The sequence below is a fragment of the Euleptes europaea genome, chromosome 14 (genome assembly GCF_029931775.1).
Source record: "Euleptes europaea isolate rEulEur1 chromosome 14, rEulEur1.hap1, whole genome shotgun sequence".
Lineage (NCBI taxonomy): Eukaryota > Metazoa > Chordata > Lepidosauria > Squamata > Sphaerodactylidae > Euleptes > Euleptes europaea.
The window spans coordinates 42,266,147-42,406,431 of record NC_079325.1 but is presented as its reverse complement, the minus strand read 5'-3'; the positions used below and the strand labels follow the sequence as shown (position 1 = coordinate 42,406,431).

Sequence of the window (140,285 nt, the reverse complement as noted above, 5' to 3'; positions counted from 1 at the left end):
AACCAGAACAGGGGAGGGAGAGAGAAATGTCCAGAGTTGACCCTCTTGCAGTTTGCCTCCTTGACGCTGGGTCAGGCTTCTCCTCTCTCTGCAGACCCATCCCCATGCGCCGACCTCCACTTCCCTCTGCACAGCATGGAGATGGTCTCACTTTTTACTCCTCTGCAAAATGTGAAATCTCCCGCGTGTAATTGACGAAGCGCCGGTCCCCCACCGGGCTGTGATTGGCTGATTCAAAAAAGCCATGCAAAACTTTAAAAAAAAATCCATTTTAGGCCAGGTTGGGAGGGGAGCGGGAGTGTAACAACACCGGAACTGTCTAGTCAAACTGAAACAGGCAAACATCTCCGGCAGGGCAGGGCGGAGAATCGGATGCGGTTGCTAAAAAGTAACTGACATACAGAAACAAAACTGGACAGATTTTAAATCTGCCATTAAGGGTTGGGGGGGGGGGGCGAGGGATTGCCGCTTGGCCCGAAGGGTTGTTGGTGCGGCACGGGAATGCCCCCAATGGGCAAGCAGCCCAGCAAGTGTCAAAAACCTCCCTCCGTCCCCGAGATCCCCTGCCCCTCTCTGCAAACTTGGCAAACTCCACTCGCAGGGCTGGTTTTCCGCGCAGGACCTGTCGCTTTCATTTTGGAAACAGAAAGGCGCCTTTCTCTCTCCCCCCCCCACCCTCCCCGCAGCCCGATCCTCATGCATGCTTCCTCGGAAGTAAGCGTCCAGCGGGGCTGACTCCCCAGTAAGGGCGCGCAGGGGTGCAAGAGCTGACGTTTCCAAGGGAAAAGGGCTAGCGGCGCAATCCGGAACGCGCTTACTCGGGAGCAGGCTCGGGCGCAACGCAACCTGCAAAACCTGCGGCGTGCAACTTGCAAAACCTGCAGCGTGCAACTTGCAAAACCTGCAGCGTGCAACTTGCAAAACCTGCAGCGTGCAACTTGCAAAACCTGCAGCGTGCAACTTGCAGCATGCAAGCCGAGTACTCCTGATCCAGTCCCAAAACTCCCCCCGCAAGAGCCGAAGACTTCAGTGGGACTCCTTTCTCTTTCCAACCACCCCCATTGCTTTTGGAGTTAAAGAGGAAAGTTGCAAGCCCAGCTCTCCCCCCACCCCTTCCTTCTAAATCATTTTTCAAGCAAAGGCGCGGGGCTGGCAAGCTCCCCCCCCCCTCCTCTTTGGCAGATCGGCTTGACAAACACCCCCGCAAGCCCCCGCTCCCTCTTACCGACTGCCTGGAGGAGTGCCCCTGTCGCTCCTCTGGGGATCAGTCAGTGTCCTGCGGCACGGGAAAGGCTGGGCGAGAGTGCAAAGCGCGGGGAAAGGGAGTCAGGCAGCTCGGACTTCCCCCGGGGGGGGGGGGCTCAGAGAGGCGATCCCCCTCCCCGCCCCCCTCCGAAAGATGCCTGCTCCCCCCGGGGCGGCTGCTACCAAGCCGAGATGCTGAGGATGCGGCGGGGCGCCATGTTTCTCGGACCCTTTTTCCCGCGAATTATTTACGTTCCGCTTATGCAATTAGCGCCGTCGCCGCCCCTCCCCTCCCCTCCCCTCCCCTCCCCTCCCCTCCCCTCCCCTCCCCTCCCCTCCCCTCCTCCTGGCGCTGGCACAGCCCCTCCCCAGCCTCCGTTGCAACAGGACGGCCTGCGGTGCGGGGGCCTCCGGAGAAAGAGAGAGAGACAAGCACACGGCTGCGAAGACTTTGCAGGCTGGGCAGAAGTTAGCAACTGATGGACGCAGATCATCTATCTAATCTATTTTATCTATCTAATCTAATCTCCAGAGAGAGAGAGAGAGAGAGATACACGGCTGCGAAGACTGCAGTTTTATAAGCCTATGCCAAGCAGAGCATGAGCCTCCATATTCAAGGGCAGTACACCTTGCTATGGGCAAACAACTAAGGAGGAATCATTTGCAGGCTGGGCAGAAGTTAGCAACTGATGGACGCAGATTATCTATCTATCTATCTATCTATCTATCTATCTATCTATCTATCTATCTATCTATCTAATCTCCAGAGAGAGAGAGAGAGAGAGAGAAATACACGGCTGCGAAGACTGCAGTCTTATAAGCCTATGCCAGGCAGAGCATGAGCCTCCATATTCAGGGGCAGTACACCTTGCTATGGGCAAACAACTAAGGAGGAATCATTTGCAGGCTGGGCAGAAGTTAGCAACTGATGGACGCAGATTATCTATCTATCTATCTATCTATCTAATCTCCAGAGAGAGAGAGAGAGAAATACACGGCTGCGAAGACTGCAGTTTTATAAGCCTATGCCAGGCAGAGCATGAGCCTCCCTATTCGGGGGCAGTACACCTTGCTATGGGCAAACAACTAAGGAGGAATCATTTGCAGGCTGGGCAGAAGTTAGCAACTGATGGACGCAGATTATCTATCTATCTATCTATCTATCTATCTATCTATCTATCTATCTATCTATCTATCTATCTATCTATCTAATCTCCAGAGAGAGAGAGAGAGAAATACACGGCTGCGAAGACTGCAGTTTTATAAGCCTATGCCAGGCAGAGCATGAGCCTCCCTATTCGGGGGGCAGTACACCTTGCTATGGGCAAACAACTAAGGAGGAATCATTTGCAGGCTGGGCAGAAGTTAGCAACTGATGGACGCAGATCATCTATCTAATCTATCTATCTAATCTCCAGAGAGAGAGAGAAATACACGGCTGCGAAGACTGCAGTCTTATAAGCCTATGCCAGGCAGAGCATGAGCCTCCCTATTCGGGGGCAGTACACCTTGCTATGGGCAAACAACTAAGGAGGAATCATTTGCAGGCTGAGCAGAAGTTAGCAACTGATAGCCGCAGATTATCTTATCTATTTTAACTATCTATCTAATCTAATCTCCAGAGAGAGAGAGAGAGAGAGAGAAATACATGGCTGCGAAGACTGCAGTCTTATAAGCCTATGCCAGGCAGAGCATGAGCCTCCATATTCGGGGGCAGTACACCTTGCTATGGGCAAACAACTAAGGAGGAATCATTTGTAGGCTGGGCAGAAGTTAGCTACTGATGGGCACAGATTATCTATTTATTTATCCTCCAGAGAGAGAGAGAAATACACGGCTGCGAAGACTGCAGTCTTATAAGCGTATGCCAGGCAGAGCATGAGCCTCCATATTCAGGGGCAGTACACCTTGCTATGGGCAAACAACTAAGGAGGACTCACTTGTGGGCTGGGCAGAAGTTAGCAGCTGATGGACACAGATTATCTATCTACCTAGCTGTATGAGTAGAGAGAGGGAGAGTCCAGTAGCACCTTAGACTAACAAACTTTCTAGCAGGGTATGAGCCTGGTATGACATTCTAGCTGTGTCTGAAGAAGTGAGCTGCAGCTCACAAAAGCTCATACCCTGCCAGAAATTTTGTCAGTCTTTATGGTGCTAATGGACCCTTGCTCTTTTCTACTGCTCGTGACAGACTAACATGGCTACCCATCGTGAGCTAGAAGAAGAGTTGGTTTTTACCTGCCGACTTTCTCTACCACTTAAGAATAAAACCGGCTTACAATCACCTTCCCCATCCCCACAACAAACCCTGTGAGGTAGGTGGGGCGGAGAGAGCTTTAAAAGAGCTGTGATTAGCCCAAGGTCACCCAGCTGGCTTAATGTGCAGGAGTGGGGAAACCAAGATTAGCATCCACCACTCCTATGGAGGAGCAGGGAATCAAACCTGGTTCTCCAGATCAGAGTCCACCACTCCAAACCACCTCTCTTAATCACTACACCACGCTGGCTCTATAGCCTTGAGCAGAAAATAAAGGAATAAAATGCCTTACTTAGTGTTATTCTTTTGGTATTTAACTATTACCCCTATCAAATTTGCCACAGACAGAGTAACAGAATCATTTGTATCTGATAGCAGCCACGCCACCTGCATCCTCATGCTGCCAGATGCCTCGTTGGACATTTCCATATTTTAAAATAAAGGAGTAATTAAACTGGCCCTCAGCTCATGAAATATAGGACGCTCCATGATAATATGTTTGATAGTTTCAGCGTTGTCATCTGAGCATCTTCATGTTCTATCTGAGTATGGACACAGGTCATAGGGTTGCCAAGTCCCCCTGGCCACCGGCAGGGGATGGGGGGTAGGGCTGACAGATCCAGATTGGGAAACTCCTGGCAATTTAGGGATGGAGCCTGGGAAAGACAGGGACCTCAGTGGGGTGCAAAGTCATAGAATACACCCTCCAAAGCATCCATGTTCTCCCGGGGAACTGATCTCTATAGTCTGGAGAGGAGCTGTAATTCTGGAGAATCCCCAGGTCCCACCCACCTGGAGGATGGCATCCCTAGCACAGGAGGCTGAATGAGATGGAACATCTCATTCAGCCAGGCGCTTTTATTTCAGCAGGGCAAATGGTGTGCCGAAGAATCCAGCATTCATGTTCTAAAATAATGAAGCAGGTGTGAATGTGTCAGGTTTCTCTTATACCAAAAAACTACAACACTAGGCTATTATAATATTATGTACTATATTCACCAAGAATTGCTATCAAACATGACAGTAATACATAGAAACTAAAGTATTCATTCCATATTATATATGCAATTGCACAGAACCCAACCCTCCAACGGAGGTAAAGGCAAACCTGAGAGTTCAACAGGTAAGTCAATGAGTGTTCAACAGGTAAGTCAATAAGTCTGTATCTTTAAAGAACCAAGTAATATTTCTTCCTCCTTAGGTGCAAAATGCCAAGTGGGTCAGATGCAGCCTATGCCGGGAGCGATGCAGTAGGAATGGTCTCTTGAGGAGAAATTAAGAAATAACACACTGGACATATTGTGACTTTTGGGTCAAGTAACTGAAGAAATTGGAAGCGCAAACAGAACCTAATCGTTATCCGGAAAGACTGTCTTCTTGATCTACTTCGAGCTGTGGGTCTCTGGAGATTTTTGGATTATTATACTCATCTGACCCACTTGGCATTTTGCACCTAAGGAGGAAGAAATGTTACTTGGTTCTTTAAAGATACAGACTTATTGACTTACCTGTTGAACACTCATTGACTTACCTGTTGAACTCTCAGGTTTGCCTTTACCTCCTTTGGAGGGTTGGGTTCTGTGCAATTGCATATATAATATGGAATGAATACTTTAGTTTCTATGTATTACTGTCATGTTTGATAGAAATTCTTGGTGAATATAGTACACAATATTATAATAGCCTAGTGTTGTAGTTTTTTGGTTATATTAACCATTTGAACAACACTGATTTTGCTTGTTTTGGTCTAAAGGTTTCTCCAGAAGTCATGCCACTGTCTAGCCTTTGCTTCTCACTTGCCCTGAAAGCCTCTTGCTGGGGTTACCATCAGTCAGCTGCAAGAGAACAAGATATGTTCAGAGGTGGTTTGCCGTTGCCTGCTTCTGCATAGAAACCCTGATATTCCTTGGTGGTCTCCCATCCAAATACTAACCAGTGCCAGCCCTGCTGAGCAGCCAGGATCTGACAAGATCAGGATAGCCTGGGGCAACCAGAGCATATTAGTCTGTTTGAAGAGGAATGCTCAGGAAATCCATGTGTACCTTTAAAGTGTTCTCCAAAACTCTGCACAGAGTCTTAAAGATGCAATCGACTGCTGCAGTTTGAATGCACAATCTACATGCCTGATTTATCCTTGTCATATACGATTATGAATCTGAATGCTAGAAATCTGCAAATCTGTATTTATCCATTCCAAATGAAAAGTGAACTGGTTTCCTGTATAGCTTATGTTGAATTTTAAGAATAAGCGAAACGTACTGACATCAAGACAATGAAGTGTGCATAAATGCTGGATGGATCAATATTAAAAAGTGTTCCAGAAGGCAAATGTTAACCCCAGCTCAGCACCTCTTCCCCAGTCCTATGGCCTGGTTGCTTACCTAGGTTGTTTGCCCGCAAATCCAGCCCTTCTCCTGGATCTTTCTCCTCCTCAAGCAGCAAAAATTGACTGGTCACAGATGGAAGAAAGGGTTCGTCTGCTTTTTATCTTAAGGGGATCGGTTTGTGGAATTAGATTACCGATGGTCACCCTGTATAGTTTGTTGGGTTAACCAGATGCAATGTGACTGTTCCAGGCAGGATTTTATTATCTCAAGCAATTAGCTGTTGAGTCTGGAGTGGATTTCTTTCGTGAGCTGATCCAGCTTCGCGTGCAGATATCATCTTTTTTGTGCAAACAGCTGGTCATCGTATCACATGGACTGAAGGTGGAAACTATCCACTACTGTTTGTGTGTAAAGAGCCGTCAAGTCGCAGCCGATTTATGGCGACCTCTTATGAGGTTTTTAAGGCAAGAGACTAACAGAGGTAGTTTGCCATTGCCTGGGTATCAACCCTGGTATTTCTTGGTGGTCTCCCATCCAAATACTAACCAAGGCTGACCATTTTTAAGCATCTGAAGTCTGACGAGGTTGGGCTAGCCTGGGCCATCCAGGTCAGGGCATCCATGACTATGTTCTGCAAATTATGTCAGATGCTTGCAAGAAAATGCTCAACAGAACAAGAATGGACCTCCCAGAAGCTTAGGGCAGCCTGCCTGGTTCTTCCCACCTTTGTTTCACTTCCACAACAACCTTACGAGGTCGACTGAGCTCAGAGCAAGTGACTGGCCTGAGATTCACCCAGTGAACTTCTTGAACAAGTGGGGGTTTGAACTAGGGTTGCTAATCTCCAGGTACTAGCTGGAGATCTCCTGCTGTTACAACTGAACTGCAGCCGATAGAGATCAGTTCACCTGGAGAAAATGGCCACTTTGGCAATCAGATTCTATGGCATTGAAGTCCCTCCCCTCCCCAAACCCCATCCTCCTCAGGGTCTGCCCCAAAAACCTCCCTCCGGTGGCGAAGAGGGAGCGGGCAACCCTAGTTTGAACCCTTTAAACCCTTTGAACAGTATACTGACTGACACCTGACAGCTACTCTGCAGCAATAATGGGCCATCAAAGGAGGTGTACGCCCAGGCACTGTGCCAGTCCAACTCTATCTCCATAGTGACTTCTGAAGCGACCTTCTCACAGGACTCAGGGATGCCAGTGACACCAGCCAGGGCTCAGGAGTCATTCACCTGCCCATCTTCTTACATGATCAGGTGTCAGCAATGGCCTTCTGCCATGTACATTTGGCCAGACTGGATGGTCGCTATGCATGTGAATAAATAGACTCAGAGACATTACAAACAGAGACACTCAGAAAGCAGTGGGGGGAACATGGCAGTCTTCAGCGTGGTTAGTGGTTAAGAGCAGTGGTTTGGAGCGGTGGACTCTGATCTGGAGAACTGGGTTTGATTCTCCACTCCTCTACATGAGCAGCGGACGCTAATCTGGTAAACCGGGTTGGTTTCCCCACTCCTTCACATAAGGCCAGCTGGGTGACCCTGGGCTAGTCGCAGCTTTATTAAGGGCTCTCTCAGCCTCACCTACTTCACAGGGTGTCTGTTGTGGGGAGGGGAAAGGAAGGTGGTTGTAAGCCAGTTTGATTCTTCCTTAAGTGGTAGAGCATATAACAACCAACTATTCTTCTTCCTGGAATTCAGCCACAGACTAAAAAGTTGCCATAAATCGACAGAAGAGTTTCAAAAGGACATACCAGTGAGAAGCCACTGAGCTGGAATTCATACGCACACCTGAGATTAACCAACTTGGGGTTAAAGGAATGGGAGTGTAGTAGTAGTAGTAGTCGTCATTTATTTCTTCATTAACAAAGTCATAAACATATACATATAACACAGATGCCTAAAATGTATAAAATACGGTACATGAAGTGTATAAAGCTTATAATAAAGTTATACATGTTCAACAAAATCTCTTAGGCCAAATGCCAGTGTCATTTACTGGGACAGTTTTAAAACCATTACCTGGGTTAAATATTTGGTGACCTGGTGGATTTTCTCAACATCCCCCTCTAAATCTGATTGAAGAAAGGGAACGATCCAGGGTTCAGAGGGAAGATTGTACTTTGTTAAGATAGGTGTGACCCACGTCGTTCTCTCCTTGTTCCAATTTTTGCCAAATAGAAGTGCCCTAAGGTTTCTATTTCGCTGATCCCGCAATCACACTGGTGGGTTGCTATAGGGGATTTTTAAAAAGGGGCCCTTTAAAACCGGTGTGGGGAATGTGTTTAGTCTTGCTAAGGTGACAGCATGTCTTTGGGGTGGGGAGGTTAGGAGGTTAAAATATACAGGGAGGACATCTGGGGGAGGGATTCCCATTGTAGCAGTAGCGCAGACTCTACGTGCTCTACATTGGGTGTTGCCAGAATCCAGGTTACACTCCCAAGTGTAGAATGGGAGTGGAAAAGATGGTGACAGAAAGTAAAAGTCAACAGGAGTCTCATTGTGGCACTTAAAAACCCTTCACACAGTGCCATTTTAAGAAGAGTTGCATCTTTCTAAGCCCATCAATTTAGGAGGAGGTAACTCTGCTTTTCCAGGCTTCATATGTTAATTTTCTGTTGGTTAAGGTAAGAAACTGTTCGAGGCAACAAGCCTGAACTAACCCTAGAAGCTAAAATGACTAAACTGAGTAGGGTTGCCAGGTCCCTCTTCACCACTGGCGGGAGGTTTTTGGGGTGGAACCTGAGGAGGGCGGGGTTTGGGGAGGGGAGGGACTTCAATACCATAGAGTCCAATTGCCAAGACTGTCATTTTCTCCAGGTGAACTGATCTCTATCGGCTGGAAATCAGTTGTAATAGCAGGAGATCTCCAGCTAGTACCTGCAGGTTGTGTAGAAATCAAGAAAGTAGCACAAGACAATTCTTTCTATAATAAGAAGACCAAACTATAGCAATTAATGCTATTAAGAATATGTATTGGAAACATACAAAGAACAAAATTCTGGAGCAAAAAAGTATCACATAGGTAATTAAGACCCCAACTTTCAATAAGGGCTTTACAATACAAATATGAGCCCAAATTCTCAATCCTTATGCAGTCTACATAAATAATTTCATAAAGTGCATGAGTGAACCATGGGAACAATACTCAGTCCTTATAGAGTCCGCATGAATAATTTCATAAAGTGCATCAGTTGGTCGCAAAAGCAAGATGAAGGGCAATGGAAATCCGGTATAATTCCATTTCGTGTAGTCTTTTTCAAGCCTTCAATCTTTTTGTGCACTATTCAGTCAATTCACATAGGAGTGTACCCTTTCCTTGTATCAGTCAATTCACATGGGAGTGTACCCTTTCCTTGTATTTGGACGGCAAAGTAAGACGTCTCTTAGTACCTGCAGGTTGGCAACCCTAAAACTGAGGCTGTCGTACTTTGGTCACACCATGAGAAGACCAGAGTCACTGGAAAAAACATTCATGCTAGGAAAAGTTGGAGGCAGCAGGAAAAGAGGAAGACCCAACAAGAGATGGATTGACTCTCTAAAGGAAGCCACAGCCTTCAGTTTGCAAGATCTGAGCAAGGCTGTTAAGGATAGGACATTTTGGAGGACACTGATTCATAGGGTCGCCATGAGTCGGAAGCGACTTGATGGCACAACACACACACACAACTCTGCTTAGGATGTGTGTATTTTGTTTGTGGACCCTAGCCTACAGAAGCTTAAGGTAAAGGTCCCCTGTGCAAGCACCGGGTCATTCCTGACCCATGGGGTGATGTCACATCCCGACGTTTACCTGGCAGACTTTGTTTATGGGGTGATTTGCCAGTACCTTCCCCGGTCGTCTACTCTTTACCCCCAGCAAGCTGGGAACTCATTTTACCAACCTCAGAAGGATGGAAGGCTGAGTCCACCTTGAGCCAGCTACCTGAAACCAACTTCCGTCGGGATCGAACTCAGGTCGTGAGCAGAGCTTGGACTGAAGTACTGCAACTTACCACTCTGCGCCACGGGGATCCTCCACAGAAGCTTACGCAAGTCTAAAAACATGTTAGCCTTTAAGGTGCCACAAAACTCCTATTTGGTTTTTGTGCGCTACTCTTCTGGAATATATTACTGCAGAAACTAGTCATCCCTCCTTACAGGAACAGGGACCCTAAGCTGCTTACTCTGCTGATTCATTGGCAAATGGGCATAGTTCATACCCACTCTGTTGGGATCAGTTTCTCTTTTCACCTATGCTCTGCAATGACACACGATAATAACACACATGTATCTCGGAATGTCAGGCTTGCTGGCTTCGCTTTGCAACAATGTGCAGTCCCTTCCCCACCTGCCCTTCCACTTTTTTTTCCGTTCGTTTGTTCCCATGGATTTCTATTTTTGACGACTGGTAAGACTTCACACATCTGATCAAGTGGATTTTGGCTCACAAAAGCCTCTGTTCATCTTTGTGGTGTCCCAAGACTATCATTTTCACAAAATATCTCCTTTTGCTTTAAAAAGACTGACAACTGGGAATGGAACAGCACTGATTTATCGGAGGTGTGATGTTATCCTGGGCTGGCAGACATACACACGCACATGTATCCGTATATGGGTAACATTGGGAGTGGGGGTGGGAAATGCTACAGGCTCTAAATTGTAAGAGACTCTGCAATTTTTCTGCATAAGATAATAATGTTTCATGCATTAGATGAAGAGGTTTCTGGTTCACCGGAGTGGCTGATGTCACAATAAATTTGTTGGTCCTCAAGATTCATTGTCATTTCTATCTTTGGTTGCCCCCCCCCCCCTTTTGCTGGCTGTGCTCCAGTGCCTCGAACAGTCGCTTAACAGACAGAAAATTAACATATGAAGCCTGGAAAAGGAAAGTGTCACTTGCTCACAGCCAGTTCAGCAAGACGACCCTTGTGTCATCTCCCACAAAGGCCCCAGGGCCGCAACAGCAGCTCTCAGACCCAATTGGTAGCTGTGTGGGTTCTGGAGGTGACAATATGTGCAAGCCACACACACACACACACACACACACACACCACTGTCTGCAGCTGGAAGCAAATCAAGCCGAATGTTGCCATCAGGTCACTTATACCACAAGGATGTCACAAGGACTGATAATGTATGTAATATTCTATACACCATCAAAAGCATTATTGGTCCATTTGCTTGGCATTGTCTGCTCTGACTGGCAGCAGCTTTCCAGAATTGCAGGCAGAGGAGGATCTTTCCCATCATCTACTACTTGAGATCCTTCTAAACTGGGAATTTCAAAGATTGAACTGGGAACTCTCTGGCATGCAAAGACGTTTGGAGTAGGGTTGCCAGCTCTGGATTGGGAAATAGCTGGAGATTTGGGGGGTGGAGTCTGGGGAGGGTGGGGTTTAAGGAGAGGAAGGAACCTCAGCAAGGTACAATGCCATAGAGTTCACCCTCCAGATCAACCATTTTCTCGAGGTGAACTGATCTCTATAGTCTGGAGATCAATTGTAAAAGCAGGAGATCTCCAGGTCCCACCTGGAGGTTGGCAACCCTGGTTTGGAGGCACTACTTGAGGGGGAGAAATTTGGGGAGTTAGCTCAGTGGAGATGTAATGCCATACAGCAAACCCTGCGAAGCTGCCATTTTCCTTGCAGGAGAACTTATCTCTGTAGTCTGGAGAACAATTGTCGTTCCAAGAGAACTCCAGGCCCTTACTTTTACTTGAGCTTGATAACTAGGGTTGCCAGCCTCCAGGTACTAGCTGGAGATCTCCTGCTATTACAACTGACCTCCAGACGATAGAGATGAGTTCACCTGGAGAAAATGGCCGTTTTGGCAATTGGACTCTATGGCACAGAAGTCCCTCCCTCCCCAAACCCCGCCCTCCTCAGGTTCCACCCCAAAAATCTCCAGGTATTTCCCAACCCAGAATTGGCAACCCTATTGATAACTCTACTTAATATGTTGGTTTTTCTCCCCTTTCAAAGTGATGTTCTATTTGATTACGATTTAGTATTTTTAACTTTTGTCATCCACCTCTTAAGACCTTCAAAGCCAGAAGATGACATATAAAGAATCTAAATAAATATGAGCAAAAAGGGCAGCAGAACCTCAAGCAACCAAAAGAGGGGGGCCCCCAGAAGTAGTGAAAACGTACCCAAAGATACAAAAGTGCTTTACTCCATATGACCACGCTATTGATATTGTTCAACGAGAAGAGAAGCACAAGAGTTAATGTAAAAGAATGAAAGTGTCGCCCTTGGTAAGATTGCAAAGGCGTAGTCATATAGTCTATTGTAGCAAAATAAAACAGAAGTGCAGCAGCACCTTAAAGACTAACAACATTTATTGCGATACGAGCTTTTGTGAGTCAGCTCACTTCTTCAACGATGTGAAAATCAAACTGGGAATCCTACTGAAGGAGAAGGGGGAGGAAGAGTCAAGCCAGAGAGAGAATTCCATCATGAATCTTCCAAGTTTACATGGGGGGGGGGGGAGTAGGGTTGCCAGCTCTGGGCTGGAAAATACTTGGAGATTTTTTGTGGGGGGGGGGGGAGGAGCCTGAGGAAGGTGGTGTTTGGGGAAGGGAGGGACTTCAATGGGGTATAATGCCATAGAGTCCACCTTCCAAAGTGGCCCTTTTCTGCAGGTGAATTAATCTCTGTCACCTGGAGAGGGGAGGGGCTGTGGCTAGGGGAGGGGCTGTGTCTTGGTGGTAGAGCATCTGCTTGGCATGCAGAAGGTCCCAGATTCAATCCCCGGCATCTCCAGTTAAAGGGACTGGGCAAGTAGGTGATGTGAAAGACCTCTGCCTGAGACCCTGGAGAGCCGTTGCCAGTCTGAGTAGACAATACTGACTTTGATGGACCAAGGGTCTGATTCAGTATAAGGCAGCTTCATGTGTTCAAGTGAAATCAGTTGTCATCCCAGGAGATCTCCAGCCACCATCTGGAGGTTGGCTACCCTAGGAAAAAGAGGTTAAATTGTTATGTGTGAATCCTGTCATAAAAACTTCAACATGTGAGCTCTTTGTGTATCTGAATCAGAATTAACAGTTACAAATGATGGATGATGAAAGTGATTAGAGGTTTGAACAGATAATCAAAGTGATAACTGTAAGTGAACATTTACAGATACTGATACAAAGTTATAGTTTGGTAAAACATGTTAACAACAGGCAATCAAAATTTCTATAAAGTGAATCCTATAGAGCTATTAGAAGTTGCTGTGAGTAAGGAAAACTAAGTCTCTTTGTTTAAGCCAGGATCACACATAGTGTTTCAATTCTTGATGAGCTCTAATTCAGCACTTTTACACTGTATATGCCCTTTGAAGTTGTTGGGTTTGTTTTGGGGGTGGTGGTATTTTTTTGGGTAGAACAGTGACTTTCATGCCTGTAATAGTATTCCAGGGAGAACAAAATATTCTCTGACTGTTCTGGATGTTGTGGTTTCTTATGTCCAATTTGTGTTCATTGATTCTTGCATGCAAAGACCAACACGTTTGTTCATTGTGGAAGGGAACTGTTTTCACATGGCAGCATATAGTAAATATGGTAAGGCCCGTGCTTTCACTCAGTGATATTACTTCTGAAGCAATTCCTCCCCTAGGGGGAAACAGTAATATCAAATCATTAAATAATAGTAAATAACACAATTTCTTATTCATCATTCATTAATATCAATATAGTAATTATACTAACATGTAGGGATGGCCAGATTTTTTTTTTTAAAAAAATGACCTTTCACAACAATTTGACCAAGTGGTAACCCACATCCATGTGTGAAAAGCTTTCCCTGCTGATTTCTGCCTGCACAATTTGCTATTAAACACACACAAGCAAGCCAGATTGCTTTTTTTTCCCCTGATCAGCTGACAACCTAGAGACAGAGAAGGGAATCCTCTGTAGTTGAACTCATCCGCTGCCAAACTGGATCACAGTTATTTGAGCCGGAAAGGAAATTCATTCAAATGGTATAGAGACATTTACCTTGTTTTGGCTCAGCATCTCTCGGATGACCCACCTTTTGTTCTACAAAGATGCCAACTGTTCCAAATAACGTTGTCCGGCCTTTCTAGTTAGGCTCCTCTGGGGAAAAGGGCGTGGTGTTCTTTCACAGAATTGGATGTTTCCCTCTTTCCAGCCCCAGACATACTTTTGATAAAAAGTTTACAAGCGCTCGAAAGCCTCAAATCTCCCATGAGTCATGGCTGAGCAGCCTGACTCATGACAGAAGCAGGTTATAAATAACTCACACAACTCATTTCTCTGTGCAGCAGCTCCTTTCTGATAGCTTGTGGTAGTGTCTGGGACCAGCCCCGCACACAGCAGTGGCCCCTCCATTGCTGACAGGGGTCAGGCCCTAAGCCCTTTGGGAAACAATTGTCACAAATGTCATTCCACTTGGAGTTCCCTCATTGTACCCTTGGTATATTTTTGTTTGTTTAGAAACCTCTGCTCTGCCTTTCCACTATAAAAACCCTCTAGGCAACCCTGAGCACAACTAAAATGAGGTCCAGAGATCAATAATTAGAGCCAGAGTGGTGTCGTGGTTAGTGTCCGAATAGGAGCTGGGAGACCCAAGGTTTGAATCCCTACGGCTCCACCCCCAAAATCTCCAAGTATTTCCCAACCCAGAGCTGGCAACCCTAGCGGAAAGCAACTGATAGAACAACCTTGCTGATGAAGCTACGCAGGTCTGGGTTTGGTCTGTGCTTGATGGGAGATCTCCCAGAAATCCTCCGCCTTTACTTCCCCAATGGAAGACAGGCAGGCGATAAGTGGTATGTTGCTGGCTCCAGCATTTGAAGGTAAGGCTTAGGCTGCTATCTAGTGCTAGATTCCTGGGAAGCTCAGGTGCTGGCTGAGCATCTGCTTCTCCCCCAAGACCTATGGAATGCAGTCACACATTCAGCGTGCTCCCCAAGAGCTGAAGCTTGATGTCTCGTATAGAGTACCTTTGAAATATCACCAATAGGGTAGCCAGGTCTACGGGTCTGGCCCAGCAATCTAAGGCATTTGCTTCCTTCTCAGGATCTCTGGAGGAAGGATTACAGTCTCATGCCTGCCGACGTTTCACAGATGACAATAGGGTCATGCCCACTGTTAATGCCCCTCTCCTCCCTGGTCCACACCTTCCCTTTGTTGCCCTTGGCTGCAGGCTCTTCTCTGCCTGCTGTATTTTAAATTCATGCATCCTTGCAGTGGCTCCAGAAGGGGAGTGTGCAGCTAAACTGAACCTAACCTTAAAAAAACCCTCTTTGGACTGTTCCATAGTATGATTGCTTGATGCTGGGCACATTTATATTCAACAATGTGCATAGGATTGCAGCCCTGGGGCGGGGGAAGAGGCAGAGGAGAAGAAGAGGTGGCTCCTTGCTTCTTGCACTACCCAGTGTAAGTCGTCATGGCTGCAATCCAAGGCATCTGGTTGACCATTGTGTGAAACAGGATGCTGGACTAGATGGACCGCCAGTCTGATTCAACAAGGTTGTCCTCACGTTCTCCATCAGGCTCTGCACGGGTTCAGCCTGGATCTTCCCCTGACCTGCCAGGTGCTGGGGGAACCCACCTTTATCCTCTCAGGCTCCACCCCCTGATCTAAGCCCCACCCCTCTGCTCCCAGACTCTTCCCCCTGACTCACAGGTCTCTGCCTGTGGAGACACGGGCTAGCGATCCTGACTGCTGAAGCCCCACCCCATCCTGTTCTTTGGTTGTGAAAACTCAGGTCTCCAGAACAGACATGTCAAGCAGTCCCAAGGAAATGAGAGCTGGAAACAAAAACAGCGATGTGAAATGTGCCACCATTCAATATGCTCAAGATGGGTCTAGGATAAGGCCCTGGTAGGGCTCTTCACCAGGGTTCAGGTAGAATGTATTCAGCACCGGAAAGCAGGCTGCACCAAAAGCACAGCTCAGATTAGATCCCAGGTCATTGGCAAGGCTGCGCCGCTAGCTGATGCCGACCAGGGCCTTTGGGGGAAAGGATTTTTTCAGCGTGCCCTTTCTATTATTTACTGTCAGTTTAATCTATCCTTATTTTCTTTTGTGGAAGGAAACTTTTTGGGTGTGCTTTTCTGCAACCGCACAAGGCAGACAGCATGAAACGGCCAGAGCTGGGCAAAGAGATGAAGCCCCTGGCTAGGGTTGCCAGGTCCCTCTTTGCTCACGATGGGAGGTTTTGGGGGACGGAGCCTGAGGAGGGTGGGGTTTGGGAGGGACTTCAATGCCATAGAGTCCAATTGGCAAAGTGGCCATTTTCTCCAGGGGGACTGATCTCTATCGGTTGGAGATCAGTTGTAATAGCAGGAGATCTCTAGCTAGTACTTGGAGGCTGGCAACCCAACCCCTGGCCATGGCGTATTACCATGAGGCTCGCAGTCATGTTTCTGTGGGTGGAAAGAAATGGCAGGAATGAACCCGTTAGAGAGCCAGTCTTCTTGCAAGGAAGGAGCATGCTAGAGATTCGGGCTGTGCTTGTCCAGTCTGCTTGTGTACAGGTTGAGTAGGAGGCAGCAGCAGCATTTGGGAGGGGATTTTGGCTCGGTCACAGAACACAAGCTCTGCACCCAGAAGGTCTCAAGTTCAATTCCCCACTCTGCCATAGAAGCTCGCTGGGTGTCTGGGCCAGTTCCTCTCTCTCTCTCTCAGACTAACCTTCTTCACAGGGATGTTGTGAGGGTAAAATGGGGAAGGGGAAATGATGCACACCACCCTGAACTTCTTAGAGGAAAGAGAGGGATATAACTGTATTAGGCAGAGAGTCTGAGCATCAAACTAGATGGATAGAAGGTCTGATAGAGTGTAAAGCAGCTTCAAATGGTTCAGCAGTTGAGTACATACACACCTCAATTTCAAAAGCTAAAACACAGTTTTCTTTAAAATAAAACGGGGGGGGGGGAGAATCTACATTTAAAGAATTCATTGTTTGAAGCTAAAGCAACTGTGTAGGCCTACCCTGGCCAGGAGGTTGGTTATTTACTGGGGAAAAAAGCTTCCGGAAAATAAATGAGATGGCCACCTGTAAACAGACAGATTTGTAACCAGTATGAGATGGACAAACATGGCAGCCAGATTTTGGGGAATACTCCTCCTCCACCTAGTCTTAATATTGACCAGAAGTACAAGGAATCATCTGGCACCTCACTGACAAAATACAAGCACCCAACACTGGTCAGTAGGTTAATAGAAACAGACAGCGTACTGACAGGATATGTCTGTTCTCCTTAATAAACAAGGTGGAGATGTTCTTTTAAGTATTTGGTGCACCTATCAAAATGGATTTTAGGAAGAATCTATTTGACTGGGTTAGAAGGCCAGTCGATAATCACCAGCGGATGAATCTGGCAGTCAGCTTCTTTTCTGACGTTCTCTTCTATGCCTCAGCCAGTGAGCACCTCAAGCGACTGTCACCGGGAAGACTGCTGAGCTATCCCATCATTGGTGCAAAATTAATGCTGCAGAAAGGTCAGCCCTAGAGTAAAATTCCTTCCAGCTCACGGACAGTGAAGTGCCTGAATCTCACCGAGGACGTGACCTGGAAGGGAAAATTTGCTAGAACCAGTTGAGTACATGCTTTGCATGCAAGAGATCCCAGGTTCCATCTGTTGTTGAATGGTATCAGTAATACATGGAAAGACCCCTTTTCTGGAGAGCTGCAGGTGATCTGGATGGACAGTACTGAGCTACAGAGAGACCAATGGACAGACTCAGTAAGAGGCAGCTTATAAACTTCTATCAGCATCAGTTCCCCAAAGACATAGCGTGCCTCCAAGCCTCCTTCTTGCCAGCCAAATTGTGGGGGGGGGGGGGGAAGAGAGCAGATAACCTCTCCTTACTTACTATATTCCAACTGCAGAGCTATTTCCTTCCAGTTCTTTTTTTTTTTACTCTGACTTCCTACTTTGTACTCTGGTCACTGCTTGGCACAGTGTCTGGTCAGCCCTTATATATAGCAAGTGTCCACATCACTTTCATGCCTATTCTGTGAGTTGCTCCAAGGAGCCTACTCTAAAACTAAGGGCTCCAGCAGCAGGAGCTTCCTAGAGGCACAATGTGGGAGCTGCTAGCCTGCCCTCTGGTGCTCTTTACCGCCACTGATGCAGCTGGCCAGAGGGTGGTATTGCAGCCACCAGTTCAGCAGAGATTTGGTGGCACTAGGGGCCAAGAAGGTTTCAGTCGATCCTCTAAAGCTGCTAACACTGGGTTAGCTCCTCAGTCTAAGAAGATTGTTACTCTGGAAGAATCTGAGTTCTCAAACCGGCCATTCCTGACTCCTTAGAACAACCTTACAGGGTAGGCCAATATTATTATCCTACATGGGGAAGGATGATAGTGGCTTCCCAAAAGTAAAATTCGAACGACAGACTTCCCTGGCTCAGAATGCTTAGGTATTATGCTTCACCACACCCCTCTCTAAATCTTGTGCCTTTTCTGCTTGCTTGAAGTTTGCATTTCCTTTCCTGTTTTGAGTTTCCGTCTCAAATTCGGGTTCCTCAGTGATGGCCAGAAGCAGTTACTGTGATGCACTAGATAAACTTCAAAAGACGTAGGGCCACAAGATCAAGCCAGAACTTCTGAAATAACACATACCTTTGTAAAGTTAAGATCGGTTTATTTCAAACGATTCCTAATGCTGCTTTGCCCATGCTCACAGCAGCTTACACGCTGAGCCAAAATAAATGCACACGCAAAACAATCACTTAAACATACAAAACCATGAAGCTAATTCAAGCAACCCCAACAGCCACTGAACACAATCATAACATCTACAAATGAGTCACCAGTCAAATGTCATTTAGAATTGCAGGGTTTTAGATCCCTTGGGGAAAGTAAGAGAGGAAAAGGAGGAGGTTCATTCCATAGTCTCGGGGAAATTGCGGCAAAAGCCCTGATCCTTGCAAGTGGGTGCGCTCACTGTGCGCAGCAAAGGCAGGCAGAACAGAGCCCGAGGAACACCGACAAGCATGGGGGTGGGGCTTATATAGGAACTTTGCAAGAGTCATTCTTTGTGTGTCATTCAAAAAGAAACTAAGGGCAAAGAGAGATATCTGGCCTTTAAAACAATCTTTTCATTGCTTTATTTTGCAGGGTGTTAATTCACAATGGGTCTTTCCTGCTTACATTAACCATTCTCACAGGTTTGTCTGTTTTTAAAATGAGAAAACAATACATCCAGAATGGTAGTTTTTCTCAGAAGGGGGTGACCCTATTCTCATTCCAGGAACCGTCACCTTGCGCTCGAGTTCAGCGTTCCACATTCTCTTCTGGGTGTGTTTGTGCAAGGGAGGGAAGGCAGTAGGGTATAGTCCGATCTCAGAAGCTAAGTAGGGTCGGCACTTGGGAGACCACCGAGGAAGACTCTGCAGCGGAAGGCAATGGCAAACCACCTCTGCTTCTCGCTTGCTGGGCTTAGAACATAAGAACATAAGAAAAGCCATGCTGGATCAGACCAAGGCCCATCAAGTCCAGCAGTCTGCTTACACAGTGGCCAACCAGATGCCTCTAGGAAGCCCACAAGCAAGACAACTGCAGCAGTACCATCCTGCCTGTGTTCCATATATCTGGCATGCTCCTCTGATCCTGGAGAGAACAGGTATGCATCATGACTAGTCGCCTTTTTAACTAGCAGCCATGAATACCCCTCTCCTCTATGAACATGTCCACTCCCCTCTTAAAGCCTTCCAAGTTGGTAGCCTTCACCACATCCTGGGGCAGGGAGTTCCACAATTGAACTATGTGTTGCGTGAAGAAATACTTCCTTTTATCAGTTTTGAATCTCTCACCCTCCAGCTTCAGCAGATGACCCCGCATTCTAGTATTATGAGAGGGAGAAAAGCTTCTCCCTGTCCACTCTCTCCAAACCATGCATAATTTTATATCCCTCTATCATGTCTCCCCTTGGCCACCTTCTTTCCAAGCTAAACAGCCTCATAGGGCAGTTGCTCTAGTCCCCTAGTCATTTTGGTTGCTCTTTTCTGCACCTTTTCAAGCTCTGTTAAGTCGGCTGTGACCTGACTGCACTTTACATGCACACACGCTTGTGCCAAAGAAGGTGCTTCATGAAAGAGTTGCAAGCTTTCTGGTGCTTGGATGACATTAAACTCTTCATCACTGTCCTCCTTTCTAAGTATTCCATGATCATGGAGGAGAGGGCTATTCATGGCTACTAGTAAAAATGGATGCTAGTCATGATGCCTACCGATTCTCTCCAGGATCAGAGGAGCATGCCCGTTATAGTAGGTGCTGTGGAACACAGGCAGGACGGTGCTGCTGCAGTTGTCTTGTTTGTGGCTTCCTGGAGGCACCTGGTTGGCCACTGTGTGAACAGACTGCTGGACTTGATGGGCCTTGGCCTGATCCAGCAGGGCCTTTCTTATGTTCTTATTGGTTGGCCCCTCTTTTGCTATCAAAGCCTTTTCTTTTCTTTTTTTTTGCTGTCAAGTCATATCTGATTTATGGCAACCCTGGAGGCCTGCATCTGCCTCACGAACCTGGTATTTCTTGGAGGTCTCCCATCCAAATACTAACCAGGGCGGAGCCTGCTTAGCTTCTGTGATATGACGAGATCAGGCTAGCCTGGGGCTATTGAGGTGAGGGCCTCTACAGATTTTTTATTTAGTGGCAAATTTGCTCCCCTGCTCATTTTGGTTACTTTGTGATTCCTGTTCTAAACACCCCCAACCATTTTAATTAGTTACAATTGCAAGGGACTGTGGCTCAGTGGTAGAGCATCTGCTTGACATGCAGAAGGTCCCAGGTTCAATCCCCGGCATCTCCAGTTAAAGGGACTAGGCAAGTAGGTGATGTGAAAGACCTCTACCTGAGAGAGCCGTTGCCGGTCTGAGTAGACAACAGTGACTTTGATGGACCAAGGGTCTGATTCAGTAGAAGGCAGCTTCATGAGTTCATGTGAATTCGTGCAAATTTAATGTTGATTACAAAAAAATAACACTTGGTTGGACACTGTGTAAAATCCGCCTTTAGTCTTTGTGAGAAAGGGAAGCTATAAATGAATAAACAAATTTGGTCCACTTGAGCAGGAGTGAAAAGTGGAGCCATGAGAGAGGAACCGAAGTGGTTTAAGGGCAGAGCCTGCAAAAACCTGAAAGTTTGAGACAGAGCCAGAATCTGGTGGCCGGGTCTGGAAGAATCTGGTTTCACAGACTGCCATTGCTGGCTGACTGCCAGAACGGACTTTGACTGATGAGACCACAAATACATACTGGCAGATGGTTAACTATGAAGCTTACAGCTCCTGGAAGAGGAGCAGAGGAGACCTACGTATATGACAAACACACAAATGTTAAGTTCCAGGTATGGGACAAAAATTACATGAGGAAAGTGATGGGGTAACAGCCAGAAAGGAGTACTCCAGACCTCTTGGGAGAGAAACAGACAATTTTCTGTCTGTTTCATGGTAAGGAAATGTGTCATGTTCTGAAGGATGAAGAAATTTAAAGATGGCCTACAAAGGAAGCAAACCAGGCACGTTTGGTGTTGGGTAGTTTCAAATCGGCAAATTTGCTGAACTCCTCCCATTACATACAGTTTGGCTTCTGGCTTTCCAGATTTTACCAAGTCCCACCCTAATCCACTTTGGCCCCTTCTCTACAGTTGCCAACCTCCAGGTGGTAGTATTCAAAATTAACAGCTAGTAAGTGCTTGCAGGAGTATGGAATTCAAAATATAGCACTTTCTTGTTTAAGTGCTATATTTTGAATTCCAACCTCCAGGTGGTGGCTGGCAATCTCCTGCTATTACAACTGATCTCCAGGTGATAGAGATCAGTTTCCCTGGAAAAAATGGCCTCATCGGCCATTGGATTCTACGGCACCGAAGCCCCTCCCCTCACCAAACCCCGCCCACCTCAGGCTCCGCCCCCAAAATCTCCAGGTAATTCCCACCCTGGAGCTGGCAACCCTACCCTTCTCCCGACTCCACTTTCTAGCTGGCCTGAATGATTGAAATTGAAATGTACCCTAATCGTTAATCCAGGTTGACATATGGCTGTTTCATAGGCTTCCTCACTGGCTAGCTGCAATGCATCCTAGGATGCTATCCCAAGATGTCTTGTCCCAAAGGAGGGCAACTTCCAGGTAAGAGAGCAGTGGGTCTCTCTCTGGAGCATTTTCCTTCAACTGGTTATTTGGGGAGCAGAATCTACTAATGATTCATCGTAAATCTTCCTTCCATTTGGCTGGGGCCATGTTTTGAGTAGCTGAGGCATGTTCCCCTCCCTGGAACAAAACCAGTCACAAACGTCAGTCTTACCCTTAGAACTGTTTCATTTAGAACAGGAACAGATGGGAATCGCCCTCCCTCAGAAGAGTCCGTCCCACTGTGCTTCTGCATGAGTCACTGTTCTGAACATGTCTGAAAGCAATAACTCGCGCAGAGACTCAATGGGCTGCCTGTTTCGGGGGAAGGGGTACTATTTAGTCTAACCTCTAGTCAGGCATGACAATGGCATAAGTGCACCAGACACACAGAACTACCCAGTCCTAGCAGAAGCGGACTGGAAGCAAGCAATGCCAGAGCAGTAAAACTTACAGAGATGCAGCAGACAACCTTATCTGTGAGAGTGGTACGGGGGCTCCCAGTAGCTTTATATTAGTAATCTCTTGCACTACCGTATTGCTTTTCTCCTGGCACCCAGTTGTGCCGCTGTAGGGTCATCGAGGGGCAGGCTGGGATGTCAGAACAGCCCTGAAGCAAGCTGAAGCAAGCAGCCCCCTGAGGGGCTGGCAGAGGCACAGGGGTCTAGACAAAACAGGCAGCATATAATGTAGGCAATGCAAAAAAATCTATTCAAACAGAATAGTACAAATATCACTATAAAGATACATATGCATACACACTTAACAAACACTATACATACTATTACAACAATTCCTAAATTGTTGCAATTCCTTTGTTTTACCAGTAAAGTGAAATAATTTTCACAATGGTGAGGAAGGAAGAGGCTTCACAAAGTCCGACTTCGTGCTGGGAGCCTCAGGTGAGTTCAGTATACAAAAGTAACAGTTTAACGTTCCTATAATCTTCTCCTTTCTACTTTATAGGAACGTTAAACTGTTACTTTTATATATTGAACTCACCTGAGGCTCCCCGCACGAAGTCGGACTTTGTGAAGCCTCTTCCTTCCTCACCATTGTGAAATTCATTTCACTTTACTGGTAAAACAAAGGAATAGCAACAAGTTTAGGAATTGTTATAATAGTATGTATAGTGTTTGTTAGTGTGTGTGTATATGTATCTTTATAGTGATATTTGTACTATTTTGTTTGAATAGATTTTTGGCACTGCCTACATTATATGCTGCCAGTTTTGTCTAGACAGTAGTACAGCATAGAGTATTCTTTAGTTTGGTTTTTGCAGAAGCACAGTTGTCCCTTGGGTCACACCTGGGATGTGGTGCCAATAACAACAGGTTGCCCATTGTCATTATCGCCACAGTCCAAGTCCAAATCGTGACCCCCGCGGCACGGCTAGCCCCATTGCAGGGGCTGCTTGACCCAGCTTGTTCCTGGCTTTCAGAGGCCCTTCAGGTCAGCGGCCTTCTGGGAACTGTCCCGGTACATTGAAGGGCCAATCCACGGCAGCTTAACCCAATCCCGTAGTTTTCTGGATTCTATATGAAGTCCTACAGGACTACAGCTGAACATCAAGAAAACAAAAGTAATGACTACCGGAGAATTACACAACTTTAAGGTTGACAATGAGGAAATTGAAATTGTTCCAAGACTTTCTATTCCTTGGCTCCACCATCAACCAAAAGGGAGACTGCAGCCAAGAAATCAGAAGGAGATTGAGGCTGGGAAGGGCAGCCATGAAGGAGCTAGAAAATATTTTGAAGTGTAAGGATGTGTCACTGGCCACCAAGACTAGATTAATTCATTCCATCGTATTTCCTATTACTATGTATGGGTGTGAAAGCTGGACAGTGAAGAAAGCTGATAGGAAGAATATAGATTCCTTTGAAATGTGGGTGTTGGAGGAGAGGGTTACGGATTCCGTGGACTGCCAAAAAAACAAATCAATGGGTTACAGATCAAATCAAGCCTGAACTGACCCTAGAAGCTAAAATGACTAAACTGCGGCTGTCGTATTTTGGTCACGTCATGAGACGACAAGAGTCACTGGGAAAGACAGTCATGCTAGGAAAAGTTGAGGGCAGCAGGAAAAGAGGAAGACCCAACAAGAGATGGATGGACTCAATAAAGGAAGCCACAGCCTTCAATTTGCAAGATCTGAGCAAGGCTGTCGAAGACAGGACATTTGGGAGGACTTTCATTCAAAGGGTCGCCATGAGTCGGAAGCGACTTGACGGCACTTCACACACACACACACATATATGAAGTCCACATTAGCCGGCCACATTCTGCCACTCCATGGAACTATCCATTTCCCAACACAGTATCAAAAGGACAAAGAGGAACGGGGCTGGAAATGTGTTTTCTCTTCGATGGTTTACTGCACATTAATCCCTCGGTCCAGCCTTGCCCGGTTGCCGTGGGAGACCGCGAGTCACTCAATTTTGATGCGAGCCTTTCTTGGCGGCCCTTGATTAGCGGACAGAATCCTTGGCCGGGCTTTTTAATTAGCTGCTGTTTTGATTTCTAAATGGCCTCTATTTCCTGGCTTGGGTTTGCTGCCATCCCATTGGCTATTTTTAAGCTTTTGTTTTGAGAAAGAGAAGTAATGGGGGGGGGGGAATTGGTTTTTCTGCAGGCAGCTGTTAGCTGGCAAAGTCAAAACAAGGCAATGGATACACTGGCGACCGAGATGAATTATTGTTATCGTTGCGGTCGGGAGTAAGTATTTGTAGCTACTGGCTTGAGAAGATGGAGAAGACAAAGGATGGTCCATATTATTATTATTGTTTGTAGGAACTCTTATCAAAACGGGGGAGTTTTTCAAAACATGAAGCAAACAATTTAGTAAATTGAATAGTATTGCTACAAATGGCAGCGATATTCAGTCACTTTGCTGCCAGCTAATCTCGGATACTCGGATTGGGCAGGAATAGGGTTGCCAGGTCCCTCCCTCCTTCGCCGGGAGATTTTGGGGGCGGGGATCGCGCCACAGCACAACGGATTTACCACTCAAACCCCCCCACCCACTGAAGTGGTAAATTGTCCCATCACGCTGCATCTTTTTGGAAGTAAACCAGAAGGGAGGGGATCGCACTGCTCACGGCCGCGCATGCACACCATCTTTTCTGCCAGCCAGCAGATGGATCGGCAGGCAATTGACCGCAGTTCAAGCCACATGGCAACCTAGGCAGTTGTTATCACCTTGTGGGGCTAGCGGACACAGAGAGAGAGCAATCTCTCCGGTTAAGAAACTTTCCATTTACAAAGATCCAGGGCAAAGCGCAGCTTTGTGTGATCAGCCACAAAACACTTACCTTATTCCTGCTTGTCTTTTGGAACTAGCTCCTCTGGTGCCCTTTAAATGAAAAAAAAACAAAAACCAGCAACTGGCTAGTCCTGCAGTCAGTGTGCATTTTGGTCACTACAGTGCTGCAAAACTGCTGTAAATCTGGCAGAAAGCACACTGCTGAGCAGTCCAATAGTACGTAACTATGGTAGAGCGAATGCACGCCCTGCATAGACTCAGAGTATCCTGCGTCCAAAGAGGAGCTACTTTGACGTGCCAAAGCTTCTTGAACCATCTGAGACTCCACCCATAAAGATTTTATAATGAAGTCTTTGTATTTGCTTTCTGAATTCCCCACCCCCCAAGTCTGAGAGCTGAATGACTTATGAATTGTCCCGAGAAGAAGAAACTTGTAAAAGAGATGGAGAGCTACCAGAAGGTGCTACTGAAATCCCAAGTTAAAAGACTCAGATTGTCAAAAATAGTCAGGTTCTTTTAAGGCAGTGGCTTTCAAGTCATGTAAAGCTCCTCCAAAGCTTAGAGGGAGTTCTTTAAATCATCAATCATTGTGGAAAAGCTTCCTGGAAAATCAGAGCACCCAATTTCCTTCCATAGTTTCAGGAGAATGCTGGTTGTTTTAAGGCAGAGACACCATTGGGTGACAGCGCATTCCTAACAGACCTCACTACTACCCACTGCAAACTGTGTAAGGTTGCCCTATGGCTTAGTTGACTCGGATTTGTTTAGAGTCTCCCAGAGCCCATCTGGGCCATTAGCTGGCTCGAACTCCCAGTTTTAATTTTTTTTAAAAAGGCAAGTATTGAGGCAGCCCTTGTTGATGAAGAGCTTAGAGGCAAAATGTGTAAGGAGCGTGGTGAGCCAGCTTGATGTAGTGGTTAAGAGCGGTGGACTCTAATCTGAAGAACCGGGTTTGATTCCCCACTCGTCCACATGAGCGGCGGACTCTAATTTGGTAAACCGGGTTGGTTTCCCCACTCCTGCACATGAAGCCAGCTGGGTGACCTTGGGCTAGCCACAGTTCTCTCTGAACTCTCTCAGCCCCACCTGCCTCCCAAGGTGTCAGCTGTGGGGAAGGGAAGGCAATTGTAGGCCGCTTTGAGACTCCTTAAAGGCAGAGAAAATCGAGGTATAAAAACCAACTCTTCTTCTTCTTGCTCAATCTTTTACTGAGAAACACGTCTGCTGCCACCTTCCACTATTGCAACCAACGAAGGGAAGTCAAAGCTATGATTGACACATGTGCCGTATCTCTCAAAGAAAACGCCAAACAAATTCTGGTATGAGCACACAGGTCAAAAGATGCTTCCTTTGATACTTCCCTGACCTTTTGCAGCACCTGCTGGGAGCAGACAGGATGGTGCTGCTGCAGTCGTCTTGTTTGTGGCTTCCTAAAGGCACCTGGTTGGCCACTGTGTGAGCAGACTGCTGGACTTGATGGGCCTTGGTCTGATCCAGCAGGGCGTTTCTTATGTTCAGACCCCATAACAAGTAGTAGACAATGAACCAATGCATGTGTTCGGTTTGCATCCTAAGCAGCCAATTTGCCTAAAGTGCAAATGAGGTGGCCTGGATTGGAAGAACTACACCCTGGTGACCCTAGAACGAAGTGCGCAAGATCTAGAACCTCCTGCAAATGCACAGGGATTCTGTCATGGGGACAACGTACCCTGACGGTTAAAAAACACACACACACATATTTACGGGAGACTGGACTTATGGGAGGCTGGGTGGCTTGAAAACCACTGTCCTAAAATATCTTAACATGCCAATAAAGGTGACTGAAACTGAATATCTTAACAGTCTGAGTTAAGATATGCATGCATGCACCCAGAAGCCCCACTGAGGGGCTTATCGCCGAGTAACTGTGTACAGGATTGCAACCTCAACGTACTACAAAGACATCAAGGCTTTGGGTTCACTCTTGGGAACAGGGATAGATTCTTGTTGAAAGGCATGGCAGAGGATGTCCGGTTAACAGGGTAAGAGTTCAGTAGCACCTTAAAGACTAACACAATTTCTGGCAGGGGATGAGCTTCGATGAGTCACAGCTCCCTTCTCCAGATACCTTAGAATCTCCTCCAATGTGGCTATTACGAGGGTATTCGGCGGAAGCTGATCCATCCACTTTTTAATTTAATGGCATCAGAGGAAGAGGTAATGAAACGTCTCCTTTGGGATGGGGACTCTTCTTGTCTCTCTCAAGTTGCCAAATTTTGCGCTGCTGCAATTAAGATTTGTACGGGAAAGGTTAACATTGGGACTGGCTAAGTTTTTATCCGGTAAATTTTGGTTTTAACTGTTTTTAAATTGTGATATTTTAAACAAGAGAGATCCTAATCTCTCACAGGTTGTATCTGGTCATTTTATTCTGGGTTTTGCCGTAAATAAATTTATTTATACCTTGGAATCTGAAGAAGTGAGCTGTGCCTCACAAAAGCTCAAATCCTGCCAGAAATTGTGTTAATCTTTAAGGTGCTACTGGACTCTTGCTCTTTTCTACTGCTACAGACAGAATAACACGGCTACCCATCGTGGTTAATAGTGACAGCCCTGAAAAACAAACAGAAAATAACATGGCCTGCTTCCAGCAAGTTGGGCTGTTTCTCCCCCAAAATGGCCTGCAATTCACCATATGGTGTTAACCATATGGATTTCAGCACCTAAAGAAAAACATCCTACTGATGATACTGATTCATCGCCCTCTGCGTCGGACTGGAGATCAGATCATTAAGGTATGGAGGTGGAAGCAGGAAACCGGGAGCCGTCCCACAGAGTTTGTTCCACACTGTAGCCCGTGGCCTGGTTAACTGGTGTCACTGCAAGGCATAAATCAGTCCCATGGTAGATGCAGAGCAGCTCTGACACACAAGATGTTTCCGGCATAGCTCTCCCCTTGGATTTATCACCCGCTGATGTTTTCAAAGCTTCGATACCAGTTTTCACAATGAGGGTTCAGCAACGCACTTGAGGAAAAGGGTACCATCTTTTAAATAAGTATATTTCAGCGACTGCAGCTTGGCCAATGAGAGGAATCGGGGACAGCCGCAGGCCTCGTTCATATTGGCCACGGGCCTCTGGGATGACGGAGAGGTGGGATCTGTGTGAAAAGTGTTCGTAAGATGGTCCCCGTTGTTCTGGTCAAGCAACATGAAGGTGATCTGCAAAACAGCAGAGGGGAGAGAAATAAGATTTCCAAGGAAGAGAAATTGGAGAGGAGGTTGAGGGGGGACATGATCGCTATCTTTTATTTGAAGGGCTGTCACTTAGAGGAGGGCAGGGAGCTGTTCCTGTTGGCAACAGAGGATAGGACTCGCAATAACGGGTCTAAATTGCGGGGGAAAGGTACTGGCTGGATATTAGGGGGGAAAAATTACACTATGAGTTGTTCGACAGTGGAATCAGCTACCTAGGGAGGTGGTGAGCTCCCCCTCGCTGGCAGTCTTTAAGCAGAGGCTGGACAAGCATTTATCAGAGATGCTCTAGGCTGATCCTGCAGGGGGTTGGACTAGATAGCCTGTATGGCCCCTTCCAACTCTATGATTCAATGAACATAAACGAAGCTGCCTTATACTGAATCAGACCCTTGGTCCATTAAGTTCAGTACTGTCTTCTCAGACAGCTCTCCAAGGTCTCAGGTTGAAGTCTTTTGCATCACCTACAACCTGATCCTTATGGGAGATGCCAGGGATTGAACCTGGGACCTCCTGCGTGACAAGCAGATGTTCTGCTACTGAGCCACAGCTTCTCCCAAATTGTGAGGACTAAGGACAACTCTGTGCTTAAAAAATTAAATCTTTCCTAACCAAAGAAACTATCTATAAGATCCAGGCCAAATCACCAAATTTGTACAGCAAAATAAACCCTGATATGTGCAGCTCGATCGGGGGCTCAAGACACTCCTCAGTAAGGCGAACGATTCTAGCTACCGGGCTGAAACTGACAAGCATTCTGCCACGGCTGAAAATGCCACAAGAAACAACAAAGTAAATTCGATCTGATGTGCAAACAATGGGTTGTTTTTTTAATGGCCATATATCTTTAATAAGCAGCTGCATCACAATAGCAGGTGCTGCTCTGAAAAGCAAAAACAGGATTTTCCCACATCTGAAGGTCAGCAGATAGCAAAACAAGAGAGACTGAGCAGGCTTCATGAGCAAAACATTTTAGAGCTAAATAAAATACTTCCCTGGAGGGCGGGAGGACAAAACAGAGATATGGAATTCTGTGTGAAGCGGTCTTTCCGGCAGTGGACTTGTGATCCAGCCAGAATGAAGTAGACTCAGAACATACATCCGTCCCATCTGGGATTATGTTGACCAGTCATGAAAGGTAGGGTAGGCTGAGAACCTTGCCAGCCAGCTCTATATACTCTATATACAACCTTTATGCCTATGGCCTTCTGTGTGCCAAGCATGAGCTTTGCCTTGTATTGTCAGCCAACACATGAACACATGAAGCTGGCTTCTACTAAATCAGACCCTTGGTCCATCAAAGTCAGTATTGTCTACTCAGACAGGCAGCGGCTCTCCAGGGTCTCAGGCAGGAGTCTTTCACATCACCTACCTGCCTGGTCCCTTTAACTGGAGATGCCAGGGATTGAACCTGGGACCTTCTGCATGCCAAGCAGATGCTCTACCACTGAGCCACAGCCCCTCCCCTAACGTCGGAAGCTGCCTTCTACAGAAGCAGCGGGTCCACTTTGAGCCATATCCCCCTCCTCAAAGCTTCATTCTGAGCAGGGCTTGAACCTGAGGCTCAGAGGAACCGCGCCAAATCCAGACTTTGGTTCCCCTAGCTTCACACAGGGAAGGGACTCCAGCAGTGAAATGTCTTCCCCGGCACCTGTTACCTGAGATCCTTTCACGGAAAATGTTGGAGGTCGGTCTGGGGTCCTTTTATAAAGGGCTTGGAACGCTTTGGGGATTTTCCAGTATGTAAAAAATGCACCTTGTTGGCTTGTTGTATTCCATCAGCCCTTCCACAAACCATTCAGTATTTACCCAGTCTAATGTGAATGGAGCAGGCTGGTGTTATCACCTAGACTGGAACACAAGGTTTCAGGGGCAGAAAAGGTTCTCTCAGCAATCGCTGCAACTGGAGGTGCTGGTGATTGAACCAGGGATCTTCTGGAGACAAATCCTGAATGCTATCACCAACTCACAATGCCTCTGTTAGCCTTAAAGTCATCCTGGAGAACTTAAACAGGCTCTTGAATCTTGGTTTAATTTTGTCAGAGTAAAGGCCAAAATGTGTGTGAAGGCAGGGTTGTTGGTTTGTTTTTGCATTTTAAAGGATATATTTGCATTTATATTATAATTTTATTATCAAATATTTACATCTCTTAATTTTTTGGGATTCATTTTTTATTATTTGTATTATTCTTAAATGTTTAAATACCTTTGGTTATGGGATTTGAAAGGTGTTTAACTACTGAATGGATCATTCTTGCAATTTGGTATTTGCAATGTAAGTGTTTATCAACTAATGATCTTAGCTACCTCGGGGCCACGTAAGGTGAGGCACAAATCCCTTCAATCAATAAGTTAAATAAGCAGTGGTTCAGATACACTAATATTATTTTCTTACAAGTGACACAGTAACAAGAGCCCTGTGGCGCAGAGTGGTATGCTGCAGTACTGCAGTCCAAGCTCTGCTCACAACCTGAGTTCGATCCCAACGGAAGTTGGTTTCAGGTAGCCGGCTCAAGGTTGACTCAGCCTTCCATCCTTCCGAGGTCGGTAAAATGAGTACCGAGCTTGCTGGGGGTAAAGGGAAGATGACTGGGAAAGGCACTGGCAAACCACCCCGTAAACAAAGTCTGCCTAATAAATGACGGGATGTGACGTCACCCCATGGGTCAGGAATGACCCAGTGCTTGCACAGGCAACCTTTACTTTTTAACACAGTAACATGTGAAAAACAGTGGGGTTTACTTGGGAGTAAACATGACCAGGTTTGGGTGTCAGTGCTGCCAAAGGGAGACTAACTCTCCCCCTAGTATAAAAATTGTACGTTTTTTATTTTATAAAATTATTAAATAGCAACTTTAAAAAATATTCTTTTAGTTCCTGTGGTTTGTAGGTAAAAGCAGTTCACTGGCCTTGGATGTGACGGAGATCCCACTTCACAGCTGCAGGTGTTTCAAACGGAGACTAAGCTTCGACGTTTCCATTCTACTATAAGTGGCAGCTTGGTCTCCGTTTGAAACACCTGCAGCACATAGCTAGTGGATATAAAAGTCTGATTCCCCACTTGGACTCTTGGAAAATCTGTAGGAATTCTTTCTACTTTCGGGACCAGCTCTTACAAAGACTGAAATTATACTGGAAAGTCTTTAAGACTCAAAGAGAAACATTAGACATAGATTTGTTGTATACATTGTTCTTTGAGTTGTCTTTTGATGTTTTTGTATAATGTTCTCTTGTTTGACTGTCGCCCACCTATAGATATTGCTTGCACCACGTTTTGTATTGACTATCTCCTTTTGAATATATGTGCAGGACTGAGCCTTGTGTGGATTGTTTTTGCACCACCTGGAGGCTGGCAACCCTAGTTCTGACACAGCCCTGCTCATAAGGGCAGATGCAACAGCCGCGATGTTTGGAAATAATGCAGAGAGAAGATCAACCCCTTTACCTTGTATGTGAAGGGCCACTCAAGGAGCACATCGTATTCCCCTCTAAGGAGCACCAGGAAAAGAGACATGTGAGTTCCTTTCCCCCTCCCCTCGCCATTCAGATACAGCCTCATGCAGAGTTTGTAGCCGTATCGCGCCGTGTAGAATGCTAAGAATGAAAACACAGATGGTCGAAATTCAGGCTTTTCATACAAACTTGGACATTTACCAATCCAGATGGTATCGCAATTAATTCACTGTGATTCATGAAGTTTATTTATTGACTTCACTTATATTCTGCCTTTCTCTCCAATAGGGACCCAAAGCAGCTTACACAGGCCCCCTCCATTTTATCCCCACAACAGCCCTATGAGGTAGGTCAGGCTAAGAGAGTGTGACTGGCCCAAGGTCACCCAACAAGGTTTCAGGGCAGAGTGAAAATTCAAATCTGGGTCTCCTAGATCCTAGTCCGACACTCTAACCACTACACAACAAAACCCTTTATCACCTGTGGAGAATAGTCATTGATATCAGAAGAACTGCCCTATAGGACGAGACAAAAGATCCCGCTGGTCCAGCATCCTACAGTGGGCAGCCAGATGCTTCTGAGAAGCCCACAAGCAGGGGAATAGATCTCCTATGCTGCTTGGCCCCATCAATCTGGTGTTCAGAGATACTCTGCCTCTGCATATGGAGGTTCCATCCTGCATTTTGTGGTTAACAGCTGCTGACAGACATGCATACCAGGAATGTATTTATAAGGAGAGCAAAGCTGGATCAGGCCACTGAGACCAGTATCCTGTTTCTCACAGAGGCCCACTGGGTGACTTAACTGCCCATAGGCTCTGCAATGGCGTATACAACCGAGGAGCTCCATCTTTGCACTTATGCACTTTTATTCTGATTTTAGCGATTTGTTGTTTTCAGGGCTGGGTTTTATTGGTATACAGTGTTTAAATGTATTTTCATGGCAAGCTGCTCTGAGCTCGGCTTTGCTGCTGCTCTGAGCCCGGCTTTGCTGGGGAGAGTGAGATAGAAGAGTGATGAATAAAATCAATCAATCAAAGATAAAGCCCAGCTGCAGGACAAAGAAGGCAACAGTACTCCCCTCTGTCCTCTGTTTCCCTGCAACTGGCACAAACCCTTTGAGAAACACGGGCTGCTTCTGATGAATTCTGGTTTCACCACCTTACCCCTACCTCTTATTACATTTTTATCTTGCCCTTCTTCAAGCAGACTGGGGTTGCATATACGTTTATTTTCTCCTCACATCAACCTTGCCCTGTGAGGGCAGCCTAAGAGGGTGGGGCTGGCCTAGGCTTGCTCAGCAATTTTCACACGAGTGGGATTTGAATCCAGCTCTCCCCAGTCCCACACTCTAACCAGTACAAGAATACCGGTGCTCCCTTCAGACATCTACCTACCAGGAGACTGCAAACTGCACACTTTCCTGCTCACTGCTTCATAGCACTTCTGGTGAACATCTGTGATCTTCCACAGAAAAACGCCATCATACGAAGCTTCTGCCGAGAGAAAGAGTTTCTGTTGGAGCCTGCCCAGAGCCACCTCTTTCTGCGCCAGGCATCGCTGCAGATGAGCAATCTTGGGAGAGAGAAAGGGAACAATTTCATTGTGCTTTTTGGTGGCAAACATGCCTGATGATGGCATGCAAACCCTCAGTAAAGACCACATAAAACCAGAACCCCATGGCCCCTTAAAGACTGACCACACCAATTCCAGCATAAGTCAGAGCAGAGCTCACTTCATCACATGCATCGGAGTGTATATCGGACTGGCGTGTGCATCTGAAGAAGCGAGCCGAGACTGATGCTGTAATGAATTCCGATTGTGTTTAAGACGCCACAAGAATCCTCCTTTATTTTGCTGCTACAGACTTGCATAGCTTCCCATCTGGAACTATCAGCAGAGATGAGAGACAGTGAACAAGAACGGTGGGAAAAGTAGGCTCCGGGTTTCTGAAATCCTAGTTCCCTATGCCATAAAAAGGACCACCCCAAACCCTCTCCAGTTTGTGAGAGGTCAGCAAAGCCTACATTGTTTCATATGCCACCCATATATTGGGGGGGGGGGTCACATCTTGCTTTGGAGAGTTGGGTTAGATAGAATCACAGAGCAGCTGGAAGTCATGACAATGCCCTTACAGACATAGACATCAGGCCACCATGGTCCTCCCTCCTCATTACCAAGCCATGTCTTGACAGAAAAGCAAAGCATAGCTTGACACAAAAAGAAGAGGAGGAGGAAGAAGAGGAACAAGAGGAAGAAGAAAGGGAGGAGGAGGAGGAGGAGTTGGCTTTTATATGCTGACTTTCTCTACCACTTAAGGAAGAATCAAACCGGCGTACAATCTCCTTCCTTTCCCCACACAACAGACACCCTGTGAGGTAGGTGGGGCTGAGAGAGCTCTGAGAGAGCTGTGACTAGGCCAAGGTCACCCAGCTGGCTTCATGGGTAGGAATGGGGAAACCAACCCGGTTCACCAGATTAGCGTCTGCCACTCATCTGGAAGAGTGGGGAATTGAACCCAGTTCTCCACTGCTCACGTGGAGGAGAGGGAAACGGGCACCTTGTAGATGTGTAGGAGTAGAGAAACAAATCCAGTTCACCAGATTAGTGTCCACCGCTCATGTGGAGTAGTAGAAGAAGAAGAAGAAGAAGAAGAAGAAGAAGAAGAAGAAGAAGAAGAAGAAGAAGAAGAGGGAGGAGGAGGAGGAGGAGGAGGAGGAGGAGGAGGAGGAGGAGGAGGAGGAGTTGGTTTTCATATGCCGACTTTCTCTACCACTTAAGGGAGAATCAAACCGGCTGACAATCACCTTCCCTTCCCCTTCCCACAACAGACACCCTGTGAGTTGGGCAGGGCTGAGAGAGAATGACTTGCCCAAGGTCACCCAGCTGGCTTCGTGTGTAGAAGTGGGGAAACCAATCTAGTTCTCCAGATTAGCCTCCACCACTCGTGGAGGAGAGGGGAATCAAACCCGGTTCTCCAGATCAGACTCCACCACTCCAAACCACCGTTCTTAACCACTACACCCCTACATCAGTAGAGGGGAACTCCTGGAGTTCAAAGCACCCACTGACTGAGGACTGAGGACGCTGCCTGCTAGATTTACCTTGCGTGATTTACCTTTCTGGGCTTCTCCCCTACCTATCTGCCTCCACTGCAGATTGGTAATTTTGCCGAGACTCTGCCCTTGGAACAGCAATCGCATCCAATGCGTGGATGTTGATGCAGTACTTGCCCTCCAAAATGACTGTCCACTGCATCTCTGCATGAGTCACTATTCTGGTTTGACTCATGCAGAAAAAATGCCTCAAGGCAGGGAATCCATGTTCTTACACAGTAACTGTGTGTGTGTGGGGGGGGGGGTTCCCCTTCAAATTTCAATTCAGAAAATTTCTGATTGCCTCATACTGGAAAAAAGCTAAGATGCCTTCTATTGGGCAGTGGTATGAGAAGGTGTGGAACCTTTTAATTTTAGATATCTTCACAACTCAAAGTAGCAAATAACTTATCTTACTCTACGAACTGTTTAAATAGATGGCTGCCTTTTCTAGACTTTGTGGAGAAGGGGGCATCACGAAATAAGCGATGCCCACAAAACTATCATATGATTTGCATGTATTAATTTCTGCTAAGGGAATACAACAAATGGTATGCTTTCTGTAAAAAGCACCGATGTATAATAGATCAAGTACTGGAACATATTTCGACTGTACAAGGGTGTTTCACCTACTGCTGTTGTATTTTTATTTTGTTGTTGTTGTTATTAACTAAACTTAAATAGTTATTTTTTAAAAAAGCTTTCCTCAGCTATCTGAAGATGAGGAAAAGCTAATGTGCTGTGGGTAGCAGTGGTATGCCAGGATAGAATCATAAAGTTGGAAGGGACCACCAGAGTCATCTAGTCCAACCCCCTGCACAATGCAGGAAATTCACAACTACCTCCCCACCACACACACACACACACAGTGACCCCCTACTCCATGCCCAGAAGATGGCCAAGGTGCCCTCCCTCTCATCATCTGCCTAAGGTCATAGAATCAGCGTTGATGACAGATGGCCATCAAGCCTCTGATTAAAAACCTCTAGGGAAGGAGCGCCTACCACCTCCCGAGGAAGCCTGTTCCACTGAGGAACCGCTCTGTTAGAAAATTCTTCCTAATGTCTAGACGGAAACTCTTTTGATTTAATTTCAACCCGTTGGTTCTGGTCTGACCTTCTGGGGCAATAGAAAACAACTTGGCACCATCCTCTACGTGACAGCCCTTCAAGTACTTGAAGATGGTTATCATATCCCCTCCCAGTCTTCCCCTCTTCAGGGGGCTTTCGTGGGCCTGCTCTTCGGGATTCTTCTGGGCAGCAATGCCAGGGATCAAACCCTGAGACCTTTGGAATACAAAGCCGATGCTCAAGCCCTGAGCTAAGGCCGCTCTCCAGGCGTTTGCTCACATTTACCTTCAGTTCCAAGCCGCGGATAGTATCCTGGTCAAGGCCCCTTTGACCCCGGAAGGCCGCAATCTTCTGCCGCGAGGCGTCCATCTCCTTGCTCAGCACAGACACAATGTTTTCGAACACCCGCAGCTTGCTGTCCAGCAAAGGCACCACCTTGCCCCTCAGCAGCGCTTGCCAGCTGGATTCTCCCTCGTACAGAGGCAGTCCGGGGAAAGAGTCCATGTCCAAAGCGGGCGGGAGCTGCAAGCTTGTGAAGAGCCCGTTCAGGGCCCTGGCAGCCTTTAAGCAGGAGTCGGCCCCACCGACTGCAGGGGGCAGATTCCCCTTCAGTTGCTTTGCCTGATGAAGCAGCAGAACTAAGTGCGTCCCCATGGAGCTCTTCTCGTGCTCCTGTCTTTCTTGTCCGTTTCCCTGTTAGGGAGATGCGGGACATTCATCAGTCAGGGGCTGGCATGGGCTGGGCACAAACTGTGGTCTAACAGAAGGGCCCAGTCCTGACTGGAGATGCTGGGTCAATCTCCCCTTTCCCAACAGATGCAGTGGAGGAAGCAGAGCTGCAAGGAAACCTGGCTGGGCTTCCTTCTTTAGGCATCACTCCGAACTGGTACTTGCAATTTTACAGAGCCCTGCGGGGCAATCCTCCCCAGGTGGGAGGTTCTCCAGAAGGAAGAAGAAGAAGAGTTGGTTTTTATATGCTGATTTTCTCTACCTTTTAAGGAGAATCAAACCAGCTTACAATCGCCTTCCCTTCCTCTCCCCACAACAGACACCTTGTGAGGTAGGTGAGAACTGAGAGAGTTCGGAGAGAACTGTGACTAGCCCAGGGTCGCCCAGCAGTGCAAGATTGCTGTGGGAGGGTGACCTGCAACAATCAGTCTTTGAGGGTCGTGGCTCAGTGGTAGAGCATCTGTTTGGCATGCAGAAGGTCCCAGGTTCAATCCCCGGCATCTCCAGTTAAAGGGACTAGGCATGTAGGTGATGTGAAAGACATCTGCCTGAGACCCCGGAGAGCCGCTGTCGGTCTGAGTAGACAGTACTGACTTTGATGGACCAAGGGTCTGATTCAGTAGAAGGCAACTTCATGTGTTCACTCTTTAAAGGGGTTTGGCCATCCTTTCGTAGAGCTCTATGACTTTCGGGGGGGGGATGGCTTTAGGTGGGGGTATCGTTGACATTAACCCTCCCTCACCTCATTAAAAGGCACAGACTTGGCAATGATATTAGGAATGTATGGAATCTGATTGTTTCTTTTCCCCGGTACACGCATTCACCGAAGTCTGGTCAGCCATCATACTCACCTTGAAAGAGCAGCCGATCCTGGAAAATCGACAGCTGTCCTTGTCAGTGGAAACCGCTGAAAGAATCTGTTTATGAGAGCATCAGCAAAAGAATGGAAACATGTCCAAGTATAAGACAATCCAGTGGGCCAGACCCTTTAAACAGCACACAGTTGTGACAGTAACATGGTTTCCTCCAGCTCAAGCTTGTGTTAAATGGCCAAACTTGTGGCGCTTTCACACGTGCTGAACAATGCACTTTCAATGCACTTTGCAGCTGGATATTACTGTGCGAAACCCCAAAATCCAGTTGCAAATGATCATTAAAGCGCATTGAAAGTGGATTGAAAGTGCATTATTCAGCATGTGTGAAAGAGCCCTTGGTGTCTCTTTACATAAGAGCCCAGCTGGATCAGACCACAGGTCTATGTAGCCCAGCATCATCTTTCCCACAATGGCCAGCCAGATGTTCCCAAAGTGGTCCCAGTCTCTTTTTACTATTTGGCCCCTAGAGGTAGACTGCCCCATCTAGCCATCTTGGCAGGCCTGTCTCCCACAAATCTGTCTAATCCATGGGGGAGTAAGCCACCTTGAGCTCGGCAGCCACTGCCAAACACGTCGCAGCAGTGAATTAGGATACAAGAACACCTAAAGAACCCCCACAAGGGCATCCATCTAGTCCAGCATTCTGTTTCCCACAGTGGATGGCTAAATGCTTCCAGGAAGCCAGTTAGCAGAACCTGAAGGCAACTCCTCTCCCCTGCTCTTCTCCCCCCATTTCTGAGGGCATCCTCCTCCACATGCCAACAAACTCACTTCTTTCTTTCCCACCCCTCTGGGAAAAAAAGAAATAACTCATCAAACTTGGTGCTTGGGATCAGAGACCTTCTGGTTACAACTGGAAGGCAGGGCGGTACTCACACATTCATGCTGCAAATGTTCTGCAAGCTTCTTTCGCATCAATGCCTGTCCGCACCCAGCGTGGCATGGGATCAGGGCATCTTCACATGTGCTCTGATGGCCCTGGAAGTCAAAGGTTTTGAGAAGAATAAAAGATGCTCGTCTAAGCCCAGCTGCTCCCTGCATTGTGCCCGCATTTTCTGAGACCTGTTTTATCTCGAATTTGAAAACGCAGGAGAAACACGGGGAAACGCAGGGGGAGAGCGGGGCGACCTCTGACGGTCGGAAACAGTATGCATAATCAAAACAAAGACTGAAGTCATCGGAGGGGTGACGGCAAATAAAAGAGCCATGCATAAAAGACCAGAATCTCAGGCTTGATCATAGAATCTGGTAAAAATCTGAGGCTTTATAGAGCCAGGTGGAGCCCTATTGGATGAATTGTGTTACCTGACAATAGCAGACTGCAGTGCTGCTTTCTAGCCAGTTGCATTGGTGGCGCCTAGGCACAACAGGGAAAAACCTAAGAGCTCCCTCTTGCGGTAACCCCCCCCCCCCACACACACACACACAATAGTAGACTGGCCCAGATAGTAAAGTGCCAGGATCTGGTTGCGGAGTCATTTGTTTGAGCTTCCTGGCACTATTCTAAGAGGCCCTTTGAACTCAAAGCATATGTTTACAAGCCTCCGGCAAGTTGTGGCCTTAGTAACTGGAAAGCGAGCAACCAGTCATGTTCCATCTGTACTACCATCTGTCTTACTGTATTTGCTGGCAGCCATAGTCCTTTAGGGCAGAATGCCGCTTGCACTACTGAGTGTGAGCAATTCTGCAGCGCTGGTTAAAGTTATACACATATTGCCTTCGGGCAGGAGCCAGGCCGCTGTTTTCGAATAGACAAAATCCAAACGAGAAAGAAAAATAGGTTTACGCCAAGCATGGTGCCGGCAAACCCAAAAAGGAAAAAAAAATGCAAGATGACAGGCGACAACTTTATTGTCATGTAAACTTTGCATCTCCACCCCCTTTTTAAAATTTTCTAATAGACACCAGAGGCGCTAAATCCAAAAGATAAGCTGGAATAAGATGCGTGTTTTGTTGTTCAGTTGTGCTATTTTGCCCTGGATCTTCCAAACAGCTTAAAACAGCCCCATGGCGCAGAGTGGTAAGCTGCAGTACTGCAGTCCAAGCTCTGCTGACAACCTGAGTTCGATCCCAACGGAAGTTGGGTTCAGGTAGCCAGCTCAAGGTTGACTCAGCCTCCCATCCTTCCGAGGTCGGTCAAATGAGTACCCAGCTTGCTGGGTGTAAAGGGGAGATGACTGGGGAAGGCACTGGCAAACCACCCGGTAAACCAAGTCTGCCTAGTAAACGTCGGGATGTGACGTCACCCCATGGGTCAGTAATGACCCGGTGCTTGCACAGGAGACCTTTACCTTTTTTGTTGTTCAATTGTGCTATTTTGCCCTGGATCTTCCAGACAGCTTAAAAGAAATAGTGAAGCACACAATGTTGCAGTTTCTTTGTGCCTTCCTCAAAGCATAAGGCCACCCACTTCTGTGGTGTAAGGCTGGTACACCTCTCCGTCCATTCCCCTCCCCTATCCAATTAGCCCATGGCAACAAGCAAAAAAACCCACACAAACCAGTGGTTTTTAGATCAAATCAAGCCTGAACTGTCCCTGGAAGCTAAAATGACTAAACTGAGGCTATCGTACTTTGTTGACGTTATGAGAAGACAGGAATCACAGGAAAAGACAATAATGCTAAGAAAAGATGAGGGCAGCAGGAAAAGAGGAAGACCCAAAATGAGATGGAGTGACTCTATCAAGGAAGCCACGGCCCTCACTTTGCAAGACCTGAGCAAGGCTGTTAAACTATAGGACGTTTTGGAAGACATTGATTTAGAGGGGCGCCATGAGTCGGAAGCGACTTGACAGCACTTAACACACATACAAACAACAAGTCTTCACTCTTACTTCCAAAGCCTTCATGATGCCAGTCCACGCACATCCAGGGATCGCACAACGCACACTTAGCTCCGAAATCTCCTTGTTAACGGCAGCATCACTAAAAGCCTGGAAGCAAAGAAGACAGGCAAAGAGACATTTTTAGATTTCTCTCTCTCATTTTCTCTCCTGCTGGCGCTATGATTTCCAGTGTCTGGACAGTGTGCTGCATGCTGCATTTTAGTGACCTGTGTAATTCAGACAGCTTATAAAAGGATGGTGATCCAATGGGGAATTAGACTAGCAACCACCACTACTAGCCACGACAAACGGAACCTCCGTGTTCAGAAGCAGTCTTTCTTTGCGTATTGGGAGGAAGAACAGGATCGCCTTCCTGTCTTGCTTGTGAGTTTCCCAAAGGTATTGGCTGACCGCTATTGGAAACCGAGAGCTGGACTAGCTGGATCCTTGGTATGATTCAGCAAGACAGTTCTTTTATTCTAAGTGTTTAGACAAATAGAACGTTTTAAAGCAAAACGTGCTCTGTCAAAATGGGCTCTTCCCCCATGGTGTGAGTATTCTGGGTCTGCAATTTTGCACAGCTGACTTCATGCCTTCTAGCCGATTAGAGGGTCAGTTACAACTTTTTCTCTTCCCAAATGTTTCAGGTAAGCTACATGTGGGGGTTTTTTTTAAAAAATTATTCACTACATATTTATAATTTATATGACTATCCTTTGCTTCATTTTAAAGAAAACATTTTAATAGGGTTGCAAAAGTGCTCCAGTAACTGAGGGACATTATGGACACTAGCCAATCAGCACCATCAATAACCAGTTTTTTGTTTGCTTGGTGTAAACTTACAGAAATGGCTTGTTCAAAGCTTGACTCTGAAGATGAAAATGTACATTTGCCCTGAACAAGGCAGGCGCACTTCCAAAGTGGGCCCAATGGCCTACAGATGTTATGTCTGCCTTCCCTTTTATTTATTTCTCTTATCCAAAATAGCCTCTAAAAACAAGTTTTTAACAGGCAACGTTAATGAGTTCCCGCAAAGCAAAACTCATCTGTTCTCAGCATCTACGGCTGGATTCCTCCCACACCCACGCAACCCAATTTAATACACAATGTGGCCTGTTTATAATGACCTGAATTGACTGCTGGATGTTTTTACATATATGCAGCCTTCGAGCCAAAGAGCCACTTGGTTTTAGTGAGTGTTTGATGTCATAAACTGTCCTGGAAAGGTATGGAGATTATCCATTGCCTAGAAACAGAAGTGAAAATACATGTTGACTGCAGTCAGTTCAACGGAGGGGGAGACACACCGTCCAGCTTGAACACTTCTATCTTTGTCTGGAGGTTGTAAAGTAAAGCGCTTGCTGTTCATTTTCCAGTTGGCCATAATCCTGTTTATATTTTTATAAGAAGATGACAGCAAATGTACACCTAAGCCCAACGGACGGCTCAGCTTCAGGGCAGGGCTTTCCACCATCCATGTCCTCTACTCTGACTAATTATATTTCGGTAATTCTAGACACAAACATGTCTAACAGAAAGCGCAGTCTGGCTCCCCGAGTCCCAAAACTGCCTGGATGAACAAAACCAATGTGTCTTCTCGCGTACGAACCTGTCTACCAAACAGGGCCAACAGAGTCCCTGCTCTCTGTGCCCCCATATTCAGAACGAGAGTGGTGACCTCCTTGGGGAGGGAGACTGCGGCTCAGTGACAGAGCATCAGCTTTCCATGCAGAAGGTCTCAGGCTCAATCCTAGGCATCTCCAGTTAAATGCATCAGGTAGCAGACGATGCAGAAGACCTCTGTCTGAGACCCTGCCAGTCTTATGACAATACTGCCAGTCTTAAGACAACACTGACCTTGAAAGACCAATGGTCCGATTCAGTATAAGGCAGCTTCATGTGGTGATGTGACCAGAGACAGGGACCTTTGTATGGTGGCATCTCGCTTAAGGGTGCCCAGTATTTTAAGTTTTAGATGCCAGGAGAAACCCTTTTTGTTTGACCAGCATTTTGTTGATCCTATGGTGACACTGTGTTGTTTTTGTTCTCTGTTTTTAGTGTTTGATTCGTTTTACTGTCAACTGCTGAATTTCTTTTACCAGATACCCTTTAATGCTGTTAAAGGTAAAGGTCCCCTGTGCAAGCACCGGGTCATTCCTGACCCATGGGGTGATGTCACATCCCGACGTTTACCAGGCAGACTTTGTTTACAGGGTGGTTTGCCAGTGCCTTCCCCAGTCATCTTCCCTTTACCCCCAGCAAGCTGGGTACTCATTTTACCGACTTCGGAAGGGTGAAAGGCTGAGTCAACCTTGAGCCGGCTACCTGAAACCGACTTCCATCGGGATCGAACTCAGGTCGTGAGCAGAGCTTTTGACTGCAGTACTGCAGCTTACAATGCTGTTAGACTACTTTATTTGATTGTTGGTGCAAGTGGTTTTGTGCTGTTTTTCAATTTTAATGTGTGAACTTTGATTTTCTTGCATGTGCAATTTAAATTTCCTTTCCCTAGATTTAACAGTTATTGGCTATTCATCTACCATTTCACACTTTTAAATTAAAAATTTAATTTAATTTTTCCTTGACACTATAAAGAGAAAAATTGCTATATCTCTCACACAATTGAACCATCTACTTGACAGCAGATAATGCAGTATCCGCTTCTCAGAAAGTGTCTTCAGTTGTTTTAGCAATTTAAATTTTGTTATGATTCTTTCATGTACACAGCTTTAGTCATTTAGGGGTGAGGAGGAAGAAGCAGCCAATAAACACTGTAGGCAAATAATGAAAATTCTTGGCAAGGAAAAGGCTACGTTAGAATCTTTCTCCCTCCTGAACATAGGGAGCTTTTGACGTTGGGTAAAGGATGCTTCTGAAATGCTCCTCAACCCAAAATTCTCCCCAGATTTTAGAGTTCAGAACGGCCAGGCTTTCAAAGTGGATCTGATGCATTAGGAATACTCCACTGTTTCATTTTTATTTCCAAATGTTGTACAGGGTACGGCACATGTGCTGTTGAGTATATTTTCCCATTCCTTCAGCTGCATCTCCCCCTTTTATGTTACCTATGAGCACATTGATAAAACACCGCAAGAGAATAGTATGGTTGCATGGAGAGCTGAATCCAGATTTTTTGTGTGTGGCATTTTTTCAATGTGCAGGAGTGTAAGTGTGTAGCATTAAACCACCACTAAAACAAAATGAAACACAAAAATTGTTTTGCTATTGCCCTTTCATTCATATCCAGATATAATTTTTTAAGCAATGTTTTATCAATGTGGGAAGAGAAAGGATGCAAATCAAAAGTACTGAAAGGTGCAGTAAATTGTTTGACCTAATTTTGGAATTTCTTTTTAAAAATTCCTTTAGTGAAACCAACATTAAAGAGGAGTGGAAAGTAGTACAGAGCAAAATTTCAGGACAATAAAGGCACAGAAAGGAAGAAATCTGTTCATTTCTGTTTCAAAAAGCAAATCAGTCATGACATTCCCCATCTGCGTTTTGAAGTGGTGCATTCCAAGGAGGACTATAACACACATTTTTTGAATGTGTAAATCAGTCCTCTATGAGTGCTGTGGCGAAAAGGTCTTTATTTTATGTGCTTGGACACTCCTTGTCCCTTCCACTCAAAATTGGAAATACTGTTTAGAGCAATATTAATAAAATACAGCAAATATATTTATGACAAATATTCCCATTATCCTAGATTCTTGATTGGCATTTTGTGCATACATGCAGAAACTGAGAATCCTCTAGAAAGGATGAATAAACCTGGGCATTCCAACAGAGGAAAATGTAATGCCACGTGATTAGAAGGCCAAACATACCTTTTCTACTGATAATAAAGTTTCTTCATCTATGCTGTCAGGATCATCTTCCTTACAACCCTGACAAACTGGGTTTTTATGGTTTCTGGGTGAGAAGAAGGAAGGAAAACAAATACCTTTTCATTTGCAACATCCAATGAACAAATTTGCAGACAGTGACCTCAGTCGAACAAAACCTTAAGGCAGGCATAAGTAGCTAAAGACGCATGGGACAGATCCAACTCAAAGGATTTCTGACTAATCCCCAGCATGGCTCCTGTTTGCAAAAACTCTCCCCACATACAATCAGCACTGTAGATCTCAGTCCCTTTCTCACATGAACACGCTGGCCCTGCTTAGCTTCTGGGATCTGATGAGATCAGGCTAGCCTGAGACAATTGTTGGGCAAAGTTATATATTCCATCCGGCCCCATTTACCAGGGACAGTCTCTGTTTTCAAGGTCCAGTCCCTGCAATCATGGTCGTGCTTTTTGCCACTGAGGGATGCCTTATTTTCAGTTGTACTGAAAGTTGGTCAGTTGCCATTCTTCAGGTTTCAGGCCCCTAGCTGAGAGACTGTTTAGTTAGTGGTTAAGGAAGCGATTCCTACAGCATGTCTGCCAGTTGTTTCCTGATGCACACTTCCAGATTTTCCTCCCCCCCACCCACCACCACACACATCGGAATAGAAGGCACTTTAGGAGAGCCCAGGCAGACTCATAGAATCATAGGGGCCATACAGGCCATCTAGTCCACCCCCCTGCTTAATGCAGGATCAGCCTACAGCATTCCTGACAAGTGTTTGTCCAGCCTCTGCTTAAAGACTGCCAGTGAGGGGGAGCTCACCACCTCCCTAGGTAGCTGATTCCACTGTCGAACAACTCTTACTGTAAAAAAATTTTCCTACTATCCAGCCAGTACCTTTCCGCCCACAATTTAAACCCATTATTGTGAGTCCTATCCTCTGCTACCAACAGGAACAGCTCCCTGCCCTCCTCTAAGTGACAGCCCTTCGAATACTTAAAGAGAGCAATCATGTCCGTCCCCACCCCTCAACCTTCTCTTCTCCAGATCAAACATTTCCAACTCCCTCAGCCTTTCCTTGTAGGGCTTGGTCTTCAGGCCTCGGATCATCCTCATCGCTCTCCTCTGTACCCGCTCCATTTTTGAAGTGAGGCCTCCAGATCTGCACACAATACTCCAGGTGCGGCCTGACCAATGCAGTATACAGCAGAACTATGACATCTTGTGATTTGGATGTAATGCCTCTGTTGATGCACCCTAAGAAAGCATTATCTTTCTTTGTCGCTGCATCATATTGCTGGCTGCTCATATTTAACTTACGGTCCACTCGTACCCCAAGATCTTGTTCACACACACTGCTGCCTGGAAGTGTATCCCCCATCCAGTATGCATGTCCTTCCTTTCTGTTACTCACTTGTGTGTCTGCAGGGAGCGCCCATCTGGAAACAGCTGCCTCCATCATAGGAGGACACTTAGCTTGCAAACACCCAATTGGTCCCAGCCTGCACGACAGCCGTTTTACAGTGTTGCCTACTAGAGTGTCAGGACATCTCTGTCACACAAATTGGGTCACCCTGAGCCAGACACTCTTTTCAGCCTACCTCATAAGGCTGTTGTGAGGATCCAATGGAAGAGAACCATGCATGCCACCCTAAGCTCATTAAAGGAAGGACGGGTTTTTAATGCAATGGAAAGACAGCCTCCTATCCAAGCACACAGTATACATATCAGCATTTCCTAAACGTTTGATTCTTGATGTACTTTTTTCTGGATTAAAACCTCTCTGTCTCTCTTATATATTGAGCAGGCAAGGCCGGCACCTACTTGACAACTGTAGGGTCGCCCAGCTAACAGTGCCAGGCAATACCCTGCCTCACCCTTTGCATAGACCGACAACTCAGAGGTGACTGGTTGCCAGGTCCCTCTTCGCCACTGGCGGGAGGTTTTTGGGGTGGGGTTTGGGGAGGGGAGGGACTTCAATGCCATAGAGTCCAATTGCCAAAGCGGCCATTTTCTCCAGGTGAACTGATCTCCATCGGCTGGAGATTAGTTATAATAGCAGGAGATCTCCAGCTAGTAGCTGAGGGAGTTGCTCCTTGCAGCCCTTCTTGGGATTTTACTGTTACTGCTCACATTTGTATCTTTAACGGTGTTCACATTGCCTATTTTGTTATGTTCCTGTCTTTTGTATTATGTCTCACGTTGTTTGTAATTATTTTGTAGATGTAGGTTTGTTAGACAGCTTAGCAGTTAGAGATTGTACATTTTTAATATTAAAGAGCTGGCATTCAGTACTGTTTATTTTTGCTTCTTGGCCACAGTGCTGTAATTTTGATTGTAAATACCTGGAGGTTGGCAACCCTAGAGGTGAGGCCAAAAGTTCACCCCTGGAGCATGCACAGTTGTTCTTTAAGCAGAGTGGACAGTGCTCTCTGGGACCACCTTTACTGGTGTGTGTGTGTTAAGTGCCGTCAAGTCGCCTCCGACTCAGGGCCACCCAAATGAAAGTCCTCCAAAATGTCCTATCTTTGACAGCCTTGCTCAAATCTTGCAAATTGAAGGCTGTGGCTTCCTTTATTGAGTCTTATCCATCTCTTTTGGGTCTTCCTCTTTTCCTGCTGCCCTTAACTTTTCCTAGCATGACTGTCTTTTCCAGTGACTCTTGTCGTCTCATGACGTGACCAAAATAAGATAGCCTCAGTTTAGTCATTTTAGCTTCTAGGGTCAGTTCAGGCTTGATTTGATCTATAACCCACTGATTTGTTTTTTTGGCAGTCCAGTCTCCTCCAACACCACATTTCAAAGGAATCTATTTTCTTCCTATCAGCTTTCTTCACTGTCCAGCTTTCACACCCATACATAGTAGTAGGGAATACGATGGCATGAATTAATCTAGTCTTGGGGGCCAGTGACACATATTACACTTCAAAATCTTTTCTAGCTCCTTCATGGATGCCCTTCCCAGTCTCAATCTCCTTCTGATTTCTTGGCTGCAGTCTCCCTTTTGGTTGATAGTGGAGCCAAGGAATAGAAAGTCTTCAACAATTTCAATTTCAATTGTATGAATTAAGAAGGGTTTTTTGTCTGTCCTCTCGGCGAATGCTGTACTTTAGCGCCCTCTGATATTTTAGATTATGTTTTAAATGAAGGATTGTAGGTTATTTTTTAAAAAAATTAGATTTACTGTGCCTGTGTGTTGATTTTTAATGTTGTTACTCGCCCAGAGCCTGGCCTTGGCTGGGGAAGGTGAGTCAGAAATCTAAATAAATTAATAAATAAAAGGCCTATGGTCCGTATGAACAGCCACAACTTGGTGGCTCAGCACACAACTGGCTCAGCATGCAGCAGGCCCCAGCTTCACAAACTGCATCTCTGGTGAAAGGATCTCAGGTCACAGGTCTTGGGAAAGTCCCTTCTCTGCACAGAAAAGATGCTCCCAGATAGTACAACCCTTGTGGACACATGCTCTGGGTCAGCTGAAAGCAACTACATCTAAGTTCAGTAGCAGAGCACATCTTTTTTTAATGCAGCCATCGTAAGGGTTGCCAACCTCCTGGTACTAGCTGGAGATCTCCTGCTATTACAACTGATCTCCAGTCGATAGAGATCAGTTCACCTGGAGAAAATGGCCACGTTGGCAATTGGACCCTATGGCACTGAAGTCCCTCCCCTCTCCAAACCCCACCCTCCTCAGGCTCCGTCCCAAAAACTTCCTGCCGGTGGCAAAGAGGGACCTGGCAACCCTAAGCCATCATCCTATTTTCCTGGGAAGGGGAAAACCTTTGCCTGAAACCGTGGAGAACGGCTGCTGATCTAAGCAGGCGACACTGGCCTCTGACTTGGCGGAAGGCAGCTTTGCATGAGAAAATGCTTCGGTGAAGCGCTGCGGCTCATGCGCAGAGCACATGCTTGGCATGCTGAAGGGGCCAATCCAGTGGGGAAAAAATCCCAGGCAATGGAAGACTGTTCTCTTCCATGGAGAGCTCCTGCCATTTGGTGTAAAGAATGCTGAATGATGTAGCCCAAGGGTCTGGCTGGGAACTAGGTCAGGTATTTATTTATACTAGGGTTGCCAACCTCCAGGTGGAACCTGGATATCTGCTGGAAGTATAACTGATCTCCAGACGACATAAATTAGTTCCCTTGGGAAAATGACTGCTTTGGAGGGTGGACTGTATGGCTTTATACTCTGCCGAGGTCTCTCCCTTCCCCAAACCTGCCCTCCCCAGGCCCAACCCCCAACCCGGATTTGGCAACACTAATCAACACCCTACTTTTCTTCCTAATGGGAACCCAAATAGGGTTGCCAGGTCCCTCTTCGCCACTGGTGGGAGGTTTTTGGGGCAGAGCCTGAGGAGGGCGGGGTTTGGGGAGGGACTTCAATGCCATAGAGTCCAACTGCCCAAGCTGCCATTTTCTCCAAGTGAACTGGTCTCTATTGGCTGGGGATCAATTGTAATAGCAGGAGATCTCCAGCTAGTACCTGGTGGTTCGCAACCCTAAACCCAAAGCATCTCGCAACATTGTTCTCCCCTTCCATTTTATCCTCACAAACCACCTTGGGAGGGAGGTTAGGCTGTGTGATTGGACCACCTAGGTCCCCCAGGGAGCTTCCATGACCAAAGCTGGGATTTGCACCTGGGTCTCCCAGAAACCCCCGCGGCGCAGAGTGATAGGCTGCAGTACTGCAGTCAAAAGCTCTGCTCGATACCTGAGTTCGATCCCATCAGAAGTCGGTTTCAGGTAGCCGGCTAAACGTCGGGATGTGACGCCACCCCATGGGTCAGGAATGACCCGGTGCTTGCACAGGGGACTTTTACCTTTACCTCCCAGATCCTAGCCAAACCACTACACCAGCTTGATCGCCTGAGTTTTCTAAGGCAGCGGGATGCTCCAGGCATCCCCCTCCCAGGCTGGAGCGTGACCTGCGTCAGGGAAATCCCAAAGCATCTTTATCCCCCTGCCCTTGAGATAATGATGATGATGATGATGATGCCAATATATCGGCTGCAGGAACCGCCGTTAACCAGGCATGCAGCGGCAGACGCATGCACCACGGCGAATGAGACGGTTTGCAAATCTCGGGCAGAAATCCCTGCACCTTAAAAAATGCACGACGGGCGGAGCATCGCTGCTCCAGGGAAGGGAGGGCGGCCGCGGTGCTCCTCCCCCGCAGCCTCGCCCGCTCTCTCGGATGCCATTTATGCACGGGAGGTTTGGCCTTGGATTCGCCACTCTTGAGATGCACTTAGATGCACCTATTCTCAAAACTCAACCACAAGCCCCCAGGCAGAGTTTGGAGAACTCGGATGGGGGAAACGTGCATCGAGAGAGCGGCAAAGTCAATGCAAAGCCTTGCAGGGTGCAGAAACGGTATCTCGCTCGCCGCTGCGGCGGCTCGTGCCCCAGAGATCTCCCGGTAATAATTGGCTTCCAAACTGGCAGGGAAGGAATTTCTGCCTAGCGACAAGCCTGCTCTGCGCACTGGGTCACTGGGCTAAGAGTCAGAGTGAACGAGAAACAACGATAGGAGAAACTGGGTGAAGCGGCAACTGTCCTGAGTCGCCTTTCTGTCTGTGGCCATTTCTTCCTGGAAGGTTTCGCCTTGGAGTTGCCACTCTTTAGATGCACTTTCCCCCCATCCATATTCTCAAAACTCAACAATAAGCCGCCATGCAGAGTTTTGAGCATTCAGATGGGGAAAATGCGCATCTAGAGAGTGACCAATCCAATGCGAAACCTTCCATGAAGAAATGGCCTTTTTTAATACAATCAGCTATGCACAACTCGTTGATGTATCGCCATAACTTGAATCTGGATCAATCCCTCTCCCCCAGTATAACCGGGACTCGGAGATTTCTGCCCATGAGGGCCTCCGAGTCCAGCTGCAGATCAACTGCCTCCTGGATCACGATCTGGGGCCTCCCTCTTCCCCCGCGGAGCCCGGTTTTCCCGCAACGCAACCCGAAGCCCCCCATGCTTATGGGGTTTGGAGAATCCGGATGGGACAACGAGCGGCCAAGCCAACGCAAAGCCTTGCAGGGGGCATCAAGGGTCGCTTGCTGGCTCTGCTCGTCCCTGCATTGGCTCGGGCACGCCGGTGCACGCCCGGGCAAGGCTCGCTGGCCCACCCCCGAGCCCCCCGAGCCCGGTCACGTGAGCCGCCCCGCCTGCCCCCCCAGGGGGAGAAACTCACCGCGCCGGGCCGCGGGGTCCGCAGCGGGTCCGCAGGGCTTCCCGCAGCGCCCCCCGGCAGCGGCTGCAGAGGGCTTCGGGGTCCGGGGCGTCGGCGCGGCCGGCCATCGGCGGCAGAGCACCCCCCCCCCAAACGCAGGCGCGGCTGCCCGAGGGAAGCCCCCCTCGCCTGGGCTGCGGGTCTCTCCGGCCCGCCGCCAGTGGGTCTCTTGCATCCGCGCGGCCCTCCGCCTCTGCGACGGAGCGAGCAGGCCGGCGAGGGCCGCAGAGGCTGGCGACAGGAAACGGCAAGGCAGCCTCCCGATTCCCCTTGCAAAGACGAGGCTGGGGCGGACAAGGCGAAGGGAGAGGGGGGATGAAGCTTTGCCATCCCCTGCTGCTTTCCCGACCTGAAGCATCTCTGGGAATTGGTTCTTGTAGGTGATCCGGGCTGCGTGACCGTGGTCTTGGGATTTTCTTTCCTGACGTTTCGCCAGCAGCTGTGGCAGGCATCTTCAGAGGAGTCACACTGAAGGACAGGGTCTCATTAGCACATTATCTTGATACTTACCGGACAATGATTAGCACATCACCTTGGATACTTTTTGCAGGACAATGATTCAGCTCAAACCCAACCCCTTTCTGACTATATATTACTCTTCCTACACCCTTGACACTGAGAGACACTGTCCTTCATGAAGATAATTCACAGTGGGTAGCTGTGTTAGTCTGTTTGTAGTAGTCAAAAAGGGCAAGAGTCCAGTAGCACCTTAAAGACTCACAAAAATATTTTCTGGGAGGGGATGAGCTGTGGCTCACAAAAGCTCATACCCTACCAGAAAATATTTTTCTTAGTCTTTAAGGTGCTACTGGACTCTTGCCCTTTTTGACTACTGCAAACAGACTAACACGGCTACCCACTGTGAATTATCTTCATGAAGGACAGTGTCTCTCAGTGTCAAGGGTGTAGGAAGAGTAATCTATAGTCAGAAAGGGGTTGGGTTTGAGCTGAATCATTGTCTGGCAAAAAGTATCAAAGGTAATGTGCTAATCATTGTCCTGTAAGTATCAAGATAATGTGCTAATGAGACACTGTCCTTCAGTGTTACTCCTCTGAAGATGCCTGCCACAGTTGCTGGCGAAACGTCAGGAAAGAAAATTCCAAGACCACGGTTACACAGCCCGGATAACCTACGAGAATCAATGAACTCTGACCGTGAAAGCCTTCGACAACATCTATGGGAAACTGCAGTTTACTGGGGAAGTCTATGTGTAGGCGCATCAGTACATGTCAGTTTCCCCTATGGGGCAAATAACCAAGAATCTAGGCAAATGGGAATGTTTGTCATAAATATCCTTTCCTTTCCTTTTATCCCTTAGAAGCTCCTTGATCAATTGATCTTGAGCAGCATATATCTAGTGTTGGAGGGATATAAGGACTGAAACAAATCTTGCCACTGACAATGTAGCCTTGGGATTGTCATAAATATATTTGCTGTGTTTTATTAATATTGCTCGTCTAAACAGTATTTCCAGTTTTGAGCGGAAGGGACAAGACAATGCATGAATCAAGGGGAAAGTGGCCCACTTCTGAGAATAGGAAAGAGCAAGAGTCCAGTAGCACCTTAAAGACTCACAAAAATATTTTCTGGCAGCTCTGCTGTGGCTCACGAAAGCTCATACCCTGCCAGAAAATATTTTTGTGAGTCTTTAAGGTGCTACTGGACTCTTGCTCTTTTCTGCTACTGCAGACAGACTAACACGGCGACCCACTGGGAATTGTCTTCTGAGAATAGAGAGAGAGAGGGATTTCTTTGTGTGTGGCCACAGGCCTTCACAAAACATCGTCCGCAAAGCAATACGATATTTTAAAAAAGACATGTACAAGAAAATAAAATCTAGTAGGGTGAACATGGATACGAAGCACCAAACACAACATCATTTTGCAATGCCCAGATATAAGGGCTGGTTTAGAACACTATGTATTTGCGCACACACACATGGAAGCTTTGGGAAGTTGGCGTCCGGGAGCCATGAACCAACAAATCATGCTCTCTGTGCTTGGTACGGCCTTTCACCGGTAGAGAGCTCTGAATTACCTTCATCTTTAGGTATGTGGTTTCTAGTTACTAAGATCACAAGGCCGTCCTAGAACTTGCTTAGAGACGGCTTCGGGCAATATCTATGGCTATGCTAATTAGAGTGAAGTAGACACTTAATATGCATTGGTGCTTTTGTGTATCAATCTGCTTGTCAGCAGCCATGGGCCTGCCCCATGCAAATGCATAAATGATCCTAAGCTTCCTTTGTTTCGGGTGTGAGTAACTCTGAACATCTTATTTGTGGGTTATTTCACCCCCAGGTCTGTGTTTAGCTAAATAAAGAACTGTTGCTCTTTTTAACCTCCTCCTAGTTGTCTTCATTGGACTCTGTAAGACAACCAGGGCAAAATATTGTCGAAGGCTTTCACGGTCAGAGTTCATTGGTTCTTGTAGGTTATCCGGGCTGTGTAACCGTGGTCTTGGAATTTTCTTTCCTGACATTTCGCCAGCAACTGTGGCAGGCATCTTCAGAGGATTAACACTGAAGGACAGGGCACTTCAATTTGTGGGATTCTGCTTTAGAGCTAACTATCTTAGCTCTTTTTTTCCTTGCTGCCAGAGCAAACAATGATGTTCTATGAGAAATATACTCATTGGAGTCAGACAGCAAGAATATGATTTTCTCCTTTTCTGAGTGGAGGTTTGTACCCACTAGTAGCCCATCCAGACACTTAGTCCTGTGCTGGGCATAGAGTGGGCAATGGAGTAAATGATGGGGTAAATCCTCCTGTACATGGGTATTGCAAATGCATAAACGTTGATTCTTGGGGATTTGTTTGTACCGCCCAACTAAAACAGCCGTTGGCATGGTTTCAAAACGTAGAGCAGAAAACGCTGCTCTAAGATTATAATTTGAACTTCTTAGAATAGAATCATAGAGTTGGAAGGGACCACCAGGGTCATCTAGTCCGACCCCCTGCACAATGCAGGGAATTCGCAACTACCTCCCCCCCCCACACACACACCCAGTGACCCCTACTCCACGCCCAGAAGATGCCCTCCCTCTCATGATCTGCCTAAGGTGATAGAATCAGTATTGCGGACAGATGGCCATGTCCTGTAGAATCCGCCAGACGCTGCTGAGAACAATGGTGTGTCAATAATTTTAATGGGTAGTTTATATAGTTTAATGGGCAGTTTATATAGGGTACCCAGCTTGCTGGGGGAAAAGGGAAGATGACTGGGGAAGGCACTGGCAAACCACCCCGTAAACAAAGTCTGTCTAGGAAACGTCGGGATGTGATGTCACCCCATGGGTCAGGAATGACCCGGTGCTTGCACAGGGGACCTTTACCTTTTTAAATATAGTTTATATAGTTTGCAAAGAGTCCAAACAACTTTTTTACTATTTGTATTAACCTGTGGGTAGAGTGTAACACTAAGGGTTTTAATGGTAAATTGTGCTGTGCTGGTCTATGACTGTTTTTTAATAAAGAAGACAGATGGCCATCTAGCCTCTGCTTAAAAATCTCCAGGGAAGGAGAGCTTACCACCTCTGGAGGAAGCCTGTTCCACTGAGGAACCGCTCTGTTAGAAAATTCTTCCTAATGTCTAGATGGAAACTCTTTTGATTTAATTTCAATCCGTTGGTTCAGGTACGACCTTCTGGGGCAACAAAACAACTCGGCACCATCCTCTATATGACAGCCTTTCAAGTACTTGAAGATGGTTATATCACCTCTCAGTCTTCTCATCTTCAGGCTGAACATACCCAGCTCCTTCAACCTTTTCTCATAGGACTTGGTCTCCAGACCCCTCACTCTTTGTTGCCCTCCTTTGGACATGTTCCAGCTTGTCTACATGCTTCTTAAATTATGGTGCCCAAAACGGAACACAGTACTCTAGGTGAAGTCTTGCTTTGGTTAAGATCCCAACCCACCCCCCGCATTTGTTTTCCCCATGTATTAGGGTTGCCAGCTCCGGGTTGGGAAATACCTCAAGATTTTTGGGGATAGAGCCTGAGGAGGGCAGGGTTTGGGGAGAGGAGGGACCTCAGTGTGGTATAATGCCATAGAGTCCACCTACCAAAGTGGCCATTTTCTCCAGGTGAATTGATCGGTGTCACCTGGAGATCAGTTGTAATAGCGCAGGGGTGGGGAATGTCAGGCCCGGGGGCAGTTTAAGGCCTGCGAAACCATTTGGTCTGGCCCTTCGTGGGTCCTGGCAGATCTCTAGCTCAGAAGAATCTAAGACTGGTGATCCGCCCCTCCCAGGACAGGAATAGCCTCTATTCAAGGCAGATGTGAGTTTGTTTTGCCGAGAAAAGGAACCTTCCCCCCCACTTGCAGAAGAGTCGTTAGCTATGGAGCTGCTAGGACCGCCCAAGATGCCACTGGTTGGATGCCTGCCTACTTGCCCACACCGGGGGGGGGGTGTCCTCTGGGGCAGCTGCCTGCTTGGGGTTTGGTCAGCCAATTTTTAAGTTGATAATTTTGTATGGCCCCCGAATGATGTTATAAATATCTAAGTGGCCCTTGGTGGAAAAAAGGTTCCCCACCCCTGTAATAGCGGGAGATCTCCAGCCACCACCTGGAGATTGGCAACTCTACCATGTATAAACGAACTTCGGAACTATGGGCACACAGAGAGATCACTGCATCTACTTACATAAGAACATAAGAAAAGCCATGCCAGGGAGTGAGGGCGGGATATATTAATAAATAAATTATACCCCATTGAAGTTTTTCCTCTCACCAAACCCCACCCTCCTCAGGCTCCACCCCCAAAATCTCCAGGTATTTCCTAACCCTGTGGCAAAGAGTGGTAAACTGCAGTACCGCAGTCAAAAGCTCTGCTCACAACTTGAGTTCAGTCCCGATGGAAGTTGGTTTCAGGTACTGGGTCAAGGTTGACTCAGCCTTCCATCCTTCCAAGGTCAGTAAAATGAGTTCCCAGCTTGCTGGGGGTAAAGAGTAGACGACTGGGGAAGGCACTGGCAAACCACCCCATAAACAAAGTCTGCCTAGTAAACGTTGGGCTGTGATGTCGCCCCATGGGTCAGTAATGACCCAGTGCTTGCACAGGGGACCTTTACCTTACCTTAGAAGGCTAGAACTGATAATATTTTGACATCTTTATAAACCATATTTCCGTGTTGGGTAAATGTCCTGACTTGTGCAGGCATGCAGATATGTAATGTTTATATAGGTTTCCTTTTCCTGTATTTCCCCTACCCTTTTCCATAATAATAATAATAATAATAATAATAATAATAATAATAATAATAATAATAATAGGTGTGCTTGTGCCAGAATTCAGTAGCATCCCTGTTCCATGTCTGACGGTCAGCCACTGAGAACTAGCCCCACCAATGGATACTTGCAGTGCTGACAGAATGCACTCATAATTTCCCCCATGCCTACCCCTCTTACTGTGAAGTTTTAAAAATATATAGTGAGGGGTAGACATATTGGACTGTCAGATATTTGCATTGTCATCCAATGACTTCACCATCTGCTCCATTTTCTTCTTTATCATTTTAAGTCGACTCTTATCTGTAACAGAAAACATTTTGGCTCATTTTGCCGTGGTGGCCCACGGAGGCCTTCGAATTGCAGCTGTCCACTAATCCACCCAGGATAGCAGAAGATAATCCTCCAGCGTTTTCTGGCCACTGGGATTTCAGAGATAAGGCTCCGATTATTGTAGGATTTCGAGCAGGTGTCCTTGAGAAGTTTCCAATACTTAAGTGTGTTTCTGTTTGCCCTTTAATTAAAAAAGGAAGAGCCAGGAGGTAGAAAAGGGTTGCTGATTTTGTATGAGGTCACCCTGGGATCACTTTGATCATATAAAATGGTTATTCCAGGGCAATAAGGTTCCTTATTGTTGTGTGGAACTTTTCGGATTTTTTTTTTTAATGTAAAGGAAGAAAAAAAAATCTCATTTCTCTATGTATGCCACACCAGTGTATTGTAACAGTTTTCATGTCAGGATCTGGAAGTGTAGGGTTGCCAACCTCCAGGTACTAGCTGGAGATCTCCTGTTATTACAACTGATCTCCAGGCAATAGAGATCAGTTCACCTGGAAAAAATGGCCACTTTGGCAATAGGACTCTATGACATTGAAGTCTCTCCCCTCCCCAAACCCCACCCTCAAAACCTCCTGCCAGTAGCAAAGAAGGACCTGGCAACCCTATGGAAGAGCCATGTTTGCATCTCCACTTTGCCATGGGAACTTGCTGGGTGCCCTTGGGCCAGCCTTTCTCTGTCAGCCTAGCCTACCTCACAGGGTGTTTATTGTGAGAATAAAGTGGAGACGGGGAAAGTGGTGTTGTAGGCTGCTTTGGAAGCCCATTGGGGTGAAAAGGGGGCTACAAATAAAAATTAAAAAACACATGCAAACATGCTCCTATGCATATAATGAGGGTTCTTTTTTAATGTTTATTTATTTAGCTGAATGCTAGTTCCTACTCTCAGCACAAGATTGTATTCGCGACAAAGTGGAAGCAGGAAGAAACCCCAGAAATAGACACTTGGCAAGAGAAAGTGGCTGAACATGCAGTCATGGCCAAACATCTATTGAATAAAAACCAATGGAAGAATGGCAAAGCAAATGGAAAGCTTATATGAATATGCAAAAGTGTACTTTTTAACTATAGCAAATAACAATAGTTTAGTAACAGTTTAATATGTTGTTATAGCCACTATATTCAGACCATATATAAATGAAGAAAACATTGACTAGTAACTAATAGGATATGCAAATAAGTATTATAGTAGTTCAAAATTATAACCCAGAAATAATTAAGAAGTTTCCTTTCTCAAGTACTCAGTGTAGGTGATACTGCGAAAGCCTTTTAGCTACCAATAAGTATTAACAAGTATATTTACAAATATAACAAGTATATTTACAAATAGTTCTATCGTGAGGATAACCTAGAATGAATGTTAATAGACAGAAGACTTAAGAGTTAAACGAGTCACACTTGATTCTATGTTAGGTTTTCATGTTAGATTTTGTTAGAATTTATGTTAGATTTTGTATGTCTGTAACGTGTTTGTGTTTTGTCAAGGTTATGTATAATTTCATAAGTATAAATGAAAATTAAAAAAAAAAAGATCGCTTCCAAGGATTAAAGCAACAAAGCAATAACATTTAAGATGAAATAACGGTAAAGAAATGACCTGAGAATTATCAAAGCAATCAGCAACAATGTCACCAGAAAGCAGCACTGAAAAAATTAAATTGAACCTGCTGGAGAGGGGCTGTTGATCAGCAGTAGAACATGCAGGGCCCTGGTTTATTCACTGGTTTATTCCTCATGTTATTCACTGAATCTATGTTCCCTGCCTTTCCATTACAGAAGCACCAGAGGTGCGAAAGCTCACTATTAATATGCAGCTTTGGTATGTAGATGAGCGCTTCAAAATCTTTGTTTCTGTACCAACCACATCCTGTCTGGGGTTGTATCTGACCTCACTGAGGGCGGGATGATGGAATTTACCAGAGGAAACAGGTCAACTGTGGAAAGTACCAAAAACTTCGCTTGACTTTCATCATGCAGTTCAGTGACCTTTATGGCTTGAAGCAAATGGTAGTAACAATGGTAGCATTCAGAGGAAGAACATACAGACTCAGAGGTCTAAACTTGCAAAGCACATGTGGATATATCTGGTGAGCACAGAAAAAAACCCTTCCCAACACAATTCCAGAGAAACTTCAACTGGTGATAGTCAGGACTGAATCTCAGGCCTTCTGCCAGTCAAACATGGGCTCTGCCACTGAGCCACAGTTTCAGGCCAACAGCTTTCTCAGTCTAACAGCCCCCATAATAATGCTGACCTACCTTACAAGCCTGTTGCATTCTAACAATGTCATGTCAGAAGAGCTATACAAATGCAAAGTAGTATTACTTGTAGTGTAAAGGCGAGAGGCCTAGCTTCATGTCATGTGCAAACATGTAATGAAAGCTTGGGTGGTGGCTATTTGGAAAGAAAAAGGGAGAAGAGTTGGTTTTTATATGCCGACTTTCTCTACCCTTTAAGGAGAATCAAACCATCTTACAATTTCCTTCCCTTCCCCTCCCCACAACAGACACCTTGTGAGGTAAGTGGGGCTGAGAGAGCTCGAAGAGAACTGTGACTAGCCCAAGGTCACCCAGCTGGCTTCATATGGCGGAGTGGGGGGGTCCTTAATCCTCTCCCCACTAGCTGCTTCTTGGCTTGAAATCACCCCCACTGCACACACACCAAAGCCCCTTTTCTTACTCAAAGATCAGTGGCTGGGACCTCTTTACATGCATTTGCATGTAACTAGTAGTAAGGTCCCAAATATCTTGAGTAGTAAGTTGTGGTCCGAATTCCACAGCAGCCACACACTCAGTGTGAGCTCTTAAAGAAGTGATTACGCTCCTGTGCTGATCTTCAGTGTGAGATAAATGATACTGATCTACCTTACAGGGCTGTTGCAAGGACTGCTTGAACATTTAGAACTTGCTGTATAAATGCCAAGTGCCGTTGTTATGAGCACCCATGCAAATACAGGTAGCCTGTGATGGAATGGGCATCCCGCCTCCGATTGAAGTGAACGAGGGAGGCAGTGTCGGACAATGAACTCCTTGCATACATTTTGGCATACAAATGGAGATAGATAAAGGCTATTTTTTTGCTATCTTTTGTTATTTTCCTGTTTCTCATTCCGCAGCAGTGTTTCCCACATTCTAATAGCAAAGATGCACGTTTCATTCCTAACACCCCCAAAGCTTTCCTTTTGGAGTAAGGTTTAACACCCCCCTCCCCAGAAAAGTCCACCGCCTTCAGTCATTGTTTTATTATGCCTCCTGCTTGGAAACAAGCTGTGTGCATTGACTCACACAGATACACAACAGGCAGCCCTCGCTTCAAGCAGGAAATCCTGCTGCATCTGTGTATTTGGAATGACTGGATAATTCAGTCGCATATGGTCCAGCAAAACAAACCCAATCAGCCTTGATGTGCAGTGCAAGGACATCAGGCAAGAGCACTAACAGCGCATTCCTGAGCCCCGGCGGCGGCCAGGACAAAAGGCCTCAGGAGGCCGGCGAAGGCCTGCAGCGGTGAAAGAGCCCACAGCGCCGGTGTCCGAGTGGCGTACGGCGGCGTTTGTGGCCCCAGCGCCAGCGTGAAGGACCGGCCGCCGACGGAGCCTTCCACCAGTGTCTGGACGCCGGCAAAGGCCAATAATGGCATCCCAGGAGGCGTTCCCGGGGTGTCATGGCACTGGCCAGGGGCCAGTTAGGTGGCCTAAGCTGTTACGGCTTGGGAACGCCCCCTTTTATTTTTGAAGAGATGTATCTCTCATGCAGCCCTATGTGGGTTGCATGGATTTTTGGCGCCGGGTAGAGGTTTCAGCCGGGCCAAAACCTCCTTAGGAGGCAGAGCTGCTGCGTTGCCTCCTAAGCTCGGCGCAGGCATTCCACTCAGGAAACTAAATCATCCAGAGATGCATCGGGAAGCCTCCTCTATGGACTAATACTTTGATTACTTGATTTATTCATTTGTTCTTGCTGTTTTCCCATGGAACGCTAGCCTGCCCTGCTCTGCAGTTTAGGAATGACTGTTCTGAAATCTCAAACACTGCAACCCCTCGCCCATCTCACATCTTTCAGAGCAGCAAGATTAGTCACTACAGTATTAGTCACACTAGCTGGGTCCAGTGGGGAAAGTTCCCTGCTTAGACCTTAAAATGCATATTTTCTGTTCCGCTGTGCCCAGTGGGATGCGGTCAACCATTTAATAGTCCAGAGGGCTAATTTGGGTTATGCAAAGTCAGATTGGAAACTGATTCATTTTGAGAGAGTTATCTTGGCTTTAAAAGTCAATGAAATGCACACTTGTTGGGGCTATAAAGAGATGGATTACATGGTGCCTTCAGGGATGGGTTTTATGAGTCCAGGGACCACAGTTTTCACACTTTATTGCTCTCATATAAATAATTCTGAACAAAGTCCAGAGGAAATGGGAGCACCATTAGCCCGGATCCAGTGATAACTAAAATGGGGAAAAGGAAGCCTTGCTGGGGGGGGGGGGGGACCCTGTTTGCTCTGTTCTCCTCACTGCTTCCTCTAATCCCATAGAATTTAAAGGAGGCATGAGATTTACTAGACCAGATGACCAACAGTTTGTGGTCTAGTCAATTTTACACCCAGGGGAAAGGCTGCACATTTTTAAAAAAATGATTATATGAGTATGTATGTTATCGCTTCAGACACCAAACAAAAACAATTGAAAGCTGCTTTTAAAATATTTCCAGAAGTTGGCCACCTGGGGGAGGGGAGAATGTGGTTGATCTTGAGTACTAGCCAGTACACAAATCCTTGAGCATTCCCCCACATCTTTTTTCTAAACTAAAACAATGGTTCAGTATGATGCTTTGTATAGTCCCAGCAAATATAAGATGCAAAATACGAAAGACGATAGGTTTTGTGGTTCAATAATTATGAGTGTTGGACTAGGATGGGGGGAAACCTCTCTCAGATCCCCTTCTTTGCCATGACTGGAGTTAGTCAACTTAAATATGCTCCTATCGCATGGTTAAATTTTGTAATCTGCTTTGAGTTTCAGTGAGAAAGGTAGATTATAAGTAATAAATATGCTCACATATTTATGAGGATACAAATGGGGAGAAAACAACTGCACATGTCACTATGAATTCCCTGCATGAAGAGAAGGATAAAAATCTAACAGAACAACAATAATTAGTAGTTTTATTGAGGCACGAGGAAAGCAGATTGAATAGACATGAGTTCTTTTTGGTTGATTATTGCAGTCTCTGTCTAAAGAAGATGGTCAGATTTAGTGTCTATGAAATATTTACACCTCACTATTATGTATGCATACAGTTCCATTCCGTCTCACCTGTTTCCAAATGTCTTTGTCAAACTGTAAGTCTGGTGCTGTGTGTGTATGTGTGTGTGTGTATGCACATACACAAAAAGCTAGACATCTCAAGGATTTTCTGGCAAATATAAGTGCTATTATACATGTGGACAGATTCCGTTTTCCCTGTTCAATCAGCTAAGATAATCGCAGACGGTCAAGGGAGAATTGCATAAAATACACACTGTAGGGATCTTTGACTCCTTGGTCCAGAGACTGCCTACAGGAGCTCTCTGGTATCTTAACAGCCACTGATAAAGAGATCATCTGCAAATTCCTCCATTGCATCCACAAAATCTTGACAAGAATCACAAGTTGAAGCAGAGGGCCACCACTCAATCCAGGTCTTGCCATCTAAGGCATACTGGTACCTACAAAGACAGAAGAAAAATGTGCAAGTAAGGAACTGGGAGCCCCGTGGCACAGAATGGTAAACTGCAGTACTGCAGTCCAAGCTCTGCTCACAACCTGAGTTCAATCCCGGCGGAACTTGGTTTCAGGTAGTCAGGTCAAGGTTGACTCAGCCTTCCGAGGTTGGTCAAATGAGTACCCAGCTTGCTGGGGGTAAAGGGAGGATGACTGGGGAAGGCACTGGCAAACCACCCCGTAAAACAAAGTCTGCCTCATAAACGTCAGGATGTGACGTCACCCCATGGGTCAGGAATGACCCGGTGCTTGCACAGGGGACCTTTACCTTTACGGAACTGGGATGATGCAATCACTGAAGGAGACTCGGATATAAGATGGAGAATTTGTGCCTGTTTTCCCTTGTAGCGGTGTGAAAGACCCAGAGTGAGAACTGAGATGTTTAGGGCAGAACGACATGTTCTAAGAAACACCAAACTGCTACTGAAAATGGCAACCCTGTGTCAAGGTCTCCACTTCAATAATGAGGTAATAATGTACATAGTGACCTGTCATCACCATTACTATGGGGGCCTGACTATACTATGTATGGGTCCATCCGAGTACTGTTAAACCACACACGCACTGGGAGTTCCAGGTTTGGATCTCCCAGTAATTTCTGAAACTTAATTTTCAGGTGTGTGAGGGTCCAGTTCAGATTGGGATTGTGGTACAAAGGGAGAGCGGTGTTTAATCTTTGCTATCCTGTGCTGTTTTCCCAACCTGAAACATCTATGGGAAACTGCAGTTTACTGGGGAAGTCTATGTGTAGGCACATCAGTACATGTCAGTTTCCCCTATGGGGCAAATAATAGCTCCCTGGGGGGCATTTCAGGTCAGGAATGCTGTTGTCCTGATCCATATCAGGCCCCCAAGAGACTTAGAATTAAGTTTCAACACAGAACCGGTTTGATAGAATTTGGGGCAGATCCATAAACAATGCAATGTGTAGCCAGGCCCACAGAGCATTTCTCCACCCCTAAAAATAGCAGCCAATGATATGGTGCCGGTGTGGGGAAGGCACAGCAAAACTGTGCAAGGACATGGGGTAAACTGTACTATGTATGGAGGGGTAGAACTTGGAATGGGGCTGCCATTTTTGCCTGTTACTCCATGCTTCTTACAACCTATATTTCCATTGAGGGGGGATTTTTCTTCCCATCTCTCCCTCCCATTCCCATGATCTGCTAGTCTTGGAGAAACTGGAATACCTTGGCAATCTCAAAAATAATATTACCATCACCATTCAACTTTGCAAAACGCTGCCATAACAATCTTTAATTCCACTGATCTCATTTACCAGCAGCCTCATCCTCCTACCATGTAAACAGTCCCTGCTGATAGCCCACTAAGGCTAAGCTAGAAGCATTTCCCCTGATGTGCTAGTTTTCTACCTACACGAATGGTTTTTAATAGAGAAAAATTAATCACCTCCCTCACGAAGTGGTGTATTCCCAGAAGGGATACAAAACAAGCCATTAGAACAATGTTTAAACCTGCTTTGAGTGCATTTTCATGGAGGACAGTCTAAATGGCATTTTAAAAATATAAATTATATATATATTTTTAAGTTGGAAAGAAAAGGAAATCTGTTTCTAGGTGGTACAATCACAGACATGCAGATCAGAAATGCAGTATCACTAGTACTGAATGAAGGGGTACAACCAATGTCAGCAAGAGGTTGTACCCCTTCACTGAAATGAACAGAACTAGTACGAGCACAGAGAGCCTCTTCTACTATAGCCATTTATTTCCAAGGAGTCTGTGCAGACATTCTTTGTGCCTCGTGCCAATGCCCTGGGAAAGGACTAATGGAATATGCTCTACGGACAGTAACTTGCTTACTTGACACTGGCTCCATGTCCTGTTTTCAAGGCCTCTTTCCCCATGATCAAGTAGTTTTCTCCTGGGTTGAGCTGAACATCAGTACAGGTCTTCTTTTTAATGAAGACGATTTCTTCATTCTTCTGGGCAAAAGCCTCCCCTTCAAACAGACACAGAATTGTACACAGATTAGGAAAAACTCAAAAGACAGCTAGTCCAACCAACTTCGGCAAGGCAGGACTGTCCCGTCCACCACAGCCTCCTCATCCCCACAAACCAACCAAGTCAGGCCCACCCACTAAAGCAAGGGATCACCACAAGAGGAGAGAAGGCACACTGGAACGTGTCCAGAGGAGGGCAACAAAGATGGTGAGGGGTCTGGAGACCAAGTCCTATGAGGAAAGACTGAAGGCGCTGGGTACATTTAGCCTGAAGAGGAGAAGACTGAGAGGTGATATGATAACCATCTTCAAGTACTTGAAGGGCTGTCATATAGAAGAGGGTGCCAAGTTGTTTTCTGTTGCTCCAGAAGGTCAGACCAGAACCAATGAGTTAAAATTAAATTAAGAGTTTCCATCTAGACATTAGGAAGAATTTTCTAACAGAGTCTCAGTGGAACAGGCTTCCTCGGGAGGTGGTAAGCTCTCCTTCCCTGGAGGGTTTTAAGCAGAGGCTACATGGCCATCTGTAAGCAATGCTGCTTCTATGACCTTAGGCAGATCATGAGAAGGAGGGCATCTTGGCCATCTTCTGGCAATGGAGTAGGGGTCAATGGGGGTTGGGGGGGAGGTAGTTGTGAATTTCCTGCATTGTGCAGGGGGTTGGACAAGATGACCCTTGTGGTCCCTTCCAACTCTATGATTCTATGACTGCTAAAAAGGTGCTTAGGGAACAAACCATTGCACGTACCTTATGCAAGTAAGCCAAACTGCACATAGTAGCAAAAGGTTAAACTATTTTTTACTATCCCCATCACTTGATATTAGCTATGACAAGCCAAATGGGAGCATCCAGGATTAACAACAGTGTGCCATTTACTCCTGGAGGCAAAATAGCTATTGAGAGACAGCATGGTGTAGTTGTTAAGAGTGGTGGTTTGAAGCTGTGGACTCTGATCTGGAGAACCAGGTTTGATTCCCCACTCCTCCACATGAGCGGCAGAGGCTAATCTGGAGAACTGAACTGGTTTCCCCACTACTCCACACGAAGCTAGCTGGGTGACCTTGGGCTTGTCACAGCTCTCTTAGAGCTCTCTCAGCCCCACCTACCTCACAGGGTATCTGTTGTGGGGAGAGGAAGGGAAGGTGATTGTAAGCTGCTTTGATTCTTCCTTAAGTGGTAGAGAAAGTCGGCATATATAAACCAACTCTTCTTCTTCTATTACAGGAATATGCTCTGCCCAGGCCTCCTATCTACCTGTACAGGGCAGGAATTACCAGCCTCCAACCCCAATTTCCTGCCCCTACAGAACTGAGGAGGGAAGGGGGGAAATGGCCTCCATGTAGTGACACTCTAACAGTGCATTCCTAAGGAGAGTTACTCCAGTCTAAGCCTATTCATTTCAATAGGCTTAGACTGGAGTAACTCTCCTTAGGAATGCACTGTTAGAATTTCCAATAGTCTCTATGGTATAGACCAGAGAGACTAAGGGAGGCACCCTGGAGCATCACCCAGAAATGTCATCACATCCTTTCAATTACTGGCAGAAAGTTAAAAGAGAAAGTGCCAAAGCAGGACTACAGCTGAACATCAAGAAAACAAAAGTAATGACTACAGGAGAATTACACAACTTTAAGGTTCAGGAGAATTACACAACTTTAAGGTTGACAATGAGGAAATTGAAATTGTTCAAGACTTTCTATTCCTTGGCTCCACCATCAACCAAAAGGGAGACTGCAGCCAAGAAATCAGAAGGAGATTGAGACTGGGAAGGGCAGCCACGAAGGAGCTAGAAAAGATTCTTAAGTGTAAGGATGTGTCACTGGCCACCAAGACTAGATTAATTCATGCCGTCGTATTCCCTATTACTATGTATGGGTGTGAAAGCTGGACAGTGAAGAAAGCTGATAGGAAAAAAATAGATTCCTTTGAAATGTGGTGTTGGAGGAGAGTGTTACAGATTCCGTGGACTGCCAAAAAAACAAATCAGTGGGTTATAGATCAAATCAAGCCTGAACTGACCCTAAAAGCTAAAATGACTAAACTGCGGCTATCGTATTTTGGTCACGTCATGAGACGACAAGAGTCACTGGAAAAGACAGTCAGGCTAGGAAAAGTTGAGGGCAGCAGAAAAGAGGAAGACCTAACAAGAGATGGATGGACTCAATAAAGGAAGCCACAGCCTTCAATTTGCAAGACCTGAGCAAGGCTGTCAAAGATAGGACATTTTGGAGGACTTTCATTCATAGGGTCGCCATGAATCGGAAGTGACTTGACGGCACTTAACACACACACACACAGTGTTGGTAACCCTAGTCCTACCCTTGGAGACAAGATATTGGACTACAGGGACCCTTGGGGTGACCCAACAAGGCAATCCTTATGATCTTATATAGATGGAATAATCCAGTGCTACATGGCAAATGTTCTCACCCCTTTTATAGAGATCCAGTAGAGTTGCAGTATATTTAACAAAGCTGCCTTCTTCACTGGACGACAAGATGTTCACTTTATAGACTAGAGGGGAGGAAAAACAATGTGCATTAAAGTCAGGTTCTGAAAAAGACCTTTCATTCTTAAATCAGTTGGGAGGTAAGCTTTGCTTCCTGCTTGAGCAAAGACGGGTGTTTTTGTGACTCTTGTGATCATGATCTCAAGCCTGGATCATCTGCTCAGAAGGTTTCACAGTCCCTGAACCCAGTGATTTCCAAACCGTGTGTCAGGGCACCCTAGCAAGAGAACTGAAGTGAAATAAACTGATTACTTAAAGGCTCCTATGAGCCCAGAGCATCCATTCACCAAGGAGGCTGCTTACTGTGTCTCTGCATGATTTACTAGTCTGCCCCCTTCTAATCATTCTTGCTGAGTCCTTGCACTGTTCGTTCTGGGATCATTCAATCACCTCCAATGCATGGGTGCAATACAATTACCCCCCCCATCCCCCAAGAAGGCACCCTCAGAACAGTGACTTGCAAAGTAAGAAAGAATGGTAGGCTATACTGAGGGCTCGCCCGTTTTAAAAGCAACCTTTTGGGTGCGTAAGGGCAACGTGCCACATTAACTTATTATTAACTTATTATTTAAAAAGCCACTGCCCTCAGTTTGCAAGATCTGAGCAAGGCTGTTAACGACAGGATGTTTTGGAGGACATTGATTCATAGGGTTGGCATGAGTCAGAAGCGACTTGACGGTACTTAGCACACACACACCCTGTCAGATCAACGTCTGCCTTCCCTGGGAGCTCTCCCGAGTCCTGCAGAAGCTGACCCTGCTACCTGCTGTGTGTGTGGGTAAAGTGCCGTCAAGTCGCAGAGGACTTATGGTGACCCCTTTCGGGGTTTTCATGGCAAGAGACTAACAGAGGTGGTTTGCCAGTGCCTTCCTCTGCACAGCAAGCCTGGTATTCCTTGGTGGTCTCCCATCCAAATACTAACCAGGGCTGACCCTGCTTAGCTTCTGAGATCTGACGAGATCAGGCTAGCCTGGGCCATCCACTCCTGCTCAAATCCAGTCCCCTCCGAGCCCTTCATGAGCTGAGCCTGGCTAGAACAGAAGAGTTGCAGGGCTCAGAGAAGCCCTCCTCGTGAGGCCAGAAAGTGATCTTTTTCTTGAAGTGAAGCTGGACAGCCAAAATTGAGGAAATGTGCCCTAGAAATTCCATTCCATTTATTTACTGCTCAAAGACCAACAAGTCACAAGCAAAAAGAATAAAATACATATAAAACCACAAAATGTCTAAGACCATATATAACATTCATTTCAGTTTTCATATTTTAAATAACTAAAAATATAGATTACAATTTTAAAAGATAATACCATTAAATGCCATAGGCAAAAATTCTGTGACCACCAAGGACATGTTTGGATCAATATCTGCTAGTAGCTTAACTACAATTTCTTGCTTAGTATCAAGGCTCCATTTTGGAATGTATCTATTCATCAGTTTCTCATGGGCTGCACTGTACTTCCTACAAAAATGTTGTCTAGGTCTCCTGAGTTACAATCGCAGAATCAACTTGAAAAGGGGATCCCTTGAAGTCTACCTGTTATTTCCCCTAATGGCAAAGCAACCCTAGAAATTCTTAAGTATTTCCTGAACCCACTGAAACCTGTAAAGAGCTACAAAATGTCCAGAGTTCACCAGCACTAGCTGCAGACCTTACAGCTGCCGGCCTGTGGCTTCCTTCTAAAGCGTGGCTTACATGCCTCTGTTTGATTTGTTTCGAGTTCCCACGCTGTCTCCATGGCCTCTTACTTTCTAGCGAAGGCAGCAATGAAGAAGTTTCTTTACCTGTGCCTCTAGTTCCTCAACAGACATGTTCTGATCTGCTTTTTAGCTTTCTGCACCAAGTATATTCTACCAGTTGCACTCTTACCATAGGCAATGTCATCCTGGCACGCAGCTTCGGTTCTGGTCTGAATGCCCATGGAGGGATCCAATCTGATCTGGATGCGCCCGCATTCGGCTGTGTTTGATGAGATGGGAAAGCAATTAAAGCAGAAAAAACCTTCTTCAAAAAAATCATCTGAGTTCCATGTAGCCATAAAGCACATTAGACAGGGAATACCTTTATCACTTACAGTGCAATCCTAACTGGAGTGGTACATTTCTAATCCCATTGACTTCAATGGATTTAGAAGGATGCAGCTCTGCCTAGGATTACACAGTTGTAGCCTAACTTCATAGAATCATAGAGTTGGAGGGGACCACCAGGGTCAGCTAGTCTAACCCCCTCATCTAGTCCAACCCCCACAGAGTTGTTTTTTTTGGGTCAGGGTAAAATGGGCCTTCTTCCATGGAAACTGATTTGCTTTAATATTTTAATCATGAATTGTTTTGATTTGGTTCGATTTGCTTTCCTCTTGGCAAGTGAAACCACGTGACGACTGGATGTTGAATTTAGGGCAGTTGGGAAAGAAATTCGTTAAAATTCAGGTTCGCATTTATTGGCCATTTTTTTATTCGGGAAAACCCGAATGCCGAATTTCCTATACCGGTAAAGGTAGGAATTCGGGTTCAAATTCAGGTTCCCAAATAATTTGGCCATTTAAACCCATTTAAACCCATTCATGGCTTTTTGTGGCTCCTGGGGGGGGGGGATTTTTGCAGGTAGAGGTCCCAAATTTTCAGGGTAGCTAAAAGGGGCTCTCCTTGCAAGAACCCCCAAGTTTGGTAAAGGTTGGGTCGGGGGTCCGGAGTTATGGGGTCTGGAAGGGGTCAACCCATCCTCCTCCATTGCAATGCATTGGCAAAGTGGCTGTGTTTAGACTCTTTAATCTGATCTTTGCAATGTATCTCAATGGGGAAGCCGGGCTTTAAACCGTGGGAAAGTTCACCACGCACCTCCATAGAGACAAAGTGTATCGCATTGTATCTCTATGGAGGCACCGTGCGAACTTTCCCACCCACCGTTTAAAGCCCAGCTTCCCCATTGAGATACATTGCAAATATCAGATTAAAGAGTCACAGCCACTTTGCCAATGCATTTCCATGGAGGAGGATGGGGTGACCCCTTCCAGACCCCATAACTCTGGACCCCCTGACCCAATCTTTGCCAAACTTGGGGGTTCTTGCATGGAGAGTCCCTTATAGCTACCCTGAAAATATGGGGCCTCTACCTGCAAAAATGCCCCCACAAGAGCCACGGAAAGACATTTCTGAAAAAGCCGGATTTTTATCCGGATTTTTCAGGAATGGCAAATCTAGCTTTGCCAACCTTCCGGATTTTGCTGACTCGGTAAACCTGAACTCGAATTTTACCAAATTTGCAATTATTTGGTAAAATTTGGGTTCAGTTTTTACCGAATCAACAGCACTAGTTGAATTGCCTTATCCAATATCCAATATCGTTACCGAGTCAGTGCTGCAAGTCCTTTAAACAAGATTTGGCCCCAATTTACATTTGATTGCAGTTATCTCAACATGATACAGAGAAAACTGCCCTTAGCAGTAGGAAGCACTTTCACATTGAAACAATAAGCCGGGCTGTGTGAATTGCACAGTATAAATTTCTAAACTGAAACAAACCATTAAGCCATTTTGAAAGACAGAAAACACAATGGCTGCCATCTTAAGCAGACTTTGTAGGAACTAAACCCGGGGCTGGACTGGCATCCCCTTTCTCATGATGTTCTCCCTGGGATTGAGGAGGGAGTGTCCAGGGGTCATTAGCCAGCAGCGTGAATGGTGCATCCTTTCCTTCACAACTGGTGGCTCAGTAAAACATGCTTCCAAACAAAACAAAACAAAAACAGGTTTTATCACACCAGGCTGGATGCTTACCTTCCATACATTTGCACTCACTGCCTTCACAGAGTTTTACGAGAGAGTCTTCTCCATAGGGATTGTAAAATATGGTGCACTGTTTGTCTGTAGAGAAGAAAAAGGGAAAAGGTTATTTGAAGAAAGCTACAGCATAGTGGTCAGTAGTGTGCCTATATTTTAGACACACAAATAATTTTCTAGAATAGTAGAATGTATCAATTGTTAGAGAATCCCTCCAAAGTATAGCTGATAAATATCTTGTCATAGCTATGTAAAATGTACGTAAGTTGTGTGTTTTGTTTTATGTTGTGTTGAAAATAAAAATCTGTATTAAAAAATTTTTTCAAAGCATAGTGGTCAGTCATGCCATAAGCCAGGAAGTGAGAGCAAATACAGTCAGGCGCAGAATTCACAGACATGGTAATCACTAAAGGGGCTTCCCTCAAATAAACAGTCACTGGCAAACTGGAAATACAACAGGAAGCAGCCCTGCTGGTTGTGGGCATCTTAGATGTCCTGCTCTGTTTTGGCATGACTGCATCTTTGACACAGCCCTTTGCCGAATCTGCTGGCCTATCTAGAATAGCATCCAACAGAAGGCCATGTAAATGAACTGCATGCACCACAATTAGTATTCTGATGCAGAAAGGCAGTCACTCACAAGTTCTGAACTCACAAGTTAACAAGAGTAGGGGCTGTGGCTCAGAGGTAGAGCATCTGCTTGGAATGAAGGTCCCAGGTTCAATCCCCGGCATCTCCAGTTAAAGGGACTAGGCAAGTAGGTTATGTGATGTGAAAGACCTCAGCCTGAGACCCTGGAGAGCCGCTGCCAGTCTGAGTAGACAATAGTGACTTTGATGGACCAAGGGTCTGATTCAGTGTAAAGCAGCTTCATGTGTTCATCTGAGGAAATGCTTTTGGTCTTTGTGGGAATCAAAGATAGGAAATGGGCAGGAATAGTCTCCTTACCAGGGGTGTGGTACTCATACACGGTGAAGGTTCCTGGGCTTGGCATTCCAACACTGAAAATCTCTGCCACTCGAAACCCTATGCACAGGAATTCGCCGGCAGGAATCTGTTAAAATAGTGTTCAAGTTAAGGCGGATTCACAAGAGCTGTTTGCCCTTTGCAAAGTGATCTTTTTAAAAAATCTCCTTATGTTGAATGCCCCAAAAGTTCTGATTTGTTTAATGGATCAGCTGCCATTCCAGCTGAGGGTCAGCATGAGCTCAGCACAACTCAGAATACAGGCCTGCTGCATTTGTTGGTTGTGTCAAGGTGCCGTTATCATGTGGCAAAGAGATGGCACAAAGCAGAGACTCTACATTCCCTCATTTGCTGCAAAAACAGAATTTAATACAGAGGACCAAATTCAGCATCCTAAATATCTCAGCATTTGTACTACGCAATTTTTATAAAAACGAGTTCATTTAATTTCTTTGTTTGATTTATAGGCCGCCCTTTCCTGGCCGAAGCCAGGCTCGGAGTGGTGTCTAGTCCTTATGATTAAAAAGCTGGGCTTGAAAGCATGTTGCCATGCTTGCTGGATTCTCAGAAGTTGTGGTCAAGGGAGATTAAGGTTTCTATGGGCGAAAACGCATGGTCGCTTTAGCCTCCTTTATTCCCTGTTTCAGCCAGGATTCAGCCAGCTCTCCTTCCCTGGAGGGTTTTAAGCAGAGGCTAAATGGCCATCTGTCAGCAATGCTGATTCTATGACCTTAGGCAGCTCATGAGAGGGAGGGCACCTTGGCCATCTTCTGGGCATGAAGTATGGTTCACTGGGGGTGTGGCGGGGAGGTAGTTCAGAATTTCCTTCATTGTGCAGGGGGTTGGACTAGACAACCCTGGTGGTCCCTTCCAACTCTATGATTCTATTAAAACATTCTGGGAGTAGAATTCACTTTGCTTTGCAGCCCAGCTGGGCTTCCCAAGCAATTTAAAGTCCAACACAAAGTGCAATAACTTTATTCTAGTGCACAGTATATATACAACCCAGGTTGTGAAACTGTTGTGAAATCATCTGCAATTCCTGAAACATCATGTAATACGAATGAATGATTTATTACAGTCAAAGAAAAGCTCAAAAGATCATGTAACAGAAGAAAAAAAAACACACGAGGAATCAAAAGGGACCTACTGAATCTACTTGCACCACTACATGTCCATCTTTTATCTCATAGTTTGCTATCAGCCGATCCACTCCATTTGCAAGCTGGAAAAAAAAGGAGAAATTCACCAAATGCTCCAGTCATCTAGAAAGAGGGGTCTGATCTTACCAGCTTGTTCCCCCTATGAATTGCCCACCCACCCACCCACCCACGCAATCCCACTGGCGCTTTTCTCCTCTGCTGACCTCCAACACAGGCCTGGAGATTGGTTGGGGCAAAAACAGAAAGACAAGAAGTGGGGGAGGGGAATATTCCATTCTCCTCATCTTTTGTCCCTTTTACTCTACATATCAGACACATCTCCTTCTACACCAGTGTGGTGTAGTGGTTAAGAGCGGTGGTTTGGAGCGGTGGACTCTAATTTGGAGAACCGGGTTGGATTCCCCACTCCTCCACATGAAGCCAGCTGGATGACCTTGGGCTAGTTACAGTTCTCTAAGCCCCACATACCTCACAAAGTGTCTGTTGTGGGGAGGGGAAAGGAAGGTAATTGTAAGCCGGTTTGATTCTCCCTTAAGTGGTAGAGAAAGTCGGCAAGTAAAAAACCAACTCTTCTTTTTTTAAAATCTGGCTGTTAACAGACCCAAGTTCAAACCAACATGGTGTCTCCACTATGTCAAGTATTATTTGGGGAGCAAAAGGTGTGTGTGTGTGCTGGAATAAGACAGAAACAAAAGCACTGTTCTTAAAAGTTTTGTGTGGCAGGGTTTGTAAGAAATGGTTAATGTGTGGAAAGGGGCACTAGAAGAAGACACAAAGAGACAATGTGGTGTAGCAGTTAGATTGCTGGACTTGGATCTGGGAGACCTAGGTTCAAATCTCCACTCTGCCATAGAAGGTAGTTGGGTGAGCTGGGGCCACTCTAACCATAGCCTACCTCACAGAGTTATTGTAAAGACAGAAATGGGGAAGAGGGAAGCATGCATACCATCCTGGAGTCCCCTGGAGAAAGGAAGGGATAAAAATATCTAGATGGAACTATAAAGGCTGGAGAGAATTGGGTTCAAATCCCTGCTGGTCCATGAAGCACCCCTTGGCAGGTTACTCTCTCGGGGTCATTGGGATAAAAGGGAACAACATGATATGTTCCACCTCGAGCTCCTTGGAGAAAGGCTGGGATGTCAAATATGATGAATAAACTGAAAAGTGTTTGTGAGGAAGACAGCAGCCTCTTTTCTATGGGGCCAGCACTGGAGAAGCCCGTCCCCACATGATATAATGACATCATCTTTAGTGTCCCCCCCCCCAATTTCTGGCACCCATGATTTAGTAATCCAGAGTTTGATACTTGCAATAGATAAATCTTCTGTGTTTGCATCCAATCCGCTAACCAATGATATGTCCATCACAGCATGGGAGGAAGCAGACCGTGGTTCTAGCCGGCTAGGCTTGTACCTATCCAGAGTTTAAAGACAAGTTTAAATAGGACAACTGCCAATTGGATCAATGTGAGAATATAACCATCTTTCCGGTACAGTTTCCCACATGCCTCTAACTTTATTTATAGCACTGTAAAACTGACTTCATCTTGATGGAATTTGCATCAGTGAAATCAACAACCGAACAGAGAATACGTAGGGCTGGTTTAATTGTAGTACGATGGTTTTTCAGACTAACGCAGGGGTTCCTTGGAAACAGACAAACCACAAGATCACAAAATGGGTCCCAGGAAAAAAGATATTAAAAACTCATCAGTAGTTAATTTATCAGGTGTGAATTTTACTGACTTAGAACTTTCAGTTCTTTAAAAGGGTCTCCTTTGTCCCCATCCCATACATGATCTGCCCTGACCTGGATGGCCCTGGCTAGTCCAATCTCATTAGATCTTGGAAGCTAAGCAGGGTCAGCCCTGGTTAGTACTTGGATGGGAGGCCACCAAGGAATACCAGGGTCCTTATGCAGAGGAAGGCAATGGCAAACCACCTCGGTTCGTCTCTTGCCTTGAAAACCCTACGGGCTGCGACTTAACGGCATTTTACACACAATGTAATGATACAATGACCATAGCTATTTAAAAAGATTAAGCCAGTGGATATTTTTAAGAAGGATGGAAGACTTTTGGATCCCCAGGTGACTGGGTTCAAATCCAGATTTATGTTCCATCTATCTGTAATCTATCTATCACAGAATACAGGCCTTATGGCTCTTCACAAGGATTGCCATTCTTGTAACCAAACTTCAGCATAGTTCATCTTCTCCTAATGTACATGGAATGAAGTCACAGAATCTGCCTGGTCATTAAAATAGTGGTACTAGATGTGACAGAGATTCAAATGACTGTGATAGAGATTTTTTATCACTTTAATGGCTGTAGAACAGGAATACAAATGGTCCAAGGAGAAATGCTGAAGTTTTTTTTTTTTTTTAACGGAATGGACATTCCACTCTGGTCTGGTAAAAATTCCCAGTCTCCTGACCATCGCTAGGAGACTAGGAATGAATCATGTGCTTGTGTTCCCATCCTCCACAACTCCCCCGACTCTTCTCTTTTTGGCGATAACACCCATGCTGAATAATGCACTTTCACTCCACTTGGAATACACTTTAGCAATTGTTTGCAAGTGGATTTTGCCATTTCATACAGTAAAATCCAGCTGCAAAGTGCATTGAAAGTGGAATGAAAGTGCGTTATTCGGCATGTGTGAAAGAGGTCTGCATCACCGTTAACGCTAATAATGATTAACTTCATACCAGAGTCTGCAAACATTGTTTGAAGCGGGTTTGCAAACTTGTTAAAACTGAATGTGGTTATCTTTAAGATATGAACCAAAGTTGCAGGGAAGGGAAGGTGAATTTGCAGAGTGAAGAAAGGAGGCAAACATAAGATGCCACATGGTTAGGAGATCAGGAATATTACATGTGCATCAGGCCATTGTATTGTCTAGCTTTGTAACTTGACAAAATTCTTAGTTTCTCCAAAGTATCCACTGTTCTCTCTGGCTCCCAAGGCATATTAATCTACGAAAATCTACGGTGCACAATTAGGAGCTCACCAAGATCCTGGTGAGAAACATCAGCTATGAAGGAGGGGGCAGAGGTCTAAGCAAGAATGAGTGAAGTGCGCTGAAATGCTGCTGTAAAAAATGAACTGCCTAAAATAAGGTACATTTTTCTGACCTCTTCAACAACGAACATATAGCAACATCAACCCAACTTACTTTGCACAGGCCACCAATCGCCTGGGTCCATTAGGCTGCCTGTGTTCTGAATGGCCATTTTCTTCTTCTGCAGGTGGACCTGAAGGAATGGTTTACAGTCAACTCTTCAGCATCAGCAGCCCAGTAAATAAGCTAATTGGTTGCAGTACATCCCTGTTCTGTATATCCAACCTAAGAAAATGAACTGGTTCAACAGACTGAGCTTTTAATTGTTTTAAAAATTGAATCCTGTAGTTCAAAACTGGATTCTAAAAAGAACTTATCATCCTCCAAACGCCATCATTTAGGCAGTTTACAAAGGGAATTGTTGTGTCATTCAAATACAAATATGGGGGAAATTGTGACATTAACGGTATCTCCTATTGAGCCATCAAAGCCTGCAGCAGATGTAGGTGAAAATAGGTAATTAGCAGCGCAGAGTGTAGCAATCAGGTGAAGAGACCCCCCCACACACACACACACACACTCTATTCTGAGACTCTACCCTGGGACACGTGCCCAAAAAAAGCAACCATGGAAGGTGAGACAGCTCCGGACTCAGACCCGACTGCAGCGGAACCTTACACTTCCTTACCATCTGGTGACTTCACTTCTATCTTCAGCTCAAAGTTACAAGTGTCTTCAGAAGTACTGACTTTATAATACACGCTCCTCACCTGCACATGTCCAAAAGAGAAATCAAATTGAAATTCCTTTGGCTTCAGGCTGGGTTCACGCAGCTATTTGCCTGAACGCATGACAATATTGCAGGTAATCAGATGCATGAGAAGGGAACAGCCCGAGATGCTCTGCTTACTTACATTCACGGTTGCTAATCCGGTGTTGCTACCTGTGCGCACCTCTAGGTCATCATACAAGGGTGCCTAAAAATGTACAGACATGATGGAAACTGACATTAATACAGACCATTATGATCTGAAGTTAAGCTCCTAAAGTTGTGACAAACTAAACAGCACTGTTCAGAAACAAAAAGAGCACTTAAAAGCATCCCTCTTTTATTTATATATAAAGAGAGAGGTAGACAGACAGACAGACAGACAGATAGAAAGTTCAAATTGTTTATAGTTAATCCACTCACTTCCACAGGCTTTCCTATGTAATTGCTTTTAGTAACTCGGTAATGGTGAAAATCCCCATGATTCCTGTAGGCCACTTTGATGCTCATATCCAGTGGCAGCCGTTTAATGAGAATGGAATATTCCGTTAGGGCTTCTAGAGCATTTATAGTATCCTGTTGAATTTAGTAAAGGAAATGGGGAAATTAGAAGCATAAACAAGACAATTTTTTTCTTGGACAATATGATTGTATTTATTTAAATCATTTATTACTCGCCTTTCTTCCTTACAGAGCTCAAGGTGGCTTACAAACATAGACAAAAGACATTGCGTGAAATACATTAAAAACATAAAACCAAAATATTTATTCACCTAACTTAATACAGCTCAGCAAAAGGTTAGGCTTATCTCCCCAGTCCCTCTTAGAGCTCAGTCGAGAACATGCAAACTCTTTGGTGAAGCAAAGGATACATGACATAGAGAGACAAGCAGATCTTAGTTGCTCCCCGGCTTACCTAGCTCCTCCTAGTGTACGCTATTGTCTGGTCCCGGCTCAGTATTTATTTACGCTAGAACAACTGATGCAGATGCGAAGGAACCGCTAGGCTACGCTGACCCAACGCTAGAACTAAACAAGCATAGGAGAGCTTTGACCTCCCCCCCCCCCCCATGAGAGGATCTGCTCTACCCTCAGCAGTACTGGAGGGGAAATTTAGGAAGTTGCCAAGAGAACAATGGGAGTACACGTGCAGTGCAGGAGAGATCGAAAATATAAATCATGTCCTTCTAAGGTGCAGCCATTACGAGGGTATTCAGCACAAGCTGATTCACCCTCTTATTAATTTAATGGAGTACGGCTTGGCGGAAGATGAAATGAAATTTCTACTTTGGGACTGGGACGCTTGTTGTCTCTCTCAAGTTGCCAGATTCTGCTCTGCTGCAATTAAGATTCGTATAAGACTAATAAGGTTAACATTGGGGTTGGTTAATTTTAACTGGTAATTTATTGGTTTTAACTGTTTTTTTTAATTCCAATATTCTTAAACAAGAGATATCTTACCCTTTTGTAGGTTGCAATTGGATGAGTTGTGCTGACTATTGCTGTAAATAAATTCATTCAATACAGCTCAGCAAGGATGAGGGACCTGATGAAAAGGCTAAAGCGCTCAGATGTGGGAAGCTCAGATTCAAATCCTTGCTGAGCTGTAACAAGTGGATGGCTCTGGATGGCTTAGGCACGTGTTCTCACAGCCTCAGCGCCCCCTCGCCCAGCATGGTATAGTGGTTAAGAGCAGCGGACTCTAATCTGGAAAACCGGGTTCGATTCCCCACTCCTCCACATGAACCCTACTGGGTGATCTTGGGCCAGTCACAGTTCTCTCCGAACTCTCTCATCCCCACCTACTTCACAAGGTGTGTGTGGGGGGGGGGGAGGAAGGCAATTGTAAGCCACTTTGAGACTCCTTGTGGTACAGAAAAGTAAGGTATAAAAACCAACTCTTCTTTTCTTCTTCTATAAGAAGTATTCTGAACTTCAGAAGGTAGCATGCAACAGCACCCATAACTCTGGGTGTGCAATAAAATTTTTATTTCTTGTGTGTGTGTGGATAGATAGATAGATAGATAGATAGATAGATAGATAGATAGATAGATAGATAGATATAATGTATAGCTTGGTTGTCCCCTAAATTCAGGCAGCTTATTTAATGTTCATATTTTATTGCTCTCAGTAAAAAAAAATAATGAAAGAAAGAAAAGTTTAGCACTAAACTCTTTCAATGGGTTGTTTTATGTCCCCAGTGCTTTTCTGTTTACAGAAAGGAATCTGTAATGGTAAGAGGCTTTACACTGGGGACATGGTCTACAAATATGCAGGTGATGATGTCCTAAAAGGACAAAGTTGTTGAGCCACTTCTGTATGCGTTCTGACAAAAACAAAATGCCACTCAGTTGATTTTTTAGCGTGGCACTTTTACTTAAATAAAGAAAAAAGAAACAATGCATTGCCTCTTCTTTGCAAATCAAATTCACAACCCTGCCCTTACCCCATTTCTTAAGAACTAGGATTTTCTTCATTAAATCCATTGTAAACAGAACCATGCTAAAATATGCGAGACACACAACCGAACACTTATTAAACATGCAACCAAAAGACCCTATATTTATCCCTGACCACTAAGTGCTGTCTAAATACTAGTAGACATCCAGTCTCAGACTTCAACAAGACTCTGGAGAAGGAAATTCCAGAGCTAGAGAGCAGCTGCCAAAAGCATATCCCGGCATGCCTTCCTGATTTGGATTTGTATGTGCTGAAGGCATTTGTCAAACGGGGTACCACTTCAGGAGAAGGACTGCAACAGAACATGATGGGGATGGCCTTATCTGCAAACTAAATCAAGACCAGTTTTGCTCCTGCTGGAATGCAAGAAACTGATGAGAAATTATCATACCTAGGCCTATCTAAGGATACCTTATTAAGTATGGGAAAAGAGAATCCATATTAACCATCAAGAATTCTATTAAAAAATGAGATTATTCCAGCTCTATAATGCGTGGAGAGTATGCGCTACCCAATTTTTGGGTATCCTTCCATCTCTGCGAACCCCAGCTTATTTTAGCAATCTAACAGTCCCTTGTTACCGCAGAGCTTTTATGCTCGCTCGTTTGAACGCTGCTCCTTCGGTGGTGTTAAATGGAAGATATGATAACTTACCTTATTCAGATAGACTTTGCCCATGTTATCTGAAGAGAGTTGACACACTACTTCATTTGAAGTTGGAATGTCCCCAATACAATTCTTATCGCAATCAATGGATTACCCCTATTTTAATTACATTACCTGCCACCGTAACAAAAGAGAAAATAGTCCCCTTTCTGCTGGTGGATAGAGATCCAAGAATAACACTGGTGGTGGCCCAAGTATCTCACCATCATATTTTCCTTAAAGAAATAAAGGCTCAAGACCTTTGGGTCATGGGAGCTTGAAAAAGAAAAGAACATGATGGGAAAGAGATGGCAGACCTAAGATACAGAAGGTATGTATGAATCTAAAGTAACCAAAGACCACAATAAAGGGGTGGGGTGAAAAGTGGACACAGGTTACGTGGAGGGACATAATGCAGAATAGAACTAGGTGCAATTATGAGCGCTTAAACCCTCTGATTGCAAAGCGCTTCAGCTGGACAGTATGCTGGAAATACCGCAACCTTCCTTGTTTAAAACCAGAACTCTGGTTTTAACTCTAAGCTGAGCTGGGTGCAATGCGCAGTGAAGCATTCCCACCATCAAGTTTCTGCATGGTTTATTTTTAAGTACCTGTGTAGAATAAAAACCTCCACCATATCGCTGCTGTTCTGACAACCACCGGACAATTGGGTTTGCATAGGCTTGGTCACCATGCAGCAGAGTGGAGAGCAAGGCATATGCGGTGGTTTCGACCATCTTGGCACTGCCCTCAGAAGGAGCAAGTGGGTCGACTTTGTTGGAAGAATCTTTCCAGAAGCGATACAAAGGGTTTACTAGAAAGGAAGAGGAAAGAGGAGGGAGTCACAGCAGGGCAGAACCAGGCAAGTAAGAACCTGTGCAGGCAACTTGCTCCAGGAAGAGGATCTTGACACAGGGCATCTGAGAAAGACATCATTGCAAAGTACCCTCTGTGTGTGTGTGCTAAGTGCTGTCACGTAGCTTCCAACTCATGGCGACCCTATGAATCAATGTCCTTCAAAACATCCTATCCTTAACAGCCTTGCTCAGATCTTGCAAATTGAGGGCCGTGGCTTCCTTTATACAGTCAATCCATCTCTTGTTAGGTCTTCCTCTTTTCCTGCTGCCCTCAACTTTTCCTAGCATGATTGTCTTTTCCAGTGACTCTTGTCTTCTCATAATGTGACCAAAATACGACAGCCTCAGTTTAGTCATTTTAGCTTTTCCACCCTCTCTACTCTACCGTTTTTGTAGATAACTATTACCCATTTTATCAAGAGGTATTTTCTCTTGACTTTATTCCATGTTGTCATTACCAGGGGGCTGTGGGGGGGATAGGACAACCAGCCATCAACTGAAAAGCTTTACCTTTCACAAAGGCTTCCCTTTTCAGAGCATCATAGGCTGCATGTGCACCAGCCTGGTTGGATCTTGCAAGAGTCAGTGCATAAGTAACGATTGCCAAGGAAAACGTGCTTTGTGCAGACTGGAAATTCTGTAGCAAGTAATCTTCAGCTTTATTTTTAGCATCCTGGACTTTCTGTCAAGGCAAACAGAAAACGTTTGTCATATTGCTAACTCACAGGTTTGGAGCTTTCATTTCCTGCGGCCAAATAATAAGCGATCCAAAGTATAAATAACCAGGCACAAAATGGAGCGCTTGAAAAATCACACGCCTCTTCAGCATCTCAGAACATTTAATGCAACCAAGTGCAGGACAGCAACACTAGAGAGCCAGTGTGGCATAGTTGTTAAGAGCGGTGGCTTGTATCATAATCTAAAGTCATATCATAATCTAAATCATAATTTATTATATAAAAAGGGTATGTACAGTTGCATTGTATAAGTCACTATTAGATTATTAACAATAAATTAGTGCTCACAATTTCTTTGTTTTTTTTAATATGTAACCCAGAAGATCCATAAATTAATAACCAATACAAGATTTTAATAGTGCAAATTTAAAGTTGAAGATGGATGTACTTATTTATTATTATATTGAAACTTGGACACTGACATATTGTTTTTGCTTGATTCCCCCCCTTTCCCCCCCTCTCTTTTTGTGTATCCCCATATATAAAAATAAAATTATTATTTTTTAAAAAGAGAATGATGGTTTGGAGTGGTGGACTCTGATCTGGAGAACCAGGTTTGATTCCCCACTCCTTAGGGTTGCCAACTGCCAGATAGTAGCAGGAGATCTCCTGCTAATTCAACTGCTCTCCAGCCGATAGAGATCAGATCACCTGGAGAAAAATGGCCGCTTTGGCAATTGAACTCTATGGCATTGAAGTCCCTCCCCTCCCCAAACCCCACCCTCCTCAGGCTCCGCCCCAAAAATCTCCCGTCGGTGGCGAAAAGGGACCTGGCAACCCTACCACTCCTCCACATGAAGCCCCATCTATCTCACAGGGGGTGTCTGTTGTGGGGAGGGGAAGGGAAGGTGATTGTAAGCCGGTTTGATTCTTCCTTAAGTGGTAGAGAAAGTCGGCATAAAAAAACCTATCTCTTCTTCTTCCTCCTCTTCTAGATGAATTTATAGAGCAGTACAAAAAACATGGCAATAGAGATGCTAATCAGAAGAAGGATGGGTCACACTCACCTGGAGCGGGCACAAGTTGATTGCCTTTTCAAATCCAATCAAAGAGAATGCCGTGAGATATAAAGTCTTTTCTCGCTCTTCTTTAGGCAACGTACCCTTTAAAAAATAAGAAAAAGTCAAAGGACAGGTAAAAAATACTACCCCCGCATATGTGGAGCTTCTGGACAGGCAAGTTTCACTTCAATGGAAGTAACACTTTCCTGTGCATTAATCTTTGCGTGGGCAAGTCTATCTCCTCCACTGGAGGGAATCAATGCCTTCTAGCCACCACAGCCTCTCTGTTGCCCCCTCCCCCAAAAGAGGCCTGCAAGAGCAATAAAGAGTCATGAATGAGTAAGGGATACATTGCGGTTCGGGCTTTTATGGCATAAGCTGGGGGCCATCCATTCTGCAAAAATGTGAAAACAAGCAGCCAATTTTCATACCTGTAGTTTTACTGGCTGGTAACTTGAAATCTCTCTGAAAGATCCGTCATCCATTTGACAGTAGTCAATCATCCATGTCAGAGAATTGCACACAGAAGCCTGCTCAACAGAAGTATATGTGCTAACTTGTCCCAAAATCCTTAGGGCAAAAGCCGTCATCCTGCCATGACAATCAACTAAAATAAGGATACTTCCTCAGTCAACCTTGGTGTTTTTTTTTAACTAGTCCTGAAGTTATTTTTTGATCAGGGGTTGGGATTCTGACAGAACCCAGGAAAAAAACTCAAGGACAAGCATAACCAGCTGTCAACGCCCCACTCCTCCCAATCAATATTTCAATTTTGACAGGAAACAAAGAAAGTCCCCAATTTATTGCCTTCGTTCTCCAATGAAAACATAAAAGTTTTCTCCCCTCCCTCATTTTATCCTCAATGAACTCTGTGAGGCAAGTAACTCCAGGAGACAGAAAGTCGTCTTGTTTGTGGGCTTCCTAGAGGCACCCAGCTGGCTTTTTAAATTAAGTGACAGGGATCCCAAGGCTACCCTGGCAGTGGCAAAATGTATCTCAGTACTTATATCCCCCAAATATTAGATTCAAAACTTTGCTGCTCAAGATCGATGGATCAAGGAGCTTCTAAGGGATAAAAGAAAGAGTTTAACACAAACCTAGCTCAGCCTTTTCGGGCCAGCTACATCTCACTCTAATAGCCCCTATCATGCAAGCATAATGCAGGGAAAAGTCATTTAATATTTTGGACGCGACAGCAGGCTCCTTCGGTCATTCACCTCTCCACACAGCAAGAGGGGCAGGAATGGGTGGCAGAGAGAGCCCATCATAGTCCCTTGCCCACTCCTGAGCACCCCCTGGGACTAGGGTTGCCAGGTCCCTCTTTGCCACTGGCAGGAGGTTTTTGGGGTGGAGCCTGAGGAGGGCGGGGTTTGGGGAGAGGAGGGACTTCAATGCCATAGAGTCCAATGGCCAAAGCAGCCATTTTCTCCAAGGGAACTGATCTCTATCGGCTAGAGATCAGTTGTAATAGCAGGAGACCTCCAGCTAGTACCTGGAGGCTGGCACCCCTACCTGGGACAACCCCTAGGAGAGAGAGGACTCATCCAAAAAGGCCTCTGGAAAGTAGTATTTGCAGCAAATCACAATTCCAAACCATTTCTTTTAGCTCCCTGGCAGTCATACTCACCAAGCACTGGACTGACCATCCTTCCACATTGTGTAAGAGAAATCTCTTTTCCGGAACGACAGGATCCTTACAATTCCTAGGAAATACATAAAGGCAGTGCTTGCAAGGGCTGCTTTGCTCGTGGCTTTCCCCCAACATTCAAATATTGTGTGTGTGTTAAGAGCCGTCAAGTCGCTTCCAACTCATGGCGAATTATTACAAAAGCATAAGTTTAATTTTTTTGTCTCGGAACAAGGTGAAAGTAAGGGAGCCTCGAGGCTGCAGGCAGGGCCAGCATCCGTTTCAGGAACGCCAAGGCTCCACTTGGAGGCTCTCCGCAAGAGGAGGATATGTTTGGCTGCTGCAATTTTCATAGCCACAGGAGTTTCAACGAGGCCGGAGCTGCAACCGTGGTCCACTGCCGAAGCCTTTCAGTCGCTTAGGTCCAAGGGACGGCAAAAGCGCAGCTGCAGAGGAAGCCAGTGGCCTGCGGCAGACGTGGCAAGTCAGCAGCAAAGCAAGGCGGCCTCCCTTCTCAGGAACAAGTTGCCCAAACAGAACAAGTGCAGCAGATCTTGGAAGCTTTACATCAGGCAATGGCATGGAACTGGCACTTCAGCATCACCTGGTTGCCTCAAGCTGGCAGATACTTGTCTGTGATGTTTGGATCCTAGGTGCAATTCACTTTTGTGACCATGGAATAGGGGATAAGCCTCATGGCATATGTGAATATGGAATCAGTACCTGAACTGCTGGGCTCATGTTTACAACCAAATTAACACAGAACAAGTTCTTATATAAATATTGCAAATTCTATAGTATACCACAACAAATATAACATATCCAAGATTACAATAATACAAAATACACAATACAAAATACAATTTTTCCAATATCCAATATGGTATACAACCAACACATGCAATGTTCCTATATCCAAAAAGGTATGTATTTTTTCTTCAAGTACAACAGGTATGTATCATCTGTATATTGCATAAAATTCTTTTTAATAATTTTTCTTTTCTTTCACAGGTGTCTGGTAGAAAAGGGCTCCGTGTTTAAGAACATTGTGTGTGTGTGTAAAGTGCCGTCAAGTCGCAGCCGACTTATGGCGACCCCTTTTGGGGTTTTCATGGCAAGAGACTAACAGAGGTAGTTTGCCAGTGCCTTCCTCTGCACAGCAACCCTGGTATTCCTTGGTGGTCTCCCATCCAAATACTAACCAGGGCCGACCCTGCTTAGTTTCTGAGATCAGGCTAGCCTGGGCAATCCAGGTCAGGGCGTTTAAGCACATTAGTGTATAGCTAATTCCACATGGAGGCGTTAATTTACCCAAACTGGGGGACAATATTGACCCTTCCCCTGCATGGATATTCATAATATATGTTTTTTTTCTTCAACACACACCCATTATGAGTATTCTGTTGGCTGATTAGAATACAGGTTGATTATAATAGATTATAATACAGTCCTTCTCTGGACTGCTTGGGACCAGAAGTGGTCCATATTTCAGATCTTTCCATCTTCTGGAATATTTTGGAATTTTTGCATATACATAATGAGATATCTTGGGGATGGGACCCAAGTCTAGGCATGAAATTCATTTATGTTTTATATATACTTTATACACATAGCCTGAATGTAATTTTAAACAACATTTTTAATAACTTTGTGTACAGCAGGGATGGGGAACCTCAGGCCCGGGGGCCGTATGCGGCCCCCGAGGACATTTTTTGTGGCCCTCGGGAGCTCCGGGGCCCTGCCGCGGAGGCGCGGTGAAGGGCAGCCCTCCCTGAGGGTGTTCCTGGGGCCTCGGCTTGCGGCACCCTTTGGACCTCCTCTCGCCGACTGACGGCTGTTGCTCGGTGAGAGGAGGGGGAGGGACGCTTCCCCCAAGGCTGCCCCCTATAGCCGCAGCGTGCAGGAACGCTGGGGCACACTGTAAGCCCCTCTCGCTGCCTGTCAGCTGTTGAGCAGCGAGAGGGGGGGAAGAGGCCCGCAGCTCCCGGCGGCACAGCATTGCGCGCAGGAGACGATCGGGCTTCGGGGGGCCTTTTGTGGACTCGGGAGGGGGGAGGGCACAGAGCCTGGGGCCAGGTCGCGTGGGGCCGGCGGGTGTGTGTGTGTGTGTGTGTGGGGAGGCTTTTCTCTCCCTCTCTTTCTGTCTCTTTCTTTGTCTGTCTCCCTCCATCCTTTCTGTCTCCCCCTCTTTCCATTTCTTTCTCCCTCCCTTTTCCTCTTTCTCTGTTTTCCTTCCTTCCTCCCTTCCTCCCTTGCCGCTCGACCGTGGGCTGCGCTCCCCTGGTGCCTCGTTTGCTCGGGCCCACCGCTGGCTGCCCTCCAGGCCTTCTCTGCATGGCCTCCCCTGGGGTTGCCAACCTCCAGGTGGTGGCTGGAGACCTGGCAACCCCTAGCCTCTCTCCCCCACCGGGAGATCTACACCTGGTATGGCCCCCGAATGATGTTATAAATGTGCAAATGGCCCTTTGCAGGAAAAAGGTTCCCCACCCCTGGTGTACATTGAACCCTCAATGGTATTGCTGAGAGCCTACGGGTAATAGCTGTATGCTGGCTCAAAAGGTCTGGTTTTCGGATCAGTCCAGATATCGGATGTCTGGATAAGAGATACTGAACCTGTATCCACTTGCACATCCTACAGTGTTTCCTGGCCCCCAAGAAAACACCACTGGGAATCTCATTTTACCTTCTTTCATCCTTCTCCTCATGTTCACTCTTGAAGTGATGGTTTCAGGACCAAGCATGTCCCAGCTGCTTGTCCTTTCCAGATAGTAATATACATAAAATATTGGGATGACATTCATGAGTTCGGTTTCTGCACTTCCCTTGGGGAGGTTAGCGAGGAACTTGACCCCTTCTGGGTCGAGAGCTGCAGCGATCACTTCACCCAGAATGTTTCCTGGAAAAGGGGAATTACACCATGAAATCCTGTGTTTAGAAATTACATCCAGTGCATACCAGCCACTGATTTAAAATTAGGGATGTCTAGGGTTGCCAGGTCCGGGCTGGGAAATACCTGGAGATTTTGGAGGTGGAGCCTGAGGAGGTCAGGGTTTGGAGAAAGGAGGGACTTCAATGCCCTAGAGTCCAATTCCCAAAGTGGCCATTTTCTCCAGGGAAACTGATCTTTGTCGCCTGAAGATCAGATGTATTAGCGGGAGATCTCCAGCCACCACCTGGAGGTTGGCAACCCTAGGGATGTCCCTGAAATGCTCATCTAAATTTCTTCCTGGATTTTGGAGTTCTGAATTATTGGGTTGTGCTTCCAAAGTGGAAGTAATGCAGTCAGTAGGAGTCCTCTGTTCCTTTAAAAAAACTGTACAGATAAGTGCACGTGTGCAGTGAAACTGCTGCTTTCAGCCCCTCCATTTGTGCCTTTCTCTCCTATACATTACTGGTGCATACAGGCTGCAAAAGAGCAACAGTGATCTGATTGTATCTATGGCTACATCAAGATTCCTTTTGTGTGGTGTTTTACCAATGCACAGAGCACATGCAAGTATCAGTAAAACACTGCAAAGGAAAAGCCTTAATGCAATCACATGTACAATTATATCAAGATAGCGATTTTGGCTTCTTATCAATACACAATTGAGCATCAGAGAGGTAAAGATGATAAAAATGAACTGAAGACTGAACTAGAATGCACACATGCTCCAACAGCAGAATTAGTTTCAGAAATTCTCGTGGTTAAATGAGAGTTAAGGAGAAGTGGCGCAGAGTGGAAAGCTGCAGTACTGCAGTCCAAGCTCTGCTCATGACCTGAGTTGGATCCCAACAGGAGTTGGTTTCAGGTAGCCAGCTCAAAGTTGACTCAGCCTTCCATCCTTCCGAGGTCGGTAAAATGAGGACCCAGCTTGCTGGGGGTAAAGGGAAGATGACTGGGGAAGGCACTGGCAAACCACCCCGTAAACAAAGTCTGCCTTGGAAACGTCGGGGTGTGACGTCACCCCATGGGTCAGGAATGACCCTGTGCTTGCACAGGGGACCTTTACCTTAAGGAGAAGTGATACTTAGTGAAGAACAAAATTCTTGAACCTTGAAGGGATGGAATGAGGGTGATATGCTCATTCTTTCAAATGAGAGATATGAAAATCTGCCAAGGGCTGAATTGAGAAAAAACACAGCAGTTAAATAAAACACTGTATCCTCCATATTACCTTTTATACTCACAGTCCTGTCAACTTTTGTTTTAGGGACCATATTTGTTGGCATCCTGTGCTGAAATTCCTGCTGTCTGTTCACTGTGCCTATTATTGAAAATATAAAAGAAAACGTACAACAATATTTATGTCAGTACATAATTTCCTTAGCTCTTTTAATATTGATGCTTTCTATCTATCACATGTTTATTCCACCCTTCCTCCAAGGAGTTTCAGGTAGTATAAATGGTTCTCCCCCCAAAAAAACACACCAAGGAATTCATTTTAAAAGTTTGTATCTAACTTTGATTTCAAAAGACAGCTTATAGTAAATAGTTATAAAAACAGACATAATTATAACATTTGCATAATGCTGTTTTTATGCCTCGCTTGGGATTTATGATGCTTAATCCCTGGCTAGGTTTTATGATTAGTTGTTATTCATTTTCATGTTTGTTTTATTGTATGAACACATCTTGCCTTTTTTAAAACAATTTCATTGGCTACCAGTTTATTTCCAAGTTCAATACAAGATGCTGATCATGACATTTAAAGCCCTTCGTGGCCTAGGACCCACTTATCTAAAGGGCTGTCTCTCCCCATATGCCCTCATATGCCAGCTATGGTCTTCAGTTTGCCACCTTCTGGGTGTTACTGGCCCAGCTTCCATGGCAGAGTGGGGAATTCAAACTTGGAGTCTCCCACATCCTAGTCCAGTAGGGGAGGGGCCGTGGCTCAGTGGTAGAGCATCGGCTTGGCATGCAGAAGGTCCCAGGTTCAATCCACGGAATTTCCAGTTAAAGGGGCTAGGCAGGTAGGTGATGTGAAAGACCTCCACCTGAGACCCTGGAGGGCCACTGCCGGTCTGAGTGGACAATACTGACTTTGATGGACCAAGGGTCTGATTCAGTATAAGGCAGCTTCATGTGTTCAACCAGTATACTACATTGGCTCTCAGTGTAGAGAAGGGGTCCAAAGCACAGTTCCCGTGGCCGCCATGGTGCCCAACCACACCTTACCTGGTGCCCTCCAAGTGTTTTCAGAAAGTGGGAGGGGCCAGATGGGACTCTTGCCCTGCATAGCTTCTGATTGGCCATTGCAAATCTGATTGGCTGTACAGATTAACATGACATTGCTTTGGTGGCAGCTGCCCCCACAGTGTTTATATTATATTATAATACCACAGTGTTGGTATTATTCTGTCTCTCACTTCTCTTTCACAGTGTACTCTTTAAATTACCCCTCTTCTTCCCAACACTTAGACATCCTCTGTTTGTGTATGTGGCTCGGTCTCCCATGTCTAGGGTTGCCAAACTCCAGGTAATAGCAGAAGATCTCCCGCTATTACAACTGATCTCCAGCCGATAGAGATCAGCTCACCTGGAGAAAATGACCGATTTGGCCATTGGACTCTGTGGCATTTAAGTCCCTCCCAAACCCCGCCCTCCTCAGGCTCCGCCCCAAAAATCTCCCGTCGATAGTGAAGAGGGACCTGGCAACCCTACCCATGCCAGCCATTTTGTGGTTGCGCCCACCACCCTGTGTCAGAATTCCAAAGGTGCCTGCAGGCTCCAAAAGGTTGGGGACCATGGTGTAGGGGATCAGACACATGAAGTATTAAGGCAGGCAACAGTAAAGTAGAGATGGGCTGTTAGAAGTAGTGAAGTAGCAGCAATCTAGAGGGATCAGTATGCTAAAGGGTGACAATAGTTTTATATCTGATTTACAGTCACCTAACTGTGGGTTTATATTCCAACAGCATCATAATGCACACAATGCCAATTCTTATCTAAACTAGCAGTGTGAAACAATTAAGCCAGAAGAGAAGACTTCACTTGCCATACCATAAACACCTTGTGGGTCCAGAGTGCGGCCTTCATAAATTTCCTTTCGAATGCCTTCTGGCTAAAACCCAAGAATTGTGGGGGGGGGGAGGAATATAATTATTCAGCACTTCTGTTTATACATTTCTTTCTAAAACTATAGAAATAATTTTAAACCACTATAGTTGTACACCTATTGCACACACCACCTGTTTTGAGGTCAAAATTCCTGGGTTTCAATTGTACCAACTGAATGAAACAATTATAGTGGTCTTTTATGCATGGCTGTTTCACTCACCGTCACCCCTCCGACGTCTTTGGGTCTTTGTGTTGGTTATGCATGCCGTTTCCGACCGCCAGAGGTCGCCTCGCTCTCCCCCTGACTTTCCCTGTGTTTTGCCCTTGTTTTCAAGTTTGAAATAAAACAGGTCTCTGAAAATGTGGGCAAAATGCGGGGAAAGGCAGTTGGAGAGCGAGGCGACTTTTGACGGTTGGAAATGACATGCATAATCAACACAAAGACCCGCAAGTGGTAGGAGGGGTGATGGCGAGTGAAACAGCCATGCATAAAAGACTAGTGTTAAACAATGGACAGTACAAGTTAACAAGAAACAAAAATACTGTAAAAATCGTCAGGTAGCACAGAGATTGCAAAAGCAGGAACAGGAAGCAGTGAATGCCATTCTTCTGCCTCCATATTGGTGCTAACTGAAAAATTAATCATAAAACTTGGTATGAGCTTTGAAACCTTTGTGAGAGCAGAAAGGTGGGGTATGAATTTTGTAAAAATAAAAAACAAAATAAATAGAACCCAGCTCCAAAGTTTAACCGAGTTTTAAAACGTAAAAAAAGAAAAACATGATGGTATCTCAAAATAGTATCTTTTTTTTTTTTGAAATTATATCTGGTCTGCCTTTCGAAAGGAATTTTTCTGATCGTATGAAGGGCTGCAAAAAGAGACAGATGGTTTGGTGAAGTGTCAGATTAGGATCTGGGAGACCTCAGGTTCGAATCTCCACCCTGCCATGGAAGATTCCTGGGTGACCTTGGGCCAGTCACACAATCCCAGCCTAACCTACCTCTCAGGATTGGCGTGAGGATAAAATGAAGGAGAAAAGAATGATGTCAATAGCTTTGGGTCCCCAATGGCAGAAAGCCAATGAAATAAATAAACTGCAGCAGTGAGCTGTAATAATTCAGTCCCTCTGCTCTGCAAGCTGCTGACCCTGGTAGAAAGTCTCACATGTGCTCTTCTCTACATTGCTCAGTTTGTACACAAACATGGAATGGGATTCACAAATGAAGTTCACTGACATTATTATAGTTCTACAAGGAGGGGTGTACAAATTTGAAATACACAAATTGAGACAGGAAAAACTAGTTCTACAAAGGAAAGGGCGCACCTCGCCTTGAGAAAACCAAGGGGAGAAAGGATGAGACTCTTCAGATATCTGAAGGGAAGTCATATTGAAAAGGGCTTTATTGCTGCAGAGGGCAGACCTGAAAGAGAGAGAGAGAGGGTGGCCCAGGGTCACCCAGCAAACTTCATTCATAACACAGACAACCAAAATAATTAGGGGACTAGAGCAACTGTCCTATGGGGAGCGGTTAAGACGCTTAGGGCTGTTTAGCTTGGAAAGAAGGCGGCTGAGGGGAGACATGATAGAGGTCTATAAAATTATGCATGGCTTGGAGAGAGTGGACAGGGAGAAGCTTTTCTCCCTCTTCCATAATACTAGGACGCGAGGTCATCTGTTGAAGCTGGAGGGTGACAGATTCAAAACAGATAAAAGGAAGTATTTTTTCACACAACGCATAGTTAAATTGTGGAACTCCCTGCCCCAAAATGTGGTGACGGCTGCCAACTTGGAAGGCTTTAAGAGGGGAGTGGACATTTTCATGGAGGAGAGGGCTATCCATGGCTACTAGTCAAAATGACTACTGGTCATGATGCATACCTATTCTCTCCAGAATCAGAGGAGCATGCCTATTATATTAGGTGTGGTGGAACACAGGCAGGAGGGTGCTGCTGCAGTCGTCTTGTTTGTGGGCTTCCTAGAGGCACCTGGTTGGCCACTGTGTGAACAGACTGCTGGACTTGATGGGCCTTGGTCTGATCCAGCAGGGCCTTTCTTCTGTTCTTATGTTCTTAGAGAACCTTTGTATCATATTTGCCTCTCTGGAGTAAATATACAGGACAAACTGACGTTCCATGGGGTTATTTTAGGTCAGGGAATTATCTTGAAGAGAGGGAAGGCTTGTTGCTCCTTTCATCACACTTCCAATCCAACTTTCCATCCCGCTTGTTGATTATTTAACCTGGAACCTCCCATCATCTCATCTCGGTTTGGCCAGCCAGCATGGTGTAGTGATTACAGTATCGGACTAGGATCTGGGAGACCTTAGGTTCGAATCCCTACTCTGCCAAAGAAGCTTGCTGGGTGACCTTGGTGGGAGGTTTTTTGGGTGGAGCCTGAGGAGGGTGGGATTTGGGGAGGGGAGGGGCTTCAATGCCATAGAGTCCAATTGCCAAAGCAGCCATTTTCACCAGATGATCTGATCTCTATTGGCTGGAGATCAGTTGTAATAGCAGGAGGTCGCCAGCTAGTACCTGGAGGTTGGCAACCCTAACTATATGGGAATAACAAGTTTCTACTATGCAGATGTTGTAAGGATAGAAAGATAATGTGCAACACTTTAAGCATTCAAAAAGTGTTAGATAATCCTAAAGTGTGTGTGTGTGTGGGGGGGGAATCTGCCAAAAGGAGTTGGTAGCAGCACATGGGACATAAGGTGGTGGGTGGCAAGCAGAAATCACATTTGACTGTAGCTGCTAAACCAGGGCGTGTTTATGTAATGCTTATGCACAATTTGTCAATCGTTATTTACTCTGGCTGAACACATGCGGCAAGAGGACAGGGCTTTGAAGTAAAGGAGTCTGATCTTACCACGACTCTTATGGTTCTCACGACGGTTTCGCTGTTAAACTCGCTTAGGAGTGTAAGGTTGACAGTGTGGAGACCTATCTCCAGTGGGAGAATCTTGAATGATACCGAAGCGACAGAAGAGCCTTCGATTGCCGCCTTGTGACCGCACTTGGTGATCTGTATGCCGTGCTGATTCCTGGGAGAGCCTTTGAACAGGCAAATCCCTTCACCGACCGACATCTGAGCGCAAAACTGAAACGTGAACCAGAATGAGAACATTTCATTCAGCTGGATCACTAACATGCTACCGAAAAGGAAAACCTCAAAAGGGATTTAAAAGAATAATTCCTTAACAGGTCCCCATGTGTTTAAAAACCATCTCAACTTTGCGAGTCTCTTGCAAACTCTTTCTGCTGACTGAGAGAGCTTCTTTCAAGAAGTTCACAGGTTCCCTTGCAAAGGAACCTCTGATGAACAGATCATTCTTGAAATGCATCAGGATATATTAAAGACTTATTACCTTTTGAGGTTGATGCAAATAACCATATTGTTGTAACCAGGGATCAATTATAGATCTTCTAAATTCCTCATAGAGTTCACAATATAATAGAATATGTGACAAGGACTCCTCTGCTCTTGCTGTACATGCACATTTTCTCATCTCTCTGGGTTGGTTTAGAGATCAACCCAGAAGAACAGTCGAAGGGAGGGCATCAAAACGTGCTCTAGAGAATGCCCAACTCAGTTGGGGTAAAGTAATATTGGAAAGGTATGGAGCTGTGACTTTGCCACCACCAGATAATAAATTCTTATATACCCCAGAAAGTTGTGCAATCTCCGACTGGAGCTCCATATCACTCAAGTGTTGGTGGACCATGGCTTTTGCTCTGTTTCTGCTTGAAGATAAAAACCCTGCTATATCTTACGATGTAGCTAAATTTTGCTGGAAGGCCATTATTAAAAGGAATGATCAAAACAGAAAGGGTTATACTATTGGTGACATATCAGATGACGAGTGAAGGGTGAAACAACGCACAATATATAATGTACAATATTTATCTGGTACCCTGTCATGTTGATGGTGTGTTTGATCTGTTTGTTTTTGGTTGTTCTGCTGTATTTTTGTTTTCCCTTTTTATTGTTGTTTTTACCAGTGTTGTATTGGTACTTGCACTGCTCTGTTATTTTGTGCCGGCCAATGGCACCTTTTGAGGTATGTATGTACTTTTTGAGGTTTTCCTCCTATTTTGTCTCCTGCCCCCCTCACTGGAGCAAAGCTGCTCTCAAACGTCTCAGCGTGTTTGAATCTTCACCGGATGTTCAATATGAATAGCCAGTTAAAGTTGTCTTGAGTATCTGACCTCAAGATTCATCTGAATATATTCAATGCTCTTTGGCAGTTTGCATACTAAGGCAGGGGTGGGGAACGTCAGGCCCAGGGGCCGTTTAAGGCCCGCAAAATCATTTCGGCTGGTCGAGGGTCCTGGCAGATCTCTAGCTCAGAAGGATCTAAGACTAGTGATCTGCCCCCTCCCGCGGACAGGAATAGCCTCTATTCAAGGCAGGTGTGAGTTTGTTTTGCTGAGAAAAGGAACCTTTTCCCCCCCTTGCAGAAGAGTCGTTAGCTATGGAGCTGCTAGGACCGCCCAAGAAACGGTGTTAACCCTTTCCCACCCAGGCCGTGGAGAAACGTATTCCCTCTGTACTACAAGAGGGCTGGGGGCAGAAGGTGGGCGACTGCGCCACTGGTTGGATGCCTGCCTGCTTGCCCGTTGGGGTGGTGTCATCTGGGGCAGCTGCCTGCTTGGGCGGCTAATTTTTAAGTTGATAATTATGTATGGCCCGCGAATGATGTTATAAATATCCAAACGGCCCTTGGTGGAAAAAAGGTTCCCCACCCCCTGTACTAAGGTATCAAATATCTGACAACACTTCATGACTGTATACAATGGTATTTAGTATGCAACTGCTACAATTTTTGCATTTGACAGTACATGACTGTTGAGTGATTTATGAGTTTTATATTTAAGAACTGCCAGACCCGAAAGGTATCAAAAGAAATCTAAAGCATTCACATCTCAGATCTGGAGGTAAAGGTTCAAATCCATAGTAACAGATTCATGTTTGAGATGTTGCATTTCAGTTCTGAATAGCAAGAGTTGAAACACTGGCATGCATAGAACCTTTAATTAAAGCATTCCCGGTAACATTTCCGGTTAAAGAGGCTTACCCTCGTTCTCATATTTCTGTAATTGTAAATCGATCCCCTCAATTCAATTTGTTCTCCACGGACAACAGAGTAAGGAATATTCACACTTAAGAAAATGTCTTTGACTACCTCCACTTGAAGAGCATCAGCAACACATATCCCTGTGTAAAAGGAACATTAAAAATATTCTCAGTATTTACAAAGGATTTTGAAGGAGAAGAAGAAGGAGAAGAAGGAGGAGAAGAAGGAGAACCGGCTTACAATCACCTTCCCTTCCCCTCCCCACAACATACACCTTGTGCGGTAGGTGGGGCTGAGAGAACTCTAACAGAACTGTGACTGGCCCAAGGTCACCCAGCGGGCTTCGTGTGTAGGAGTGGGGAAACAAATCCAGTTCACCAGATTAGCATCTGCCGCTCATGTGGAGGAGTGAGGAATCAAACCCGGTTCTCCAGATCAGAGTCCACCACTCCAAACCTCTGCTCTTAAACACTACACCACCCTGGCTCTCCTATGTGACCAGTGAAAGCAGCAAGCAAGTATGGGCCCATGCTGAGGCCCAAATTAGTTTATGAGCATGGTACTATGGTTGGGGGCAAGAGCCAAGTACAGAGGACTCAGACTGCTGCCAATTGCAGGAGCTGATGTTGCATAACCCAACCCTTCTCTGAGTGCTTTGGGTAGAAGACAGTGACGGACTTAGGCCATATGGTTCTTGCTTTATACCCCAGGTTCCCGTGGCTGCAGTGAACATCTCACGCCTCTCTCTTTTTTTTAAGTGTTCTGCCTCCTTCCCCCATTGATTCATTTTATGTGCAGGGTCTCACTTGGTCCCCAAAAACAAATTAGGACTTATTTACATACCTTTATCTGATATGCCAACACCCTGTATTTCCCATGTGGTGAGAGAATCAGGAAGGGTCACAGGAAGAGCCTTCGAGCTGCATAAAGGGTTTTTACAAAAAGTGAATAACTGAGATACTTTCTGCCTCATTACTATTTTCTCATTGGTGGCATCAGAGAACTAGTTTACATATTCTATCCAGGAAGCTTAACTCTGGCTTAGTGTGATGTCTGAACTGTCAGACTATACTTTCTGAGAGGTCAGCAAACCAGAATCAGAAACAATGGTTTGAAGTGGGCTTTCAAACTACGGTTGGTGAAAAGTAGGGTTTAGTGTGATGCTTGAATTGACAAACCAAAGATGTTTAAATCTTTGGAAGATACGGTATCTAGGGAATGGGCCACTGGGCAGGTGAAAAATTAAAGCAGACAGCTGTAACCACAATTTGTTTCCTTGCTGGAACTTCAGATCATGTGGTGCTATGTGCCTCTTTCTAAGTGCCCTGACTAAACGTTTAAACCGCTTAAATTTGACTTTATGCTTTTAAGGGTTCTGCTGATAATATCTGTGTGGATATTTTTACTGGTAATACATAGAATCTAAGTGGTTCTGTTACAAAATTAATATACAGGTCTCTTGGTTCTTGTAGGTTATCCGGGCTGTGTGACTGTGGTCTTGGTATTTTCTTTCCTGACGTTTTGCCAGCAGCTGTGGCAGGCATCTTCAGAGGAGTAACACTGAAGGACAGTGTCTCTCAGTGTCAAGTGTGTAGGAAGAGTAATATATAGTCAGAAAGGGGTTGGGTTTGAGCTGAATCATTGTCCTGCAAAAAGTATCAAAGGTAATGTGCTAATCATTGTCCTGTAAGTATCAAGATAATGTGCTAATGAGGGCATGGTATGTTAATATGGAACCATTGTATCCTGGAGTGATCTGTTAATGTGTGAAATCCAAAACTAATCTGCATGGCTATCTGCATGGACTCTATGGCATTGAAGTCCCTCCCCTCTCCAAACCCTGCCCTCCTCAGGCTCCACCCCCAAAATCTCCAGGTATTTCCCAACCCAGAGCTGGCAACCCTACTTTGCTTCCTCTTGTCCCCATCTATAATATGAGGTTAACGCTAGCCTATGCTACAGGGCTGTCATAAGAGTGACAATACAGTATGTGGGAAGCACACTGAAAGTGCTCTGCATATGGTAACTATTATTATTAAACTGAAAAATAATCTTTTTTTTAGCAAGTCAAAGAGTGCCTATTATTATAGAATCATAGTGTTGGAAGGGATCACCAGAGTCATCTAGTAGTCCAACCCCCTGCACAATGCAGGAAATTCATAACTACCTCCCCCCCCCACACACACCCAGTGACCCCTACTCCATGCCCAGAAGATGGCCAAGATGCCCTCCCTCACATCATCTGCTAAAGATCCTAGAATCAGCATTGCTGACAGATGGCCATCTAACCTCTTCTTAAAAACCTCCAGGGAAGGAGAAATTACCACCTCCCAAGGAAGCATGTTCCACTGAGGAACCGCTCTGTTAGAAAATTCCTCCTAATGTCTAGATGGAAACGCTTTTGATTTAATTTCAACCCATTGTTGGGTTGATGACTCTGAATAGACAGGTGACATGTTCCTTGTGGATGTTAATTTGTTAGTTCTGATAGTTCTGCCAAGTATCCATAGAAAGCTGGAGAAGGCGGCTGCTCCTAGCTGAGGGAGGAGGGCAGGGGTGAGCATAGGGTTGCCAGGTCCCTCTTCGCCACTGGCAGGAGGTTTTTGTGGTGGAGCCTGAGGAGGGTGGGGTTTGGGGAGGTGCTTCAATGCCATAGTCCAATTGCCAAAGTGGCCATTTTCTCCAGGTGAACTGATCTCTATTGGCTGGAGATCAGTTGTAATAGCAGATCTCCAGCTAGTACCTTGAGGATGGCAACCCTAGGAATGACCCGAAAACCAGAAGTTTTGAGCTGACTTGCAGACAATTAGTACTTATGATGATTTAGCATGCCTGACTCCCCAGACAAATACTCCCTCTGGGAGTACCTACAAATGCTTTGCCTAACTGAGGGACAGAGTGCAAAATTAATAACGTCAGTGGCACTGAAATTCTTTGACAGCTTTTATCTGGATTTTAAAAGATGACCAATCGACTGGCTGACTGAATCAGTCATTCCTCTGTCTGTCCATGCTTCTGACCTTCGCTTTAAAACCCACTGGTTGAAATTACCTCAATTAAAATTAATTTCAGCCTCTTACCTATGCAATTTTCCTGAGCCAAAATGGCCACAGAGAGCCCCTCGTTTGTCTCTTAGGAACATGGCATGGGAGGGAAGGCTGAAACCTCTTTCCTTCTTGCACCATATCCCCAAGCCACATCAGGCCTTGGAGTGCTTGGGAATGTTATTTCCCAGAGGCCACTTCTGTCCAACAGATGCCCCAACCCAGCTTGTGGCAAATGCCACGTCTAGCTTGGCCCTAGGACTACTAGGAAAACAGTAAGCAGCCTCAGCTCTGTAAAGAGGGCGATTCCGAACTACAGCTGAAGTTGAAATGATAGAATCTTACATGCAATACCGTACCTAGAAACTTGGTGGACTTCCCAGAGCCAGCTTTCAGGAAAATAGCTTCGGATTGCCGGTTCATCCACATCTAAGAAAGCTTCAATTTCTGGGGGGAGAAAGATTAAAAAAAATGTCTGCCAGATAAGTCAGCCAGCCAGCCATATGCAGCATCTTCAAATATCACTTTCTATGCTGACCAGTCCCATTGTTGGGTTGATGTCTCTGAATAGACAGGTGACATGTTCCTTGTGGATGTTAAGTTGTTAGTTCTGATAGTTCTGCCAAGTATCCATAGAAAGCTGGAAAAGGCGGCTGCTCCTAGCTGAGGGAGAGGGCAGGGGTGAGCATAGGGTTGCCAGGTCCCTCTTCGCCATTGGCAGGAGGTTTTTGTGGTGGAGCCTGAGGAGGGTGGGGTTTGGGGAGGTGCTTCAATGCCATAGAGTCCAATTGCCAAAGTGGCCATTTTCTCCAGGTGAACTGATCTCTATTGGCTGGAGATCAGTTGTAATAGCAGATCTCCAGCTAGTACCTTGAGGATGGCAACCCTAGGAATGACCCGAAAACCAGAAGTTTTGAGCTGACTTGCAGACAATTAGTACTTATGATGATTTAGCATGCCTGACTCCCTGGACAAATATTTCCTCTGCTTTGCCTAACTGAGGGACAGAGTGCAAAATTAATAACGTCAGTGGCACTGAAATTCTTCGACAGCTTTTATCTGGATTTTAAAAGACGACCAATCGACTGGCTGACTGAATCAGTCATTCCTCTATCTGTCCATGCTTCTGACCATCGCTTTAAAACCCTACAAGAAACAACTGCAGATTCCAAATTGACATTGGACCGAGACTTACGCATTCTTGCCAGCAGTAAAACTTTGTGTGGTTCAGTTTGACGTAGCTTGTTGGCGAATTCACAACAGTCCTGGAAGGCCTTTATACACACTTGTGGGACGCCCCTAATACGGCTGGCTCTTTCACTGCACGTCTGAGAGATGGGATACTCTTGTGCTCCGGATCGGCAGCACTTCTGAACTTCTTTATGTCTATAGCGAGACACTGAAATGACAGGAAGCATTCGACAGCCTGTTTTCTGTGGCACAGCAGCCTTCCTGCTAGTTATAGTTCAGCTATGAACGATGAAAAGGAATTAAGTTCACAGTGGAGGAACGAAACAGATGGGGATGAAGCCCATAACTTTAATAATCCAACAGATTAATACTGGATAAGCGAGCAAGAAAAGGAACAACACAGCAAATTTATTTGACAGGCAAGTAGTAGAAACAGGGCCGAACGGACTGGCCTCATGTTTTCTGGAAGTTTATTATACTTATGTATGAACATATTAAACTATCTTATATTGTACCTGGAACTATCCACTCTTGATTAACACTCCAAGGTCTTCCCCAGGCTTCCTACCTGAGATCACTTTCCCACCCAGGCACTCACCTGACTAAAACCTGCTTAGCTTTAACTATACAGCAATATCTTTTGACTGATGCCAGTCCTCAAAAGGAGAGCATCTCATTTCCGATGCCCCCACAGCTGCTTGAGAAATCTTAACTCTTCTGAGTGTTATGGATGCCCCTTCATTCATTCTGTTGAGACACAAAGCCCACATTCTGCATCCCAAAATCCTCCACTTGTAGAAACAGGAACTTGTGAAGAAACGAAATTGGGATTAGGGAAGAACTGCTGTTTAAATTGGGAGGGGGGGACATACTGTGTGTCAATCTGGCCATGCTGGAGAATCCTCCTTTGTAGCAAGCAGAAATTCAAGGGGTGCCCGGAAGAGACACAAATATATTACACAGAATCCATAGGTGAATGACCAATGTATGCCCTGACTTGGAAGCCTAGGCTAGCCTGATCTCGTCAGATCTCAGAAGCTAAGCAGGGTTGACCCTGGCAATTATTTGGACGGGAGACCTCCAAGGAATACCAGGGTCATGACGCAGAGGCAGGCAATGGCAAACCACCTCTAAACATCTCTTGCCTTGAAAATCCCACCAGGGGTCACCATACCGGTAAATCAGACGTGACTTGACGGCCAAATAAAAAAAATTATTTTTGAAAAGCTTTTTCAAGCAAAGCTCATGGGGTATTTTCCCCCATAGGAATGCTGCTGAATAAAAAAATCTGGTAAAAAAATACCTTTTTTTTCAATTTCCTGGCTGATGGTGGACCTTAGTGATCTCACAATGGCATGACAAGCTTCATCTGTGAAAACAAACAAAGAGGAAGGCCCAACAACAATAAGAATGATTTTATAGACCAGTGTCAACAAAGTAAATATTTAGTGAGCGCTTATGAAACAAACCAGCCCCTCTTTGCTCAACAGCTGGGACTGAGAGCCACTTGCTAATACAGCCACTGGTTCCAAAGGCCAGCCTAAATGAAGCAATTACTTGGACTTTATTGGGCAGATTAATTTACGCATTTATGCACCCCACTGTGCTGTTGAGCAGGTTCGTTCCAGCCTCCCCGCCCCCCCCCCACTGATGCAATTATTACTTTTTTAACAGGACTCCATGTCCACACCCTAAATTGGGGAGACGAGCCACGTGGGCAGCACCCAGGATGTGTTTGGGGCTCCCCATCCTCCTAGGGACACGCATTCACAGCAGTCCACTTGCATGAGCAAATTATCTCTTAGTGTGACCAGGACATAACACAGTAACACATGAAGCTGCCTTATACTGAGTCAGACCCTTGGCCCATCAAACTCAGTATTGTCTACTCAGACCGGCAGCAGCTCTCCAGGGTCTCAGGCAGGGGTCTTTCACATCACCTTCCTGCCTAGTCCCTTTAACTGGAGATGCCAGGAATTGAATCGGGGACCTTCTGAATGCCAAGCAGATGCTCTACCACTGAGCCTCGGCCCCTCCCATAAGGCTACAACCCTGAGCCCAAGTGGAAGTGCATGCGTGCCTCTTCGTACGTAAGATTTACAATCGAGATAAGCTTAGGAAGCCTCTTCCCTCAGCCCCAACATATGTCTCTGTACCTACACACAGCCACCCAGCTCAGATACTTTAAGCAATCAGATACCATAAGAAGAAGAGTTGGTTTTTATATGCCAAATTTCTCTACCTTTTAAGGAGAATCAAACCAGCTTACAATCTCCTTCTCTTCCTCACCCCACAACAGACACCTTGTGAGGTAGGTGGGACTGAGAGAGTTCGAACTAGTCCAAGGTTTCATGTGTAGGAGTGGGAAAACCAACCCGGTTCACCAGATTAGAGTCTGCCGCTCATGTGGAGGAGTGGGGAAACAAATCCAGTTCGCCAGATTACAGTCCGCTGCTCATGTGGAGGAGTGGGGAATCGAACCTGGTTCTCCAGATTGGAGTCCACTGCTCTTAATCACTACACCAAGTTGGCTCGTATTATGATACCACTACTGATCCAGATTAACCCCCAATGTAAGCATCACAATTTAGGAAGCCGTGTTTTAAAAGGGAGCACGGTTTCACTGTTATGGCTAAAATGCTAGGGGAAAGCACCTGCTTCTTTTGAATCCTCTGCATTGGCATTAGTTAGGAAGGTGAGACCAGCCATTCGGAAGACGTCGACGTTGTTCTGTCCTCCACCAGCACCGCAACCCAGATCACTGTTCTCTAGCTGCAGAAGAGCCTGTTTGAAAAGGGTGGGGGCCAGGAACTAGTTTGCTTGTTTGTTTGTTTGTTTGTTTTAGCTGGGATAGAATAAATTCAGCTTCTTAACTGGGGTATCACAGGCAGTCTCTTGCATCATAAAGAAAACTTTAAGTTATTTGCCAGAAACAGCAGTGACAAATGCTATCACTTATTACTAGTGTTGCCAGGCCCCTCTTCGCCACCGGTGGGAGGATTTTGGGGCGGAGCCTGATGAGGGTGGGGTTTGGAGAGGGGAAGGACTTCAATGTCATAGAGTCCAATGGCCAAAGCAGCCATTTTCTCCAGGTGAACTGATCTCTATCCGCTGCAAATCAGTTATAATAGCAGGAGATCTCCAGCTAGTACCTGGAAGTTGGCAACCCTCCTTATTACTCTGGCCATTTCAACATGGGTTATCTGTAGGGTTGCCAACTGCCAGGTAGCAGCAGGAGATCTCCTGCTAATACAACTGATCTCCAGCCAATAGAGATCAGATCACCTGGAGAAAAATGGTCGCTTTGGCAATTGAACTCTATGGCATTGAAGTCCCTCCCCTCCTCAAACCCCACCCTCCTCAGGCTCCGCTCCAAAAATCTCCTGCCGGTGGCGAAGAGGGACCTAGCAACCCTAGTTCTTTCCTGCGCTCACTTTTGTTGGGATGTGGGGGTTTTTCCCCCTGCTTCCCCACAGAATTGGGGTACATTCATACATCTCTAGGGGTTCCCCAGCTTTTCTCCAGTCTTTCTCAAACATTCTTTGCTGCAACGTTTTTGGGTGAAATTGCAGTGAAGTCTGGATGGCTACCACGCAGGCAGCCACATGGCAGCCGTTTCCTCTGACCCTGTCCCAATGGCCCCACTTCCTCCCTTCCAGCCACCAGGGGCCTCTTCTGTTTGTTTGTTTTTAAAATTAGCAATTGAATAATGTTATAGCAAAATAACATAATAACAACACGTGCAACAAATTCTCTAAAGCCCTAGCTTCATTTTTTTCTTCAAACAAAGGCTCTTTAATTGCAGATTTATCAGGGGCAAGGCATACCTCCCCAATGGAGGGGGATTGAGATTTTTTTTTTAATCGTAGCTGGGAATTAAGAGAAGCTATTACACATATTGTTATAGCATTGTATTGCTATGAACGTTGCCGGGGCAGTGCTTCCCGGACCCAGTGTCCTTGGATGGGAGATGGAGTGTGCCAACCTCCCTTTCTTCCACAGATATGCTTCTTGACAATAATCACACTGATGAGGATCTTTCATTTTTTGTATTATGGCGATTTAATCAACAGAAATATGATAGGTCTGATGTGGATCTCATACTAAGACGTCAAGAGTCTAAATATATCCACATGTTTGATACTTTGTATCCTAAAGGACTGAACACCTCGATGGATCTAGCATGCTATTTGTAACATAATCTATGTAACAGCTGTCTCTTTAATTGATATCAGTTCTTCTGTAATGTAAAATGTAACTGTCCCTTTAATGGTTGATTCTTACATGTGACTGCACCTTTTAAAATTAAGGGCAGTATCTTTGGTAAATTGCCAATGCAGAGATTGTTAATAACAGCCAGCGTGTGAGTATGATGCTCTATCTTCTCTCTAATTTTTCCCTTGTTTAAGCCAATTGCTAGCATTTTTATGTTAATTATTATTTGTTAATTAGCATTATGTATTAATTTATGATATAGTAGTCCCTGAAGAAGGTGTCAATCGCCGAAACAGAAAGATCACCGGGCTTCTGTTGAGAACAACTATACTACTGAATTACTACTCTCAAGAAGCATATCTGTGGAAGAAAGGGAGGTTGGCACCCCCTTTCATGGACTTACCTATAATACTGTTATTTGTTTGTAACAAGGCATAGTCCTCTCTTCGGCGTTACTTTTAAGGCAATAATTAACAACACATGTTTTTGCCTACACACTATCAGTGGTGGATATGTTATTAAATACCACTACTATATAATCATTGTGTCTAGCTTCATGAAGTGCTGTTTCTAGTTTGCTGAGCATCCCACAGCACGCTAACCTTTGTTTACCACAAACCTCCAGGTGGTGTCTGGAGATCTCCTGCTATTACAACTCATCTCCAGCTGATAGAGATCAGTTTCCCTGGAGAAAGTGGCCGCTTTGGCAATTGGACTCTATGGTGTTGAAGTCCCTCCCTTCTCCAAACCCCGCCCTCCTCAGGTTCCGCCTCCCAAATCTCCAGGTATTTCCCAACCCAGGGCTGGCAATCCTATCTATATGCAAGAATATAGCAGAAGGTTTGGGTGGCCCCTCCCACACACACACACACATGCACTGAATGTCACGTAACTCTTTCCATGGGCCTCTTCTTTTTTCCTGTTACTCCATAAATTCCCTTGTCCATGGATGACAAAGCGATGAAAGAGCCAAACTGGGATTTCATGGAAAGCGATACGACCTGTCCCGGCTTGTACGACGTCTGGCTTTTGGATAACTGAACCTGTGTGGGTTAAAAACAAACATGATTCACTAAAGAAAATCCCGTGATTTCAAGGGTCCGTCAGTCATGATGAGCTTGCCCTGGGTTGTGTCAATCAAATGCACAGACCAGCTAGCATATAAAGAACAGCTACTCACCACAATACTGTTCCCACATTTTTGTTCTATATTCAGCCATACAGAATCAGCTACCAGCTCTGCAGTTCCTTCTCCAGTAACTATGTAGTAGACCAGAAGGCGGGCCGAAGGCACCATTTCGTAAGTTAGTTGAAAAGTCAGGCTTTGGTAAACGGAGTCTTTAATCTTGTCCTGAGTCCCATAGCTTACTATTTTCCCTTTGGATAAGATCTATAAGAACAGGGGAAAGAAAGCAGATTGATAATGACAGCCTCTGGCATCTTGGAGAACTGTTGAATCAGCCCAACATGCATTTTCATTTAATTATTTCTGGCACATCTATTTGGTGCACTTCTGATAACCTTGTACAATACACAAAATTAAATCATTGCCCATTTGCTGTTTCTGCAACACCACGCAAAATCTGCTAATGCCTCACTCTGCCAGTTGCTAGGACCGGACTCAGAAAGATTAAATATTCATTAATTTATATTTATTTTATTCATTTATACACCACTTTATGCATAGATGGAAAGCAGTTTTCAACAGTTAAAATAAATACTTTTAAAAAACCATTATGCAGTTGACTGTTGACAGGCATCATCTGCTATGCACATACTATATGTCAGTTTTAATCTGTTTGGCTGACCTCTAGGCCTGATTCAAAGCACTGGTGTTGAACTTTAAAGCTCTATAGGTAGGGTATTCATCGCCATATTGGAAAATACCTGTAGATTTTGGGAGTGGAGCCTGAGGAGGGCAGGGTTTGGGGAGGGACGTCAGTGAGGTGTACTGCCATACACACCACCTTCCAAAGTTGCAGTTTTCTCCAGGTGAACTGATCTCTGTCACCTGGAGATCAGTTGTAATCCTAGATCTCCAGCTACCACCTGGAAGTTGCCAGCTCTATCTATAGGGTTTGGGCCCAGGGTACCTCAAGGGCAATCTTCTCCAATAAGAATCAACCTGTGTGTTTAGGTTAGCTGAAGAGGCCCACATTTCTACTTTCAGAGGTTCAGGGCCAGGTGCACACAGCAGGGCCTTCCTGGCAGAGGCAGCATGCCTTTGGAATTAATTTGCCCGGGAGGCACAGAATCTCTCTTTCCTTCTTACAACCAGGAAGCTTGTTTTAAAATCACCCCGTTTCAACAAGTATTCATTCCGGGCTGATTTTACTCACTCTGTTTTGGTTTTCCTTTGTTTATTGGATCCTGGCTCTACCCTCTGTTTTTAAATTTCTTTTCCAATAGTTATTTGCTTTATTGTCTTTGATATATTCTTGTTTGCTTTTATGGTAAACCACCTTAGTGGCTCTTGCCCAAAAGCAGGGTATCTTTATAATAAAACAAGTAATATTAAAACAGGCACAACCAAACTTAAGCAGATCCAACATCATCAAAGCCCAAAATCCAATCGCCCAGGTACTTGCAGTGATTATTTACAAGACTTTCTAAACAGGAAGATTTCGTAAGCGCTTCCTCAGGCATTTCCAAAGAGTTGAGGCAGCTACCGAGGAGGCATGCAACCTGGCAGGTGTGGTATAGACCTGACAAAGTGTGGGAACTTTCAAGAGTGCCTGCTGGACAGATCATAGAATCATAGAGTTGGAAGGGACCACCAGGGTCATCTAGTCCAACCCCCTGTGCAATGCAGGGAATTCAAAACTACCTCCCCCCACACACACACAGTGACCCCTACTCCATGCCCAGAAGATGGCCAAGATGCCCTCTTTCTCATGAACTGCCTAAGGTCATAGAATCAGCCTTGCTGACAGATGGCCATCTAGCCTCTGCTTAAAAACCTCCTGGGAAGGAGCGCTTACCACCTTGACAAGGCCTCTGGTATTACCTGGGGACAGGCAGACAGGTATACAATACAATGCAATGTAGTAGGAGGAAAGGTTTCCCTGACATACCAAATAGCTGTAATGATGTATTTTGTCGATATAGTGGCTGAGCGGGTGCACATTGATGTTGATGCTATCCCCTACACGTAGCACTCTGTGGTTTGAAGCCCAGTCAATATATAGGTAGCTTCCACTGGGAGAAACGTACGATTTTGCCACAAAGCTCTTACGAGCTTGGTTATCTTCTAGTAATTTGGCATCTGCTGTTTTTAACTGGAAAAAATGATAGCACATGACACAATTTAATAATAACAACTAGGGTCAATTAAAATGGACAGGACACCAAGAGGGAGAGGAAGTACACTGGCAAAACCATCATCCAAGAAGCGGAGATAGAGATGTGACTCAAATAAAACAAGGCATGACTCAGAACTCATCTTGCTTGGATTTGGGTGTAACATTGAACAGATATTTCAGGAAATTCGGATATTTCAGAAAAATGCTTTTTTGCAAGCAGTACACAACATAAAAAGTGAAATAGATTTAAAAAATTAAATAGACAATAGAAACTGGATCAAAGCAGTCAGTACCACAAATAAAAACAAGAAACCTGCATTAAAACATAAATGCAGCCAATATAGAGCAATAGATAAAAACAGCAGAAAACAAGAATACAAAAGCAACAAGTACAATTCCTCAGCAAAAATAACACCAATAAGGGGGGGACATTAAAGAGAAAAACAACAGGTCAAAAGAAAGCTGGCAAAATTACCCCAAACCTTCCAGAATGAAACAGTCGTAACTAATTTCCAAACTATTAAAGGGGGTAGGTGAACATCCTGAGGAAAGTATTTTACATTCTGGGGGCCACCGCTGAAAAAGCCTGACTCTGTGTTCTTGCCAGACTCAGCTCTTTCATTGAGTTCATACAGAGTAGAGCGTCTATCAGATACCAGTAAAAAGACTATTCCAACTCTTGTGTTGGACTTTCAGGGAGAACTCTACAGTCCTAGAAGTATGTGTAATATCTAGATACCAATGATTAATGCTCCATCTTAGCAACTTTGCATTTTAAATATCAGAAGCTGCCCACCATATCTAAAATTATTAGAATCGAAAATATTTAGCATTCCTGTTCCGTGTCTGATGGTCGGCTACTGAGAACTAGTCCCACCAATGGATGCTTGCAGTGCTGACAGAATGCACACATGAAGCTGCCTTATACTGAATCAGATCCTTGGTCCATCAAAGTCAGTATTGTCTACTCAGTCTACTTGCCTAGTCCCTTTAACTGGAGATTCCGGGGATTAAACCTAGGACCTTCTGCAAGCCAAGCAAATGCTCTGCCATTTCCCCCCTGCCCATCCACTGTGAAGTTTTTAAAATATGTTTTAATAGCTTCTGCTACTTCTTCTTTGCACAGGCAGCATACTTTTAATCGTGATTTTTTTTTGGGGGGGGGAGTTGTTTAAATCCATCTTTTAATTTTACTAGTGTAAAAACGTAAAAAATATTTCCCAACCACATGGCACGTTGGCCAAAGTATACAATCCCAAAGTACACAGTGAACACAAACGAAAACTTTAAAAGTGTTTCACTCACTTGAAACTCAAGTACTGTGCTACCAGGAGGAACATTAACCACAAACAGAGCTGTTCCGTCGGTTTGGCTCGTTTGACCTCTCCCAGATTCTGAGCCCTCTTGAAATAATGTCGTCTCTTCCATTCGCTCATTGACGGCGCTTGCAGTAAAAATCACAGGCATGTTTCTCACTGGTTCGTCAGATGTATCCTTCACCTGTACCTATTCATCCAAAATCCATTCCATTATAATTCTACATCCATTATCCTGATATAGTAGCACACATCCTGCTATAGTAGCACACAGTTTTTGAGTTTGTTTATTATTAGGGATCACAGGAAGATAAGAACATAAGAAAAGCCCTGCTGGATCAGACCAAGGCCCATCAAGTCCAGCAGTCTTTTCCCACAGTGGCCAACCAGGGGCCTCTAGGAAGCCCACAAACACGATGACTGCAGCAGCGTTATCCTGCCTGGGTTCAACAGCACCTAATATCATAGGCATGCTCATAAGAACAGACCAAGGCCCATCAAGTCCAGCAGTCTGTTCAAACAGAGGCCAACCAGGTGCCTCTAGGAAGCCCACAAACAAGACGACTGCAGTAGTATTGTCCTGCCTGTGTTCCACAGCACCTAAGATAACAGGCATGCTCCTCTGAGGCTGGAGAGAATAGGTATGCATCATGACTAGTGGCCATTTTAACTAGTAGCCATGAATACCCCTTTCCTCCATGAAAATGTCCAGTCCCCTCTTAAAGCCTTCCAAGTTGGCAGCCACCATCACATCCTGGGGCAGGGAGTTCCCCAATTTAACTATGCGTTGTGTGAAAAAATACTTCCTTTTATCTGTTTTGAATCTGTCACCCTCCAGCTTCAGCAGATGACCCCGTGTTCTAGTATTATGGGAGAGGGAGAAAAACGTCTCCCTGTCCACTCTCTCCAAACCATGGATAATTTTATAGACCTCTATCATGTCTCCCCTCAGCCGCCTTCTTTCCAAGATAGCTATCTTCACAGACATGACTGAGCTGGGAATATTCTCAAGGAGTTTACTGTTCTGTTTATACTAATTTGCTAGGTATGTGTGTGTGTGTTTGGCTAACCACAGATGTTTCAAGTTTTTTGCTAAGACTTTGAACAGTGTTAAAAATGCCTTTTTCATTGGAATTCAGTGTGAATAGGCTCTTTCATGCTCCCTTGTTGATGTCACTATGTACTAAATCTGTTTGGCTACCTAGCACTGGTATGTCATCCATTCATGATGTACAATTCCTGAGTAGGCTCAACCGAACCAAAAAGGAGGTAGATGCAGCAGCAGGTGGGGGGTGGAGACAGAAATAGTGCCAAAGCAGAAGCAGCCATGGGAAACACTGACAATGAACTGGTTAATTTTAAAAAAAGATAAATATTTGTAAAATCTAAATTGAGGGGGGATTTCTGTTCCACCAAAACTCTCATCCTCCAGCTTCAGCAGATGACCCCACATTCTAGCATTATGAGAGAGGGAGAAAAGCTTCTCCCTGTCCGCTCTCTCCAAACCATGCATAATTTTATAGACCTCTATCATGTCTCCCCTTAACCACCTTCTTTCCAAGCTAAACAGCCAGGCTCATCATATAATAACGGCCAGTGCAACTAAGAATATAGCACAAGCGAATAGGATGAATGAAACATTATTGTGATAAAACTGTATCATCTAGTCTGCATTTGTTTTGTTGGTGTCGACCGACCTTAATGTAGAATGGGAGCCCAGGCTTCACGAAGAGAGGCGTAGCAACCAAATTCAGTTTGTAAGGGGACAAGACATACTTGACACCTGCCAATTCACTTTCGACGCTGTGACCACCTGAAAGAAGAAAACGTTACCTCGGAGAAGAGCTTTCCTAAACGGGCGCCATGCCCCAGTTCCAAGATGTTCTTTGGACTGAGACCTCAAGGAGGAGAGGGAGAGATTGATGGTACGCAGGTGTCTGCCTCCGGGATCCCAGAAGCTCTAAGCTGCTCTGAGGCCCAGCCCAAGCATCAACCATCTGCCCAGTTGATGGCTTGGCACTATTTATTTCTACTGTGCTTTTAGGGTTTGGTCTGGCTAAGACCCAGAAAGGAGCACCCAGGAATACATCACTGGGAATGCAGTTAGTACTTTTAAATGAAGCCAAAAGTGTCAGAATTACCTGTAGATTCCAGCACTGAAACAGCAATATAAAGGCTCGAGCCATCAAGCTCATCAAGACTGTGAAATCCTATTTCTCCAACAGCAGCTTGACTGTTAAAATTAAAATCTGTAACTCCATCGTCCATCTGAGAAATAACATAAAGACAAATACAGTATTCGGCATTATTATTCTGCATTATAATATCAGATATGATCAGGCACAGTTTATGTTTTATAGCAATACAACAGCCTTTACTCACATAGAACATTTTTTAATCTTTTCAGTGTAAATATTCAGAGAAGCTGACGTGCACATGTAAGAACATAACAGCCCATTCCTGAGGAGTGCTGGAGGGCGCGCCCAAAGCCCTTAGGAGGCCAACGAAGGCCTCCACTGGCGCAGGAGCCCACAACGCCGGTGCCCGGAAGGCGCACGCAGGTGTGAGTGGCCCCAGCACCAGCATGCAGGCCTGGCCACCGGTCCCCAGCTGTTGCCGCAGCAGTGCTGAGCCCAGCTGCCACCACAGCCTCTCACCAGCCACCGGGAGGTGTTCCCGGGCCTTCCAGCGCAGGGGGGCGGGGCCGACATTAATCGATCTCCTGAGCTGTTTCGGCTCAGGAACGCCCCCCTTTTTTGTTGGAGATACGCCAGCTTTTTGCTATGAGGGTTGCATGGGTTTTTTGTGCAGGGTAGAGGTTTTGGCGGTGCCGAAACCTCCTTCGGAGGCAACGCCGCTGGGTTGCCTCCTAAACCCGGCGCAGGCATTCCTCTCAGTAATGCGCTGTTAGAACATAAGAAAAGCAAGTGGCCAAAGTTAATCAAGAAAATCGCATCCAGTGGCATCTCTTTTGATCCTATGTCAACATTTCTTAGATATCAAAAGGCAAACTTTATTTTCTCTGGAGAACAGATATTGTTCTCCTATGTTTCATGGGATTGTCCTGGATTATGGCACTGTAGTTGCTTATTTGCCCTGACCTGGATGGTCCAGGCTAGCCTGATCTTGTCAGATCTCAGAAGCTAAGCAGGGTCAGCCCTGGTTAGTATTTGGATGGGAGACCACCAAGGAAGTCCAGGGTTGCTGTGCAGAGAAAGGCACTGGCAAACCACCTCTGTTAGTCTCTTGCCATGAAAACCCCAAAAGGGGTCGCCATAAGTCGGCTGCGACTTGACTCCATAAGTCGGCTGCGACACACACACACACACAGAGTTGCTTACTTACTCCATTTGGAACCACCTGATGTACACAGAACATTTATGCTTGCTAGGCTTAATAGGCTTCCATCAGCCATTCTATATGGTTGATATAAGAGAATTCCCTGAACACTTAATCCATGTGTTATTGCACTTAATCCACATGTTAAGTTTTATGAGACCAAGGAATGTTTTTATTAGACCTCTGCTGTCTAGCGCTCAAAGCTTTTCAGACCAGCAGTTGGTGGCGTTTCTTTTATCGGATAGAAATTCTTTTATTACTCAACAGGTAGCCAGATACTTATTAGTTGCATCAAGGATATGTGAACAGCTTGTATGAGCCCCTAGATACTGCCATTGCTAATGTTATTTTAATATTTTATCAACTGTTTGGTTTCTGTAACCCTGTTTGATAATTCTGGTGCATTAAATGCCTAATAAAGGTGCTGATGATGGTGAAGAAAAGCCATGCTGGATCAGACCAAAGGCCCACCAAGTCCAGTAGCCTGTTCACATAGTGGCCAACCAGGTGCCTCTAGGAATCCCAAAAACAAGACGACTGCAGCAGCATTATTCTGCCTAACATAATAGGCATGCTCCTCTGATACTGAATAGAATAGGTATGCATCATGACTAGTATCCACTAGTAAAAACACCCAAAAAGTGAGGGGGGACCTGATGGAACTCGAACAAAATGCTGATTACAAAACAAAGAGGTTGAGCTGAAAAATGCTAAAATTACAAATATATAACTTTTAATAAGGGGCACATATAGATTAAAAGCATAGAACTCCTAGTACAGACAAAAACGGACACATTCAATATATACAAACATGAACAACTGTGATGTACAATCTTTCATTGACCAATATGAGATCCAAAAAGGACCAGACGTGTTTCAGCCTGGAAAGGCCTTCCTCAGTGGTCAGTATAAAATTATAACTTATCACACATCCTAATAATATAATCATATCATAATGGGCAGTAAGAAATATCTAAAAGCCCTTCTAGTACAGTGAAGCTCCCTGTAAATTTCTTTACTTCTTATATGTTAAAACCTGGCTTCACTGTCTCACCTGTTGTATGCCGGGCTCTTAAGGATATGGATACATCAAGCAGTTTATTAGGTCAAATGCTTTTAATCTATAAGTGCACCTTATTAAAATTTATATATTTGTAATTTTAGTATCCACTAGCAGCCATGGATAGCCCTATCCTCCATGAACATATCCACTCCCCTCCAAGTTGGCAGCCATCACCACATCCTGGGGCAGGGCGTTCCAGATCTGAGGAAAGCATTCACAGAACTGAGGTTTCAGCAGATGATGCCTATGTATCCTTATCACCATTAGGCTGTACATATGACTAAAGTGGCTGTATTGAAGATTTCATCAATTACTTATTGCACTGTCAACCACGTGTCTCCCCAAGAGGGAAAGTTTTGCCTAAACAGAGATCTAAAAATGCTGTTTTTATTTTAATGTAAGTGGTGATGCTTCTGATTAATATGGAGAAATGTATATGATTTTTGTGTTTATTAATGAGTTTAACCTGTTTGAACCTCTTGAATTTTAAACAATGCTTTCAATTCATCTTGAAATAGCCTGTGGCTATAGCAATAAAGGATACTGATGGGAATTTAGAACTGGAAAGCGTATGTGTGGAATTGGTTGGGGCTGGTAGCATACTCTGGATTTTATTCACATACCTGAATGGGAGATGCCCTTAGAAAAGAATATTGTAGAGCTCAATTAAACATGCCTCAGGCAATGCACAAAGTCGCATTTTCCTTGACAACCCCCCCCCCCCAACACGTGCATTCAAATACTATAATTTTATTTTAGAGACCAACCCAATGAGCAGTTGAGATGAACAGTTTAGGACAGAGTGCAACCATTTGCATGTTAGAGAAACTTCACAACGGGGCTTTGACGAGTGTAGTGAACTAACCCAGAATACTACGGGGGGGGGGGGGGGACAAGCCAGGCTCAGCAGCCCCTGCAGCACTGGAAGCTACTGGGGTTTGGTTCTGCATGTTCCTAGCTGCCCTCCAGGGCAAGTGGCCCAGTAAGAACTGTCCCTGTAAGTTAAATGACTAATAAAGGTGGTGCTAGCATGGTGTAGTGGTTACAAGTGGTGGTTTGGAGCGGTGGACTCTGATCTGGAGAAGCGGGTTTGATTCCCCACTCCTCCACATGAGCGGCGGAGGCTAATCTGGTGAACAGGATTTGTTTCTCCACTCCTACACGTGAAGCCATCTGGGTGACCTTGGGCTAGTCACAGCTCTCTCCGCCCCACCTACCTCACAGGGTGTCTGTTGTGGGGAGGGAAAGGGAAGGTGAGCTAGTTTGATTCTTCCTTAAGTGGTAAAGGAATATAAAAACCAACTGTTCTTCTTAAATGGCCAGTCCGTCCCTGGATGCCATTCTGGCTTTGATAGAGGCTCAGTGACACTTTATATTGAACCATCAGTCACATGAACACATGAAGCTGCCTTATACTGGTCCATCAAACTCAGTATTGTCTACTCAGACCCGCAGCGGCTCTCCAGGGTCTCAGGCAGAGGTCTTTCACATCACCTACTTGCCTAATCCCTTTAACTGGAGATGTCAGGGATTGAACCTGGGACCTTCTGCATGCCAAGCAAACTGAGCCACAGCCCCTCCCCAATTAATTAACCATCACTAAGCTCAGCAAAGCAGAATTTCACAAAGACGTTGCATTGAAAAGGATGCCGATGGGATGTGTGATGGCACCATACTGGTCTGAAATGTGCAATCATCCCATTCTTAACTTTGAAGAGCTGTCACACGCGTACAAAGAAAAATCAGCATTGCTCTGTTTATCTATAATTTATGCAATTAACAAAAAATTAAAGCATCACGACAGCATAGCCTCAACCTGCTTGCCTTGCCCATGGGCTACACCGTCACGTTATCAGTGCAAGCCTGTCGTACTGTTACAATTACCCACATCTCCAGTACTGGTGGAAATGTTCTTTGCTCAATTGACTCATTAATGAACAGCAGGATGCTAAAAAAAGAAGAGGGAGGGGGAAAGAAAAGCAAACCCAACAACTTTCGTTCGTTGACCTAGTTTTTGAGAGCAACGCTTTTTGAGTTTTGAAAATAGTTGGCAGATGCTGACCAAATTACAGATCCTGGCAACTGCGCGGTTGCCCTTCTACTTTCTAGTTGTGAAGAAGAATGAAAAATTCTAAAGGCACCAACATTTTCTTGCCTGGAAAATCTATTGGCCTCTGACCAAGTAATAGCAAATATTTCATGCTGAGTTCCCAGAAACTGCAAGAGCTGGGAGAGCTTCAAAGAGTCCTGCCCCCATAACTCAAAGGAGGGACTGGCTGGAAGTCAACGGGATAAAAGCTGTTTGAATCCAACAAGCAACAACTGTTTACATCGATTGTGGACTGGGATGTTATGTTACAACATAAGAACATAAGAAAAGCCATGCTGGATCAGACCAAGGTCCATCAAGTCCAGTAGGCTGTTCACACAGTGGCCTCTAGATGCCTCTAGGAAGCCCCCCAAAAAGACAACTGCAACAGCACCATCCTGCCTGTGTTTCACAGCACCTAATATATTCGGCATGCTCCTCTGATCCTGGGGAGAATAGGTATGCATCACGACTAGTATCCATTTTAACTAGTAGCCATGGATACCCCTCTCCTCCATGAACATGTCCACTCCCCTCTTAAAGCCTTCCAAGTTGGTAGCCATCACCCCATCCTGGGGCAGGAAGTTCCACAATTTAACTACACTGACTTTAGCAACACTGAAACCTGCTCACTTTAGAGCAGAGCCATTTGTATCAATAAGTACAATTTGTTTGCTGGGTGTACATCCTGTGTGATCCATCTCAACGCAGAGCTATCTCTCTGGCCAGATTTAATGTTTTGCCAACTGCAGTACTCAAAGGCAGATTTCAGAAAATTCCTCTGTCTGAAGGGCTCTGCCCTTGTGAAAATGATTGTATAGAAACAGTTGCTCACGTTTTATTTTATTTCTGTTTCTACACGGAATCTCGTAATGAACTACTAAGCCCCCTGTTGGTCAATAGACTGAATGTCTCCGATTCTTTTAATGTTCTCTATTTATTGAACAATCGTTCAGCCCAAATATTGGAGACGATGGCACAGTTTTCAAAGTTTGTTTTAAAAGCCTGCCAAACAGCTAATTAGATGGGAGTATCAACAAACTGTATTTCTCAATGTAATCGCCTTTTAACCATATTATAAAGGGCACCTTTCAACATTTCCATTTAGGGTTGCCAGGTACCTCTTTGCCACCACTGGGAGATTTTTGGGGTGGAGTCTGAGGAGGGCGGGGTTTGGGGAGGGGAGGGACTTCAGTGCCATAGAGTTCAATTGCCAAAGTGGCCATTTTTCTCCAGATGATCTGATCTCTATCGGCTGGAGATCAGTTGAATTAGCAGGACATCTCCTGCTACTACCTGGCAGTTGGCAACCCTATTTCTATTCCTTTTGTAACCTTTTGAATTATGTTTGTATGCCAATAAAGGAATGATGATGATGACTGGGATGTTACATTACAACACTGAAACCTGCTCATTTTAGAGCAGAGCCATTTATATCAATAAGTTCAATTTGTTTGCAGGGTGTACGTCAAGGTTAGCCGTTTGACGAGCACCGAGAAAGTGAAAGGGAAAGAAGAGAGTAAAATGCTTATGGTGGATCCATTACCCAATTCTTGCCTAGACTTCAGAAAATCATAAGCTACTGCAGCCCATGTCCTATACTGGACCGGTAGGACTGAAGGCAGCGATGATCCAGGTCTTCCAGAATCCTGGCTCAGGCGGAGAAATTGATCTAAAGCACACATTAGGGCTTAATCCTCCCCATAAAAAATTGTAGGCATTTTACAGTCATGACTTAATTTGAATTAGGGTTCAGTCCCAGAACTTTTCAATGTCTGCCTATCTACATTCCCACCCCACCCTTCATAGAAGGAACTCAGGTCACGTGAACACATGATGCTGCCTTATACTGAACCAGACCCTTGGTCCATCAAAGTCAGTATTGTCTACTCAGACCTGCAGTGGCTCTCCAGGGTCTCAGGTAGAGGTCTTTCACATCACCTACTTGCCTAGTCCCTTTAACTGGAGATGCCAGGGAGGGGGAGGAGGAGGAGGAAGAAGAAGAGGAGGAGGAAGAAGAAGAGTTGGTTTTTATATGCCAACTTTCTCTACCACTTAAGGAAGAATCAAACCGGCTTACAATCACCTTCCTTTCCCCTCCCCACAACAGACACCCTGTGAGGTAGGTGGGACTGAGAAAGTGTGACTAGCCCAAGGTCACCCAGCTGGCTTCTTGTGTAGGAGTGGGGGAAACAAATCCAGTTCACCAGATTAGCCTCCGCCGCTCATGTGGAGGAGCAGGGAATCATGCCCGCTTCTCCAGATCAGAGCCCACTGGTCCAAACCACTTTTCTTAACCACTACACCAAGCTGGGACCTTCTACATGCCAAGCAGAGACTCTTCTCTCCTCTTTTGTTTAATTCCCCACAACAACCCTGTGAGGGAGGTTAGGATGAGAGAATATGACTGGACCAAGGTCACCAAGAGAGCTTTGCAGCCAAGTAGGGACTACAACCCAGATCTCCCTAATCCTAAGCACTTTAACCATTACACCACAGTGGCTTATTGTGCTAGGACACAGCCCTTGGAAATCATGAATAACAAACAGGTTTGTTTCTGAGCATCTGCAGACTATGTATCCCTTACTGGTTTAAATACTATTGTGCTACAAAAGTACTGAAGGCCAGCTAACAAAATATGCTTGCAATGCTATTTGTTGTCAATGAACCACGGATACCGGAACGAGCAAGTTTTCGTGCAATATAAAATATATGCCTTGGGTCCTGAATTGTCAGGAGAAAGGTCAGCTACTAAATTAATTAAATAAATAAAAGAGAAGCTGTAACTGGGAAAACCCCGGAGCCCCACTTCGATGTTCATTGCAGGAAACCTGGCAACAGAGGTTCCCCCTAGCCGTGACCTTGGGAGGTCTGTTCATTGTTACTCTTAACTGTTAATTGCAGCTGTTTCCCCCTGCAAGGACGCTTTCACACATGCTGAATAATGCACTTTCAATACACTTTCAATGCACTTTGCAGCTGGATTTTACTGTGCTTATGTATGTTGCGCTCAAGAGCTTTGGTCAGATGAGCTTGAAATAAAAGGAAAGGATTTTACTGTGTGGAACGGCAAAATCCACTTGCAAATGACCGCTAAAATGCATTGAAAGTGGATTGAAAGTGCATTATTCAGCATGGGCGAATGTGCCACAACAAGACAAGTTAACGGCTCCTGGTTGAAATCAGGAAAAAAGCATGGAGCGAATAGGTTAACTAACCTCCCAAACCGTAACAAAATCCAATACAGTTCTCCACCCCACCCAAGGTTGCTATTCATCGTTCAAAGAACAGCGAGAGCGTCACTTCTGGCAGAGGTCCTTAAACTCCCGTGCATCACTTGATATTGACAAGGCTGCAATTGTATTTGCCAGTTGAACTCGGGAACTCTCCAGGCCTAACTTTAAAACGTTAAACGCACTTTGGTCTTGAGCATACCTTGTCCTATCCCTAAATATCCAGACATAGAAAACTGCACATCCATTTTAAGGAGTCTGGGGTTGTAACTGACTTTCAACGAGGACCCTCGCTTTTTCCAAACTACTGTTTGCAATGTGTTAAAATGGAAACACAGCCCTGCTAAAGAATGGCTTCTGAATGGTCATGGAAAATTGTCACAAGGCATCTACTGATGTGGTCTGGCTGCGCAAGCCAAACTGAAACTGCTCCCTGGATGAGGTACCGTCTGCTAAATTTCAGCCCAAAGTGCTTTTTCTTCTTCTCATGCCCCCTGATAATAGTGGTTTAAAATGGAAATGCTGACACCACACGACTTTCAGGGTAAACCTGGAACCTGATCTAAACCTCAGCGGTTTCAGTGGGAATTGGAGCTGGCCTGACCTGATTATTTTTGTTACTATTATTAATCAAACATACCTCTCTGAACCTCACTGCTTTCGGCATCATGGTCTTCTCAGTTCCTTGAATTATCCCAAAACGGATATAAACATTTGCTTTGGCCACCCTCTTGTTGTAAAAATATCTTGAAAATAAGAAAAAAGAACACATCACATAATTTAGCTCGGTTATTGTCACTCCTGCAACAAATGACAACACAGAACAATGGGAGCTACTTTGATTTCAAAAAGGGGGGAGCATCCTCTGAGCCAAGAAAGGGGTGTCTTTTTTAGGAATAGTAGCAAATGAGGTTTAAACCAGGAACAAAGTTTGAGAACATCCAAATGAGCCAAGAGGAGATCTGTGACTAAGGCCTTTTATGCAGGGATGTTTCCCCATATTCACACACACACACACACACACACACGGCTGCTTCAGGGCTTCCTTTTGAATATGCATGCCTTTTCCAACCGTCAGAGGTCGCCTTGCTCTCTTTGTGCATTTTGCCTGCATTTTCCAGATGCTGTTTTAGCCAGAATCTGGAAAATGTGGGCAAAACATGCGGGGAGAGCGAGGCGACCTCTGACAGGCGGAAAAGGCATGCATATTCAAAAGGAAGCCCTGAAACAGTTGGTGGGGATGACTACGGAGAAATGTCCCTGCATAAAAGACCTAATTCTCCCATCATTTTTAAAGATGAAAACACAGCTATGTGTAGGGTTATCAATTTGGAATGGGGCTACAGTGCAATATGCCCTGATTTTCCCGATTTAAATTTGTCCTCCCCACTGAACATTGCAAGGGAAAATATGTAGGTAATTTGAGGAAATGGTATGTAGGGAAAGGGTAACCCCACTTCTCCAAGTAACACTTATTTGACCTGATCCAAGCTTCCCACATGCCTGCTTTGTCCTTTAAAAAAAATCTGTGGGAGAGCCAATCGGTACATCTTGATTAGATTTATAAAGTGGTACCAGCAGTGAGCTGAGCCAGGGCAAGCAATTTCGCCCTTCCAAGAGGCTAGGATGCATACACATTAGGGTTGTCAGGTCCCTCTTTGCCACCGGAGGGATGTTTTTGGGGTGGAACCTGAGGAGGGCGGGGTTTGGGGAGAGGAGAGACTTCAATGCCATAGAGTCCAATTGCCAAAGCAGCCATTTTCTCCAGGGGAACTGATCTCTATCGGCTGGAGATCAGTTGTAATAGCAGGAGATCTCCAGCTATTACCTGGAGGTTGGAAACCTAATACACATATACACCCCTGTTTCCCTTGCATCACTGCTGAGGACACTGGGGCCAACTCTTGGACTGCACACTGGAATTTGTCAGAATGAAAAGCAAAATAGAACACAACAGACAAAAGGTAGACTTGAGTAGTTGGTCTTACCTTGCTTTCACAACAACCCTGAAGTTTTCAAATTGCTCAGAACTAATGAAGTTCTTTTCAGGTTCGATGGTGACAGAAAAGCTTGGCATGGCTGAAATGTTAAGCATAAAAAGGTTCATTTAACACACTACAGTTCTGCAGAACATTCACTGTTAGGGTTTGCCACTCTTTTTTTTACTAGCTCTGCTCCTGTGCCTTTAGCAGCAGCCTAACATGTTTAAAAGTTTAAACAGTTCCTGACAAAGAGAGATGTGATAGGAAGACACCAGCAGCCACCATTTTTGTATGTCAGATATTCATTTCACATGAAGGTGTCTAGGAAGCCCAAAGCTGGCATTGTTAAGAGGAATCCTCTTAATTCCTCTTTACCCAGTTTCTCCCTGATATCCAACAATCCTTCCCTCCCCACTCTTTTTAAGAATGTGGAGTCTGTTTCTAATCTATTTCATTTGATTGAAGAGAGGAGGAGTAGGAAGGGTGGTTCTGCAAACTTTCAGAATTTCACTCTGTAGATCGGGGTGGGGAACCTCCGGGCCGCGGGCCGGTTACGGCCCACGACATCATTGGCTGCAGCCCGCAGATTCTCTCGCTGAAGCCGCCACCATTGCCGCCGCAGGGCACGCGCATGTGTGCGGGCAGGAAGCCGGGAAGGCTTCTGCCCGATCGCTCCCGGCTGCTTGTGCTGCCAGGCGTGTGCATGCGTGCATGTGTGTGTGGGAGCTGGGAAGGCTTCCCCCCGATCGCTCCTGATGTGTGTGTGTGTGTGGGGGTGAGCTGGGATCAGCAATGTGGAACAGAGGAACAGTAGGGGAATGGAGTGATTATTCCACTCCTGGGTGCTTTCCTTCTCCTCACATGATCCTAGATTCATGTCTGGGAGGGTAAACACATATTTGCAAACACTGGTAAGGGAAGACTACTTGGAGAGAGGCTGTGACTCTGTGGTAGAACTCATGTGATCCTGAGACGAATAGTCGATGGACCAATAGTTGGAAACACAATTTCATATGTTCGTGTCCAACATTGATTGTAGGGAGGAGATGCAAAGGAAAATGGAGGATGATGGAAGGATTAAAAACTCATCTACTGGCCATAGCTTTTCTGTGGCTAGTGGCCCCTTCTCAAAGCTTGTTTTCTATATAAAAAAAGGAGTCGTTGGGGTTTAAATGCGTACGTTTGCTATATGATGTCATTTCACCCTCAGGTTGCTGCTTAAAAGCACAGAAGCAGGATTAAGTTTTTTTTTTTTTTTTAAAGAGAGGTAATCTTAGTTGTTGCTGGTTCAGAAAATATCAGTTGTCTTCTTAAATTGTTCAGACGTATTAGCCTACTGGCATCATAAATTTTTGTAAACATTACAATTTTGTGTGGCATCCACATTACCATATTCTTTAACTTGAAATTTTGCTTCAGCGGTGGTCGTGAAGTCCTTTTGATACTGGGCTTTAATTTTCCAAATACCATATCTATGAAAGCAAAATGATGTTTACATTTTTTTTAATGTAGAAGGAAGCCCTGAATCACTGAGAGCTTCATGGGAGAACAGGATTTAAGCTCAAGTCATCCTTAGTCAGCACTCTAGCAAATACAAAATACTGTGTCATCATCAGCCTCTATGTTATCTGATAGCCATGTATGTGGCCCCCCCAACCATGCAGATTAAAAAATCCATACAATGAGGCCACCCATGGCTAAGGCATAGGTTTCTGCGGATGCTGGGGGGACTCCAGTTTGGAGAAAAGATGGGGGAAACAAAAAGGAGGGCTAAAAAGCAAAACTTTGGTTGCCAGGGCAAAAAAGAAAGAAGGGTCTGAGGTAGGGTTGCCAACCTCCAGGTACTAGCTGGAGATCTCCTGCTATTACAACTGATCTCCAGCTGATAGAGATCAGTTCCCCTGGAGAAAATGGCTGCTTTGGCAATTGGACTCTATGGCATTGAAGTCCTTCCCCAAACCCCGCCCTCCTCAGGCCCCACCCCAAAAACCTTCCGCTGGTGGCGAAGAGGGACCTGGCAACCCTAGTTTGAGGGCAGCCAAAGTGGGGAAACGATGGGGGAGAAGACTCCACATGGGGCTTTAAGTAGACAAGGAGAGCTGAGGAGGAAAGGACAGGAGAACAAGCAGGTAGGGTGAATGGTTGGAGGAAGGAGAAATCAGATGGGTGAGGAAGAAGAAATATCAAGTGGGAGACTGGGATGGGGGAAAGAAGCAGAGACAGAGAAGATGGAAGGAAAGAGTGGGTGAGCAGATCTGGAGCAAGAGCAGGGGGAAGCAGGGGCAGGAATGAGATTTCCCTTCCTCACATGTCCTCTTCTTGCCATATATATTTATAAACTCTCAGGCATGAATGGATACAAAGGGAGGGCTTCTGCAAGAAAAATAGCAGGGGTCAACATGCCCCCAGCATACTGTCACTCCAGACTCCAAAACCTACTGAGTGCCACAGGTGGGGCATACGTGCTGCCTTCACACTTTCAGAGAATATCCCTCATAACAGGAGAGTTATCAGAGTCTGTTTGTTTCAATTTGGGGTATTCTGTGTTGTGGCCCCCACCTTGTAGAAGGTCAGGAAGTTCCCACACTCTGCAAACTGTAAAAGCACTTGTTCAGGAGATAACTTTTACAAAGGGAACAGGTCTATAATATAGCAGAATGGCACAGGAAGGTAATTTTTATAAAAGAATGAGTCTATGCTACTGTATTTTTTTAAATTGTATGCATTATACTGCTCTTATTGCATTGTGCTCTGATTCTGCAATTCCATTCACTGCATAGTTTGACATACGTGTCTGAGTTTTTTTTTTTTTTGCATTGTATCTAATTTTCATATCCCTAGTCCTGTTGCACTGTTTATTAGATCTCTCATGCTATCTGATTGCATTGTTTAAAACCATGTAACCCACCTTGCGTTTCAGTGAGAAAGGAGAGCTACAAATAAAGTAAATAAGATTAAATGAATGTTTATCTAACAATTCCTATCCACTTAAGCGGGATTCTCAGTTCAGGAAAGAGGTACATAAAAGCTGGTGACTGCAAACAGTTGGGTCTGATGCCTCCACATCAACAGTGCAGGATGGGTGGGGGCAAGCTGAGAGAAACGGGCTCTCAAAACCACAAAGGTTCCTTCAGCAAAAATGGCTTGTGCACCCTGCCTTCAAACTCCAAGCAAACAGCCAGCGCCCCCTAGAGGATTAAAAGGGAATATTTCACTTCTTGTTATGGCTTGTAATGGATGGGCGAAAACGCATGGTCGCTTTAGCCTCCTTTAGTCCCTGTTTCAGCCAGGATTTAGCCAGGATCGAACGTACGTTCGGCAAAACGCATGTGTTCGATCCTGGCTGAATCCTGGCTGAAACAGGGAATAAAGGAGGCTAAGGGCGATAACGGATGGTCGCTTTAGCCTCCTTTAGTCCCTGTTTCAGCCAGGATTCAGCCAGGATCGAACGTACGTTCGGCGAAACGCATGCATTCGATCCTGGCTGAATCCTGGCTGAAACAGGGAATAAAAGAGGCTAAGGGCGAAAACGCATGGTCGCTTTAGCCTCCTTTAGTCCCTGTTTCAGCCAGGATTTAGCCAGGATCAAACGCATGTTCGGCGAAACGCATGTGTTCGATCCTGGCTGAATCCTGGCTGAAACAGGGAATAAAGGAGGCTAAGGGCGATAACGGATGGTCGCTTTAGCCTCCTTTAGTCCCTGTTTCAGCCAGGATTCAGCCAGGATCGAACGTACGTTCGGCGAAACGCATGCATTCGATCCTGGCTGAATCCTGGCTGAAACAGGGAATAAAAGAGGCTAAGGGCGAAAACGCATGGTCGCTTTAGCCTCCTTTAGTCCCTGTTTCAGCCAGGATTTAGCCAGGATCGAACGTACGTTCGGCAAAACGCATGTGTTCGATCCTGGCTGAATCCTGGCTGAAACAGGGAATAAAGGAGGCTAAGGGCGATAACGGATGGTCGCTTTAGCCTCCTTTAGTCCCTGTTTCAGCCAGGATTCAGCCAGGATCGAACGTACGTTCGGCGAAACGCATGCATTCGATCCTGGCTGAATCCTGGCTGAAACAGGGAATAAAAGAGGCTAAGGGCGAAAACGCATGGTCGCTTTAGCCTCCTTTAGTCCCTGTTTCAGCCAGGATTTAGCCAGGATCAAACGCATGTTCGGCAAAACGCATGTGTTCGATCCTGGCTGAATCCTGGCTGAAACAGGGAATAAAGGAGGCTAAAGGCGATAACGGATGGTCGCTTTAGCCTCCTTTAGTCCCTGTTTCAGCCAGGATTCAGCCAGGATCGAACGTACGTTCGGCGAAACGCATGCATTCGATCCTGGCTGAATCCTGGCTGAAACAGGGAATAAAAGAGGCTAAGGGCGAAAACGCATGGTCGCTTTAGCCTCCTTTATTCCCTGTTTCAGCCAGGATTTAGCCAGGATCAAACGCATGTTCGGCAAAACGCATGTGTTCGATCCTGGCTGAATCCTGGCTGAAACAGGGAATAAAGGAGGCTAAGGGCGAAAACGCATGGTCGCTTTAGCCTCCTTTATTCCCTGTTTCAGCCAGGATTTAGCCAGGATCAAACGCATGTTCGGCAAAACGCATGTGTTCGATCCTGGCTGAATCCTGGCTGAAACAGGGAATAAAGGAGGCTAAGGGCGAAAACGCATGGTCGCTTTAGCCTCCTTTATTCCCTGTTTCAGCCAGGATTCAGCCAGGATCGAACGAATGTGTTTCGCCGAATGTGCGTTCGATCCTGGCTGAATCCTGGCTGAAACAGGGAATAAAGGAGACTAAAGTGACCATGCGTTTTCGCCCGATGTCTGCTGACTATTGATTTTGATAGCCCTTTTGCCTTGTGAGATGTGAGGAGTGTACTAGCATCTCGGCTGTTGTTAATTTTTACTGTTTATTATAGTGATGTGAGCTTTAGCAGATACAGCCAAGATAATTGGGTTTCTTTCCCACCGCGCCCTCATTTCCAGTGGAACCCACCCTCTCCGAAGGACGACATGCAACAGGCTTTTTCAGCAATTGGAGCTTTTGCAGGTGACCATATATGCAGGTGACCATATAATTCAAATGTCCTAGCACAGGGGTGTCAAACATAAGGCCCGAGGGCTGGATCAGGCCCCTTAAGGGCTAGGGTTGCCAGGTCCCTCTTCACCACCGGTGGGAGGTTGTTGGGGAAGAGCCTGAGGAGGGCAGGGTTTGTGGAGGGGAGGAACTTCAATGCCATAGAGTCCAATTGTCCAAACGGCCATTTTCTCCAGGTGAACTTATCTCTATTGGCTGGAGATCAGTTGTAATAACAGGAGATCTCCAGCTAGTACCTGGAGGTTGGCAACCTTATTGGGGGCTCTTATCCGGCCCACGAGCCAGCCATCCCCCCACTCCCGATCTAGGTTGGCGAGTCCACTGTGGGCTCGCCAGCTGAGGCAGCCACCTTCCCTAATCCCAAGATGCCAATTATCAAAGACTGTTAAATAAAATAAAATACTGTAAAAGTGTTATTGTTTTAAGCATGTTCATATTTTAGGTAAAAAATAAAAAAAATATATATCAGAGAGATATAGGGGACAAGACACTGGGGCATCCTTTCTCTACGGCTCTGACCTATCCCTCTGATGTGTAGATTGCTACTCTTAGGGAGACTTCCTTCCTTCCTGCTTCTTCCTCACCTCCTCACACACAGTGGCACTCTTCTCCATCTTGCCACCATGAGGGAAGGAGAAGGACACATGTCCTGGATCTCCCTCCATCCTAGTTGGTTAGAATAGATAGGCAACTATACTTTATCCTATCCAGAAATGGATTTCCTACAATAAATGAAGTATATTAGTTAAATAGACAAAAGGCTCCTAGCAATTTTGTTCCTGGCACACACAGAGGTTTGGATGGGCTTCTCTGCGCACAACAGCCTTTGTGCACTCTGCTAATTTAACAGGGATTTGGGCATAACAAAGCCCTCACAATCCAACATTAGCTTTCACCATTCAGAACGATAGCATGGGGCACATTCAAACATGCAACCCCACACAAGCTTTCTGGGGCAGTCCAGTACTGCAAGAGTTGTGATGGCCCAAGTATGGTGGGGGTGGGGGGCAGGAATGGGATTTCCCTTCTCATCCTACCTAGTCCTGGGAGCTGGGAGAACCCAGACTACAAGCCTGTTACCATCGCATGGCCTATTTATGTCATTTCAGAAATAAAACAAACCTTCCTTCATGCCTCATGAGATTGTAGGAGATGGGAGTCACTGGAGAAGGGACCACAAGTATGTTCCAAGCTCAAAGATACAATGCTTTGGCCCTGAGAGACATAGCACACACCTTTGTTTGAAGCATCTCACGGTAACTAATGCCTGCTTTGCCGTGAAGCCAGCTCAAATAAGGATTGATCTTGCCTGAAACAGAACACTGTTTCTTAAATAACCATAGGTATAGGGTTGCCAACTCCGGATTGGAAAATACCTGGAGATTCAGGGGGTGGGGCCTGGGGAGGGGAGGATCAGGGGAGGGGAGGGACTTCAGTGGGATATAATGCCATAGAAACCACCCTCCAGAACAGCCATTTTCTCCAGGAGAACTGATCTCCATAGTCTGGAGATCAGTTGTAATTCCGGGAGATATCCAGGCTCCACCTAGTGGTTGGCAACCCTACATAGGTACCAAGTAGGCATAATGACAATCCTTCTGCATATTCCACAGAGAAATCTATTTCGATCAAAATGTGGTCCTTAATTCCAAAATGATTATCCAACAGATAGTGTTTTGGTGTTTGTTTGTTTTTAACAAAATGCTATGCCCAATACTTTCCAATCTTTTGGGGCTCTAAAATATTGGCTGATATATAGACTGCATATATGAGGCCAATGCTTAAATCTGCTCAATGGATTATGGGATGTACACAATATTTTAAATCTAACCACATTGATTATGCTACTAGAATAAGCACAATTATTTGCAAAGCAATACAAAGGCTTTTGCCAGTAATATTTAAAATTGTAATAGATCTACTTAGGGTATGGTGGAATTTTGAAGTCAGGGAATGATATAACTCCGGTAAAATCATCTTCTTTTATAATGTCCACTTCTACTCCTTCTGGATCCTTTATCGGAAAAAAAATAAAATCAAACTTACCATACAATACACTACAACTTTCATTGTTTATGGAATAAACTTTTATATCTTTAGATAATCAGAAGGGCTATCTTTGTTTGCTTTTTCAAGGCAATCCTTGTCTTAACTCAGCTCTCAAAATAAGTGCTCACAAAAATAAGTTGTACTAGTCCACTTGACCACACTTATCTACCTGTTACATTTGTACCCTGCCCTTTACTCGGGATGGTGTATATATCATGGTTCTCTCCTCCTCCGTTTATTCTGAAAGAAAATAAAAAATAATCCGCTTCCCTGTCTGGTAGCTTGGATGCACCTCTTACAGCCAATTGCAAAGGACTTTATATCAGATCTGTAATGGGAGTTCTGTGCCTCACATACACACATGGACCCAATCCTGATTATGACCACAGCCCACAAGGAGAAGGGGCTTCACTAGGGTTGCCAACCTCCAGGTACTCAGTGGAGATCTCCTGCTGTTCCAACAGATCTCCAGCCGATAGAAACCAGTTCACCTGGAGAAAATGGGCTTTGGCAATTGGACTCTATGGCATTGAAGTCCCTCCCCTCCTCAAACCCCACCCTCCTCAGGCTCCGCCCCCAAACCTCCTGCCAGTGGCAGATAGGGACCTGGCAACCCGGGGTTTCACCACCACCCCGCCACTGCCCATTTTCAAATCCTGAAATGGTCAGGGGCACCCCTTTGTAAAGCCATCACTACACCTAAGTTTTCCACTGAAGAAAACAGTGGCTCCCCAGGGCTGCTTCAGGATGAAAAAACAGTATGTGTGCGGGGGGAGGCTGAAGCCCCTTCAGATGTACCAAGGTTACAATAATAATTGGGGCTGCATACATCTGGGAAGCACAGGACTCTCATAAAGTCCTTGTGGCTGCCGGAAGGATTTTGTATTGTGTGAAATGGCCCTTTAATTACTCCGCCAACCCAGCAAGTGGTGACTTGGAGAACTGTCCAGCTGGATGACAGCAAGGTCCCACCTCGACCTGCATTCTGTTTCTCTCACCAGCCTGCTGCCTCTGGAACCTCACAAGCAATACAATACCACCCTCAGCTGTTTGTTCCCAGCATCTGGGTACACTGACTGTAGACACTCTGTTGAATTATCATTGGTTAATAGGAGCCCGTGGCGCAGAGTGGTAAACTGCAGTACTGCAGTCCAAAGCGCTGCTCACGACCTGAGTTCGATCCCAACGGAAGTGGGTTTCAGGTAGCCGGCTCAAGGTTGACTCAGCCTTCCATCCTTCCCAGGTCGGTAAAACGAGTACCCAGCTTGCTGGGGGTAAAGGGAAGATGACTGGGGGGAAGGCACTGGCAAACCACCCCGTAAAGAAACGTCGGCATGTGATGTCACCCCATGAATCAGGAATGACCCGGTGCTTGCACAGGGGACCTTTTCCTTTGCCTTTTTAATAGGAATTGGGAATGGCCTTTGCTGTTCATAATCATGAGTGTCCTTTTCTATCTGCAAGGGTGGTCCTCCACTGTGGAACAATGTTCATCCAGTGCTACGAGCATCCGCTCATTCAAGACCAGCATTTTTCAATGAGCCAAAAAGCACCTAGCGCCCGAGGAAAGCACTGTGCAGTGGAGGACCTGCTCTGCAGTGGACAAAGAGGGGGCACAAACCGAAGTAAGACTTAGGACCCAAGCCTGCATATTTAGGGGTTTCGCTAATGGCAATACTAGCGGATTAAAAAGGTAAAGGTAGTCCCCTGTGCAAGCACCAGGTCATTACTGACCCATGGGGTGACGTCACATCCAGACGTTGACTAGGCAGACTATGTTTGCGGGGTGGCTTGCCACTGCCTTCCCCAGTCGTCTACTCTTTACCCCCAGCAAGCTGGGTACTCATTTTACCAACCTCGGAAGGATGGAAGGCTGCGTCAACCTTGAGCTGGCTACCTGAACCCGACTTGTGTCGGGATCGAACTCAGATCGTGAGCAGAGCTTGGACTGCAGTACTGCAGCTTACCTACCACTGCACCATGGGGCTCTTACTAGTAAACCAAAAAATCACAACAGACAAGATTGTTTTTATACGTCCATCTATCTGTCCAAAGGGCTAACTTTCAGGATTATAACAGTTGGTTTGCATGAAATTAGGGCCATTTTCTAGTACTTCCACCTCTTATTTCTGTATTCTATAAAAAAGAGATTAGTTGAACATCATGAATCTCCATTTGTCTGTAAAAGGCGAACTGCCAGTACTCTCACAGTCCTGATTTAGATCAGGATCACACGGAGAAGGCACAAGGCCGTAACTCTTCGACCACCCACGCGGTTTCACTAATCAAAACTACCACCACACCTTGCTGGAAAAACAGTTAGATTCACTTATGTTGCACTCACCACAAATGTTAACGTGGCTGGCCTTCGTGCCGGCCTCAGTTCTTCATTTAAAGAGTAGAGCCTAACCTTCACTGCAAAAATAATTTAAAATAAATGTCAAACACAATATTTCTGATAAAACGAGATCAGGTGGTAACTGCAGTCCTAACAGACTCCTGTTGGCCTTTGTTACCTACGGACAGAAGGGTACTTTTGGATTATCAAATGCAACACAGGGCTCATCCAGCACGTTTCTAAACAACAGTAAAAGAGAACTGTGTTGCATTCAAGTAAATGGAATCATATGCAAGTCAACTGATGTTTTTTGGCAAATGTCAAGCACTTTTGTCATGATTATAGATGAGAAATAGAAGTCAGTATTGCATAATGAAGACCTGGGTTCAAATCTGCTGCTCACAACTCCCACTTTCACTTTATTACACCAGCCCTTAGAATCCCCCCCACCTCAAAAGCAAAGTATTACTTTTAAATATTAAGACAGTGCAGTATTATAACTGGATACTTAGAAGGATTTTAAAAAGGTGTGTTCACCTGACTGATCTGGAGTATAAACAGGTTTGTCAGTCTGAATGAAGAGAAATCCATTTTCATACGTAACATGCATTTTCTTCTCTTTTGTAAAGTGTGGAGAAACAGCTTCCAGGTACACAGATGTAACTACATTTGTTGAGTCTGTGTTTCCTAAATCCTTTGGCTGAATCTGGAAACAGGGAACATTGTTTTTGTTTTTAAAAAAAAACCCAGCAAATATAATCTCTTTGGATTAACACTGACAAGTAATATGTAATATGTGACTGTAAAAAAGGCATGACCAGAATTAATTTTTTAAAACTTTAAACATGCATATCAACCGTGAACACATGACCTGGCCCTAACTGTTAAGTAGGCATTTATGGTCCAGCCCATATGCTACTGACGGTTGATCTCACATCTGTCTTTCAACACATTTTTTATCTTGTCCTTCCTCCTAAAACTTCAGGGTGGTTTCAGAATCACATGGTTACCTCCTGTGCCAGGGACAGAGGCTCCAATGGAGCGGGAGCACTGATGTAGAAAGTACCCAGGCATTCTAGATGCCTCATACATCTAGGATTTGCATATGACGCTGCTGCTGCAACATGGAACCTAAAGCATGAGGAAAGTGTTTTCTTGGCAGCAGCCATGCCACATCAGTAATTGATTCACTGGCTGTGCAGTCTGCTACTGAGCAGGTTTATACCAGGAATAGGGCTGCCAACCTCGAGGTACTAGCTGGAGATCTCCTGCTATTACAACTGATCTCCAGCAGACAGAGATCAGTTCCCCTGGAGAAAATGGCTGCTTTGGCAATTGGACTCTATGGCATTGAAGTCCCTCTCCTCCCCAAACCCTGTCGTCCTCAGGCTCCGCCCCAAAAACCTCCAGCTGGTTGTAAAAAGGGACCTGGCAGCCCTAACCAGGAAGTAAATTCCAGTGTGTTTAATAGAAATTCCCAAGCATGTAGCTTCTTAATTCAAGGTGTCGGTGCTTGCCTTTAAAGCCCTTCATGACCTGGGGCCCACATACTTAAGGATTCAGGCAGATCATGACAGGGAGGGCAGGAAGGGTTGTGTCAGTACTTGGCTCTTGTGACCCTTTCTTATGTGCACAGGGAAATGCTAATCACCACTTTAGGGTCAAGAAGCAATTTTCCTCCAGGTCAGATTGGCCAGTAATCCTGGAGGGTTGTTTCTTTGTTTTTTGCCATCTTCTGGGAATGGAGTAGGGGTCACTGAGAGGTTGGGGGAAAAGTGTGCATTTCCTGCATTGTGCAGGGGGTTTGGACTAGATGACCCTGGTGGTCCCTTCCAACTCTATGGGGCCTAACGCACTCAGTATATACTACATTTAAAAAAATGTGTTATCCAAGTTAGATAGCACCTCAGACCTCCCATTTCGGCTTGGAAATGCTTTGGAAGCTCCAGACATCTGTTTTTTCCCAAAACGCCTATACCAAGATGTATTTCGTTATGTCGTTTCAAAACTGGCAATCCAGTTCAGTTCAGTTACATACGCTATTCAGTTCTCCTCCCCTCTTTTTGCAACACCCAATGAAAAACCTTTCTCCTCCCATCCCACCTTCCCCCTCCCCTCCAGTTTGCATCCACCAATCATTATTGTTACTTAATCCCACCCCCCAAGTGCTTGTGGTCTTACAAAGGAACACTGGAACGTTGGAACTTTAGACCAACCATTTTTATTTGTGCAGGGTCCCAATCAAACATTTCCCTCATATGGAATGTCCTTGAAGTGGATTTTGTAAACGGTTCGTGGGCTTGAGGGGGAAGAAATGCAGAGGAGGGCGAGGGCTGGAAAAGTAACGAAATTGCTGCGAGTGGCAGATGGGGGAGGGGGAAGCAGCAGGAGGAGGAAGAGAGAGAGACTGAGGGAGAGAGAGAGCGCCCGCACACACACACACACACACACACACACACACAAAGTCAGAGCTCTCCTGCCAGCACAAAGTTTCTCCCCGCCTGTTCCTCCCTTTCTCCCACTGACTCCCTGCTCTCAAAAAAATGTTTTTAATGTGCTTGTCCCAAAGAAAAAATGCAAGATCGTTGGACCAACGCCCGAAAAGACGGAAGCTCTGTGATTAGCACTGTGCAAGGAATGGCTCGTTTTGGGGTTTTTTTTGGGGGGGATGCCTGCATAGGTTGTGATTAGGGTTTCCCTGCCGTGCAAATGAGGCAATTCTTAATGGTGTACAGCACTCCTTTGGATCAATGATATTGCGCATGCGTGAAAAAAAAGGGGAGGGGAGGCAGGGAAGCATCAAAGACATAGACATGACGCAGTGTTCCCTCACGCTTCTCCTTGTGATATGACGATAAACCGTCTTGGGAGCAGTCTTAACAGGCACGGTGCGATCGGAAATGAAGAATATGCATCCAAAACACACACACCGAGCACAATGATAATATGCTGTAAATTGTTGTTGCGATAAGCCTCTATGTTTCTATGACTGCTTCTGCCTGCAAGATGCTGTATCACAACATGATTCTACCCAGCAGGATCTACTGACAGCAGTCCCCTTGACAGAGCATTTGGCAACGGTCGTGGAGCAAACCTTTTCAGCTAGTGGTGGCCATGCTTTTGGAACAGCCTCCTGGAAGAGGTTGGGGTGCTCCGACCCTCCTGCATTCCAGCGAGATTGCAAAACAGAGCCATTCCAGAGGCCTCTTTGGGGCAGCTTTAGGCTGGGCAAAAGGGGAATACCCAGTGGTGTTGCGCCTGAGTAATCATACCTGCATCACATTCAGACATACACGCAAGCTACACGCATAAGCTGCTTACAAGCAAAACCACAGAAGCCACTTCCCAGTGGGCCCCCTTTCCTTTAGCTCCAAACACGTACGCACACACATTCCAAAGGCTTCCCCTCCCCTTCAGTAACTTTCGCTTCACTCTGCAAAAGGACACCGTGAGCTTTCTCAAGGAAACAGGGTCCATTCATTAATGTAGCAAGGCTCACGCACGCGCTGAAGAAACTAATGACGTTGCACAGTGTTTTTAGGTTATTTTAAATGTTTGTTTTATTTAAAAGATTATACGTTTTTTATGCATCTTGGGTCCTGAAATGCTCAGGAGAAAGGCAGGCTTATCAATATTGTAAATAAATAAATATACATACGGTATATTTAGTCTTTAAAAATAAATAAATTGAGCACACATGAATCAAGCTTACTTTACGACGTACCGTTAAAGTAACAGAACCTTGGAACTTATTGGCTGGAGTCAGCTGGATACGGCCCGAGGCATAAGCAGTTTGTTTATCTGGAAAGCTTTTAATAGATATTGTCACGGGAAACTCTTGCTCGTATCCAAAGGCTTGAATCACCACCTTCTCCGATGCTCCTGCGCGGATCACTTTGGGCGCGGTAATGACATACCTATAAGACAAGGACAAAACTAAAGCTTTAGTAAGGGCCTTTCCAGACCTTGTGGTTTGGAGGGGCGGGGGAGGTCACGCAGCCATCAGTATTCCAGCCAGATGATTTCACTAACAATACTTTGGTTCTGCAGGAATTACTGTTCCCCATCATGCAAACGAACAGCTGCAACTCCTGGAAAACTGTACTTTATGTCCCAGTAAGCACAAGTATAGTACAAGTTTTGGGTCTGGCCCTTGTTCTAGTGTCTTGGGAACCGACTGAATGGTGCCCATGACATATTATTTCAATTATGGGGATTGTCACAAGTCTCTCATGTGCTTATTTGTGCCATTTTGAATGAGCCACCAATTTTACACTGTATTCCCCTGGTTCTTTCTTTTAAAGGCCATGCACTAACCCTCTACAGAACTCAAGCACAGGTCTCCTTATAGAAGAGCTATTGTGCTCCATAACAAAGTTAGCCCATTCCTACCTTTACACGGGAATATAAATACACCAACATGGCCAATAGCAGTAAAATGCTAAGCAGCAACAATGTTATCTCCGTGGGAAATAGGTTTGGAAACAAAATGGAAGGTCCCCAAACATGGCAACCTCTCCCAATAGTTTTATGAGACATGAGGAAATTGACATGATGGAGCTTTGTGGAGCTCCATGTGCCAAAAGTCATGAAGCTGAACAATCATCTCCTAGCTAAACCATTCTTGGGGATCACCCAATGAAGTTGATGGGCAATAGATTCAGGATAGACCAAAGAAAATAATTCTTTTCTCAATGAATAATTGTGGAATTCACTGTGCATATACTGAAGGCCACAAGCACAGATAGCTTTAAGAGAGAACTACACAGGTTTATGGAGGACGGGCTCATCAATGGCTACTAGTCATGGTGACTACAGGGAATCTCCATATTCAGAGACAGCAAACCTCTGAATACCTGTGCTAAGAGTCAACATCAAGGGAAGGCCTTGGCTTCTGGGCCTGTTTTTTTGGCCCTTCATGGCAACTGGTGGGCCACTGCCTGAAACAGGATGGTGGACTAGATAGACCACTGGTTTGTTTCTGCAGAGCTCTTCTTATGTTCCCTGCAGAATAGTATCTCCCAATTCCACCTCAGCTAGGCAGAGCAAAGGATGTTGATGGTAAGTGTAGAGGACTCGTATAATTTAAAAAAATCCTTGCTGTTATCTGCACATGGAGTCACACTCCATGTCAAATTAAGGACAGACCATTTCAGTGCCGAAGCCAAGCCACACCCCAGATTGGAAAGAATCTCAATAATCTGTTTAATCTGAGGCAACCCAGAGCAGAGAAGCCATAAGACGCTCCCTCACCTTTTATGGGAATGCGATATTAAAAACTGGCCAGCCTATACTTGGAGTTACTAGAACATGGTTTTTAATAGATGGCTTTGATGTCTAGCTTAGATACCTGTTGAAAGCTCAGCTATTCAAAGATGCAAATATGCAGTTATTCTAGAACACAGTCCAGAGATCAGGTCAATGCCTGCTAAACTATACCTAATGATCTGGAGGCACCGACAGCCGGGTGCCGGATGGTCGCTGGACGCCTCCAGCCTGACTGCCCAGAGGGTCGCCCAGACGGCCGTCAGCTACTACAACTTCCAGCAGGGGTCGCCCAGGGGGAAGGTTTCCCCGCTTCTTTCCCTGTATTCGACACGTACAACAACCATATAAGGTTGGTTTGGTTGAGAGAACCTGACATGCCCAAGGGTCCCCAGGGAACCAGCGGAGAGGCAAATGCTTTGTTAGCGGCAATGGAACAGGTTTGAGTCCTGGAAAGGTCAAAGTGAGGGGGGGGTGTCTCTGGAAACCTAGGGAACTCCCCCTCCCCCTGTCATATATGAACCCTCTTTAAATTCCAGTGGTTATTGCCTTTCTTAGAGTCAGTTGCCACCCCCACAGGACCACTGCCTACCCCCCCCTGAGGCGGCCTTACCCGTCACAATACTGAGGGACACGGAGGTAAAAATGCGACAAATATCTCAAATATATTGAAAATGTCATTTTATGGCTTTATGCAAATGTGGCGGGGGTCGCAGGTTACTTGGCAATTGTAAAAGGGGGTCGCGACTCGAAAAAGGTTGGGAACCGTGTGTAATATTAATTGATTCTATAATTAACCATGAAAGTATTTGGAGCCTTGGTGCATATGCCTGCATTAACTACTGCAGTAAAGGAGACATATTTCTAGCAAATGTCAGTTATGAGTATTCATTTTTCAATGTTCTCTCATCTTTGTTATGCAACAAGCACACAATTTAAATAGAAGTGTCCACATGACAGTGTGTCCACATGCTAATGGCAGGGCTGTCTTAACACATGGGCACGCTGGGCAGTTGCTTGTGAGCCCCATGCTAATCTATGCAGGTTGTGACTTGCTACCAATATTATGCTAAACTACAAATATTCGTTATTGGAAAATGCATATTTAGCATGTGTTTTACTAAAGACAATGAACAATATTAATGTTAATTTGGGTTTATATTTAGAATAAATACTGAAGCATAATGTAAGAAAGGACTGGTTCATTATGGAAGCACCAATATATCTTTAATTTTATCGACCATTTACATTTTTATTCCTGAAAGTGGTTGTGCAGGTAGGGGCCCCAGTGTACTGCTTTGCCCAGGGCCTATAATGCTGTTCAGACGACCCTGGCTAATGGGCCACCCTGGGACTTTCCATTCAAATCAGACCAAAGGAAAAACCCCTTTGAGCCAGTTCAAAGGGGAAACCCAGCAGGGTGACAACAGGAGAAGCTACAGCTGTAGCTTTGTAGCTCAGGTGGGAAAAGGTCTGATGCCAGGCACCTAAATCATAGTCTCATCTGTGCTTTTTTGGGGGGGGGGAGAGATGAAGAGGTGCGGGGGGGGGCAACAGCAACACAGGGACAGGGCATAGGGACACCATTCTGCTAGCTGCCATGCCACTTGCTGCTACAGTCTTGGCAGGGGTGCATTTTCATTCCCCCCCCCCACTTGGAAGCTACGAAAAAATGCTACTTCCGTTTCAACTTTAAAGCCATTTTTAGGTAGATAAAAATGAAGGAGGATGCAAGCTTCAAGTTGCTCAGAACTCTTCATCAGGCAAAAATTTAAAACACTGGTGTGATTTGAAAGCTTACTCTCTCCTACACCAACACTGGTTGGTTCAATAAGAGGTTATCACCTATTTTTATATTTTTAAAATTCATTATATTTCTCACAGCCAGATCCTACGCATGTTTACTCGGTCACATTAATATCAACAAGACTTTCTCCCAAGGTACGTCTGCTTTAGCCTTATCTTCTAAGAACAACATTGTAAAGGCTTAACTGCTATTTAATATAGGGAGGATACTGATGTACCTATGGCATTGATGGATAGCCCAGGCTAGCCTATTCTCCTCAGATCTCGCAGGAGAAGGCAATGGCAAATCACCTCTGAATGTCTCCTGCCTTGAAAACCCCATGGGGTTGCCATAAGCCAGCTGTGACTTGACAGCAAAAAAAAAAAAAAAAGAAAGTACATTGATGTCTGCTAGGTTCTTTTAGTTAAAGAGTGTATACATGGGCACACATTAAATCTTTAGATCTTTAGTGAAAGCTATTTTTAAGGCTGATGGTAAGCTCCCCTGATTTTTTCCCCTACCTTTTAAAAGGAGTTGGTTGATGGGGAAGTGATGTCTGGTTTTGATCTTGCTCTATTCCGAGAATCTCACATCTCTTTATTGAGTTTGTTCCTCCTTTCCACCAAGCTTAAAAGTTATTGCTATATGCGGAGAATGGCAGCTGTCTGTCCACATATCTAATTTTTTTTAAACAGCCCAAGCCTACAGTTCCAACGCGTATCCCCAAAAAAGGGATGCTGAATTAAAATGCATCACAAAAAGTGTAAAGAACTGCAGGTAAGTCTACATTAAAACAATGAGGCTCATCTAAGGTTGCAAGCTTTTCAGCCAGCTTTCATAGCTGTGCCTTTAACATGGCCTTGATCAGCTGAGAAATCAGCAGTTTACAACATTTGTCTATGCTGCAATTCCTGCAGAGAACAAACCCCTGTTGAAGGCACGGCTACAAAGGCTATTTGTAAAGCTGGCAGCCCTATATGTTTAATTAACTCTGCATTGGACTGAACTTGTACAGAATCTGATTTTTTAAAATAACATTTCTTTTTAATTATTATTACATAATTATACATATCATTACATAATAGCTTATTACACATGAGAAGAAAAAAGAAGCATACTTAACAACAATCCATAAAAAGCCAAAGGATACATTTTTGTCTGTAACCATTTCAGTACATAACGAAAGTTGACCAATGTTCACAAAACCTATCTATATATTTTTAAGTTATTGCTTTGCATACTTTGGTAACATACTATGTTAGTAAATGAGACCACATTCCTTATACAATCAAACCAATCATTATAGAAGGGGGTTCTATTCTCTCCTCCCAATATAACACAGGCGTGATCTTAGCAGTTGTAAGTAGAGTCGAGACTAGCGTAACGTCTGAAGAAGCTTTTATAAAATGTAATTAAAAACTTACAGAAATATAAACAAATAATAAGAATAAAGCATAAAAAATAATCCAGTGTGGCCTGACCTGAGATCTCAGGTCAAATGAGTCGACCATTAGAGGAAGTATTTCTACTAATATTTTTTAAATAACCTAACAGAATTGTCTTAGAATCTTGTGGTACATTACTGCAAAGCATATCATTCATTAACTGAATCACATTTTGCCAAAATAGGTTCAGTTTTGGACATGCCCACAACAGAAGTATCAAATCTGCATGTTCCCCAACTACATCTCCAACATGCATCTGATAAATTTCTGCATATAACTACTAGTTTATGAGGTATAAGGTACCACCGGAAAAGAATTTTACAAAAAAAAATTCAAACTCATCAAGATGTTTCGAGGTGACATTTTCCCAATGTCCATTTCTACTTCGTTAAACTTAAACCTTCCTCCTATTTCCTCACGTGGCTTAAAGAGTAGCATTTAAACTTAACCACCATGAGTAAACCTGAGCTATCATTCTGCTAGAGATTATTGTCCCTCACTAAAAAGTGGGTTTTGATCAAAGTTATGTTTTCTCAATAAAGCAGTAGCCAGCATCCTATTGGAAAAAAACATTTTAGCCCACTATGATTAGTTGGGCACAGAGGTTGGGTCATGATATACCACTGAACAAATGGGAAAGTCTCTGGTCACGAGATATGAAACTTATATTATCTCAGTCATTAAGGGAAAACATTTACAGGAATACACGAAGCTGCCTTATACTGAATCTGACTTTTTCTTCCATCAAAATCACTATTGTCTACTCAGACTGACAGCAGCTCTCCAGGGTCTTAGGTAAAGGTAATTCACTTCATCTACTATCTGTTCCCTTTGACTGGAGATTGTGGGGATTGAGCTGGGGACCTTCTTGCATACCAAGCCGATGCTCTACCACTCAGTCACAGCCCCCCTACTCGATGAGCTTCTTTGGGTTGGAAGCTTCATATGGAGGGTACTGTGATCCAAAAGGCCCTGCTTGGGCGAAAACGCATGGTCGCTTTAGCCTCCTTCTTTATTCCCTGTTTCAGCCAGGATTCAGCCAGTTTCGCCGAACGTGAGTTAGATCCTGGCTGAATCCTGGCTGAAACAGGGAATAAAGGAGGCTAAAGCGACCGTGCGTTTTCGCCCCTTGTCTCATTAGGCAGTGGCTCCTAATAGCCTCTGTTAATAGCATACAGGATGGTTTGGGTAGGAGGCGGTGTTCTCTACAACATTTCACCCAAGGAAATCAGGCATATGGTTGTTATACCCCAATTTTCATAGCAGGGATCACTGCCTGAGATCAACCTCCCCCAGGATTTTACACTACTGAAGGCAAACTGTATTTGTTTGCTCCACTGATTTAAATGGAGGCAAAAATCAGCAATTGGTGCAAGGGAAAATATTTAATAAATTGGGGCAATTTAATTATTAAAGATTTTTCCCGGGCACCGATTGCTGCTTTTTGTCTCCGTTTCGTTTGGTGCAGCCCTCTTTTCTTTTGTTCCATTGATTTAAAGCCAAGACTGTGCTTGTTCTTTTGACTAAATATGTATTTGCAAAGCATTGTTGTGACCATTCAAAAAATATATTACCAGCTGTGTGGTGTGAAACGGCAGCCTGCTGCATGCTGCAAGGAGGCCTTAGCATTCATGCACTTGTATTGACAGAGATATGGCAAGAGCAGGGCCGGTGCTACCATTAGGCGAACTAGGCAGCCGCCTAGGGCGCAGACTTCAGAGGGGTGCAGAGCTGGCCTGAGGGGCACTGTTTTAAACCAATTTGTTGCTTGAAAAAATGCAACTGACAATTTACCATATATTATTTATTTTAAGATAAGTACCACAACAGTGCTGTAGAATATAATTAATTATAACGTCTTAAAAAAAGTTTTGTGCTTTTATTTTTCTACAAGACATCTGTTTTTGAAAATTGGTTGGCAATGATGGGAGGGAGACACAAGTAGTTAGCCTTGCCTAGGGCGCAAAAATGACTGGCACTGGCCCTGGACAAGAGACAACATGGATCAACTCAAGACACTTGGCCTTCTAGAGATTCCAGGCAGGAGCTAAACCCTGAAGAATGACCTCCAGTAACTCGAATAAATAAATATTAACATGGCATCTCCAACAGGCAGGAACAGGGTCGAAACGGAGGCTGTCTTTGGAAAATAGGGACAGTTGGAGAATATGGTATCCCAATCCAGGAAATATAGCATGTCAAAAAATCGAGACCAGCATTTAGCCGCACCAAGAAACTAGCTGGAAACCAACAGAGTTCTAGCGGAATAGCTCAGCTGTCTTGTTCCAGGTAACAACAACTAAGTTGTCACATTTTGCACCCAGATTCTTGCACTACTTTAGCACTACAGTAAACATAATCATCCTTTACTTACGTTTGTTCCTGAGCCAAAATTCTTCCACAAAAGGTCAGAAATAAGAAAATGCCTGGAAAAGCCATGATTGGCCTTATGTCGCAGGGACTGTGGGAATCAGCCTTTGGCATTCTGATCCCCCCAAGTCCGTTTGGGGAATTAGTTAGAGAATTTATCTAACAGTTAATCATTAATCAGATATCTGAAAAGGATTTCCTTTCCTTACATAAAATCCTCTTTTCTCCTCCTGAACAACATTCCAGCAAGTATTCAAGTACCTAACTCAGAGGTTTCGTTTTTATGTGTCTTTAGAAGAGATTGCTCAGAAAGACACGCCTTTTCCGTCCCAGTGACAAGGTTTTAGGAAGCAATGTAAAACCTTTTTTTTTTAAGAAAGCTTTAGCAATTTGCTGTGATACTATAGCCTGACCTTTTATCCTTCTACACTGATTCTGTGATGTTGTCATTTTATATACTGTATGCTTTTGGTAATTTGTGTACACGTTTTTAGACTTTATTATTGTGTAGGCAGCTCTGTGCAATGTCAGAAATAGGTTACCAACCAATCAAATCCTTTCATATTTGATCCTTTCATATTTGGAGCCTCATTTCCAATACATTTATTTACTTATTTAAAATTTACATCCTGCCTTTCCAAAATTCAAGACAGCATACAACTAGTCATACAAAAT

The 140,285-nt window shown here is 45.2% G+C and overlaps 2 protein-coding genes across 2 annotated transcripts; both read right to left on the bottom strand.

The window, feature by feature from the left end:
- Positions 1–28,154: 28,154 nt before the first annotated feature.
- Positions 28,155–59,724, bottom strand: TRAF1 (TNF receptor associated factor 1). Its single transcript, XM_056860144.1, has 10 exons — positions 59,602–59,724; positions 50,478–50,800; positions 50,125–50,359; positions 40,461–40,559; positions 38,504–38,605; positions 37,604–37,669; positions 36,309–36,716; positions 33,256–33,433; positions 31,852–32,000; positions 28,155–28,373 (listed from the first exon to the last, which is right to left on the bottom strand). The coding sequence occupies exons 1-10, from the start codon at positions 59,722–59,724 to the stop codon at positions 28,155–28,157; spliced, it is 1,902 nt and encodes a 633-aa protein (XP_056716122.1).
- Positions 59,725–61,642: 1,918 nt separating this feature from the next.
- Positions 61,643–139,679, bottom strand: C5 (complement C5). The gene is made up of 41 exons (XM_056860498.1): positions 139,615–139,679; positions 132,469–132,661; positions 129,282–129,450; positions 128,751–128,821; positions 126,280–126,371; positions 120,657–120,739; positions 119,274–119,364; positions 117,926–118,031; positions 109,703–109,829; positions 109,259–109,374; positions 107,551–107,751; positions 106,018–106,221; positions 104,124–104,333; positions 103,837–103,986; positions 101,383–101,512; positions 100,032–100,097; positions 98,733–98,936; positions 97,897–97,984; positions 95,337–95,413; positions 94,494–94,633; positions 92,285–92,515; positions 89,358–89,418; positions 87,532–87,621; positions 86,058–86,270; positions 83,375–83,450; positions 82,179–82,338; positions 81,754–81,849; positions 80,520–80,691; positions 79,764–79,966; positions 76,471–76,623; positions 76,193–76,255; positions 75,967–76,048; positions 75,393–75,456; positions 73,527–73,629; positions 72,204–72,278; positions 71,036–71,141; positions 70,085–70,171; positions 68,178–68,267; positions 66,235–66,318; positions 63,664–63,802; positions 61,643–61,784 (listed from the first exon to the last, which is right to left on the bottom strand). The coding sequence occupies exons 1-41, from the start codon at positions 139,677–139,679 to the stop codon at positions 61,655–61,657; spliced, it is 5,061 nt and encodes a 1,686-aa protein (XP_056716476.1). The 3' UTR covers positions 61,643–61,654.
- Between the last annotated feature and the right edge of the window lie 606 nt (positions 139,680–140,285).

Excerpts from the sequence above, each read along its gene's own strand:
- TRAF1 (XM_056860144.1), bottom strand. The coding sequence starts at position 59,724 with ATGCCATTATTGGCCTTTGCCGGCGTCCAGACACTGGTGGAAGGCTCC. Across the intron at positions 50,801-59,601 it reads CTCGGACACCGGCGCTGTGG|CCTCGTCTTTGCAAGGGGAA; the intron begins GCTCTTTCACCG and ends TGTCCGCCCCAG. Across the intron at positions 36,717-37,603 it reads GGATCGGCTGCTCTTTCAAG|GGAAACGGACAAGAAAGACA; the intron begins GTGAGTATGATG and ends TCTCCCTAACAG.
- C5 (XM_056860498.1), bottom strand. The coding sequence starts at position 139,679 with ATGGCTTTTCCAGGCATTTTCTTATTTCTGACCTTTTGTGGAAGAATT. Across the intron at positions 129,451-132,468 it reads AAGGTTCTGTTACTTTAACG|ATTCAGCCAAAGGATTTAGG; the intron begins GTACGTCGTAAA and ends CCCTGTTTCCAG. Across the intron at positions 118,032-119,273 it reads AGGGTTGTTGTGAAAGCAAG|ATATTTTTACAACAAGAGGG; the intron begins GTAAGACCAACT and ends CTTATTTTCAAG.